This window comes from Artibeus jamaicensis, unplaced genomic scaffold (genome assembly GCF_021234435.1).
Source record: "Artibeus jamaicensis isolate MK-2021 breed Jamaican fruit bat unplaced genomic scaffold, CSHL_Jam_final contig_3152, whole genome shotgun sequence".
In the NCBI taxonomy this organism is placed as follows: Eukaryota; Metazoa; Chordata; class Mammalia; order Chiroptera; family Phyllostomidae; genus Artibeus; species Artibeus jamaicensis.
In genome coordinates this window covers 1176479-1307073 of record NW_026521729.1, presented here as the reverse complement: position 1 = coordinate 1307073, position 130595 = coordinate 1176479, and the positions used below count along the sequence as shown (strand labels likewise).

The following is a 130595-nucleotide window of genomic DNA, read 5'->3' as shown; positions in this document are numbered from 1 at the left end:
TCCTTCAATGAGCTTAAATGAAAAGGCATAAATGAACTCTCCGAGCAAATTTAATTCCGTGTGGATCGAGACAGACACATGCAGAGAAAATATTCTACAATGTATTCTTTGGTTTTACGACGAAAGGAAGTAAACAAAGAGACATTTTTTCTTTGCACTCTGAAGAGCCTTAAAATAATGTACAGGACCACATCTACCGCTCTATTTCAGGGAAGTCTTGAACAGTTTCTATTCTGGGGAAGCCGGAGTTAGAGTTCCTTCCAGCCAGCTGCCCGCCGCTTTGCACGGTGCTCTGCAGCAAGGACAGCGTAAAAGGCCCGACCCCAAACAGGGAAGACAAAGCCCTCCAGAAATGTCTGTGCCACAACCACTTATTTTCCATGCACCAAAAAAAGATAGTTTACTAACGTATATTCTCTGCTTATTTTTTCTTCATTTCCGCTTCCAAATTTAAGAAAAGGCTACACTCCTGCTCCCCGCCCGCCACTCCCTCTCTGCCGCCTTCCCCTAAATCAGGTTACAGCAGTTCCAGGAGCCGGAATAACTTCAGTTGGGAGTAAAAATGGTACTAGTTAGGATACTAATTATAGCTGCTTTCAGAAACCCCACTGGGGGGCTCCTCCATTCCTGCTGAGCTACCACAGACCCCGGGATGATGTTGTCTGTGCTGGCCTTAGAAACTTCCCTCGCTGGTTCTCCCCCCTGAAGACAGTCACCATGGGGGGAGGGGGGGACTGTGCAGGAAAGTAAAAACTCTGAACTCTTGGTTTCACTTCAAAACACATTACTTGTAAAAAACTTTGAAGATTAAAACAAGAGTGGCAGATGAACATCTCTTTTTTTTTAATGTTTAGGGTGATTTTGAGTAGATAATTATCTACTACTGTGCAAAAAAATACTACATAACTTAGCTGCTTAAAACCCAATAGACCTGTATTATCTCACAATCGCTGAAGGTCGGGAATCTGGGAGTAGCTTAGTTGGATGGTTCTGGCTCTGGGTCCCCACGAGTTTGCAAGGTGTCACCTGGGGCTGCAGGTACCCGAAGCCTTGACCATGGCTGAGGTGGCCCTTCTAAGGAGACTCACTCACATGGCTGTCGGCTGGAGCCCCCAGTTTCTCCTGAAAGCGAACTTCCCCCAGGGAAGGACCCGCCTCAGTGAGGGGTGACTAAGCTGCACTGGCCAGGCGGAGGTCTCTAAAACCCTCTCAGGGAAATTATATAAATGCACAGTGACATTTAGAAAAATCAAACTGGGCATTCAAATAAAATGAACTTGCTTTTTATTTTTTCACTCGTCACCACTATCAATCTTCTATTTCTTCTAATTCTATGAAATTAGATAAAATTTTGATCTCAGTGAAATTTAGATCATTAATTTGCTGGTCTCACAGATCCAATGGGGTTGACCAGGGCAAATGACAGGCCTGGACGTTCTCAAGGCAACACGGCAAGCGGACCCCCCAGCTGGCACTTTCCCAGCGGACACTCAGGACAGTGTCCCTCGTGGTATCGAGGGGCAGGATGGCAGAAGGGGGCTGCGTGACCAAAAGAACCTTTTCCTGCAGGCAGGATGTGTCCAAGCTCCAGGAGCAGGTCGACTGGTCTGTAATGTGTGTAGAGCATCAGAGAGTGAGGGTGGGCTTCCGGGTGCAAACCCGGGCAGGCAGGCTCACAGCAGCTGTGCCCGAGAGCACATTCGTTCCTTAGATGGTGATGCCTTCCTGTCCTTCAGGTCTCAGCTCTAGTGTCACCTTGCCAGAGAGGCTCCCTTAACTTCTCCGTGAAAACTGAGGACTGACTTAATACATGCAGCAATACAGAAATGGATGGAGCATGGGGAGGTGGGCTGGGGGTCCCATGAGTAGGGTTGGGGGGTGCGGTTCCCCTATTGGAAGATTTGACCTACTTCAACTTGGAATGCCATTCAATTACACTTCAACAATAATTTCAAAGATGCTATCCAAGTAGTATGTGCATTTAATTAAAACTTAATTTGTTGAATGCTTGTAAGTAATTCAAGCGCCAGAATTGTAACAGCCCTCTAAGGAGGCTGGTTACAGTGCCAATCACTGTTTTGCAAGGAGAAGCCAGTCGCCTCCACTCCTGGAATCCTTTCCCGCCCACCCTGCTCTGTGACAGCAGCCCCCAACCCTAGCCTTCCTTGTCCCTGAGCCCCCCCACACAGCCAGCAAGGCACTGTTTTGGAAAAGCCACCTGTCTGCACCATTCTCTGAGCTATTGTACGATACTGCTTCTCCAGCTGTCCCAAGGCCTTCAGGATAAAGGAAAAATTCCTAAGGGTGACACCTCGGACCAGACCCTCACAGTCTATTTCCTCCTCCCAGGTCACCAGCTGCCCCTCTGCCTGGTGCCCTCTGAGTGTCAGCCACAACCAGCTGCCCCCCAGCACGCCCCTCCCTTCTCTGCCTGGAAGGTCCTTCCTCCCATTTCTCCACCTACAGACCCCAGGTGCCCTCCAGCCTCTAATGTGACCCCACCCAACTCTCCCCTATAAATGCCTCATGCAGCTGCTTTCAAATTCCTCTAAGTGACTAGCTCATCCTGTGTTGCAGCATCTTTGATTCAGGGTGTGATTTTTTTCATTTCTATATTCCCTAAGAGAAAATGAGTTCCTAAGGCCCTTACTTTTTAAAAAAATTCCCAGTGCCTAGCACTGTGCAAAGGAAAAAGTGCATATTTAATAATGGCTTCTGTCTGGATAGGTGGATGGATAGGTGAATGGATGGATGAATGAATGGTACCCTGCAGCTGCCAGAGAGCTGTTTCTACAAAGCAAACCTGACGGCATCACTTCCACCTGTATTCCCTTCCTGGGCTCCTTCTCAGACAATGAGGTTAGACTGGGAACTATTAACAAGATGAAAGGGGGGCGGGGGGGGGCAGGGCAGGGGATAGGGAGAAAGGGAGTTCTCTGGAACTCTAACAAATTACTTAATTTCCCTGAGTTTGTTTCCTCACTCGTAACACACGCCACGCGTGCTGCTCGGATGAGCTTTGAAGGGATCTTCCAGTTCCTAAATTCCAGCCCCTGGGCTTCGGAACATAGGTTCGCCTGAGCCTCTGGCAGCTATAACCCGGGTCTTAGCGCCATCTAGTGGTACGTAGTCACTGCAGCAGCGGAGAGAAAGGCGGCGCGTGGGGCTGCTGAACGTAAGAGATCGCAGGCTTAAACACGGCAGGAGGCAACAGAAATTAGGTCAAACGCGAAGGTAAACCAAGAGGCCTCACTTCAGTGACCTTGAGTCCTTTATCCTTGTGATGAAATAACCAGTGAGCCCCAGATGCCTGGAACATGAAAAGGCAGCAACCATTCTGTTTACTAGTCTTCTCTGATCAATTTTCTGCTGTTATCCCGATTGAATCCTGGCACAGAACTCTAATAATCCAATAAAACCCCACGTTTAGTATTTAATTCAGAGTACACGTGCTTTTTTCAAAATTTTTAACCTTCATCAGAGTGTGGTAAAAAAAATGCTAAAAATACAGGTATGGCCAATTAATGTTATGGAAAATACTAAGGATGATTCTGAGAGAAGCAGCAACAACCATCACAAAACACTCATGTCGCACAAAACACTCGTGTCTAAGCAAATCCCACAAAAATTCACTGACCTAAACATTGTATTGCCCTGATACTTGGTCTCTGAGTTACCCTGAATCCACCCTCTGGGCAAGGCAAACATTCCAAAGAGCAGGTACTAAATAGTCACTTAGTAAAATGGGGGGCCTTTGAGTGGAGAAAGGAGGCGAATCAGCCCTACCCTGGCACCACCCCCAAAGGGAGCTCCCATTGCAGAGCCAAATCACATCAGCAATTTGTGCACCACTGCATAAACCTGTTCCCCTACATCAGCCCTCTTGGGGGCTGATAGGACCCCCGTAACTGTGTATAGACTGGTGCCTTAGGTATGCAGTCACTGTTCCTGCATGACCCCGGGAACGCAGAGAGTGTAGCAATGAAACTGGACCACTTCGTCGCCGTGACCACACCTCCCAAACCCCCATTAAGGCCACTGGCATGGACAAGAATTGCGCATCGAGACAAAGGGGAAACCCAGACGGCCAGTACGCAGCGCCTCCAGGTTATCTCTTTCTTGGGAAGTGTATCATTTCAACGTGTGTGAAAACGGCAGAAAATGCAAAAAGAAAGACAGTCCGGCCTATCTGTGACTGGACGCAGCATCCAGCGGGTAGTTTTCGGAGACAGATTTGAAGGAAGCGGATGAGTCTCTGGGCACCAGCGGCTCAGGCATTAACCGCATAAAAGAATGCAGCCGTTTATGAGTGATGGGCTTATGAGGCAGGTCTGGCCCTGATTTTTATATTCTACCTGCCATTAAATATTCACGAAAGCTTCAACCTGTAAGCGTTCCAGACGCACCTCCTTTATCCCCAATACAGTTACCTCCTCCCGGAGGATGTGCTCTATCCAGGTCAGCCCCATTTTATCTGACAAATTCAAAAAGAGTTTCAAATGCACAGAGTTGGAAAACCAACTTTTTAAATTCAGTTTATGGAGGTGACATGGGCCAGTAAGATTACATAGGGTTCGAGTGTACATTTCTATGATACGTGACCTGTGTATTGCACTGTGTGCCCACCCCCCAAAGTCAGATCACCTTCCATCACTGTATGTTTGGCTCCCTTTCATCGATTTACAAACTTTAAATAAATGATCATTTTAAATTCTAATAACGCTCATATAGGTAAACACAGAACAAGGGGAGAAACTCCATTAGCCAGTGCAAAGTCATCAGCTCCATCATAAAACCCAAACAAGGAACACCATTAATTAATTTCAATGCAATTAATTTCATGGTGATTTAAAATATATTAGGCTATGGTGAAAAATTACCTTCTGAATCGGCACCCATTGAAATGTAAATGTGCTCTTATTCTCCAGACTCACCCCCCCCACACACACTTTTTTTTGTCCTGAAATTCCATTTGGAAATCCTGTGTCTCCACGGATGTCACCAGCATCCCCTCTGTTTTGTTGATAAGTGTGCCCTGCTGAGAGGTTCTCATGAGTTATTTTTCCTATAATGATACTCGGCCAATGAAGCCTGTCTTTTCAGTTTGCTGGATGCAAGTGTCCCTTGATTAATGGACCTGTCAACTCGATGAGCTGATATCACACAACAAAGGCGCAGCTAAAAAATGTCACTTCTTATCCCTGTTGTCCAAGCATTTCTGTCACCCGTGCTTTGCACACCCACTCGATGTCCCTAGTTTTTCGTTTTGGGTTAGGTTAACAATAAGAAGAGTTACGTTAAAGCAGATCATTGAATTAGTTGATTCCATAAGAACCATTTCTTTTGTTCAAATAATGTGCTTCATAGGTGGAATTTCCCCCCCTGTGTTTTCACTCTGTCAGCTGAACTGCTTCCCAACCATTGAAATCAATGAATAGATCGATATAAACAACATTAATTTCTTTCTAGGTTCTTCCTGAAGATAGAAGCCTTGCAAGAATAGAGTTGCTTGAGAGAAGGAAAAATATAAAATTCTTAATGAAAATATTTAAGAATTATTGACTTATTGCTTTAATGAGTCGAAGACATAGAATCAGTTCAAAGTTCAGGCTGTATGCTTAATAGTCAATTTTTTTTGTGTGTGTGTGTGTTTATGCTGTCAAATTCCATGCTTGTGGAAGAATCCAAATGCTCAGATTATAAATGCACAGAAGTATGAGCTACTCCAACCTTCTAGATAGACAATATCCTTGAAAAATGGCATGGCCATTTGGGTCCAGTAAATTTCACAGGGATTATGAAGACTAGTCCCAAAGCTGTTACAAGACCACGGACTATCCCCTCAAGAAAGTATTACACAATGTAAGTAAAGGAAAGCACCCGATATTATGCAGGGGCTCAAATAAAAGCAAAAACTACTTCTTTCAATGCCTGGGGATACACACACACACACACACACACACACACACACACACACATATCCTGAAAAGAAACACTGATTAGATTATAAGTACGTGCATACATACTTTCCATAACATAAACAACTAAAATGTGATAAAATACTAAGAAAGGGGATGTAAGCCCACAGCCAAGAGAGCTGGGCACAGCATCCAATGGGAGGAAGGAGAGGGGCGTCTCCAGGGACGGCAGAGGCTGACTGAGCAGGGACATCTAGGTGACACACTCACCAAGTGTGAGTAACAGCCAGACTAAAGGTCAAAAACCCAATAAAGAACCAGGAACAGGGTAGGGGATGTTGCGGATATCATTCACGAACAGTCCAGTGGCCTTGAGAGCGGCAGTTTTGTGCTAAGTAGAAGTCACAAACACTCAACCGGAGGAGGCCTTGTAAGAAAGCTGATTGTAGATACCGCACACGTGCAGCTTCCTAACCTGCGGAACACGAAGAGATTTCAGCAGCGACTGAAGATTTCGATGAGACAGAACATCAGAAGGGAAGACACGGAGTCTCAGTAGCTGACCATTTCCTTATTTCGTTTTATGGTTTTATGATTGTCTCTGCTGGGAGATACCCTCCGAACACCCCAAAGGAACTGCGGAGGAGGACAGCTCCAAGTCCCCGAGCGCACGGGGCTCTGAGGTCCGTCTGAGCAGTTCTGCGGCCCCACGGCCCTGCTCTCCGATTGGCCCACTGTTCTCCGCGGTACTGCTCACTCGGGAAGAGTCGCCCCGGATCACAACAGACCATTCACAATCCCACAAAGTTTCTGACCTCCTGCTCGTGTCTTCACAGCTTTCTTCTCCATGGTCCTCCTGTAACCATGCTCCTCCGGAGGGATTTTGGAAAGGCTCTTCCTACATTCTCGGTTCCACCCTTTCATGTAGACTTAGATTCCGACCGAGTGCAAAGTGTGGTTTCTGGGGACCAGCTTTTGTGGCTCATCCTCCTCCCTAGCAGCTTCTCTCCTGGTGGGTGCTAGTCATTGCAAATTGGCTGAAAATCGCCCAATATACACAGTATTATCCTCCACGGAATTGAGGCCGATCTGATTTTAAAAGTATACTTACGTTAATGGCTGATCTGTGGGTCTTTTCAGTATTACCAGAATTATTCTTTTGATCTGTCTTGAAACACTTCGTTTTCCCCCCCTTTCTTAAGGAGCAGAGCACTTTGGGTTTCAGAAATCTAGAAATGTGGAAGGTGGGCTTCACCAACAATCTGTACGCATATTTTCCTAGAGACTGACTATGAGTAACACAAAGTCTCCAGATTTCTCAGGGTTCCAGAGAAAAGCGCCAGCCTCCTGCAACTGGGCAGGAACTGTGATAATGAGATCTGTAGCCATTTGTCTAGTCAATTACTCTCCTCTGAAAGGGTGATAAAGTAACTCTGATCTCAGGGAGAGGCCAAACGGCTACAGCCAGCGGGGGCCCTGGTCTGTAGGCGATGCCCCAGGGTGCCTGCAGACTCCAGCACTGTCTCCATCCGTGTGCACATCAAAAGCAGTGAGGTGCCAGAACTCACAGACCCTGCCAGGCGGCGACAGTGGAAACACTGAGGATGTCTAGCGCCAGGAGAGATTATCTACCTGCCAAAGGGTGGGAGGCAGGTTTCGGGCCCATTAAGTTTCCAAGGAGAGTCCTTCAGGAAGGGGAGGGGCACAGCTCCCTCCTTCCTCTCCATAAGCAGAACAACTATTTTCCTTTATCCCTCCTCTGTGGACCATTTGGCTGCTTGCTAAGGCATTTGATCCTTGGCCCAGTGTAAGACCTCGAGGATGTGCCAGTGGGTTGATGTATTTATTATTTACATTAAGGAAATTAATAAGAAATCTGTCTCAGATGCAGAATACCTCATGCGTGCATTCAGGATAAGTTAATAACGATGAATATTAAACAACCAAACACTAACAAACAGACTGGGGCGGGTCCTTTCTCTCCTCCTGCACCAATCCTGACCGGCTCCGGCAAAAGAGGGAGTGAGGCCTCCCATCAAAAACCTTTCCAGGCTGGGAAATGCCTCAGGGCCAAGGTCAGCCATGAGGCTCCCACCCCAGCCTGGAGAGCTGTCAATAAAAAAACAAGACACCCAGTTATATGTGAATTTTGGATAAATAGCAAATAATTTTTAGCATAAATATATCCCAAGTGGTAAATAGGACATACTTATGTTTCAGAAGAAAAACCCCCCATTCACTGTTTATCTGAAATTGCAGCCTCTTGTGTTTTTATTGGCTGAACCCGGCCCTCTGTGGTGGTGACCAGTGAAGACCCTTTGGAGATGACACCTCGTGGCCATTGAAAGAACAGAATAAAAAGGGCACCAAGACCTCCCTCCCCTTCATTTTGGGAGCATGTTGGAGGACTGTACTCGGGATACTGAATCCAGGAAATACTGAAATACTCCACACTTTCTGTGTGTCATGGATGAAGTGTTCCCCCCTCACACACACAGCCACCTCTCACACTCATGTGTTAACACCTAACACAACTCCTGCCGTGGCTGCATTTGGAGACGAGGCCTCTAAGGAACTAACTAAGGTCAGATGAGGTCATATGGGTGGGGCCAGGATCCAGCACGATTTGTGACCTTACAGGAAGACCAGACAACCTGGGCACAGGGGCCTCATGAGGACACAAGGCAGCCAGTGGCCAGCCAAGAAGAGTCCTCGCAAGAAACCGACCCTGTGATCTTGGACTTTCTCGCCTCCAGAACTGTGAAAAAAATAAATTCCTGTTGTTTTCAGTGCCGCTCTGCCCCACCCGGCCTGTAGCATTTCGTTACAGCAGCTCCAGCAGACGGACTAAGGCAATATGGTTACAACCCACTTCTCAAGCACCCACTGACTCTTTTTACAATGACCGTTAAGCTGGGATGCTTTTATTCCTTCCAGCTAAAAGATGGAACTCCTGCGACCCGGAAAGCAACTAGAACAGTGCTTGGAACACAGGAAGAATTTTTTAAAAATTTGTATCAAACAAATCAAAGTTACCCAGCTGAGGTTGCACTACGGGGCTGCGGCAGAGGCAGGACCTTGGCTACAGGGGTCTTTTATTTCCGGCTGTTTCTGTCGCTGGCCAAGGTGCTGATTCCCCAAAGATGAAATCCCTTTGCCTGCCTGGTTTGGATCTCCTCATCTCTAATTTGGGCCTCATAATTCCCCTTTCTGATCATCCCACAGCAGCGTGCTGGGTGAGGCAAGCGGAGTGGGAAAGGTCTCCGAAAACCGTAAGGACAACCACCTGCGTTCTTGGCACTTCATTGTAAAAGACAGTGAGCAGTGGGAGGCAGATCAGTAAAGGGTCATCAGTGAGGGGTCTGTCCCAGAAGCTTGGCTGCCGTGTCCCTTTTGAGGACAGGGAGGAAGCTGGGGAGAGCCTGTGGGGAAGGAAGTTCGGTGCCCAAGTTCTCCTTGTGGGTTTCCACAGGGAAGCATTTGAACGTGATCTTGGCCAAAACAGCCTCCTCCCTCCTCTATTCCCCAGCCCCCCCGGGATCTCCTCCTGGTGTCTGAACTGAGAAGCGGCAAGTGCCTGTGCTAGACCAAAAATCACACCCAGGCGGGTGGCCTAGACCCTGCATTTTAAATAACCAGGAAACTCCCAGAGTGCCTTCATCTGCGTCGGCGCTGTGACGGCACTTCATCCACCGTTGTGAGCAACAGAACCCAACTCTGGCTGACTTTAGCCAAAGGCAGGATTTTTTTCAAAAATACACAAGGCAGCTTGAGAAATTAGGGGAAACACAGGACCAGACCAGGAAGGACAGGAGCACAGGGAGTAACGAGAACCTGAGCACCAGGAACGAACGGTCCCTGTGGTGGGGGTGCTGAGTCCTGTGACCCGTCTGTCCCTGCTTCTTCCCTTTTCTCTCGTCCCGTTGCTCTGTGACGGGGAGGTTTTTCAGCTGCAGGAAACAGGGGTCATGACTAAGAGTGGCTGAACGGACACAGGTGTTTATTTCACTGTCTTACCGAGATGAGTGGTTTGCGGGGTTCGGCCTGGTAGCTCGTGCATGTCACAGTCTGCGCCTCCAATTCTTTGGTTGTTTTGTCGCAAGAAGCCTGCAGAGGCTCCAAACTCATTCTCCCACCAGTACTGCAAGCAGGGAAAAGACGTACAGCAAAAACAGGGAGGTTTCCTTTTTACTAAAGAGGCCTCCCCCCACTCACCCCTTTATAATTCATTGGTTGGAACTGGGGCCAAGATCCACCCCCAGCCACAAGGAAGGCCGGGGAAGTGAGCTCGGGGCAGAGGGAACAGAAGAGCAGCGATTGGCTTACACCGGGACCTCATTTCCAGGGCCTGGCGTGTTGCTGCCCCAAATCAAGGCTCCATTAGTGAGGAAGACAGGGTGGGGCTCTCGGCATTCAATGCCCAGCGAAGGGACTAACTGAATGGGAGGCCTAGTGAAAGAGAACCAAGGGGCCTGGCCGGAGTCACGATGGGCGCCTGAAAGGTGACGTGTCAGAAGGAAGCGAGATCCTCGCTGGAAGACAGGGGATGGAGGCTGAGTGCAAGCGGCTCTGCTCCGCCCCCCTCTCCCATCAGCCCTGGCAGATAGCGGGTGGTATTCCAGGAGCCGCTGTGTAGTTCACGGGGCCCGGTGCAAATGAAAACACAGGGCCCGAATGTCCAACAATTATGAAGAATTTAAAGACGGTGGCACCAGAGCATTAAACAAGCTTGGGGCCCTTCGGAGGACGTGCCCTGTGTGACTGCGCTGGTCACACGGCCATGAAGTCTGCCCTGGCCTGGCCCAGAGCAGAGTGACCATCCCCGGAAGCTTTGGTGAAGGTGTTTTAGGGTCTGTTTTCCCATGAAATTGGATTAAAATACATTCATGGAGAGTGGGGAAAACTGTGATTTGTTTTGTTATAATAACCACGTGTCCAGGCCTTAGTACTAGGTCTCAGAGAGCAAAGAAAGAGGCGGCCACCCCCTTTTAATGCATATAACCCAGGGCGGAGGCAGAATTCAGAGAAGACAAGTTCTCCGGGGGGTCCACTCCACCCCAGCTGTAGCAGAGGAAGTGGGGGGAAGGCAGCTTTCACCCTCATGCCCCCTCAGGCTGGTGATGCCTGCCTGTCTATCATCTGCTCATCATGGGGGCCCCGTGCGGTGCAACACATTATCTCTGTCTTAGAGACGTGATCACTGGGGCCCAGAGAGGACCATGGTCACCAGGGGACATGGGCAAGCTGCGCCTGGACGCCGGGCCGTCTGAACCCAGAGCCCATGTTCTTTAGCCTCTGCACCACTGAGTAAATCTAAGGGGGTTGGGGAAATTGTGAACCACCTTGGCGAGCCCAGATATAAAGGGGCTGCTTTCTTTAGAGTGGGGAGGGTCTTAGAATCCTAGGCCCCAGGGAGCTGTGATAGGGGGTGCCACAGGGGTATCACTCAGACACAGGAACGCAGGCCGGGTGATAACCCCAAAACTGTCAGAGGGAGACGAGCCTGGGAGCCTGAGCCAGGAAATGCACGTAGCTTCCCCCACAAAAGTGTCTGTCATACACGGTCAGTTTCTGAAACGAAGCCACGAGCCAGGGACATTTGTCTAAATACTTTTAATTAAAATGCACTGTAACAGGATGAGAGCCAGAATGTAAAAGGCAGTCTTCACGTTTGCTAGGAAAACATGAGCATATTCCAGGTTTAGCTGAATACACTTCTGATAATGAAATTTGAAATAGCTTCTTGGTTTCAATTTTACTTAAGATGTTTATGTAGTTTTAAAAAAATAGCTTGCTATTCATTTTCTACTGAAGTGCAGGAAATGCTGAGACATTTTAAATCAGTAGAGATTCAATGCACACAGAACAGCCCCTGTTCCACTGCAGAATTACAGTATCTCTGAGCAATACCATTTCTGTCTTGGCGGTCAACCCATCCAATTCCATTTAGAGCCAAATGCCAGCCTCAAATTCAATTTATCTGGTGTCCAAGTCCTGTGAAATTGTCGAGTTTAATGAGATAGCTCAGCGCAATTAAGACACTGTTAATCTGGTCTCAAAATCAATTTTCTTTCCAGGACAATCTTTGGGAACCTCAAACATCCCATGCTTTGTATAATAAGCAATATACATTCAAGGGTTGGTACCTAAAGGAATAAGTACATTTGTATAAAAAGTTTTCTTATAAAATAGGGTCTCACAGTGAGGGTGCCTGACTTGGAAACATTGGGCCAGCGGCTGAAGGGCAACAGGCTTCTGACTTGATGCATCTGGAATACTTGCTAAAGCTGGAAGCATTCTCTGCACTCGGGCCTTAGAACATGTCGTGCAAATGTGGGAATGATCGACGGGGATGGCAGAGAAAAAAAAAATGAGCCCAAACCTCCAGATGTCTCATTAAAAACAGCGTTTCCCAGTGACAGGACGCCCCGTGTGGGATTTGTTGTTGCAACGTCTGTTTAACTGAGTAGGAGTGGAGACGTTGCAAATGCACGTCAGTGGCCGACCATTAGATGTTACATTACTGCCAGGCAGCGGACTGAGTGCAAAAAAACAAGCACGCTCCTCCTGCACCAATCAGAACTGGCTCTGGCAAAGGAGGGAGTGAGGCCTCCCATCAAAAACCTTTCCAGGCTGGGAAATGCCTCAGGGCCAAGGTCAGCCATGAGGCTCCCACCGCAGCCTGGAGAGCTGTCAATAAAAACACAAGACACCCAGTTTAATGTGAATTTTGGATAAATAGCAAATAATCTTTAGCATAAATATGCTCCAAGTGGTAAACAGGACATACTTATGTTTCAAAAGAAAAAAAACCCATTCACCGCTTATCTGAAATTGCAGCTTCCTGTGTTTTTATTGGCTGAATCCAGCCCTCTGTTGTGGTGACCACAACTTTTTAGTACGTACTGAAAAGGAAGATGCTCCCAGATAAATCAAGAGAAAAGTAACAGTGGCTGTAGTGTGTTACCATTTGTGAGGGGCGGGGGAGTTGGAAAGGAAGGGAACGAGGATGAATTTGCACAATTCCTTGTGAAAGCTTTGAGTACCTCTGAGAGGACGCGGAAGAAACTCATAATAATAGTCGTGGTTTCCAGGAAGGAGACTGAGGGAGGCTGGGCACCAGGGGTAAGAGGGAGAATTGTTTACTGGGTGCCCTTTCACACCCATGTAAATACGTGACTAGCCGTTAAAACAAATTAACAAAAGCTTTTTTTAAAGGGTAAAATGATGTCACTCCTCATTATATCCGATGCGATTTCCACTCCGGTCCAGCAACATGTCACCAACTAGGTGAGTCCGTTCGTTGCCCTGGCACCTGGAGGTGTAGACCCCCCACCAACATGTTTAATATTTTCCCAGGGGAAATGAAAGTTCTGCTTTTAGGTTGGTGAAAAAACATAGACAATTTGCAAGCCCTCAAAGGCCCGGTTAGCAGTTCTCCATGTTCAGTAATTTTACACAAAATGGGCACTGCCTACCAGAAACCGGGCCCTTTGTGTTCATCATTCCCGGCAGAGACAAACGGCCCAATACCACTTTGTGTTTTTCCGTCCCCACCCCCCCAAGAGTCATTCGGTTTGCAAATCTGATCTTTTCAATAAATACCCATTGTCCTCGCCCTGCGGCTCAGCTGGCTGGAGTGCCATCCCTCACAACGAAATGCTGTGTGTTCAATCCCTGGTTGGGGCACATGCGGAAGGCAGCCAATCGGTGTCTCTCTCTAACGTCAATGTTTTTCTCTCCCTTCCTCTCTCTTTAAAATCAATAATCGTATCTTCGGAGGAGGATTTAAAAAAATCCATCGACTGAATCACTCCCCTCCCCCTTTTCTGAATCATAAAAGCAGCATGTGGTGATCGGGAGAGACTTGGGGAATTTCAGGGGTATCAGCTGGGAGATTCATCTCCTAGGATTCATCCAAGCTGCCACCATTGCCCGGACAGCAAGGGTGTCGAAAGTGAGGGGTAGGTCAATCCCTGCTGAGGAGAGGGGGTGACTGGTAGGGGGGTGCTCAGAAATGCTCACAGCCCCTGGCCAGCGGGCCCATTTCTGTTTTATCTGCTCTGAGATAATGGCATCGCTGGGGCTGAACATGGTCTGGGGGGGACAAGCCCTCAGCGCCCGAACCAGCCTCCTTGGCTGCAGGCAAAGACGGCATCGACTCGGGCTCAGAGGATCCCGGTTCCCGGCGGGTCCAAAGGACAGTACAACTGCCCGCCTTTGTGCTGGACGCTTCCTGTCCTTGAAATGTGAGGGACAGATTCCTGAAGGGAAACCCCAAACATTCAAAGCCTTGATCTCTCCAACGAAGCATCCCATGGTGTTAGAGCCTTATCTATTCCCTGTCTATGAACTTCCAAACCAGAAAAAAATGTTGTTCTTAAAAATAATAGTCAAGGGAAGTGGGATTTTCAAGCGAGGGTGGGAACTTAGGGACACTGGGAAACGTGCTGATTTCAAGAGCAGCCCCGGGAGAGGCTGATATCGGGGCAGGAAGGGTGGCTGAGAGCCACGGCGGCCACCACTGGGGACCAGCGTCCTGCTGCTTGGCTGCCGGGGGAGCACAAGCAGTGGGCACCTCACTCCCCCTCCTTCTTCTCTTCTTCTGGGATCTCCACTGACAGGATCTGTTCCTCGGGGTCCGGGCCGGGGCTTATGCAGATCCGCACTGAATGCTCCTCAGGACCAGCTGCCTCCTTCTTGGCCTCCCCTGGGGAGGCAGGTGGCTGAGAGGCTGGGGCTGAGGGTTCTGGGGCTGAGGGTTCTGGGGGCGCAGGCTGGTCAGGGGCGGTGGAGCCTGCCTCTCCTGCAGCATCTTCCGAGCTCTTGGCCTGGAATCCCAAAAGAGTGGCTGGTGAGGCAGAGAACCTCTAAGGGCTCTTAGGTACCTCCCTGCTCCCCCTGTCGGACCCCCTTGGGAGAGGCTGGTGGAGGCTCAGGATGGAGGGCTCGGCAGAGCCGCATCAGGCTTACTGGTTCAGACAATACATCACGGAGGATGCACGTTTAGGGGTTCCGAGTCCTGATGGATTTAGTGGAAGGCCCCGGGGAGACATTTTAGGTCTCGGCTGCATTGCAGGACTGCGGGCCCCCCACCCAGAGCTATGAAAGCAGGAGAGGCCATGACCTTGAGGGAGCATCTCCTTGCCAAGCTGAGCTGGCCTCACTGCCCCACCCAGTTCTCAGGGCTGCCTGCTCCTGGTTGAGTGAGAAAAACCCTAAGAAAACAAGGCAAAGACTGATGAGGGCAGGAACAGATGTGGCCTGACCCCCTTTCTGGAAGGTCTCAAAGGTTGAGCTGCCCAGAGGCCACTGGCATTGAGCTGGGCTGAGCCCCCTGATTTGGGGGCTTGGTGGGTACCTCCAGCCTCCAGCCTGCGGTCTGCCCATGGATGCTGGCCATGGCCTGTGTATCAGTGGCAGATTGGTTGAATGCCCATGCTTTAGCGGGCACCCGTGGCCCCTCCTGCCCTGTCCGACCCCATCTCTGCACAGAAGGACAGTGGGGACAGAGCAGCCTCCAGACCAGGAGCCCCAGGGGGTCCACAGAGGTCCAAGGCCCACTTGAGAGGGTGGTGGTGAGTTCAAGTGAGGGCAGTTGGCGCACTTGAGAGAAACAGAGACCCCGAAGTTTGCTGGAGTCCTAAAGTGTTGAAGGAAGGGGAATGGGGGACAGGATGCTCCTAGAACCCAAGGCATCTTGGGGGACTCGCCATGCCCTCTGTCCCTGTGTTTCTGCACATTTGTCATGCCTGCTCCACCCTCCCCTGTCCACTCTGAACTCGGACAACGCCCCAAGGCAGGATGGTTGGGTGTCCCGAGGCCTCAGATGTGCCCCCCGTGGGACCATGTGCAGCATCCTGCTCTAAGCGGAGCCAGAGGAATCACAGAAAGCTCGGTCAAGGGCTTCGCCATGGTCAGACTGCTTTTACAAAAGGCAGCCTGGGCACCCCACTTCACCTCTGACACCCTATATGGCAACCACGAGGAATTGAGGTCTCAGGAGTCTTGAGGAGCTAGCTACCCAGGCCACAGGGCCGGCAGTGACAGAGCGGGACTCTGACTGTGCCTTTGGACGGGTACTGAGAGCTCACACTCCGCCATTCTGCCCTGGTTCCGAATTGCGGGGGAAGTGGCTTTCACTGGCAGCTTTGTGCAGATTGAATTCGCGTCTCCCAGCTGCCCCGGTGAGGGGCCAACATCAGGCGCCCCTTTCAGGGAAAGCCGGTCATTGTACCGAGAACACACTCGGAGCTCACGTCCACTTGGCCTCCCTGAAGACCCCAGTTGCCAGCCTGATACTGCCCCGGACAGTTTGTGAGCCAGACCGGCGCATCTGTCCTCCGTCTGCGGCCATTGGTGATCACATCCGAGAACTGAAACCCCAGCTGGCTTTGAGATCACTCCTCAGTCCCCTGCAGTCACATGGCTTCCGATGGGGTCCCCGGGCTCTGACACCGGCCTGGATTGAACCTGAGTTCACTGAGCTCCTCTGAATTGTCTCATGGAGACTGCTGTCCCCTCCTGCCACTGAGCCCCTGCCTAACCGCCCCCCCCTTCCCAGCAGCCTCCCTGAAGGACAGTGATGAGCAGCCATAATTAATGCGATCATTCTAATTGGCATTCTTGGCATTAGTCACAGAAAAAGTCCCAGAACTAATTTCAAAATTCCCTTTAGATTTATGGGGATGGGGCAGTCGGCGCCATGCCTGTCACCTTTTCAAGTCTTTCAAATTGTCTCAGACACAAAATTAACTATGAGAACACCACTTTCATCCGAGGAGGGAGGGGCACTCCCTGCCCACGCCAAGACTTCCCTTTGGGAACCCACCCCATCCCCTCAACATAGCCAGGGGCATGTGAGCCAGGCCTCTGCAGAGCACCCATTAAATGGCTTAGGAACTGACATGTGACCCAAGCTGTCCAATGACAGCGAGCCCTGAGACTTTTGCTGGAATCACTGGGAGAGAGGGACTCTTTCTGTCGGACTTGCTAAACCAGGAGGGAGTAAGCCAGAGCTCGAGGGGGCCGGCCTGGGAATGGAGCCACCCCCGAGGGCAGCAGAGAGGTCAGACCAGCACACTGCATCCCATTCTCATCACTTGACCTTTGGGATCCAGCCCTGCCTGAACTTTTAAATTATGTGACCCGATAAATTCCATTTTCTCAATGAAACATGAGCTTGCACTTGCATTTCTGTCACTCGCAATCAAACAAGCCCTGCCGGATAGAAAGAAGGGAAAGGACTCCCTAAAATTCAATGTGTGATCCACGCTCTGAGGTCCCCAGGCCTTCTTCCCAGCCCACGGCTGAAACGAGTGGGTGGCTGGGCTCCCACCACGTTACCTGTTCCAGCAGCTGTTGCTGTTTCGCAGCTGCCTCCTGCGCAGCCAGTTCTTTGAGTCGAGCCCTGAGGTGGGCCAGCTTGCCGCCTTTCGCCCCCCTGGCCATCTTCCCCGCTGCAGCCAGGGCAGCATTGAAGAGCTTGGGGGTGCCGGCCCGGGGGGGAAGGATCAGCACGCTCTTCTCCTTAGGCTTGTTGTTGTTTCTCAGCATGCGCCTGAAAAAAAGCAAGGTCCGCGAGTGTCATAAGCTCTGGGACAAAAGAAGGGCTCGTCTGCGTTGTCTGTGCCCTCTGAGTTGGACACGTGTGATGGTGGTTGTTTGGGGAGCCATTTTTAGGTGCATTTTCTGAGCCGTGCACAGCGCTGAGTGCACAGCATCTCACTGAACGGTCAGAACGACCAATGTGGGTCTTGCTGTCTGCGCCCTCTAGATGAAGAAACGGAGGCCCAGAGGGGTTGAGTAACTTTCCTGAGGTCACACAGGAAATAAGGAAGGGTACTTCAGTAAATGGGATCAGAAGTAAGATGCCCAGATGACAAAGGACCCCAAGCTTTTTGCTTCTATCTCTTTTGCTTCATTGTCACCTCACCACCAGCACTGTCACCACTATTGGCATTTGCTGAGTGTCTGTCTGTAGTGTCAGGCCCTGTGCTCAGTCCTTTACAGGCAGGCACTTGCTGGTGGCCTCTGGGATCCCCCTGCCTGGCCTTCACACCTCTGTGTGATCCCCTCCCCCGAGGGCGAGTGGGACATCCGACTCACTTTCAATCAACAGAACACAGCAAGGGCGCTCAAATATCACATTTGTGAATATGTCACGTAGCCTTGTGACCGCTGTCTTGCAAGGACAGGCAAAGCCCTCGGAGGAAGCAAGTAGCCACATCGAGGGACGTGAGGTGGCAAGAACCTAAGGGCAGCCACCGGTCCGCAACTAGCTAGGAATGGAGGTCCCCAGTTCTACAACTACAAGAACTGGATCTGGCCAATAACCACGTGACCTTGGAAGCACGTCTCTCCCCACTTGAACTTGAGATTTTTGTGATTTTTAAGCTACTAAATTTGTGGTAATGTTTTTATGCAGCAATAAATGACCGATAATGCACTCTGTCATTTAAGTCTCGTGGTAACCCTCAGGTAGGCCCTATGATCTTCCCTCATTTCAGATGAGGCTACGGAAGTCCAGAGGGGCTGAGTAACTTTCCCAAGGCCACACAGCCAGGAAGTGGCCAAGCTGGGCTTCAAACCCACGCCTCTGACCCCAGTACCGCAGAGCTCAATGATTTCAAAGCAACATCACGGTCATGCTCTTCTTGGATGCTGAAGGGTTACTGTACCTGTGAGAGTTGGGGTAACTGAGGCCCAGAATGGAGGGCGTGACTTGCCAGGAAGTGGCAGACATGGAGTAACAACCCAGACGAAACGCAACCTATCAGCCGACTTCCAGATGAGGAGAGAATTCTCCATCCAACAGAGCCCTGGCCTTTCCTAAGGAGCTTTTCATACTACAGATTTATGATGCGTGGTTTGGCTCAAGAACAAATGAATTTTGCCTGCAGTCTAGGGCCTAGACTACTAATTGGCAAATTCATTCATCAGAGTTCCAGCAAAGCTTGTTTGTTTAAAAATGAGGCCATTGCTGGCTGCTTATCTAATCAGAGGCAATGGATTTAAATTGTGCGTATGGATACTAATTGCCCAAGCCTTGCATTTGCTGGCGGGGGTTCTCCCAGGAGAACACAAACATCATAACCCATCAGAGGCCTCTCACATGCCCGGCACCGTCACCTGTGTCATTTGAGACCAGCATGCATAGCACACCGGTCCACAGGAAGGCTTGGCGTGATACTAAAATGACACAGAGAACTATCTATAGGACCTTTGCTGATGGCTGATGGCTGGTGGCTGGCTCCGTTTTGAAACATCGAGCGGACTTCTGGGACATTTCCAGATGGAGGAAAGCAAGCCTCGTTTTCACACGACATGCATTTCACCGTAATTAGGATCAAACATTCACCCCTGAAGAAAGTGGCATGCATGAGACATTTTTGCCCCGTTCCTTGGAGGAGCCAAGTCAAAGACCTGAGCGCCTCCTTTGCTTGGGGCCTCAGGTCTCCCCCGTGAAGTGGGGGGCTCAGGCAGAGCCCCGCGTGGGGCCCTCACCCACTCAGACATCTCTAGGCCCTGCGGTTCTCAGGCTGAGTCTCTTGTTTCCATGGGCAGAGCCCCCGCCTCTCTCCTCAAGCTCATTGTCTGGGGAATCCGAATCACACCCTCCTTCCTGCCCCATGACAGCACACCGCAGGCAGGTCAAACCCTCACCTAAGCCAGCCTGAGACTGGGGGCAGCAGGCTCTCCTGCCGTGCTCCTCTTGCGGGAGGGGAGTTGGGGCGGGAGGGGCAGGGACGGGCCAGTTCTCAGACATAAACAGTTGTCCCCATGATTCAGGTCTATCAAGTCCCTGCAAGCCCCGAATTAGCGACCACTGAACTGCTGCTGCTGGGGGAGGGCAGGATAAAGTCTCCACGTGCCCCTCAACACGGCACTTCCATCAGCAGATCAATACGAAGCCTGTGTGTGCGTGTTTCTCTTTAAAGACATCTTATTTAACACACCGTCGACCCATTAACCATGAACCCAGGGCCAACAGCTCGATCACTGGGGTCTGCACGAAGGCACATCCCAGCCTTCTCGCCCTTAGAAAATGAGACAGCATTTCAGCACCACACTCAGGGGCCCTTTTAAGTGGTAAAGCCACCAAAATTTTTTTTGCAAAAATGTAAAAAACGTGGCACATAACAGGCCACCAAGAAAAGACACTAGTTTACGGTAGGAGCTGGAACAAGAAGGCAGAGCATCTGTCCGCTCAGCCCTCAGCTTCAACACACAGGTGGGGCCCCTCACATTCTCCACTGCTGTCTGCAAAGTGCCAGCATGACCTTGACTATTGATCTGGGGTCGTAAATAAATTTTAGTGAGGAGGCAACTGCAACTACAGGGTCCATGAATAACGAGTGCTGACCTCACTTCCCTGGCCCTCGGGAGAGGAGGGGGCAGTGGGCAATTTTGCGGGAGCAGTTCAGGCCAAACAACCTTTGCCAGGGCCCAGTGGCTTCTCGGAGGCAGGCAGGGAAGATGGGCCCCAGGACGGCTCCCTTCCCCAGGGGACCCCAGTGACTCCTGTGTGTCGTCCTCTGATATCAGCGCTATATCCACTCACCTGGGAGTGGCTGCCAAGGGGGCCCTGTGGAGACCTGAGTCACCAGTCACCTCCTGTGTAAAACCCTGCATATATCTCGTCTCCCTCAGAGTAAGCGCCCGAGCGATTTCGAGGCTTCTCCCAGGGGCTGCACCCAGTCTCGGCCCCTAAGCTTCTCCCACCCCATATCCAGCGATGCTCCCACGTTCTCACTGGTCTGCACACGCCCTGAGGCTGTGCCACCTCAGGGCCGTTGCACATGCTGTTCCCTCTGGCGTGCTCTTCCCTGCGGGCAGCGCCCCAGCTCACTCCCTCACTCTGGGCCCATCTCGGCTGCAATGCCGCCTCCTCAGAACAGCTTTTCCTTAGCGACTTGTGTCCAACAGCTCTCTCCATCACCTTCTGTCCTCACAGGGCTCTGTGTCCCCTCACAGCCCTGACCCCCAGCTGACACGTCTCACAGCCCTTCACTCCCCCAGTGCTGGTCTCCCGACCGGAACGTAAGCTCGTTTGGCCCCCGCCGTGTGCCCAGGGCCAAACACTGCATCCTCAATAAATCACTGTGCCGGATGAATACATGCTGGTGTCGGTTCCTTTTATCACGACCACTCTCTGGGCAGTATATTTACGGTGTTATCTCATCGAAAGGAGTGGAAAGTAAGAATATGTGATAAAAGGCAAGGTGGGGCAGAAAGCAGAGAGGTGATTAAGAAGTCTTAATCCAATGGAAAAATTATAGAGGGGCTTTAATGGGTAAACGTTTTTATTGAGCTCCCCCACAGGCCCGGCTCCCTGCTGGAGACATCTACACACAGTATGTCATTAATGTTACCCCTAGTTAACAGGGGAGAAAGCTGAGACCAGACAAGTTAAGTAACTTTTCCGAGGGCACACAGCCAGTACCACACATAGATGAGATTTAATCCCTATCAGCCTCCCAAGCTGGACACCATACAATGAGGCCTCCGTCACTCAATTAAAAGCCTCATCTGAAGGGGTTGAAAGCAAAAATGCACTTTTTTAAGAAATTGCCTACTGCCCAGCAATACAAAATATGGACGTACAAGGTTTCTCACTGCAGCACTGTTTCTGTTACAAAACATTGCCGAGAGCCCGAATGCCCACTCGCCCCGCAGGGATGGGCGCACTGCCTGCAGCCGGAGGGAGAAAGCTTCTCAGGATGTGTGGTCACGTGAATAACAAGCAAGCAAAATGCAAAAGAGAATCTACCGTACGCTGCGTGTCGTGCAAGACAAAAACAGAGTTCAGGAAACATCCACGGATCTGCCTGTTTTTGCAAAAGGGAGCACCGGGAGGAAAGAGCGGAAATTAAAGAGACTGGGGTCCTTCAGGGGGTGGGCGGCAACAGGCGGGGGGAGGCGGGACCCTTCTCTGAGGATCCTGTTTTGTAGCAGACGGACTTTCGGTGCCATGTTAATATATCTCGTGCTCAAAGCCACACACACACACCCGAATTCTGATCCCTAGAACAGAACACACCAACCCCACTGTATTTCAGGAGGACAAAACAACACCACTCAGGGAAGGGCATGAGAATTAATCCAAGTCACACTGAAGACAGGCGCCTGTCACACGCCCTCCCGCTAAAGACAGAGAGAGCCGCACTGCACTCAGAAGCCTCTGTTTTTTTCTGGTGACACCTGGTCGTGACGCCGATGCTACTTTCTCTGTCTTGATGTGGGGAGAATACAGTCAAGTTCCTCAGGGGGCAGAAGGCATTTACAAACATGGGAAAGGAGGAGGTCGGGATGAACTCTGTGGTGTCAGGTTGCAATGGTTAAATACAGACAAACACAAACGGAAAAAAAATGGATGGTCAAAGGAGTCAAGGGCATTAAAGACAGGAAAAGGCTGAGGAACGTGGATCCCAGATCGAAGGGGACAAAAGATGAAATATGGCAACATCATACAGTGGCTCCCCCGAATGACCCAGGGGCAGAAAAGAAGAAAAGAAAAGCTATGAAAGACACTGTTGGCACAATTAGCAAAGTTCACATCTGGGTCAGGGATGAGATACAGTATTGTTTCAACATCGAATCTCCTGGTTTTGATAAAAGTGTCGCAGTTACATAAAACAAAGTCTTAGTCCTTCAGAAATGCACACTAAAGCACAGGTGGATTTTTTTAATGAAAAAGTGTACCTGGCCTTCTTCCGGAGTAACTTCTGGGACTCGGGGTAATGCACCAAAATCTCGTTCAGGTCCTTCTTGTCCAGAATGAAGAGGTTGGTGAACCCGTGGGCCACCACGTTGGCGGTGCGGCGGTTCCCGCCCCCGACGGCCAGCAGGCTGCGGTGAGAGAGCAGGGGGCTGAGGCCCTCCGGAGGCTGCAGTTCTGATCACATTGAGTCTCCATTCCCAGCTCCACGTGGGCACTATGGCAGCCCCACACAGGTGAGAGCTCATGTCGCCTGCCTGTGTCCACAGGTGCCGGGGCTGCACCCACAGCGGTTCGCTCAGACCCACCGAGGTTCCCTGGAGGATGAGGTCCCACCCGCCCCCGGCCACCCCCTGGCCTTCCCCTCCCTTCTGCTCCCCTCTGACCTTATTTCTCCAAACACAGAGCCGGCTTTCAGCGTCACCAGCACAGACTTCCCGTCAGGGCCACCCAGCACCTGCACCTGCCCCGCCTGGATGATGTACATCTCTCGGCCTATCTCCCCCTGAGACAGAGAAGGGGGAAGTCCCTCTGTCGTCATCAAAGCGACCACAGAGGCGGTAGGACTGGGCCCAGCGAGGCACAGCTCGGTGAAACCTGCCCTGAGGCCCTGCCCTGCAGCCAACTCCTTGGGGCAAGGGAGGGGGTCTCTGTCTCCCCATCTGTGGACTGTGGGGAGGGATCACAGTGGGGGTTAGCGCGGCGGTGGAAAGGAGAGCACTAGATGTAACGGGGCAGAGGTACCGGTCCTCTGCAAATTCCCATGACACGGACCAGAAGCGAGGGCCACACGCAGTGTCTCAGACAGTAAACCGATACCTATGCCCAGCGCACACCGCATCAGGGGCGCATCAGGGGCACGGTGAGTGCCTGCTAACAACGAAAGGGCCCAGCACCTAGGCCACGTGAGTCTGGGCCTGGCCCTGTCCTAAGGGCTGGATGTAGCCGAGCCTGCCTGCTCCTCAGCAGCCCCCCAAGGCAGCAACTCTTCCCCCAGGTCACAAAACCATCCACGGGCAGAGCCAGGATTCAAACCCAGACAGTCTGGTTCCAGGTCCACGGTTGTTGCGGGTCGGACTGTGCCGTCCCTTCCCCCAAATTCATCCTAACCTTCGGTACCTCGGAACGTGGCCTTATTTGGGAATAGGTTCTCCGCAGGTGATATTAAATTAAGATGAGGTCATATTGGAGTTGGGGGCACCTAGTCCAATATGACCGATGTCCTTCTAAAAGGCACATTCAGACGCACAGACAGGCATAGAAGGAAGGCAACGTGGAGAGACACAGGCAGGAAACAGCCACCGACAAGCCGAGGGGAGAAGCCTTCACTCACAGTGCTTGGGATGAACAACCCCACTGACACCTGGGCTTGCACTTCCGGCCCCCAGAACCGTGACACACACGTTTCTGTTCTTTAAGCCCCCAGGTCTGTGGTGCTTAGCAGCTGTAGCAAACAAATACAATGGCCTTCGTCCCAAATTGAACCAAATGAATGAAGGAAGGAATGAGTGAATGAACAGCTTGCTTCGGACCGCAATCAGAAATTCCCAGCCTGCCGCACACCTTCCTCTTCCGGCGGCCTCACAGGCTTCTGCCCTGGTCCACTACCTGTCAGTCCCACCTGCCCTGTTTACAGGGAGGAAGACCAAGGACAGGTAAGCCGATACACTGAGTCATTTGACAGATGTCTCCTGGGTATGCCACACCCGCACGACCTTCTTAACAAAAAGGAAGTGTTGTTTCCCCGTTTCTGTGTCCAACTTGACAAGGGGCTGAAGTGTATGTGGGAGGGGTTCATGAGCTCACCCTCACCTCGGTAACCAGCCCAGGGGTGGCCTGGGATGTCTCAGTAAAATCATTGCAAAGCAAAACCAGGCAGCAGAGGGCGCCCTTCACATGTGCTCACCAAGTGCTCACTTAGACTTACAACTGCAAACTTTCCAACCTGATTCACTTTTTCTCATCTGAAGCAAATTCTCTGTCACCCACAAGGATGACAGCAGTTGATCTGTGCCAGGCACAGTGCCAAACTCTGCGTGCACGTCAGATTCAAGTGGCACAACAAACCTGGGAGGAAGGTACTCTCAGTAGTCTACTTCACCCCTGAGAAGAGAGAAACTCAGAGAGGGCCAGCCACTTCCCCAACGGTGCACAGCTAGGGAGCAGCTCCAGTGCCAGACAAACGCACCCAAACCCCTCTTGGTCTCTAAGGCTGCAGCTTTAATTCACAGCCATATATAACACACTCCCCCCAGCTCTCTGTTTCCAGAAATTACTAAAGCTAAAGCATACAGCTTAAGAACAGGGAGCTTCTTGGGCTGGGGGTTTCTGAGTGTCACAGGGGTTGCTTGGGCAGTGTTTTTACCCCTATATACACACCAGCCTTATTAACAGCTCTGTAACGAGAGGCCTGAAATCTGATTCCTGTTCTCTCACTATTGATCACTCACTCCGAGTGACCTTGGTTTCACCTTGAATCCCAAAGAGTGGGACCAGAAGGGCCCTAGACACTGTTTAACCCCAGGATTCAAACCCAAATGTTTTCCAGGATCAAGCAGGTGATGTAAAGGAGCGAAGGCAGCCTGGTGGGAGGCAGTGTGGGAGTGGTGGGGCTTGTGGCTCAGGAGTGAGGACGAAGTCTCCCTGGAGGGGCAGCCCCTTCTCCATCCTGGTCGACTCTTGCTACTGGGGAAACTAGGGCTCTGTCAGTGCTAGCAGATGTTCTGTTTTCAGCCAGAAATCTGGATTCTTATGTAAAACTTTCCATTCTTAAGGTTGGAGACTAATTCAACCTTTTTTTTTTCTTTTTTTCAGATTAGAGAAAAAAAGAACCACATTTATGCAAGGGCCAGGGTTTGCAGCCATCCCTCCAGCCCCGTCCCCGGCAGCTGGTGGGCAGCCAATCCCAGGCCACTCTGCGGCTGCCTCGGGCATCTCACCTTCTTGCACACGTAGTCGTTGGGCAGGTAGACAACAGAGCGCAGCCGCTTCAGCATGTCAAAGATCATCTGTCGGTCACAGCCCTGTCCCGGGGAGGAGCAGAAAGGACTCCCCATTAAGTGGAAGGCGTGGACGCGGGCCTGCCAAAGCCCCGGGGGTGAGGGCGCTGGACGGGTGGTACCTGGAAGAGCGCCACTTTGCTGACGATGTCGTAGTTCACATCAATGGCAAGGTCCAGCCGCATCTTGTCTGGAAGCTGCACCATCAGCTCTGACTCATCTGCACAGGAGACCCTGGCAACAGTCAGAGGCAGAGCAGACTCCTCCCCAACGTGTGGCTGAGTCTGCACTGCACCTGACCCCGCCATACAGCTTCTGTGTCACCTGGATTGGGAGCGCACCCTCTCTCGCCTTTGCAGACGCCACTCCCTTGGGTACACTTTCCTGGTTAACTTCTACTCATTCTTCAAAAATCAGAACTAACATCACCTCCTCCAGGAAGTCTTCCAAGACCTCCCACCAGCTATGATGTTATCAGTCCCTGTGCTGTAGCACACATCACACGCCCTATTGCAATTGTTTCTTTGTGATGTATCTTCCCCCCCACACTCTTACAACAACATGAGCGAGAACTAAAGTACTTCCAGCACTGTTTTTATAGAATGCTTTATGAAGACGATTTTATTAATTCCTCCCAGCAACCCAAGAGGTGCTCACTATCATAGCTCTCACTTTACAGACGAGGAAGGGGAGGCTCAGGAAAGCAGTGACTTGCAATGGCCATGCAGCCCAGGGGGTGGACTCAGGGTCCCACCCTGGGGGGGGTGTGGTTCCATAACCTGTCCCAGGACAGGAAGGGCTGGGTCTGTTTTGTCCACTGTGAGGTCTGTGGTGCCCAGCAGAGAGCCAGGCGTGGCATGAATGTTGGCCTCTGGAGACAGGAAATGCCCGGGTCGACCCCAATGCCCCTCCCACTACGCTACAACGACATATGAGCCGGAGGTCTGAGCGGGCCTGGGCGGGGCGGGGCCCTCTCTGGAGCTCAGTGCACACCGTCACCAGAAGAGAATGAGGTAAGGAGGTGAACGTGCCTGGTAGAGTGTAAAGTTATGTGCTTTAGCAACGGTCAGTGATGAAGACCTAACACTCACTGTCCACAGGCTTGCCCACACCCCCAGCTCAGGAGACCTTGGGGCTGAGGCGTGGCTTCTCTGAGACCAGAGGGAACCCCGCGGAGGCAATGGGGCCCTTCCATTTGGGCTCAGGGAGCTGGGGGGCGCCAAGGCACAGTGTCGGTGACCTTTGGGCTTTTCAGAGACATCCAAAATGACATTTAGGCTCTGAGAACAAAATCACTAGCTCCCAAAGATAAAAAAAGAAACTGGGAAATTTTAACCAATTCACATGTAATTAGTATAGTCTGATTTCAGTAAAGGTTCCATTTAGAAACTGGGAAAACTTCACTACGCCTGGAAATGATTTTCAGGTAAGATTCTTTCACTTTGTAAGAATTACTGAGCGCACTCCATCATGGGCAGGAAAGCAGAAAGAATAGTGAATTAAATAAACTGTAGCCAAGGAATTTCAGAAGCAAAGTACCAAGTCAACAAGTCAGCAAGAATCTTACCCAGCATGCCTTGGGAGTGCCAGGTGTACTCGTACCAGGTCTTGACGCGGTTCTGCACAGTCCTGGGGATCTTGTAGAAGTTCATGTACTTCACCGTGCTGTCCATGCAGCTGCGGTAGTAGGTCTGCCCCGCAGTGGCGGCTCCCACCACGTCTCTCATCTGGGGGCAAAGGCGAGGTCAAGCAAGCTGCTGGGTCAGAGCGGGGCCCTCACCTGAGCTTTGGGGGCCTCCATCATGGGCAGGTTTACTTCACACAGAGCAGGGGTGAGGGGAGCTCGAGGTAGTGGGGGAGACCAGAGAGAGGCGGACCCGTGTCCATGCACAGAGAAGGTTTTGCTGGCCGGCGGAAGTTCTGTCTCCAGCGAGGACAAAGGTGGGAGTGAAGGGGCAAGGCTGCTGGCCCCTCGGTGACCTCAGGTCCCTGGGGAATGCCTGGCCAGGCTGGGCTGACTCTGGTACAACATGGCCCCTTTGCGCGAGAGGCCACACTGGGGGAAATGTGCCCTGTGTACTGCTCAGGGAAGGGCCCCTCGAAGGTAACTCTAAGGACCGCTGATTGCCCCCTCCTGTGCTGGCTGGAATATGAGCTGTGCCCCCAGCCCACTAGGAACCTCCAGGGGTTCCTCTCCAAGGGAACAACCCAGATCCTCAGCCTTGGTGGAAAGCCATTCAGCTCAGCCCTCTGAGACACCCCACAGGAAGTGATGTTTCAAATGGAAGGCCCTCACAAAGAGAATGGGACTCACCCCCACACACACACACACACTCCCAACCCAGGGGGCCCCAGAGCTCCAGGCTCCTACGTCCAGGGCTCTTTTCCGAGCTCGGGCTAAAAGGTACGGGTGCAGATGGGGACACTTCTGTCAGCAAGGGAGAGAGGCCCTGCAGACAGGTGGTGGGAAGCCAGTCTAGTGGCCCAGCTACCTGTCCGATCATCACAGAGAAAGCAAAGACGCCTGTGAAGTAGTTGAGCAGCTGGAAGACAATCTCAAACAGTGTCTTGGGGTCGGGCAGCCCGCCAATGGTGATGAGGGTCTTCACAGCCCAGTAGTAACAACGAATGTAACTAGGGAGGGAAGAGGAGGGGAGCACAGTCATCACAGGCCCCACCCGCCGACCCTGGGGGCCTGGGTCTCACAGGTGAGCACTGTCCGGGAAAGAAACCCTGTACAGCTTCGATGTCTGAGATGGACAACCTCCTGGCCCGCACGGCCCTCTGCAGTCCGTGCAGCACGGCCGCAGCTGCTGGCTGGCTTGTCCTGGCTCTGCCCCAACCCTGCAGAGACATGGGCTCATCCCCATTTACAGATATGGAAACGGAGGCCCCAGAAGATGGACAGGAAGAGCTGGCGGGAGGACAGACCAGGCGCCTCCGACTCCCGGTGCCCAGAATCCCTCCATTTCCCTCCATGTTCTGTCGATTTCCAGTCTTTCCTTGACGATCTGGTCACGCTGGTTCATGGAAAGCTGAGCCCCATCAGAGTCAGAATACATCTCGAGGACCCCCTTTTCTGACCCTCTCCCTTGCCCACCCATTTTCCAGGTAGTAAAGCTGAGGCCCTGAAAGGAAAAGGGAATGCTCACGGTCACTGACTCTCAAGTTCCAGAGGTGGGAATAGAGCCCAGGGTGCCACCTGCTTCTTGGAACTGTCACCCCGCCATCTCTAACCCTGTGACGCACGTGTGGGAACCACTGGGAAGAGAGGTATGGGGGATGGGTTCCATGGTGGGAGCACAGGCACAGGCCAAGCCCCGAGTTTGCCTGATTATCACAAAGCAGCAAGAGTCCCTCATACGCCGGTCCACACCCCTACCCTGCGCCGTGCTAGGGGTCAGGGGCACTCCCCGCCGGCCTTCCTGTGCCCTCCTGTCCTCCCACGGGGGCACATGGGAGCCGTCCAGGGCCTGCCCCGGCTCCGGTGTCCTGCGACACCCATGATTCCAGGGGCTCTGCTTACCTCCAAAATCTAGAATGTCACTCAGCTGTCAAGCCATCCTGAGAATGACCCCCAGTCGGTCCTCCCTGGGCCCCTCCCACCAGGTGTTCACGCAGCATCACAGTCAGAGCATGGGCTCCAGGGCCAGACTGCCTGGGCTCTGCCACCTTCTAGCTGCATAGCCTGGGTAGGTGACAAAATCCCAGTTGGCCTCAGCATCCTTCTCCCAAAGTGGGCGTGGCAGTAGAAACCACCCTTTGCAGGTGACATTAGGACAGAATGAGGGGCTAGAGCACCTGGACCAGGTGGGCTCTCGCTAAATGTCAGCTGTCAGAGCCTTCGGTGGCTGGTACCTGTCATGTGTCTGCAGTGGGAACAAGACGCCCCTCAAGAAGCTCACCATCCAGCAGGGACAGGCAAGCAAATGTGTCACGAGATGGGTGGAGGGAGGGGAAAGAAGAGGTTGTTGGGAACTGTAAGAGAGGGGTCTCTGTTCCTGACCAGCTTGGAGGCCCGGGGCAGGGCCTCAGACCTGGCCCCTCACATGCTGCCCCTTAACACCTGCTGCCTGGAAAAATAGCAGGACAACACAGGCCTGCCCTGCTAAGTCCCATGTCATACAAGCCCTGGTCACCAGGGGGCGCATGAAACAGCCCTTCATGGGACCCAGCTGCTGGGCCAACAGAAGGAAAAATAGAAGTGGTATCCACAAACCCCAGGCTTTCCCCAAGCCCTTCCTGGTGGGAGGAATCTTCCTCTGGCGCCGCACATCTTAGGGGACTCCCTGAAGTCCTTGTCTTCCACGCTACTGGCTCTGCAGGGACCCCTGCGTGCCCCAGGCTGAGCAGACGCAGGATGAAGGACCCAGATGTGTAGGAACTTAGGTCCTTAAGCCCCGGGCCACAGCAGGCACTTGGCAGATGGTTGCTACTTTTGAAATTATTATTATTATTATTATTATTATCATCATCCACGGTATTGGGCTTCTAGAGGAACTGTCCTTCACTGCTTGTGCTTTGGGCATATATCGGGGTTCCCTGTAGGATTTCAGTTGGGAAAGTTTAGTGTTGCCAAGAAAGGCTGCCCCTCCCCCACTCAGCATCAAGGGCCCTGCAGGGAAAAATCCCAGACAGGACAGCCATCCCCAGGTCTCCCCCTCTGCTGGCCACTCCTCCCCAGGCCTGCACTCCAGGCCCAGCCCCAGGGCGCAGGTCCTTAGCTCACTGGGGCACAGACCCCTCTGAGAACCATGAGAAAGGCCAGTAGGCCCCGCACATATTAGCTGCCCTTGCACCCCAAGCACTGGGTAGCTGGTGTGGCTAGTGGCCACAGTACTGGACAGCAAAGGTCTAGAAGGTGAGGTTGGAACCACCCAGGTGGGGAGGGTGCTCGGCAACCTGGCCACGGCTCCCTCCCCAGGTAAGTCCACACATCCCCACCTCCTGCGACACAAGAGTGCACCCAGCTCCTTAACGCCATCATTCTGAACTCCACACCTTTCTTCAGGTTGCTCCCTCCCGCAGGGGTTCTCTGCCCTTCTCTCCACCTGCCAAGGCCAAGATCAAACTTGACCTTTCACTACTGACCATCCCATGCCAACTCATCAGCACCGGGCAGGTGATGTGACATTTAAGGCTCTGTGGCCACGTCTCCTGGGTTCAAAACCCGGCTCCCTAACTTAACAGCTAGGCGACCCTGGGAAGTCACTGCACATCTGTGACCGCGTCTGTAAAATGGGCTGATAACAGTGCCTCTCTCAGTGATTGTTGGGAGGATTAAGTGAGTGACTTTGTGAGGTGCCTAGAACAGGGCTGGTACCTTGTAACCGTTCTCCAGAACCTGCTGCTGTTATTGTTGTTGTTACTATTATTAGCATGGCCATCGCCACTGCCTTCACCGTAATCATTTGACTATGTATGGCAGCTCTCTAGGTTGGCAAGTACCTTCCACCTTATGGGCCAGCCCCTCCGAGGCCAGTGATGGCCGGGAGCTGTGCTGACGTTTCTCTGGCCTCCTTCCCTCCCCGCAGAGCCCTTGGGGTGGATGGGCAGGCACCCGTGTGGTGGACGTGCCAGCTCTCCTAGACACTGGGATGCTGAATGGATCTTTCTAGCAGGTCTTGTTCGTGCCCGTGCCCCTCTCTGCCTGGCACGCAGCAGGTGCTCAGGAAATGTTAGCTTCGGGAGGATTCGAAGACCTGGCCCTTCAACCTTCCATGTTGGAGGTTCCTCGGGGTCAAGGAGGCCTCGACAAGGAGCAGCAGTGGGACTTCCGTATGGAGTCCTTGTGCATGGGTGACAGCCCCACGAGGAAGGCGGCGGCTCACCTGTTTCCCACGCCGTCATAGACCCAGTGGGTGGAGCCGATGCCCTGGTAGGTCGACGCCCAGTAATACAGACATGAGTTCAGGTGCAAACTGTAGAGCAAGTAGGCAGTGGTCCTGATAACCCTGCAGACGAGGGAAGGGCACAAACACAGCAGCTGGAAGGGTGGCTGTGACACCTCGCTCAGGGCTGGGGACGCAAGGAACAAGCCCGTCCTCACCTCTCCCAACGCCCGCCCCACAGATGTGCCTTGTTGGAGCCGCATGGCCCTGCCCAATGCCTGGTGGGGTGGAAACTGGCCAGTGGAACGGCACTGGCTGGACTGAGCCAATCAGATGCTCTTTGGAGACTGTGCTAGTTAGGGATGGTGGCACTTGAACAGCATTGTCAGGGCTGGGGACTGGGTGGGCACAGAGCTGCTTTGTACAGACAGTCCCAGGGCAGTGCGTCCATGGGGAGGGACAGAGAAGGGACAATGTGTGCCGAAGTGCCAACCCATGAGAGAGGAGGAGAGGCCTTGTTCTCGAGCACGGCCTGGCTGGTCTCGCGATGCACCCTTGGACACCCTCCACCCCTGTGTGTGAGCGGCTGGGGCGGGGGTTCAGTGCCCTGAGCTGAAACCAAACAGGCGCAGCTCCCTGGACAATGGCGAGCCATGCGCGCTGCTGACCTAGGTGCGCCCTTCTTACAATTGGGGGAAATGGGACATTCCTGCTTCTCTAAAAAACAAACATCCCTCAGCGAAGGGCCAGGAAGAGGCCTGGCTTCCGGCGGCAGCGGGGGAGACCTGCACGGCCGGGGGAAGCAATGGAGGTGGAGGATGCCGCCTGTGTGGGTGTGCGCGCAGGCGTAGGGGTCTCACCTGTAAACGTAGGCTTTGCTGAGGATCGATTCCAGGCGGCTGTTAAACTCGAAGAAGGCCAAGTACTGAGAGGAAAAGCAAGGCGTCAGGGCAGCCCATGTCTGGGGGGGGCACCTTAGCCTGTACCCCACAGGGCCAAGACTGGGCTCTTTCTAACACCCCCACTGGGAGGAGACCCGGCGGGAGGGACATTCGATCCTTAGCCCTTGGAACAGTCAGGGCTGGAAATTCCATTGACTAACCCCATGGCCCCTCTCCCTTTGGCAGTTACAGGTAACGAAGTCTTCACAGTCTGCATACAACTCCAGGGGACTCCCAGGGCCTCTAAATCCGATCCTGAAACCTCTGGGGGGTACCTGTGTCCCAGGTTTACCCGTGACACTGTTTTCAATGTTTACTTAGAGAGAAAACAATTTCACGAAGGAGCAGCGTCCCTCACACTCCTCACTTACACACTTCCAGGCTCTTCTGTATCAATGAGCCGCCTTCCCTGCCTAGCACCTTTGGGGACTGCGCTTTACAGGTGACCAAGGTGGGGTGGGTGCCGGCCCCTGTGCAGTCAAAACTCCACTGCAAGTTTTGACTCCCCGAAAACTTAACTGCTAATAGCCTGCTGTGACAGGAAGCCTTACTGATAACCAGTCAATTAATGCATGTTTTGTATGTTATGTGTATTATACACTGTATTCCTACAATAAAGTAAGAAAAGAAATGTCATTAAGCAAATCGTAAGGAAGGTATGTTTATAGCACTCTATGCGTCTGTGAAAAAAACCTGCATGTCAGTGGACTGCGCAGTTCAGACCCACGCTGTTCAAGGTTAGCCACGTGCTTGTGCGTGTGTGTGTGTGTATAAAACCTTCGTATGTTTTCACATGTGAGGCATGCATAACCATCCTCCGTTTGCAGAGAGAAGACAGGCACTGTGGCAAGCCCAGTAGCTTGCCCAGAGCGCCCAGGAGGTACGTGGCCGAGCCAGGGCTCGAACCCAGACTGGACTCACACTGCCGGCTCGTTCCACGCCGCCACACTGCCTGTCCAGGGGTGGGGTCGGGGGACGGCCCTCCCTGATCCCCAGTGCTGCTCAGGGCGGACTCAGATGCCAATGCCCGTGTAGATGGGGAGCCCCTGGCCTTACCTTCAGACAGCGGGGCAAACGCAGGAGGGGGTTCACACCAAACTTCAAGTACAGGAAGTCCAGGGGCAGCAGGCAGAGCAAGTCCATCTGAAACCCCAGGGGGACACCATACTGTGTAAAACGGGAAACCCCCAGGGTTGTGGGGTGGGGTGAGTGGGGACCTCTACCTGCGATGGACAGAGGAGCCCCCGATATCCCGGAAGGGCCTAAAGTGAAGCAGGAGACACCCCTCCCACAGGCCTCAGTCTGGCTGCCCGGCCAGTGCTCATCCTGGGGCAACCACGTCCTGCCGGCCCCAAAGCCCCCGGGGTCCCCGGAGACACCACTTTTCGAGAACCACAGACACTCGCATCACCAGCACACACCTTGAAGCGGGGAGACTTCAGGTAGTTATTCCGCATCTCCTTCTTGTCTGTCTGGAAGAAAAAGGAATAGTGACCATGAAATGGCCTGAGAGCTTAATAACCCCTGACCCGAGCGGAGCAGTGATGGAAATCTGCAGACCCTCCAACTTCCCATCAGAGCTGTAGCCCCGCAGGCGAGGAGGAGCCCCCAGCCCCAGCCCCCAGCCAGGAGGGAGCTGTCCAAGGTCGCCCAGCGAGATTAAGGCGAGGCTACTGAGCCCATCTGCTCAGCACAGTGGTCTCCCCTGGGCCATTCGCAACCTTGTTGACGGAGGAGCTGGCAATGGCTCTGGTCAGACCAGCAAAGAGGTTGCCCGGCGAATGCTTTTTGTTCTAAAAGCACAACCTCAGCTTGTCTGCACACACAGAGCGGAGTTTCGAAAAGACCTGCACAGGGACACAGGGACTCTGCCTCCTGCTTCTGCCAAGTCGCCATCAGGACTTCAGTCCGCTCCCCAGTAGTGAGGCCCACACCACCAGAGCCCAGGGTCCCAAAGTGGCCCGAGTGGTGCGCCCTCTGCAGGACCCCCAGGAATGCCAACTGCCAGCAGTCAGCTGTGCTGAGCACGCTACACACACGGTCTCAGTGGATCCTTGGAGCAATGCCACAAGGTGGGGACAGTTACTGTGGGCACTGGGGCTCGGAGAGGGGGCACAGCTAGTGGAGGCAGAGCTGGGGCTTGAACCAGGTCCACCTGCACTGAAGGCCACTCTCCAGACCCCTTCTCCATCTCTGACTCCGTCAGGTGGTCCAGGAGCAGCTCTGCCCATGAGCGATATCTGACTATGATAGAGGTGTGTGACCCAGGCGGCCATGGCGCTGCACAAGCAGGGGCAGATGTTCCCCAGGTTCCCTTGTTCGTCTCTCTTGTCCTCAACACAAGTGTCAGGGGTGAGTCCCCCGAAGGCTCTGGCTGCAGAGTCTGCCCCCAGCCACCCGCCCCACCTGCCTGGCACTCACAATGATGTCCCCTCCTTTGACAAACTGCAGGCGCATCTGGAACACGGTGATGTCCAGGAAGTAGATGAAGTCGCACAGGTAATCCATCAGCAGCCAGAGGTGGAGGTTGCCCGGGGTCTGGTAGGGGAAGGCCCACCGCACGGGGATCAGCCAGCAGTTCCAGTTCCAGGCCAGCACCACGAAGAACAGCCACAGGATGTACATCAGGTCTGCAGCGGGAGAGATGGGCGCAGGCGGAGCCTCGGCCGGGCAGGGCTCCTGGCATCTGCCCCTCCCTCCCAGCACTACACCTGACGCTGCTGTAACTTGGACGGAGTGAAACCAGCTCGGATTACAAATAAACCACCGAGAGGCCCTAATAAAAGAAGTGCCTGGAGGAGGAGAGGGCATGGGGGCATTACCGGATAATATACAGCTAACCAGAGACATCTTTGCTTTCATTCTCATTGAAATTTTTCCAAAAATCTGTCCCCTGCCTTAGTAAGTGCATGATGGTTAAGTGACGCAGAGAAGATGGACAGACGGACAGATGGATGGATGGATGGATACCACAGGTCACCTGATCATTGTAGAGACCCAGCGCACACCGGGGTAGGAGGTCTGTCCCCCAAACGACTGCTCACGTGACCTTGGGAAAGTCCCTCTGTGGCACCTGCCCTGCCCTCCTCACAGAAGATGACTCTTTGTAAATGATCAAGAGCCGTGAGCATGTGCAGGGTCGTTGTTCCCGAGGACTATAAAGTTGGCTAAACAGGAGGCAAGAGGGAATTCACTTTGGAATCTAGGGGTGTCCGGCCTTTTGGCATCTCTGCGCCGCACTGGAAGAAGAAGGGTCGTCTTGGGGCACACGTTAAATACACTGTGACAGGTCATCACAAAAGAATCTCATGGTGATTTAAGTAGATTTACAAGTTTGTGTAGGGCTGCACTCACGGCCTTCCTGGGCCTCACGTGGCCCGCAGGCCGGAGGTTGGACACCCCTGCGAGGTGCTGGGAGAACTTCTTCCTGTGTCTGCCCTGAACAGCACCTCCAGGGAGTGAGCAAGAGTGGAGCAGAAAGACTCAGCCAGGAGTCAGGAGTCCTAGTCTGCCGCTAACGAGTCGTGTATTCAGGCCAATTAACTCCCCCGTGCCTCAGTTTCCTTGTCTGTAAGATGGGTATGCTCTTGTGTTCCTATTCCAGGGATTTTTGTGTTTGTTGGTTTTGGGGTCATAAACCTTGGATGTCCACAGCCTCCCAGCCCACCTCTGTCAGAGCCCCCCGACTCCCCTCCCGGCCTCCCACCACCTCATGTTACATGGGACTCACTGGTCAGCGGGTCGATGCTCTTGGGGAACTGGTACTTCTTCCAGGGCCGGCGTTTGAACTTGCAGCAGAGCATGTCACAATAGTGCTCCTCCTCCACCTGCCCCGCGGGCTTTGTGTCAGGGGCCGGGTCCGGGGTTTTCTTGGCAGGAGCTACGGGATGACACAGGTGACCACCTAACCCAGCCCCGAGGCTCAGGTGGAGGACGCAGAGCGAAGGCTCCCAACGGCAGACCCTGGAACTGGAGCTGAGGGGACCCTGGCACCATCCCAGAGGCTGCTACAAGCTCCGTGGGCAGAAACCACGGCCCTCTCCTGGAGCACGCCCTCCAGCCCCCTCTCTTACAGGGACCTGGGCGCCCAGCCACAAGCTCCCACCAGCTCCTGATCGGAAACTGCCGCTGGGCAACCTGGATGTTTCCGCTGAGATCCTGCCTGTGTGTCCGTGTTTGGGCCCCTGTGGTTCCCTGCGGGGCCGGGAGCACCTCGTACCCAGGGCTTCCACCACCCAGGGTCAGAGGTCAGGGCAGTATTGCTCGAGATTTCTCAGAGCAGCTGCTTCACCTCTCAACCAAGACCCCAGATGGGATCACAGCCTTCCTCCGCATCCGTGGCGATGCTGGTGACCTGGAGACTGGCTCTTCTAGGTTCAACACGGCTATGTTTCTGGCTTTAGGATTGAGAAGTCGGGCCCTGCTGGGTTCATGGCTGTCACCACGAGTTCTAAGGCACAGTCCCCCTCTGGGAAGACCTAGGAGCCTTGCTCCCTCCCCCCAGACAACTGGCACCTTGAAAGTAGAAAATTTTATGTAGCCCCGTAAGAACATTGCAACTGAGGCATCCCCAAACCACGACTGCCTTACACCACCTGAGTGTAAGGCCATGAGGTGTGTCCCAAGGTGGGCCGCCTGCCTGCCTGCCTGCCTGTCAGGGGGGAAGGCAGAAGGTCAACGAGGGTACGTGCCCTGTGGGGCGGGGAGCCAAGTATAACCAGATCATTGGTCAGAACTTTGACCTTCTTCTCTCCCCTGGGTGAACTTTTGCACAGAGGACCCCAAAATCCAGACAGTGGGGACCAGGGCTTCTCTCAAACATTCCAGTCACTTTGGGGGACCACCCTCCCCAAGAGTTGACGGGGGGGGGGACCATCCCCAGCTGTGGGCTCACAGGGCTTGGGGCTCTCCTCGTCGGAGGTGACATCCGGGTCGATGAGCTTCTCCTTCACCTTCTCCGTCCGCTCCTTGAAGAGCTTCACTAGCTCCTGGAGCCGGTCATTGATGATGGCGCTGTTCTGGCTGGCTGTGGAGGACGCACGGTCCTGGCCACTGTGGAGACACCGCCCGGGGCTGAGCGGGCTGAGTGGGAAGGGGTCCTGCGCCCCCCCCCCCCCGGCGAGAGCTCAGTCCCACCCGGCCTGCAGGAGGTGAAGCCTGCCCCAGCTTCCTCTGGAAATCAGAAACATCAAACCCACTTCATTAGCGGGAAGCTCACCCCGGGGTATAACGCCCAGGGGCCCAGCTTTTAGAAAATGCACTAGGCAGGCCCTGATCCAGACGGGCCGCTCTGAACAACCTCTGATTCCACCTGTGATGCGGGGGGAGCTCTGTTCAGGGCTGTCAGTCCCTGTGCGGGGCTCACATGAGACCGTGTCTGACACGGATCTGAGCAAGACGGGCTGACTGTTCAGGCTTCAGAAACAGCTGGTGGTGAAAACACACAGTGCAGCTGCATTATACACCCTTTTCACTTGCAGGCATTTAAACTATGAACTCACAGCCAGAGAAAGAGGCAGAATGAGTGAATGAACAAACGAGTGTCATTCCACTGAGCGTGTGTCAAGTGACTGGGGCGAGCTGACGTGGGCCACGTCAGTCAGCTCCCCTCGGAGTGGCTCACTGCATTCGCCTCACTGAGCTGCTGTGACACCAGTGTCCTCAGACCTGGTTTCCCCCCCCCCCCCCCCATATGTCAAGGCACCAAGCTCAAGCCGGCCACTCCTCCTGGGCTGGGCTGAGGAAGCCAGACCGGGAACAGCCAGCGTGGGACCCCAAATGAGAGACTGAACGCCGGTGTGGAGGAGACCCCAGCTGCTGGCCGACAGCCAGGCTTCCCGTGGGGATGGGGAGGGGTCGCTGCGGTGCAGACGCCCAGCCAGAGAGCACACTCCCCAGGCGTGGCCATGGGAGATGAGGAGGAGCATCGGGTACAACCTAAGGCCTCCTCGTTAGAGAATAGCCCGCATCCTCCCTGTCCAGTGGTGACTGGCGGGACCCTGGGAGCCACTACCGGCTGGGCCCCTAAAGGACTGCACGGAGCAGAGCCTTCTAATGACCTGAAGCAGGCAACTAGTGACAGGACTATGACACCTGAGACATCTTGTTCCTTAAGCCGCTGAATCTTTGGGTCTATATGTTACAGCGGCTTATGCTACCTAGCTAACACATGGTAGGCTTCTAAAGTGCTTTTGGACCTTTTTAAAAAATATTATTTATTTATTTATTTATTTATTTAGAGAGAGGGGAAGGAGAGAGTGGGAAAGAAACACCAGTGTGTGATTGCCTCTCATATGTCCCCCACTGGGGACCTGGCCTGCAACCCAGGCATGTGCCCTGACTGGGAATCAAACAGGTGACCCTTTGCTTCACAGGCCTGTGTTCAGTCTACTGAGCTACACCAGTCAGGGAGTTTCTGACCTTTTTAAGAGTTTTCAAGGGTAATTTTTATTATTATGCCTGACTTCTGCCTTATTATCCGATACTAATCCCTGCCTAAATCCCCACCCTACTGCCTAAGATGTGAACCACTGGAATACTGGTAAGTTTGGGGGTGGGGAGGTTCTACTTTTTTAATTACTCTGAAGTCTCCACAACTCTGATAAACTCCAAAAATTATGGATAGAAAAAAAAAACCTGGAAGAAAAGCCCGGTGACTCCTATGGCTACTCCAGGAGCTACGGCTGGGAGGGGATTCACCATCCACCAGGCTAAGGCCGCAGGAAAACATCTCCCGCTACCTGTCCCACCTTGGGGTGGCTGGATGTGAAAGACACAGGTCCCATTGCCAACACAGCTGCCTCCAACATCGTCCTACAGACCAGCTGCGGCTGAAACCTCTGGGAGCTAATAAAGGAGGAGTCGCCGAGGCCCGCTGTATGAGGTCCTGACCCAGCAGGCTGGGGTGGGCCTGGGCGTCTGCATTTCTCACCAGCTCCCCGGGTTGGGCTCCTCCTGGTCCTTCCTCTCCCACTGACCCTTTCAGGGGTCCAGCATCAGGAGCCAGCGTCTGCCTGAGGCTCCCCTCAGCCTCTCCTTCACAACAGATTCCCTGCACAGGGACACCTCCCTCTCTGGCTGTGGATGCAGCGGGACCCCAAGTCTGAGCCAGTTTTTCAGACTTTGCAGAACTCCCAGGCCAGCCAGAAGCAGCATGGGCAGGAAGTCAAGGGCAGAGTCTGCCTTGTGGTGGAGGGTTCTAAAAGCATCCATGGTCCTCCCCACTCAGCGCCCATCCATCCCCACCCAGCCTTCGGACTCTCTGAGACCCCAGATGTGGCCCCTACTCACTCAGTGTCCTGTGGGGTGGGGGTCTCTGACCAGGCGATCATGGGGGCCTCGGTGGGTGACAGCACCCTGAGTTCTTCAGCCTCATCGTCTTGAGAAGGCAGCCGCTTCCTGCAGGGACACAGATGGGGAAGGGGCCTTCGGCGAGGGCAGGGGCCCTGGCAGATCACCTAGAGCCAAATCCTGGGTGGGGGCAGGACAGACAATGCTGCTGCCCAGGGGCCTCACTTGCCTGCAGGGGACAAAAGGGAGAAGGGGGGGTCCTAGCTGCTCTCCAGGCCTCAGTCATCTGTTCAGTGGCCGAGCACACCAGTGATAGTGACTCGGTCCCGGGCAAACCTGAGCCAGCGTCCTGCCCTGCCTCTTACCAGTGTGTGACCTTGGCGAGTTACTTACGTTCTCTGAGCCGCCTCAGTTTCCCCTTCTGTGAAATGGGGCCAAATCTACCCAACTTAGTGAGACACTTACCTCTCAGTCAGGCCTCAGCTTAAACATCCTCTCTCTTTCCCCTTCCCAGTCCAGAGTCGCTGCCCTCCCCTGCACCCCGCACCCCTTTCTCTGGGGCCCCACCCTCTCAGCTGCTGTGAAGTCTCCGGGGCCCCCAACTACATCTGGCTAACTCTCCTGGAGGCTCAGTCCCCCTCCCTTTGCAGATGTCCCCAGCTGTGAAAGTTGGTGTCAGGGAGTCCAGTTGCTAGTTTACAAGGTGACCTGGGACAGGCCCTTCCGCACCTGGAGCTCCAGGTGCCTTATCTGAAGGACAAAGATCAAATTATTGCCCATCATCCAGTCCAAGTCCTCCACCAGGCACTGCATATGGGGCCTCTGGGGTCCCGACCAACGGCGTCCAGGTGTTACCCCACCTGGGACTCTTCCACCCTCAACCCCATGCCTCTGGATTCTACCAGCGGGGCCTCTGCAGGGACACGCTAGGAGGGCTCTGAAACTGTCCTGCTACCTTCTGCCAGCTCGCCTCAGATGGCAAAACTCATGAGTGACCACGTTCACACTCTAATTAAAGGGATGGCCACAGACATGAGAAGGCTGAGGCCGAAGTCCCACAGGGGGGACCCACACTCAGCCCTCCAGCACCCCCTCCTGAGCCTGGAGAGCACTGGCAGCTCCCCGTTAGCTTCACTTTATCAGTCACCAGGCGCTGCCCTGCACTTCACGGTTTGCCCACAGCTCGCCACAGGACCTGTCTCGGTGAGCTGGCTCGGGCCGTCCCAAACCAGCTCCACCCATGCAGCCACAAATCCACCTCAAGAGGATTAGAAACATCTGCAGCCTTGACCAGGAACCCCACCCGTGAGCAAGGAGCCCACAGACTGAGAGCAGAAGGCCAGAAAGTTCCTAGCGCCGTTATGGACAGTGGAAGGAGGGGGAGCTGGATGGCCAGTCTGGCACACAGAGCTGGAGGAGCGTCACGGGGCCATCAGAAATGAGTGCTAAGGAGCCAGGCTAGCAAATGTAAAGGGGATCAGCAAACAAAACTGATCCAAATCACTCCTTCAATTAAAAGCCCTGAAAGGCACGGGCCCATAAACAAGGTGTGGAAGAGAAAACAGTAATAAAATGCCGTCCAGTGTGTTGGGGTTGTGGATGATTATTTTTCTAGTGCTCTTTGGTGTTCCCATGGCATTATTTTATAATAAAATGGGGGCTGGAATTCAGCCTTGTCACACTCGTTGCTGCTTCTTACACACAGCTGAAGGTGGGTGGGTCAGGGCTTCCCGGGGGAGTTCATTGTCAAGCCCCACGCCAAGAATTGGGGGAACCAAGAAAGGAGGGCACAGTCCCAGTCCCAACGCCAACTTGCTGAGTGGCCTTGGGCCAGTTGTTTCCCTCTCTGGCCTCAGTCTCCTCATCTGCTTAATGGACAGGTGGCACAGTGCTGTGAAAAGCCCAAGAGAAGCATGAAACCTGCGGGTCCCTGCGGCCGACCCCGGGACCGTGAGGGTGTCGGATTTGGCAGGAGAAGGTGGCGGCAGCTCTGGTGAGGGCGGCTTGTCCTCCTTGATGAGGGGGTGGCGGTCAGCATCCGTATCTTCCACCTGCACTTCGGGGTGTTCTTTTGTGGCAGGTACTTGGGGAGAAGAAGGAAGGGACAGTCAGAGGGAGGGAGGGAAGACCAGGGCCCTCCTGTGTCCTTCAGAGAAGCCACGGAAAGCAGGTTTGGAGCAGGACTGGCAGCCACCTCCCAGTGGAACCTGCCAGGGGGCTCCATGCAGGACATGCAAGAACACGGATCCCAAGGGCCATGCAACCCCAGACGCCAGTCCAGGGCCCACAAAAAAAGCCACGAACCACAGGAGTCCCAGGAGCTCCCAGACACAGCCTGCGGCCCAGGTGTCCAAAGCCCCACCTGTGTTCCCTGGGCCTGGGGAAGCATCAAGGACCCCAGGTTGGGGTGGGGGGATCAGTACTCAGAAAGGCGTGGGAAACCCAGGGGTGCCCGAGTCCTGGGGCCAAGCCTAGCACAGCCCGGCTTGGCTGCTTCCCTTCTCTGGGCCTCAGTTTCCCCAACCTGAGGTGGGGGTGATGGTGCCTTCCCAGGCCTGAGCCGAGGGGCACATGGCCCTATTCTCTTAAAGGGCTTCAAAGGGAGACATCTGGAAGTCTCCTCCAGTCAAGGGTAACTGCCTGTCTTTGTCATGAGTATTGGTCCTCTTTGGGTGCCTATTTGGTATTTCTTTGTTTTTGTACATGCCAGAAGCCCCCCAAACCTATCAACCCAACCCCTCTCCTGAGGCCTGAGAGGCCTGGTGCCAAGTCCCACGTCCGGAGAATCTGGCCCTCCCCCTGGAGCCCGGGTGTGGCCTGTTCCCCACCCTGGGGACTTGGGACCAGGTCTGCTCCGAGGTGGAGCTCGGAGGACACTGAGGGGTGGAGGGGGTGCCCCCACACCCCAGTGCACCTGGCCATGTGACCTCCCCACAGCAGCCAGGCCCAGGCCTGAGCACCGGCCCGGCAGGGACACATCCCCCGATGGGGAAAGGGAACATCCTGAAAACACCTGTGACTTCTTTTTTGATGCCACCACGGGGAGAGCCAGCCCTCGGCAGAGTTTGGTGGAAAGAACCTAAGCAGGTGTCAGGTCTTTGGGGCATTGGTCTTACTAGGCCCCATGCTCCCAGGAGAGGAGAATGAGCAGGAATAGAGACTTTTTAAAATGTAGTAAGTGCTGCCAGACTAACAGGAGACGCCCGGGCTGTGGGAAGCAGGAGAGACCATGAGAGGAGGGGACTGCATGCTGCTTCCTGGCAGACTCGGGAAGGAAGCTGGTGGGGGCAGAGGCATGGGGGCAGCAGGGACCAGAGCCCCACCGCCCCTGACACGGTCCCGCAGAAAGCACCCACGCCTCCCCAACCAGGAGTTCGTCTCGCAGAGCCTGGGTGGGGGCGGGTGCTCCCTGACCCCTGAGTGAGACCTGCCACCTTGATGGCCCCAAGGGAGGAGGGAAACTCCTGGTGTTTGTGTTTCTCAAACAGTGGAAACTCGAATAGAAATCATATTGGTTTACATCATAGTGATTTCTAGAACAAGAACAATAGTATTAAGAATATAAGGAATAATATTTATAACTGCTTAGAGAACAATAATATTTACTGTTGGCACTTTCTGTGTGCCTGCCAGGCATTTGTTATACTAAACTTCAAGTGCTTTGCACACATTCTTTTTCCCTTCCCAGCCGCTCTACGAGGTGGCTTGCACTGTCGTCCCTGTTTTGTGGGCCCAGGCAGCCGGGCCCAGAGCTCAAACTCTACCCCGTCCTGAGGCTGGGGACCAGCACACACAGAGGCCCCGTGTAAACCCAGCTCACGGGTGCCAAGCAGCAGCACCAAGAATGCTCTCACCACGGCTGTCATTGACTTTGCCGCAGCTAAAGTCCTGTGTCTTACCACAGCCAGTTTTGCCCTCTGTCCCAGTGTGTCCCTGGGAATATTTCTCAAAGTGTGGGGCTCCCAGGGACAAGGGGGGGGGGGCACAGGGTGACTTCAGGTGGCACAGAGCAGGTGAAGGACAGCACAGATGAGAACACTGCTCTCATTCCTACCGTCTAGGTCCCAAACGGACAGAGCGGAAGTCTCAGGCTCACGCTCCTATGGCTGCAACACCTTGGTGACCCACTCCCACCCCCTTTTTTGTGGCTGGGAGAGCAGGTCTTCAGCCGGCCACCCATCTCACTACAGATCATCAACATCACTTCGTTTTCAGTGCCTTTGTGGTTATTTCTATTTATGGCAAGCCACACAGGTTTTCATTTCAATAGGCAAGACAAGTTTCCTGCTTAGGTAGATGCCATCAAATAAAAAAGCACACCCGTTGAAAGAAAAGTAGTAAGCAAATAAAACAGAGTTGGTACGGACTACAAATCCTGGAGTGATGTGTGGGGTAAAGGTCGGGGCCCCTGTGGAGTGAGCGGACTTGGGGTTCACCCGGAAGCCTGAACCTGGCCACCACCCTTGTCATGCGATGATGGTGTGCCACCTCTGCCCACTCTGTGCCCACCCCAAGTTGGGAAAAGAAGAGAAGGGCAACAGAGGGTCTCAGGGCAGGAAATGTCGGGTTCTACCTGCTGACTGATGTCAGAGGCTACCTTCGCCAGTGTCATCCAAAGATAAACAGATCAAAGGGAAAGTGGGTGGAGCTGAGTTGTGTTGGGACAAACAATGACTAGGGTGCGTCCCGAATGTCTGAGGGCTTTGGCATCAGGCAGCAACTAGCAAGCCCGAAGGCCACTGAGGGGACCATGTGGCAGTTACACAGAGCCAGGCAGGCCTGCCCTCGGCCCTGGCCCCTGAGGATACCTCCTTTCCCCCTGCCCTGCCCGCCAGCCTTGGGGCCCTCTCCTTTCCTGAGATGGAATTGCAGGGCAACAGTCCTCAGAAATGCCAGCGCCCAGCAAACTCTCGAGGTCAGAAGAGTCTGTCTGAAATGGACACCCACATTCCTCTTCTGCTTCACTCCCCTCTGCTCGTTCTCTTCCCCCACCCGCTCCCCACCCCAAGCCTCTTGGCCTGGAGATCTGAGTGACTTGTTCACACTAGGGTGTGAGTGACTACTTGTACAAAAAAAATTATGATCTTCAGAAAGCAATGTTTAACCCAAAGAAATGAACTGCTAATTGTGGAATTTTAGGTACAGAGAGAAGGGGTCTAATCTAATGACCTTCAAGTCACCACAAAGCACGATGAAAGCATAGATAGCATAGGAAGAAGGGGTGGTTTTCCATGAGCCCAACTCGTGGTCCCATACCCTGACTCCAAAAGCATGCTGGGAAATAGCCTCAGCCATGCAGAAGCACAGAGCACAGGCGCAAGCATGCTGAGTAGAAATGCTACCTAGGCGGCGGACGGAGCTCCTGGTCACCTTGGCGAAGTTGGAGTTGGACAAGGTCGTCCTCCGGGAGATGAGGACAGGGATGCGGGTGATTGGGGGGCGGTAGCTGGGCATATTCGGGAGGTGCTCCACCAGGTTTGGGGGTGCAAGCCCGAGGGTGACCTGGCCAGGTGGCTGGTCCTGGACCAGGCGACTCAGCTCCACGTCCCGGCCTGGATTAGCCATGGTGCTGGGACCAGGGGAGTCTCAGGTGGAGGCGGGACTCCGGGGACTGCAATGAGGAGCAAGGAGTTAGGGAGGTGGGGCCAACACAGACCAGCCTGGTGCCTGCCTGAGCCTGCCGCAGCCACACAGGAAGTCTGGGGCATCCCTCTTGTCCCTGGAATTCAGTGTCAAAATGCATGACCATGTTATGAGCTGATCCACCCAACAGCTCTAAGGACCAGCCCAGAGCCACCCCCGACCCTTGCACTCTCTCTTTAACCAATCACCAGGAGCATTTCCCACCCGAGACTCAAACTAAGTCAAAATCAAAGAACCTAGAACTCTCAGACCCTTAGACGCATAGGCTCAAGGCTCAGACATTCCTAGCCTTGCAGGATTTTCCATCCCAAAGACAGAAACCCTGGAGTTAATTTCACTTACAATGAAAGAAGTAAATTTTCCTAGGGCCTCAGCTCCCAAAGGGGCCACACATTGAATCGCCTGGCGATGCTGGAAATGTCTGATGCCCAGGCCCATCCCAGAGATTCTGATCTAATAGCCTGGGGTCCAGCCAAACACCAGGATTTTTTTTTTAAGTATTTGGTGATTTTTTAAAAGATTTTTAAATTTATTTTTATAGAGAGGGGAAGGGAAGGAGAAAAAGAAGGAGAGAAACATCAATGTGTGGTTGCTTCTCACTGACCCCCTACTAAGGACTTGGCCCACAGCCCAGACATGTGCCCTGGCTGGGAATCGAACTGGTGACCTTTTGTTTCACAGGCCAGCACTCAATCCACTGAACCACATCAGCCAGGGCAACACCAGCTTGTACGGCCAGGGCTCAGTGTCCAGACATCCTCAGACCCCAGACTCTGTCCCCATAGTCCCTATATGGGAGGGGACATGCTGGGTCCAGCCTAGAGACCTTAGCAGCAAGAAAAAGCTCATGGAGTCTAGATATGCCCTTAGCAAGCTCCGGTCCCAATTGTCACTGGTTACATGTTACGTCTGAGCCAAAGCCCCACTGGGTGACGGCCAAGGGAGGTATGTCCTCAGTGGAGGAGGGGCAGGGCTGGCTGAGAGCAGCTTCCCAGGCCTGCTGGTGTTCTGGGGCCTCAGTGCCATCCCCCTGGGCCCTTGGAAATACGTCAGCTGGCTGTGACAATGTGGCCCCAAGATGCAGAGGACAGTTTTGCCTGAGGATGGGACAGGTGGAGGTGTATAGGGACGGTGCAGATGGAGTGAGAGGAGGTGGGGTGCCCCCGCACCCAGGCTGGCCCCAGCCTGAAAGCACAGCCTGGACATTAACCCTCCACCCCCGCCGCATACCTACCTCCTGAGCTGGCAGCTGAGGCCTCCTCCTGAAAAAATAAAGGGGGAAACGGGAGCTGTGACCACCGTGCCCCCTCCCAGCCCTGTGCAGCCCACCTTCTGGGGCATCTGGGCAGGTGGCCTCCACCCTGTAGGGGGTGGTACATGCAGGAGCCCCAGGCCCCGCCCTGACTCATCACATATAACAAGGGGGTCTTGTCACGCAGCCCCATGTGTATGGGAATGAAGCCACCGCAGCCCTCCCGCTGGGCACTGCACTTCACAACAAATAGCTATGTGCTGTACCCAGGAAGGTGCTAGCCCTACTTTACAAAGCAGCCGTCAAGGCCCAGAGTGGGGTGGTGACTCGTCCAGGGCCACATAGCCACATGAGGTCCGGAGGCTCCCCACCCACTGCCACCTCAGGCCCTCCTAACACCATCGGACCCCTGGTATAAGCAGGGCATTGCAGCCCCCACCACCCTGCTCCCCTCTGTCCAGTGGGCACCGCACAAGATCTTGTCCCCTATAAGCAAAGGGACAAGGTCCCAGCCCCTCCCACCGAGACCAGCCCAAGCCTCACAGGGAGCCGGTGCCAGGCCTGGTGATGCTCCTACCTGGCATGAGGCCCTCTGGGTGACCGTCTTGTCTACTCCTCTCGGGTCCTTGCCGGCCTCTGACACCAGACAGCTATCCAGCAGGACGCTGTGACCCAGAGTCGGGGAGGAAAGGTCCAGGGTTAGGGGTGTCAAATGTTTCCTGATCGCTGCTAAGTGCCAGCCCTGCGCCAGGAGCTGGAGTACAAAGGTGCCTGGGAATATGTCCTCGCCCTCCCGATGCTCCCGGCACGGGGAGGAGGGCGGACTGCGTGGCCTGCTGACAGCCTCCCGGTCTGAGACGCGTGAGGGCACAAAGGGCTGTGAAGGGCATAGCCGCAATTCTGCCTGGGAAGGAGGGCTTCTAAGAGGAGGTGACCTCTGAGCTGGACCTCAAGGATGATGACCTGCCCATTGGGAATAGGTGGGGAAGGGTGTCCAGGAAGGTGGAACAGTATGTGCAAAGAAGAATGTGGAGGACAGCTAGAGGAACTGTCCCCTGGGGTAGGATCAAAGGGCACTGTATGGTGTTCAAAATACATGCCCTGCATTTCCTCTCTGAGAGTCTCCAGGCAACCTTGGTGACGATGCAGACAGGGCAGGGAGTACGAGAAAAGTGAGGCCCAGAGAGGTGAAGTGACCTGGCCGAAATCACACAGCACATTGTCACACTCCATACAAACCCTTACACACCAGCCCTGCACTTTTTCCATGCGTGGGAGCAGAGCCACACTGCAACTGCTGAAGCTCTCAGGAGTCCCTGGCCCAGGCAGCAGGCACGCATAAGTGACAGGGACTGAGGGGGATACTCCGGGGAGCAGAGAGGACTGCGGCAAATCAGAGAACCCATGCCCCCTGGGTCGGCAACCCCCCTCCATTTGGAGTGGGTGCTCAGTGGCCAGATATTCTGATTTTCTAGACAGCCTAAACTACACATTTTAAGGTGGAATCTCCTGATGCTGATAATTAATACAAATTAATCTATCTATATATTAACATGTAGATACTCTAAAGAGCCTGTGTCCAGGCTAAATTAGGGCCTTAGATACCCACATGTGACCTCTGGGTTAACATGTGACTCAGATCGGGGCTGATGTAATTTTTGTGGGTACAATTAGATCTTGCTTCTGCACAGCCCGCTCACCCCGCAGACCAGTCAGCAAGGGGCTCACGGAGGGTGACCTGCAGTGAACCTGGATTCGCCACTCTCGGCCCTCCCAAGGTTGGGGAAGGGGGCGCACAGAGGAGGCAGACCGCAGCCCCAGGCAGTTCACAGCCAGCAGCTGGGAACAGGATCAGCGGGCAACCCCGTCATCACAGCGGCTCTCCCAGGCTGCATGCCAGGCACGGTGCCCAGAACTCTGCATGCAGCGTCTTCCTGAATCCTCCCCCATGTGACCCTGGGAGGCCAGGGCTGTGACTGCCCCCATTCTGGCTTGGAAATCAGAGGCTCAGAGAGCTCAGGTGGCCTGTCCATGGTCACACAGCCTGTACAAGGCAAGTCTGGATAAAACACGGTATCTCTGATCCCAGGGCCATGCATGAAACACTCCAATGCCCGCCTCTGAGTGTCCCCATGACCCCACGCAACAGGGAGGAGTAAGGCGAGTGTCGGCAGGACCCAGAGACCCAGCTCACCTTATTTCTCTTTACTGTATGAGCATTTCCATCGTGAGGGGCCTGACCTGTGGGTGCCGTGCTCCCCACTCTGCCCAGGGAGGAAGAGTCCCTTAAAGAGACTCACTCACAGAAGCGAGGGCACATCACGACACCCGTGGGGCCGGGCACCTCAGGTTTCACGGGCCACTGCCTCCATAAAATTACATTAAAAATTACATTTTGCGACTGCACGTATGGGAAGATTCATGTGTTAATGTTATATAGTAAAACATTCCCTTCCATCTCGAATTTTAATTTTTGGTCTGATTTTAAAAGAAATTAAAACGTTCATATGGGAACTAGGCCCTCCTGGGTTCTCAGAGCCCAAAGCTCCAGGAAATGAGCTTCCCCTAGCCCGGTGAAAGGCTGCCCAGCGTCTGGATTGTTCCAGAGTCAGGCCAGGAAGGCACTGTGTGGCCGTGGGTGTTACTGGGAAGCCCTCGGGCTGTCTCAGTTTGCTCACCTGTCGAATGGGTAGGACTTGCCCCGCCCGTACAGCCCGACTTATTTCGGTGAGGTCAGAGGGCCACTGAGAGTCTCATGGAAAAGTCAGAAAAGACTCCCCATGCCAGGGGTCATTCTCGATTCGCCCTCTCTAACCACTGGTCCGCAGCTTTCCACGTCTGTGGTGCCAAGGGTCTGTTAGGAGCCAGCCCGGCCTGGGACAGAAGGCCAGCCCTGCACCTGCGGGCAGACACCCCTGTCTCTGAGCCCCCGATTGCTCACCGGGGAAATGGGGTTCACGGCAGACGCCGTAGCACAGTGCCTGGCACAGAGAACAGGTGCTCGCCAAATCACAGCTGTTTCTCGGATCGTCCTCATCATCATTATTATCAGTCCCAGTGGAGGCAGTGCTCTTCAGGGCTATGAATCACCCACGTGGGTTGGGAAACGTTTTGTGCAAACATCCCCCACTATTGAGATGCCTAACCAGCCCTACCATGGCCCCATCCGTGCCACCAGGAGCTGTTTGGGGACTTATGTGCCTAAATTCACTTTTGCCTCTGGTCAGCAGTGCCTGCCAAGAAACCCTCTTCTCCAGCCCAGAAGCAGCAAGCCATCAACTTCTGGAAGGTTCCCAAATCCCAGGGAATTCCAAGGGTCAGACGCAGAGCGCCCCTCCCAGTCCCGGGCTCTCCAAGTGAAAGGGTTAAAGGTGCAGGGAGGAGCAGCAGCAGCGGGAGCCCACTCCTCCTCCCCAAGCCACCCAGCAGGCTGTGCCCCCAAATTAAGGCCCTCACAGTCACCTTCAGCAGCCTCTTCATCCGGCACTGTAACCCCAAAAGAAGGGAGGAGGGGAGCCCTTAGGGAGAAGCAGCCACCTACTTGGGTCTTGCTGTCTGTGCCGACAAGGTCGCCCATGGTGCAGGAGTTCAGCTGGGGGCGACGGCACTCATCCCAAGCCCCCAGTCAGGGCCTGCGAGTGGAGACTTCGGAGCACCTTCCCAGCCCCGAGCCTGCAAGGCTGGCTCTGGAGTCAGTGTGGCTCGGGTGATGGATAAGCCACCAGTTCTTCCTGCCTCTAATCAGATTGAAGGGATGTGCAGGGAATTCTGCAGAAGCCCTCCCAGGAGGCCAGGTGGGGACCAAAAGTCTGCGGTTGCTAGGAAAAGCTGAGCTGCTGCCCACAGAGACCTGGTCGCTAGGTGACCATCTGCCAGCATCATCAGTAACCCCTGTGCCTCCACAAAGCTGGCTGAGAGCATCCTTTTCCAGCCAGTGACAGCCAGCCCCTGGCCCACCCTGGAACCCTCTGGCCCCGGCTCTGGGATCACACTCTCTCACCACAGAACCCCCCAACCCTGCCTGGACCCCTCCTGCCATCCAGTCTCCAGTCCAACCTCCCTTAACTCAGGTGTCCAGCTGCCCACTCCTCACCTCCCAGTTCTCCCCCCTGCATCCGTCCTTCCATCCAGTGCCTACCAATCTGCTCCCTCTTGGTGTTTTTTTAGTGAAATCTATTTGACACAACATTGTACGAAATGTCAGGTTGATTTGTCACTGTTAATACACGTTAATATAACATTTATATATTGTGGCACCTCTACCATAGTGACTCTTTTTAGTGGTTGGAATAATTAAGACAGAGTTTCTCGGCAAGTTTGATGAGTCTAACTTTTAGTGGGTTCTGATCTCCATTCTTTACCCTCTGTTTTAACTGAACTCTGGCCGCTGAGATGTTTGTGGGCGTGGGTGGAGAATCAGCCATTAACCCGCGGGGGAGCGGAATCCACCGCAGCAGCCTTGCTGGGCACAGAAGCAGCCGGGGCCACCACTGGGGGCGCTGTGCGGGAGGGAGAGGGCTCCGCGCCTCGGTTTGGTTAATTATGGGGCAGAGCTGGGAGCTTGCTGCTGCGTCCACTCGTTCATCCCTCCGTGCACTCAAACAACTCGTTCATCCCTCCGTGCACTCAAACAAACTGACGTGGTGCCATACCAGGCACATGGCAGCAGACACAATAAACAAAATCCCCCCACCTGCTCCCCGTGGAGGTTGCATTCCCATGTTTGTTTGCATGCATGTGGGGGTGGGGGTGGAGGGCAGTGGGTACTATGGATCGCAGGTCGTCGTGAGCACTGTGGGTGGGGGACCCCAGCTCCCCCAGCCTCCCTGGTCTGTGCCTAGCAGCACCAGCACAGAAGAAAGGAAAGCACCCCTGTGTGCGGCCCCACCCCAGAAGCCTGGTGCCCCTCCCTGCAACCCCACCTCCCTTGGGCACTCCTTAACCAGGGGCCTAAGTGCCTTACTCAGACTCCTCCTCCTCTTCTTCTTCCTCCTCCTCCTCATCCTCTTCATCCTCCTCCTCATCTTCTTTCTCCTCTTGAATCTGGGGAAGCTCCCTGAAATGAGTTCAGAGGCAACAGATAGGCCCTCTGCAGGGGCACCCCGAGTCCACCTCCTGCCCCCACTTTCAGTAAGATGTCCTGTGACCCCCTGAGACCATACCTGAACCCCTCAACCAAGAATCAGCTTGGGGCTCTGGCTAGTGTGGCTCAGTGGATTGAGTGTCAGCCTGTGAACCAAAGGGTCACTGGTTTGATGCCCAATCAGGGCACATGCCTGGGTTGCGGGCCATGTCCCCAGTGAGGGGACACATGAGAGGCAACCACACATGGATGTTTCTCTCCCGCTCTTTCTCCCTCCCTTCCCCTCTGTCTAAAGATAAATAAATAAAATATATTTTTTAAAGAATCAACTTGGGGACCCCCACCCGAGTAGCTCCAGGCTCTCTAGCAGCAAGGCCTCTTCACGGCCTGAGATCCTAATGGTGAATATTTAGCCCCTGATCCTCTCTGAGCCTCAGTTTCCCCATCTTTGCAATGCACTCACAGGCATGTGCAAGAGTCCTGGTTGCAGAATTATTTACGATAACAAACTTCTGAATCAGCCTCAATGCCCATTAACAGTAGCCAGGTTAAATAAGTTCTGGGTACATCCATATGATGGAATACAACACAGATGTAAAAGAAAAAAGTGCAGATGGTCTCTGTGTACTGAAGGTGGAAAGAGCTCAAGCAAAATTGCCAAGTGAATACAGCGAGGGGCAGATGGGTAGGTGCATGCGATAGGCCATGTTTCGTGCAAAAATAAAAGAGGGGAGTTTGTGCTCAGGTGGTTCCTGGAATGGTACAGAAGAACCGGGCAGCTGCTGTGCCCTGGGGAAGGGATGGGTGTCTGGGGGAAAAGGAAAGAGGGAGAGGCAGGCTTGGTTCACTCTCTAGGGCCTTGCATGCCTTTGAGGTTCTGGGCTGTGTGTCCCTTATCTTCCCAGTCTTTGTTCAGGGCCTTCTTTGGTTCCCACCTGGGCATCTCTTCCGCGGCCACGTGCTCCTCTTCATAAGCTGGAGTCACCACCTCTGAGCCCTGTGGGCTGCTGCTGCCCTCCTGATGCTCACCCTCCTCCCGGTGAGGGTCAATCTCTTCCAGCACGAGATCCAGCTCCTCTCGCCCTCCGGGCAGGATGCTGACTGCAGGGGACACAGGGTGTGGGAAGAGTGGGCCTGAGGCCCTGAGTCCCAGGGACCCCACGGGGAGCCTTGGCCCTCACCAGCTGTGCAGCGGCCCTCAGCCAACCCTGGCCACGGCACCATTATCAACAGGACCCTTAGCAACCAGATCAGTGCTGTTGTGATGGGCTGATGCCCATGATCACTCACCCTGTCTCCTTCCGTTCTCCCCCGACCCTGTTCTGCTTGAGACGGAGCTTCCATTATAGGTAGTCTTTGTTTCTCTTTGAGACCCCCTTCTTGGGGTTTGTGTGGAGCAGAAACTGCTTCTAACCACAGTGTTGCCAAAAAACCCAAGCTCGAGGCCCACCAGCCACATCCAGGTGCAGGGTGGCCTGCAATGTCCCAAAGGGATGCAGAGAGAGAGCTTACCCACAGCCTGCCTCTAGACGCCACCCACTGGTGACAGCGTACGTCATGCCCATAATCTCAGCACCTGCTTCTGGGAGTCATTTTCTCCTTGGTAAACCTAGAGGCTCCGCCCCCTGAGGGGGTCAATTCTCTGAAGGTGGACCCTCCTTCAGAGAAAAGTCTGCAATTTCCAACATTTCCCCACGTACCCTGGCCCCTGCCCATGAAAACACTGGGGCTGTGAGCCTGGCAGAAGTGCGAGCAGGGGAGACTCATCAGGAAGCTAAGCCCGCCCCCAGGCAGGAGAGAAGGGGAGAAACAGGGAATTGCCTGGACACCAGGTGTTTCCAAAAGCCCCGGGGATCTAGGTGGCCCTCGGGCCAAGCGTGAATTCCTAATGGTGACTTTAAGTGGAAGCTGGCCTCCAGTCTGACCCTGCGACTTTGGACGTCATCATTTATGATGTGGAATAATAGGTAATAATAATGACAACAGTACTAGTGCCAGGCCCCGTGCGAAGTGAATCACATGGATTAACTCAATCAGTCCTTCCATCGGCCTTTCGAAGTGGGAACAATTATTATCTCCATTTTTTTCATCTATTATATGCTATTCCCCATTCTACTGATGAGCAAACCGAGGCACAGATTAGCACCTCCCTTCATGGGGTGCTTCTCATGCACGAGGCTCGGGGCTGAACCCTTTCCAGGAGCCGCCTCGCTCCCCATGGCCGCCTCCTGGCCCCCAAAGACAGTTACCCCGCCTCACAGGGGAGCGCCTGCCCGCCCTCTGTGGAAGCCTCTGGCCCTACAAGCAGCCTTGGGGTTTGCCCAGGGGGGCTCTTCCACGTGTGGCCCCAAACTAGGTGATGGGCTGTGTCCCACGCGTCATTCTACGTTTCCCTTCAGCAATGGTGTGGGGCCTCCGCCCCGAGCAGCCGCTGGGTGCAAGTCCCTGCTGGGCATAGCGGGGGACATCCAGGGGACAGCACATCCCCTGGCCTGTGAGCTCATTAGCTTTGATGGCAGCCCTGCAGGGTGAGAAGTGTACTCTCCCATTTTACAGACTAGAGAGCCAGCTCACGGAGGCCAAGTGACGTGTCCAAAGCCACACAGGATGGCAGAGGCGGTGCCAGGTCTCCTGCGTCCTGTGTCCCTGGTGGGCTATCCCAGGTGATAAATGTGCCCCTGAGGGTCTCCCTGGCGTCCCTAAGAGTCTAGGTGTCCTTGCTTGTGTCCCTGTTTTCCTTTCACTAACCTTTTCTTTTAGGTACTATTTAGGGAGCAAGTGTTTTACAGGCGCTTCCTCCTTTCCGCTCTGTGCTGGGCCTACAAGGCCTGCCCCAAGCTGTCCCCAGTTTACAGCCAAAGATTCTGTGGTTGGGGGAGAATGGTGCCCCAGGTACCAGCTAGGAAGGGCGGGCATTCTGCCACACTGATCCTGGGGCAGGGCCTTGGTGAAGGAGCCACTGTCCCTGCCCCTGTCTCTGCAGACACATGACTCACAGCTGTCCTGGCTTATCCAGGGCCCCCCAGGTGCCCAGGTCACAGATGGGCCACTGTGGGTGCTCAAGCTCATGTGGAAACTGCTGATCCTTCTGGGGCTCACACTTCATCCCTGGAGTCCTGTATGGGCCTGCCACCACCTGCCAGCATCCTCTCTGCCAGCCTAGGATGTCGTTCAGGGCCACTGAGTGGAGTTCTGAGCCTGGCCTTGAAGCTCATCAGCGTCCTCTGGGGAAGGAGTTCCTGTTTCCAGGACTAACAGACAGGAAGCAGGGGGCACGACTTCTAGGCCAAGGCCCCCACCCGGACCCTGGGCTGCCGGCACAGCCCACAAGCCCTGGCTCAAAGCCGCCCTTCCCTCTGGCAGGCTTTGGATGCTCTGGGACACTGTGGATGGGGCCCAAAGTGCAAGGCTTGCTAAGCCTCAGTATTCTTTTTGAAGGCACTCCCCTGCTCAGCCACCTTCAGTGGCTCCCCATTGCCACAGCCTAGTCCCTTAAACATAGTCTCTAACTCTTCTAGTTTCGCCTTCTGCCTCGAGGACTTGGAATTACCTGTCCCTCTTCCTACCAGGACTACTGTTCCCTCACCGCTGGTTTGAAACCTCAGGGGTCTCATACTCGAAGGCCCGCCCAGCCGGGCAGATGGTGTATATGGGTGAAGTGGTGTACAAAGCGTGGGCCTGTTACAGCTGGTTCCGCCCAGTTTCCAAGAGAAGCCAGCCTTTTCCTATGGAAAGCCAACTGCTTTTTAGATGTTGACAACTAATTCTAATTTTTAAAATCACTCCATGCCCCAAACACAGACGTCCGTGGGCCAGCAGGGACCCAGGGCAAGCAGCTGGGGACCGTGGCTCCTCCTCCCCCCACCCCCGCGTCCCCCACACCACCGGCCACACTGAACCCACCCACTTTTCAAACCTGCACAGGCATTTTAGCCTGTCCGGAGTACTCATATCAGGCGTTCACAGGTTCAATGTGCTGATTTATGCTCTTTAATGTTAATAAAAGCGTCTGTTGCTGTCCAGTCCCCGACCCTCTGGGGGAGGGGACAAGGCCAAGCCTAAGAACCTCTTCTGGGGAAACCCATGTCCCATGGGGACACCAGCTACGTGGGGGGACCGTGCCGAGGGCTGGGCAGGTGTCCACTCAGAGACAGTCCTTCCAGGGCTTTCCCAGCCTTTCGGTGGAAATTCTCCCTCCTGTCTAGCCTTAAAGCCACCGGCTGCCCCAAGCTGACCTTCCCCTCGTTCTGGGGGAAAGGGGTCAGCCTCGGTCCCCAAGCCCAGCTCTGGGGCCATGGGAGGGACTCTGATTCCCCCTTGCTCCGCCTGGGAGCACGGGGAGGGCCAGGGGTCAGTGTTTAAGGAGCATAGGGGGTCCGTGGCCACCCCATCCCCCCGCCCCCGCAGGTCTTCTCTTCAGGACACCCTTCTTTCCTTCCATCATCTGTCCGTTTGTCCATCCGCTCTCCCAGACTCCCTTCTCCCTTATTTCAGTGGCCTCCAGCCGCTGCCACCCCTGAGACAAAGGAGAAGACAGAAGGGTGGGTGGCTAGGCGCAGGGACAGAAGGGGCGAGTGCCTGAGGGAGTGAAGGAGGGGGAGGCTGGGGGATGGGGCGGGGAGAAGGGAACCTTCATCCCCAGCCCCTCAGGATCACCCTGTCTACTGGGTCAGATAGTGTCCCCGCAAAACATAACCCAGTCTTAGCCCCTGTTACCTGTGACTGTGACCTTGTTTGGAAACAGGCCCTTTACAGATGCCGTTAGTTACGGATCTCAAGATGGGATCACCCTGGATTTAGGGCGGGCCAGTGACCAGTATCCTTATAAGAGAGGAAGCGGGGGGGGGGGGGGGGTGCCAGAACTGGGCAGAGGGCAGGCGGCAGCTAGGAGCCTGGGGCACCGAGGATCACCAACAGCCGCCCGAAGCCAGGAGAGAGGCGGGGATGGTGTCCCCCTCAGAGCCCCGGGAAGAGCCAACCTTGCCCAACTTGGGTTGGGGACTCCTGGCCTCCTGGGCAGAGGGGGGGTACATTTCTGCTCCTTGGAAGCACCAGTCGGTGGTCCTGGGTTGTGGCAGCCCCAGGAAACTAATGCCCAGTTCCTGGCCAGAATGTTGACTCACCCCGTTGCTGCCCTAGTGCCCACCCCTGACCCCTGACCCCTGACCCCTGGCCCCACACTCCCACACTTACAACTGGCCTAGGGTCCTGCCTCCTAGAGTTCTGCCTCCCTCCAGAGGAGCAGGGACAGGCTAAGGGGAGCCAGAGGCTCCATCCGTCAATGTTCTCAGCAACCCCTGGTGGGGGGGCGGGGGACTATGGCCCAGGGAACTTTCCCTCTTCCCTTAACATCAGCCCGGCTGGGAAAGTGCTGCCAGGCCAAGGGGACTCCAGCCTCCACACCGTGAGAACTTGCTCTGTGACCTTGGGCACGTCACTGCCTGGCCCAGCAGCCATGGGGGTCCCTGCTCTGTGTCCAACAGGGTGGCCATGAGCCAGACCCCCTCGCCTCCCACGGCTGCTCTGTCAGACCAGGCTCTACGGTCAGCTGGTCTGCCTGCGCTCCAGGCCACGGTGGCCGTACCCAGCCTCAGAGTTCTCGTAAAGACCACCATCAGCCTCAGGGAACTGGGGCTGGCCCACCTCTTGCACTCACCAGAGGCCTGGCACATAGCAGGCCCTCCATGACGTGTGAATGAATGCACGGATGAATGAAAGGTTGAATGGATACATGGATGGATGGATGCATGGATGCATGGATGCATGGATGGGTACCCTGTCCACTTCACGCCTTTCCAGAAGCCATGAAATGAAAGAAGGGCAGATTTTGGACCCTGGCCCACTCCTCTTGGCCTCAGTCTCTCCCCCAGTCTGGATGCAGGTCTGAGATAAAAGGTACCACACTTACCTGCCCAACCTGACCACAGGGAGGGGGGCAGGGTCCCCTCCCAGCTCAAGGGAGCTGAGTCTGTACCTCCAGTTCCCCATCTGCTTGCCCTCACCCCTCAGCCAGGGACTCCACTCAGCCGAACCCACAAGCCCAGCTGCCAGGGGCAGTGAGAGCTCGCTCTGGGTGCTCCTACCTCCTGGGCCTCAGAGCTGTCTTCTCTGCATGGAAGCTGGAAGGCAGGCCAAGTACAACCATCTCCCCATCTCCCCAGCCTCCAGCAGGGGCCTCCACCCACCATCTGCCACCTGGCCAGGCTGACCTGAGGTGGGGCCTCCAGGGCGCGGGCTCCTTCAGCTCCTGGTCGGGAGACCCTGACTCTGCCCCCCACCCGTCCCCAAGCAAGTTCGGGCCTGGCGAGAGACAGTGTCATTGCCCATGCAACACTCCCAGAGATACACATAAGGACCCCCCAGTGTGTCCCTTACTTGTCTGCACGTCACATGTCCCAGGAGAGCCAGGCTCCTGCATGGGGAGAAAGGGGGAAGAACTGCTGTGGCCCCTGACCAGCTTCACTGCATCAACTGTTCCTCCCTCCCTACAAGGACGCTATCAGAAGATCCCCTTGCTCGGGGCTCCCCTCTTCCCTGCCTCTCCTCTCCCGCCTCCAAGGTGGCCCTCGGCCCCTGCCATGATGATGGCCTGGTCCTGCCTCGGCTCCTTTGCCCAGGCTTGGCTCCCTGCCTGGAGCATCCTCTTTGGTTCTCTTTGCATGAAAAACCCCGGAGAGTTGTCTCAAAACTGTCTGCACCGAGTCCTCTCTGCGCCTTCCCTGTCCCCTACTTCCGTCCTCAGGGGCCCCTGCTCTCTGTCCCAGCATCTTCAGCAGCTAATTGTTTCTGCCACCAGACCCCCTTCCCTGCTCTCAGGAAACGCCAAAGCCACACTCCTTTGGCCTCCCTAGAGGCCGCATGGAGCCTGAGGGCCCAGCCCGAAGGCAGGGGACCCTGCCTCTCTCTACTGCAGCAGGCCTCCCACCTTCCAGGTTCAGGTGCTTCTGTGACAACGGCCAATTGTCTCCACGAGAGAAGGGCCAGGGGCCAAGTTCTTGGACAAGAAGAGGTGACAGAGGCCCTGCTGCCTGCATGACACCACCTCTGCTGGAGTCCTAGGTGGTTAGCAGTGCACACAGAGCCACTGGCTTCTTAGAGCCCTGCCTTCCTCCCAGGACATCACTGGCCTCTCTCATCTCTGGGCCTTTGCACCTGCGGGTCCTCTGCCCAAAAGGGCCCTTTAGAAACCACCTGCATCCACTTTCACACACTCATTTCCTGCTCATCCTTCGGGTCTCAGCTTGCAGGCCACCTCCACTGGGAAGACTTCCCTGATGATCCCAGGAGGCTCATCCCTGCAACCCCCCCAACCCCCAACTGCTCCACTATGGACAAACCTCCCCCGCAGCTGGGACCACTCGCAGGCAGAGCTGAACCTGCATGCTCAGCCCTGCAGATGTGGATCCTCAGAGGGAGTGCAGAATGGCTGGGCCGTGCAGACGGGCAGGCTGGGCGGGCCGGGCTCCCACTGAAGGCTCCCTCCCCATTCTCACCTGAGCTCCCAACAACCCTCCTGCCCCCACGCAAGGCCCTCTCTCCCCTGGCCCAGCACCCACCTGCTCCTCAGCCTTCCAACGGAGCACCGGCTGTGGCAGGGCCATCTCCAGCCTATGCAGGAGCCACGCCACCAGCCTGCGGGTGGGAGAAAGCCACATGTCCAGGTGGGAAAGTGACACCAGACCCTCGTCCCCCCCCAACCCAAGGCAGACAGCAAGCCTGCCAGGAGGGAGACCAGAACCCAGGTCTCCGTCCCAAAGACCTCCTCCCTGGCCTCCTAGGGCAAGTCTCTAGGTAATGGTCAGACCCCAGAGGTAGCTCAGGCTCCCCCAGACTCCCACCCCACCCCCACAGGTCTACCTCTGGCCCCTCACCCACTGGAGGGCACGGCACCTGTCAGTACCGACCCTGATTTTACATGCATGTACCCTTTGGCCCAGCAACTTCGTTTCCTACAGTTTACCCTACAGAACTGCTTGCATGTGGCGAAATGAGGCCTGTACAAGGCTCTGGCTTGCAGTAAAAGAGTGGAAACAAACTCGGTGTCTACCAGGTGGTTATATAAAAGCTGGCGCATGCGTCTAACAGAGTACTACACAGCCGTGGAAAGAATGAAGCTGACCTAAATGGATGAAACCACTTCAAAGAGACATTTCAGGGTGAAGAAAGAAAGGGACGGAGGAGTAGATACAGTTGCTATTGTCAGGCGGGTGTATTTAAAAATGAAACACACTCACAAGCTTGTCCGCGCCTAGAAAACGCTGGGAAGGCTGAAGAGCTGTGGATGCAGTTGCCCTGGGAAGGGGCCCTGGAGACCCCTTTGAATTTTCTCCCAGGGGCATGTGTTACTTTTATAATTTGAAAAAAAGAAAGCGCGTTTGGTGAAGGGTGGGTGTCGGGCTGCTGCTCCCCAGGGAGGTGTGGCATTGAGGGAAGCTCACCTGGCAGGGTCGCTGGGGGACGGCAGGGAGGAAACCTGGAAGCTGGGCTCAGGTTGAGGAGTCAGCTCCTCCTTGGGCTCCGGGGGGCCAGGGGTGGGCAGGGGGTGACTCTCCGGGGCCTGCAGCGTGGGCTCTGGTTCCAAGGGGTGTCCCGGGGGCTCTAAGCGGCAGGAACAGTGGGACACTAAGATGACATGGCAGGGCTCCATGTAACCCCCAATGGGCACAGGGGGCCAGACTTGAGAGGCAAAAATAACTGAGTGGGGTCACCCTATCATTGGACAGACACAGAACTGAGGCCGGGGGAGCAGAAGGGACTTGACTAAGACCTCACGAGGCTGTCCCAGGCCCCTGGCTGTCCAGCCTGGACTTTGGAGGGGGTTCTAGTGCCCCCACAACGGACCGCTCCCAGCAAGCCCCAAACCCCTCCCGAGCCCGGGTGAGAGCTACAGTCCTCCCCAGGGTCCCTCAGGCCCCAGTTGTACCCCCAGGCCAGGCTGTGACCACCTCAGACAGCCCCTGCCCAGGTCCCCTCCCCATACCTGGGCCCAAGGCAGCGTCTGTAGGCTTGTCTCTGCAGCCCTGGATCATAAGCAGGGAGAGAGGGTGTGGAGCAAAGCATGCCCTGCCTGCTCCCTCCCCGGGCCGGCCATGCACTGGCCTGCCCTTCCCCCTGAATGCCCTGCCTCCCTCCTGCGGTCAATCCTCCCATCTGGGACCCTGGGTGGGGGTGGGAACACACTGCTGGAGTAGGCATGTCCTTCCTGAGACTCCCCCGGTGGTCAGCTTCCTGCTTTCCCTCTTCCTCCACTTACCTCGGAGGTTTTTGGAGGCTGAGGCAGCACTTTCTCCAGGTTCTGCTCAAACCACCTGAGCAGCCAGGGCCCAGGCCTGCAGAGGGGCCAGTGGTCAGCCGGTGGCCTGGGGAGTGGCCAGCCACACTGTTCTGACCCCCAGCTGGGGCCCCAGGCCCCACCCCTCCCTTCCTGGCCCTCGGCTCCCATTCTGCACAGTGGAGGCCTTATGCTGGACACTCCCAAAAGGCCTCGGGTGGTGGAAAAACCTGCCAACCTCAGATTCTGGCCTGGGGCTGGGCCCAGTTCTGTGCTACCAGGCCCAGCCTTGGCCTCCTGGGCAGCAGGTGAGGGGTGGGGGCTGCTGAGGGACCTGAATGCAGCAGTGAGCGCCCTGTGACCGGGACAGGTAGGTCCGGCTCCGTGGGGACGTGATCGGTGCAGTCACGCTGGGCCCGTTTTTTATTTAGAAGGGCCCGTTTTTTTATTTTTGATGCTCTGTCATAATAGTCTTAAACGTTTAACAATCTTTAAAGGAGTCCTGCATTTGCATGCTGCCCTGGCCTCCCAAGTTATTTAGCTGCCCTGGGGCAGACATCGGGTCCCAAACCAGCGCTCAGGGATGGGGACTCACCCAGCATCCTTCGCCCCGGAGGCCTCCTTGGACCCAGCTGCAGGAGAAAGCAAGGTGGTGAGCTGGAAGGGGACCGCCAAGAGACCCCAGTCAGCCCAACTCAAACCCAGGTTTGAACCCAAGGCCAGTCCAGTGAGACGCTTGTTCCCGTGGGCTACCCCCAGGGGCAAGGCCCATACCAATCACCCCTCCGCCCCAACTCTGTAAGACCTGCCTTACCTGAGCCCCCAGTGCTGCAGTGCCCAAGGGTCTGAGATCCTGCCTGCCAGGACAGACAGACAGGCAGGAGTGGGAAGAGAGCCCAGGTGCACCGGCCTCCCACGGCCCCTTCTGCCCTTGACCCTCCACCCTCTGCAGCTCCAGCCCCAGCAGTACCTGATCCAGGCCTTCTGGGCCAGCTGCCAAGCTCTGGGCTGGCCCGCCACTAGCCACGGGCTGCGGGACGACCTTCTCCACACCCCTCCTGAGCCAGCTCAGTGCCCAGGCACTAGGACTGCAGAGGGACAGAGACACCAGCCAGGCCTCAACCTCCCCAGCCCCAGCCTGCTCAGAGGGGCAGTTGACAACGAAAGGTCTTGGTTTTTCAACCTAAAGAATTTGGTGGGAATGGCAAACCTCTCCCTCCCCACTGTGAGACTTCAGACACAGTGTCCTCTCCCCCTGAGACTGTGTCCCTCTCTGGAAAGTGGGGACACCATGTCTTTGGGAGTCAGCTATGCCCCGTGCCATCCCGAGTCCACCCCCTATCTGATGCAGTTCTCTCCATCCTCCTGCCCCCTGCTAGCCTGGCCCCAGGGGTCCCCATCCTGCCCTGGGCACACATCCTGTACTCCCAAAGGCTTGAGAGATTTCTGGGGGTCTCTCCTTGTGGCTGAGGTGTACCATCCTAAACAGGGGGGCTACGGGCTCCCCGCCTGGGCTAGCCCCAGCCACAGATACTCTCCCTCGGATTGGTACCACCGGTCTAAAATGTTGGAGCCACCTGGGAGATTTCATGCGAAAGTCTGGATTTCTGGCATTCTGGGAAAATCAGAAGCTCTGGCCACTCTGGACCTGCATTCTACCCAGGCGCTGATGAACCTCTAGCCCCGTCCACGTGGCCCAGGAGACGCCCGAAATGTCTGCCTCAGGCTCCCTTCATCCCCTTCCCAAAATGCCCCAAACTTTGCCTGGGAGTGACTGTGGGCCTGACAGTTGTGCTGGTTCCCACTGCCCAGGGGGTCCTTAGCCTGGGTGGGGGGCAGTCCTGTGGAGGGGGGCAGCCCTGTGGAGGGGGGAGGTGGCACAGTACCTGTTCACTTCGGGAACCGCAGCAACCTCGGCCCAAAGGCCTGTGGGCGGGGCAGAGGCAGCCTTCTGGGTCTCTGCAACAGAGTCCCTCACACTTCAGCTCTGGGGCCTCAGGGAGCCTGTTTCTACCCATTGGGGACGTCAGGTCAGAGGTAGGGGAGAGGGGAGACCCCCAAGGGGGCCAGAAGGCTGGGACTCCAGCTCAACTCAGGTAAAAAGTCCCAAGGAGCCCACCCTTAGCCTCTCTGAGCCTTGGTTTCTTCATCTGTGAAATGGGCCAGCCAGCCTCCTGGTTCTTCGTCAAGGCTCCGAGGGGAGAACACAGCCCCTTCCCGCCGCCTGCCCTGCCGTCCTGGGCTTCCAGCACTCACCCTGAGGGTTCGGGTCAGCCACAGCTACTTCCTCCCCTCCGAGTGGCTCCTCGGGTGGCTGAGGGGTTCACACAGGACCGTGTAAGCCCTCGGAGAGACCAGCCTTGTTCAGGCAGGGGACCCTTCCACCCCCTCCCCCAACAGTACCAAACAACTGTGTTCTCATAATTGTCTCTACGAATCCTGGTGGCCTCACCTCCACCTGGGACACTCCCATTCTCCCAGCCTCAGGGTCCCCTCATCCAGGACTGGACCCTCACACCCCCTCCAAGGTGGTCCCCAGGCCTATCGCCTTGCCCAGGAAGCTGCCCCACTTCAGTGGCCTGGGAAAAGGGGAGAACGTTACAGAGTTATGGAGGCTTGGAGCAAACTGAGGGGAAGAGGGAGGTGAGAGGAACCCCACCCAACCCCTAGTCAGGGCCCTCCCTGTCCTGGGCCAAACCTTCCGTTCCCCTCCAGCAGCCAGGTGGACTTCCGCCCCTGCCGCCTGCCTCTCACCTGCCTCGGCGCCTCCCATTGCTGTGTACATGTATGTGCATGTACAACAGACAGACATACGAGCTTCTGCTCACTCACTCTCACAGCCATTTACATACAGGCACAAACACATGTGAGCTCGTGTGCGTATAAGTGGAGACACAGGTGTGGGTTTGGGGACATGTGCATGCATGCACCAGCACAAAATAAATGAATGTGTCCCCACACCTTACACATGCAAGACAGAAAACGTGTGTGCACATAATTTGTGTTGCATGTCCTGGGGTGCACACACATATGCAACCCTGTGTGGGTGCGCACATACACGCAGGTGTACACATACGCATATACCTGCAGCGCAAAATCAAACATAGGAGCATATGGCACAGACATACAGTCATGTACAGAGATGCACAAGCGTGCAAATCCATTCACAGATTCTGAAACATGTGTGCATGTGCCCATGCATACACACTAGCATGCCACCTATGCACACACTAGTGTGCACATTGGCATGTGTGTATACATCTGCTTCTGCATGCACATGTGTGTGCATAGTCATGCACCCCCAATTTCAAGCACACACATATGCACAAACATACCACTGAGGACACACAGAGTGTTCCTCTATGCACACACACCTGTGTACATGCAAACACACACATGCGCAAGCCCTCTAGCTGGGTGGCTCCCTGTTTCCCAAACAGCCTGCACTGCCCGTGATAGCCTTTCTCTCCCGCACACTCCACCTCTCCATCTGCCCCAGTTATAACGTGCCTGGCCCTCTGTGTCTAGCAAGCCCCCAGCTGCCAGCTTCCAATCCCCAGAGAGAAGACTCTCTCCCTGTTTGGAGCTCCTGTCTTTCTCAGTCTGACGCACTAATTTGGCCCCCCAGAAGGGGAGAGCTGAGGCCAGTGTTGGGGCGCCCCACATTTCTGCATCGCCTCTGTCTCCTTGCAGAGTGAGCCGGCAGGTCCTTGTCTGCTGACCCAGGGAGCAATGCCCTATTCCTCACGAGGCTCCCAGCACTGCACTCAGAGCCTGAAGTCCGTGAGAAGCTAAATCGAACCTGTTCAGCTGAGCTCCTGAACCAGTTGTCATCAGGCTCCTGAATGAATGATATGCAGACTGACAAGTTTGGCTGCGCTCCAAGGAAAGTTCTAGAGCAGTGCTGCTAAAAGGGTGGTCCGTGAACTCGTGTCAGTCTGCAAACTGTTACTGGCCCGTTGTGACTATGGACAGTTTGCACCTCAGTGTTTATTAACTCACCACTTCCTTCACTGAGGAAGTCTTGCTGCAGAGCAAATAGGGCAGAACCAAGCAGGTGCCTAGTTACAGAGCAGATTTCCCTCCTAGCAAGCTCCTAATCCCGCCCTGGCCTGCTCACAAACGGTTCATGCACTGGCTACTTCGAGCGGCTCTGTTCTAGATGCCAGAGGCTGGCCAACAGTGACCATGGGCCAAATGCAGTCTGCTGCTCATTGTGTAAATAAAGTTTTATTGGAACACAGCCATGCCCATTTGTTTATGTATTGTCTACAGCTGTTTTCACACACCAGCGACAGAGCAAAGTAATTAACAGAGATGGCATGACCCACAAATTCTAAAATATTTACAGTACTACCCAGCACGCCCTTCCGCAGCCTCCGCTTCTTACCGGGGACTCCTCTTCTAGTCTGGCCTCCTGGGGGGCTGTTTCCGGCTCTGGCTCTGGTTCCAGCTCTGCCTCCGGGTCAGGCTCTGGCTCTGGTTCTGCCCCCTCCTCCTCCTCCTGAACCTTGCTCTTCTCAGGGGTCCCTGGGGGCTGAGGCAGCACCCTCTGCACCCAGCCCAACATCCTGACACCTGTAGGGGACAGAGTCCTGAGGTCCCCCAGAGTGCTGTGGGAGGCCCCCACCATCCGGGGGCCACTCTTCTGGATTACACACTTCCCTTTCCTCTCACATTATAAAACATTTTTGCAATTCTTTCTCCTCGTAGAAATACTCAAGCCCACAAACGTGTATGTGTAAAAGAGGTTGACCACAATAGCATTGCAGCAAAAGATGAAAACCATTCCAATACCCATCAGCAGGAGCCTGGCTTCTGGAAAGTCCCCAGCTGTTCACCTGTAAGAGGGGCGCATGTTAAATCCATGTACACTACCTCCGATAATGGAATATTAAGGGTCCATTTGAACTAACGTGGAAAGATGTGCATGCTCTGGACTCCAGTCATGAGCTGACCCATTAAAGTCTTAGGGCTTCAGTCTGCTTGTCTGTAAAATGGGATGTTAATAGTACCTACTTTGTAGGGGTGAAGGGATGGTAAGGAGGAAACGAACTGGTAAGACCAGTGACTTGCATACACTGGGAGCTTAATAAAATGTTGGCTGTGACTATTAGTTGGTGTCAAGTAAAAATGCTTGTTCTGGAAGATCATGTTCAGCATCATCCCCTTGCAAATTTTTATAAATGCAAATTTCATAAGTAATATGTAAATGGAAATCTGTCTTAATATAGACAAAATGAACCCATTGTCATGATTAACAGTTTTTAAGGTAAAATGACAGTGAAACCCCTTTTTTGTGGTTTACTGTGACATTTCAGCCCTGCCTTGCATGGCCTCAGTTTCTGGTTTCATTTACCTGCGGGGAACGGGCCCCCGGCCTCCTGACTAGATCCCCGCAGGATGGCCTGGCCTGCGGGCACCACACAGGTCAGTGTGTGCCAACTCCCAGCCCTGAAAGGGCCCTTCCGGGCCAGTGCCCACCACGGTGCCCCTGCACCCTCGGGTTCTGGGGGAGTGCTCCTCTCTCCCTCCTCTGCCAGCAACCCGGGCCCCAGCTGGAAAGGGCAGTCACGGGGCCCAGGATCCTGCCCCAGTGCCCAGCTCCCTGCAGCCCCTGGCCACCACCTTCCCTTCTGCTCAGAGCTCTGACTGCTGTCCCCACTCTGGCCTCAGAAGCCTAGCTTCCCCTGTGAGAGGTGGTGGCAGGGGACAGAGCCTCAGTTCAGTCTCCAAAAAGATGAACTTGGCCAGACACAACCCCTCTGGTCGTTCATTCCCTGTGGAGTGAGGGTATAGACCCAGTGATTACCCAGGGCCCAAGAGCCCAAGGTCACAAGGTGGATTCCACCGACCCCAACCAGCAGCCTCACACGCCCAAACCAAGCTAAGGGCTCTTCAGCCATGGCCATACCCATCCCCATTCTCACTGCCTCCTGCCTGGCCCCGGTAAAAAAGCATTGTCATCGCACTTCACAGCAAGGGAAATGGAGGCACAGAGCAGTCAGGACACTTGCCCAAAGCAACACAGCCAGTAAGTGGCCAAGCCAGGTGGGTTTCTGCTCACGTCTGCCTGACCCCAGGTGTCCCCCATCTTCCCACTGTGGTACCAGCAGGCCAGCCCTGCAAGCCCCTCCCAGCAGTCAGCCACTGGCTCCTGTTTCTGAACCTTCTGGAAAGGTCTACGGAAGCCTGCCTCATTCCCAGTTTCCCTTCTGCCCCCAGACTCGGCCCTTTCCTCCTACATGGAAACCTTTGCAGACCCCTTCTATCTTCCAGCCACATCCCTGCCGACTCCACTTTGATGACGGTGGCTCAGGTAGGAAGTGGGGTCTGAGGTGACAGCCCAGGACAACAGTGGTGCTAGGACCACCAGCCTTTCAGAATCTACTAGGGAGCTGGTAAAAATACAGATTCCCAGGCCCCTCCAACTCCCCCCGCCCCGTGGGACCCAGAATCTGCATTTCAGCAACTGCCCTTGCGCCACATGGGGAGGGAGAGGTGAGGGAAGCCCCAGGGTTCTCAGCCTCGCCTGCTTCTTCACGTCTAAGTGCCTTGCTAGCAGGACAGTGTGGCGACCCCATCAGCCGTCCCACCACCACTGAGCTGCCGCCACATTCCGAGTTACCTCCTCCGATGCCGACCACCAGCCAGGAAATACCCTCTCCCTGCTGCCTACAGCTGGCCTCTCAAACACAGGGGGATTAATTGGCAGCACTGGGGCCGTGTGCAAAGGATTAGCAGGTGCAAACGGGGCTGGGGAGGTGGTGGTGGAAGAGAGGAGGATGATGCCTTGGGAGACAACAGCAACTTCCTGGAGGCCAGCAGGGATATGGGGTCCGGGCAAGGGGTGCCAGGTGGCCCGGGTGTGGGCGCCATGCGTTGCCAGAGGGCCTGCCCAGGCACCATGTCTGGCTCCCCACACACCTCGGCCAAGCTGCAGACGGGGTGGTGGGAGAATGACAGGTTGGAGTCCCTGTGTGATTCTGGGAAACTCCCCAACATGGCAGGGGCTTGTCACCTCTGGGAGAGCAGTGGCGGTGCACCCCAGCCCTCCAGTACCACGGCTGGACTCAGCAGAACCTCTCTGGTCCGGACTCCTCGGTGGCTGGGGCGGGGCCTCAGTAGCCCCTGCCCTGGGCTCTGCCTGATGGCTGTGGTCCCGGGGTGGGGACTTTCGGAAGGACACAAGGACTGATGGGTGGCTGATTGTGGGGAAACTGGCCTCCTGAACTACAGTCGGACCCGAGAGGGGAGACAGGTGTAGGAGGAGAAGACAAAAGGGACAGGGGCCCAGGGAAGAGGGGCTCAGTGAGGTGACAGGACCTGGGTGGGAGGGGGGTAGAAAAACATTCAGCAAAGAGGCAGGAACCTGACTTCATCACAGTATTTCTCAAGCTCTTTGAATGTGCCCGGTATGTGTGTGTTAGCCTTGGCATCTGATCAACACAGGCCTGTGCCCTGACGGTCGTGGCTCAGCTGGCTGGGCGTCAGCCCGCAAACCGGAAGGTCGTAGGTTCAATTCCTGGCCAGGGCACGTGCCTGGGTGAGGGCCAGATCCCTGGTTGGGGTGGGGGTGGTGTGTCTGGAGGACAACCCACTAGCGTTTCTCTCTCACACTGATGTTTCTCCCCCTCTCTCCCTTCCCCTCTGCCTAAAAATAAATAAATATTTAAAAATAAAACAGCACAACTTTGTTGAGGTGCAATTTACATGCCCTAAAATCCACCCATTTCAAGTGCACAACTCAGTGATTTTTAGCAGACTGCCCGAGCTAGGCTGCTGGCACCTCCTTGTGTCAGAGGGTGCCCATCCCGTCACCCCAACAAGCTCCCTCGTGCTCTGTGATGGTCCCTCCCCACCCCACCCCCTGCCTGGGCAACCACTCCTCTGCCGTGTCTCTAGAACCTGCCCTTTGTGGACATATGTGGATGAATCGCCCCATACGGAGCGCGCTCCTGCGTCTGGTTTCTCTCACTTAGCGTAACGTTTTTGAAGATCATCCACTCGACAGCATGGTTCTCCAGCTCTTTCTCATTCTCAGGAAAATTCTATGGCCTGGCTACACCACAGCCTGCTCTCGCCCGTTCACCGGTCCGTGGACCCCTGGGTTCTTCCCACTTCCAGCCACGATAAAGAAATGCCGCTATGGACGTGGCGTGCAAGACCTTGTGTGGACGTATGTTTTCATTGCTCTTGGCCAGATTTCCAGTAGAATTGCTGGGTCATACAGTCAATTTGTGGTTCACTTTTTTTAAAGGTTTTATTTCTTTTTCGAGAGGGAAAGGGAAGGAGAAAGAGAAGGAGAGAAGCATCAATGTGTGGTTGCCTCTCACATGGTCCCCACTGGGGTCCTGGCCTGCAACCCAGGCATGTGCCCTGACTGAGAATCAAACCGGTGACCTTCTGGTTTGCAGCCCATGCTCAATCCACTGAGCTACACCAGCCAGGGCTATGGTTCACTTTTTAAGAAACTGCTGAACTGCTTTTGCAAAGTAGTACCCTGTGTCTTGAGTGGTGGTTACATCGGGTCTCCCTTTATAAATGATTGGTTACATTATTTATGCACTCTATGTATTTTGCTATATTTTACAGCTATAAAAGAGTTTAAAAATAAATGGGGTGGGTGGGTGAAAGGAATGAACTCTGCAGAGTTTTCTATGAGCAGTGGACTTGGGGGTGCAGCCCTGGGGCTGGGTGGAATACGGCAGGAGGGGCAACGGGGGAGCCAGACCCTCTCACAGGCTCAGCATCTGGGCAGGTATCTGCAAAGCCCACACCAATGCATGCAAACAAGTCAGGGTCCCAGAGGGTTCCCTCACGTGAAGGGTATGGTCTCTGGGGCTCTGGGCTTAGGCACTTGTGACCCTGCTTTCTGGGAAAAAGGGAGGGAGGCCGCAGACCTGCAGGGAGCTGGGGATGATGTCTCACCTCCTAATCCCTGTCCTGCTGAGGCCACCACTCTCCCTGATCCCCTTACGCTGACCCTGGGTACTGGCCGCCACTAATCTCCACCCCTGGGACCCCAAGGGCTGGCAGGCAGGACAGTGCCCTAAGGTTTGCAGGAAGGGGAGGACCCTTTCAAATCACAGACATCCCTCATGGCAGGGTCTAGGGCCCTTGCTGAGCACAGAGGGGAGCCTTGAGGCCCAGCGAGAGAGACAGTGACTAGTTCAGGGACACACAGCCTGCCCCGGCCAGCCCTGGCATGCCCATCCCCAGAAAGCCCTGCTCCTTGTCTACTGCCCAACATGCCTGGCCTGCGCTGTGGCCCGGGGACAGCAGCCTTCGCGAGGGCTGAAGGTGGGGCACAGGATCCCTGGAAGCCTGTGGTTGCCAGGGTTGCCAAGAAGTGGGTGCCCTCACAATCAGACTACAGTGGGCATTGTCCGCAGAACATTCTTTATTCTCCTACTGCCTCCTAAGGCACTGGGGCCTGGCCCATCTCCCTGATTCCTCTCCCCACTGAGCAGCTGGAAGAGCAGCAAATCCTTAAACACTGGTACGCCTGAGGCCCGTGCCCTGCAGGCCAGTTGCCACTGTCGGTGGGTCAGGAGCAGGGAGTCCCCTCTTCCCTCCTCTCCCTCCCTGTGGCCTCTCCCTGCTCCTCCATGGCCCTAGGTCCTACCCCCTGCCCACCCGCCACCCACCAGCATCTCTCACTGCTAATGGGGCTCAGGAAGGAAGCAAGCTGCGTCAACAAATTCTCACTAAAGTTGACATGGCTGAAGGGCTCCTGGGAATACCCGTGTTTTACAGGAAGGCACTGCCCAGCCAGCACTGTTTTCCCAGTTCACGCCTATGGTGTCTCTCCCTTGTCTCCCCGTAGACTCAGTAAATGCCAGAGACCTTCACTAAGGCCCAAAGTCCATAATCAGTTAGTCACCCAGAGGCCACTGAGCTCAATCTGAGCCCACTTGCTTCTGCCACTTCCTGGTCATTATTTAAGAACAGACTGGAACGCCACCCCCTTCAGACCGTGCCCTGATCACCGCAGCCCCCAGCCTCCCCAGGCACGCACCTTGGTCAGCGTCCTTAGCACATCCTCTGTGTGTCTGTCACATCCTCTGAGTGTCCCTGCCACCACACAGGAGCTCCTGAAAAAACAGGATCTGGCATCCAGCAGGTGCTCCGTAGCTGTGGGACAGTAGACAAGTCAGCCCTGGCCAAGACCACGTCCCCACGTGGAAGGGTGTCTGGCTGGCCTGAGCCCTGGGCGAACCCCTCTGCACCCTCGGCTCCGCAGCCATGGCCCGCATCATCGACCTGGTGCCCTGGGAGGATGGCTCCACCCACGTGTACGCGTCCCCAGCCATCCTGCTCCCGATGGAGCGGCAGAGAAACCAGCTGGCCGGCGTGAAGCAGCAGCTCTACCACCCGGCCCTGCCCAGTCTGCGCCGCATGGACATGGACTCTGTCAGGGCCTGCCTGTCGGAGGAGCACTGCCGGTCCTCCACCTACTGCCGCAAAGGTCAGGCACCCCCCGCCCCCACCTCTGCCTCTGGCGCCACCTGGGCCGGGGCCTCCGGGGAAGGAGTGGATGGTTTGGAGGAGAGGGATCTGGGATTGAGACACCCGTGGCAGGTGAAAGCGGTTGAGGGCTGGACCCAGCTGTGCTGCTTCCTACCCAGCAAACCTCGAACCTCACCAGGTCTGAGACTCCGTCTCCTTCTCCGTAGAAGGGGGTGGCGGTGGGGCCCACCCCCCAAGGCAGTGCGGGATTAAGGTGAGACAGGGCAGGAAGAGCACTGAGAGTAGTGCCTGGCACCCACTGGGTGCTCAGCGGGTCGAGCACATTGCAGTCATTTATTGTAACCGGGAGAACCATGCAGAGGTCGGCAGATACCTCAGGAGGAGGAATAATAATGGCAACAATACCAACTTCTGTCCAGTTGTCTCTGCACCTCGAAAAGGGACAAAGACCCCTCTCATGCCTCCCGTGAGTGAGAGGAGCATGTGGCCAGGGAAGAACTCTCCATGGATCGGAAGCTTGGGCGTGGAGGGGAGGGCGCCGCAAGAACACACACGTTCCTTTATTTAGCACCTCATTTGTGCCTAACACTGTGCCGAGTCCCCAGGGAAACGCAGGGTGGCAGCTAGAGGGAACAGCATGTGCAGAGGCCTGGAAGGGAGAAGTGGCACAAGGTATTAGGGTGTGGTAGCACTGGAGGAAAAGGTGAGAAGGGGCAGCAGGAGCAGTGGCTGGGACCAGGGCACAGCCCAGGAAGGGCCCTGCTGCTGAGCTCAGGGGCCCTGACTTTCTCAGGAGGGAGCTATGAACCTCTGAAGACTTTAAGCAGAAAAGAGCTCTGAGCATTGGAGGGGAGGGGGTGGAGGATGACCCAGAGGGACTAAAAGTGGATAACAGGGAAGGGGTCATGAGGACACTGGGAGGGGCCACATTCTTTAGGAGGAGTGACAGTGGCAAGCTTTGTGACAAGTATTTAGGAGGTAAAAATATAGTATTTGGTACTGGTGTGGACAGAGGGACAGAGTGGGGAGCCCAGGACAAGACCCTGGTTCCCCTGTTCCCTGGTCTCTGGTCCCACACGTATCAGAGACTGCATGGTGACCTCCAGAGGTCCCACACAGATCCCTGCAAGGCCAAGATGGGAACTGGGAAAGGAGAAGTGGGCCCCCCCACCCTCACCGCCGTGTGGGAGGTGTCAGCACAGCTGCCAGACCTTCTGATTTCCTGGCTCTTTTTGGAATCTGGGTTTTTAGGGAAAGCTTGCTCATGGTTTAGATATGTATTTGCTCCAAGTGTATGCTTCAAAAACAGTACCTGAGTCACAGGTTTAAAATTCAAAATGCCGCATCAAGGTATGTTTTACCCAGCCTCCGGTCTCCCCTCCTCCCACACCCGCTTGCAGGTAACCACTCTTGGTTCGAGACCCTTCTCTCATCATACACTATTGCAAACACAAACATGTATTATGCTACTCACCCACTTTTATTATAAACATATTCAAACATGGAGAAAAGTTGAGAGAATAATGCTATTAATACCCATTACCTTCCACCTGCTTCAATTAATGTTTTGCTGTTTTTGTTCTCGCTCACTCTCTCTCTCTCACACACACACGCACACACACTTTAACAAGCAGCTCCCAATGATAAGAACCTCTTACGTGACACAATAGCATTACCAGATGCAGGAAAGTTAACAATAAATCCATAATATCTAACTATATTATGTCCATATTAAATGTCCATATTAAAATGTCTTCAATTAGCCCCCAAAGATGTCTCTTTGGTGGGGGGGTGGGCAGGATTCAATGTAGGATTGAGCATTGCAACTGGTCATGATGTCTCTTTAGCTGTAGGCTGAAACAGTCTCCTGTTTTTGTCCTTCATAATATTTTTTAGAGTCCAAAGCAGTTATATTGTAGACAGTCCTGCACTGTGAACGTGAGCGAGTGCTTCCTTGTGGTGTTCTTTATCCTGATAATCTATTTTCTGTAAACTAGAAGCCTGGTGTAGGGCTTGATTAGCCAAGTAACACATTGCTGGCCAGAATCTTTCACAGGCGATGGATGCTGTGTTTGCCATAACACTTCAGCGGGAGACACAGAATGTCATTGTCCCACAATTGGTGATGCTGCGTTTGATGCCTTGGGTACAGTGATAAACTGAATGTGTATCCTTTTCTGCATCCAATCATCTTGGTTTTAGGCTTTAAAGCAAAATGTAGCATATGACGTACACGCTTCCATACCTTAGCGGTCCTGTATGGAGAACTTGATTTATTTTGGATAGCTGCCCAGTGAGGGTGTATCCTGGCTTACTCAGTTCTTTCACGGCAGACACTTGAGTGGATTCCATCCATTTTCTATCACAGACAATGCTAGAATGGGCAAACATCCTCCCTATGTTATTTCCCAGTCAGGCGGTTGTAAAACAGGACAGATTCCCAGAAGCAGGACCGTGGAGTCAAAAGGCGTGTGTATTTGTAATTCTGATACATATTGCCTGTTCCTTTCTATGGGCCTTTTCTGGTGACTGCCTTCACTTTTGGGTTGTTTCCAATCTGATAGGCAAAAATTGGAATCTGATTGTACTTTGAGTATGTATGCGTCTGTCTTATTGTGCAGGAGGTTGCGTGCCTTTTCATATGCTTACGGGCCATCAACATTTCTTGTGTTTTCGTGTGAACTACCTATGCATGTTGGGGACTCATTTTTACCCGTTTTTCTTTTCTTTTTTCTTTTTTGCTTTTTTGGTCTTGACTTCGAGGAGTGCTTTTCAGTAACAGGGAAATCGAAACTCATCTATAAAATAAGTGAAAATGTGTTTTCCAACAGTCTTTGGAGTTCTCATGTTGTTTTACGCAACGCCAAAGTTTATTTTTACGCAGCAAAAGTTATCAATCTTTCCTTTAAGGCTCCTGGATTTTGAGTTACAGTTGGGTTGGCCTTCCCCAACCCAAGGTTAAAAAGAGATTCACCCATGTTGTCTTCTGTACTTCTATGGTTTCGATTTTTTTTTTAATTGAAATGTTTGCTCTATCTGGCGTTTATTCTGTTTTAAGCCAAGTTAAGTAAAAATCTACTTTATCTTAAATAGAACAACTGTAACAGCATAATCAATTTAAAAAATAAAAAAATGAAAAAAAATCTACTTTATCTTAGGTTTTTAAAAGTTGTCATATATATATTTATTATTATTATTATTTTCAAATTTAAAGCAGTGTGGGCCAAACCTCCCTGTGTGGGTCTGTGACTGCTGCTACTGCAGGAGACAGCTGTCCTCCCTTTCTCTTCCTTCTTCAGATGACTTTGACAACGCCTACTTCACACTCCTCGGTGTCCCCAACAAACCCCTGCAGTGCCTGGTGAGTGTCCTTTGACCCCAGCCCTTGGTTTGCTCAGGGGAGAGGGGCAAAGGCCCGCCTGCATCCAGCCCCGAGCACCTCTGGTCTTGGGCTCTACTTTGTGTACTTCCTCAACTTTCGCCTTGAGACCCCAGTCCCGTTTCCGTCTCTATCAGGGGCTTCAGGCGCCCCTCGGTTAGAGGAGCCGAGTGTCAGCTCCGCCCTCCGGGGTGGTTTGGAGCTGCCTCCCAGGCTTCTGCATCTGCCCCCCGGGCCCTGTTTCCCATCGCTCTGGCAGGACATCACCGCTACCGGCCAGAGGCTCCGCGACAGGTGCCGCGAGGGCAAGCTGGCGCCCATCGCGCCCGGCATCAGCCGGCTGGACTGGCCCTGCTTCATGCGCGCCTTCGAGGACTGGTCCCACTTCGTGTCCTCTGCCAAAGAATTCAGGCTGCCCTGCTCGGGCAAGAGGGGTCAGTCTACCGGGCTCGGGAGCTGCCCTGGGCGAGAGAGCAGCGAGCAGCGGGCACCCTGGAGTCTGGCCCTGGACTGCGGACAGGGATGGGGTCCTCGGGGTGGGGTGGGGCGGCTCCAGTGAGGACAGGGCTTAGAAGCTGGGGGAGGGGGCAGTCGAGGCGTTTAGGGAGGATAGAGCTAAGACAGACCGAGAGACACTGACAAAGCACTCGTGTTAGGGACAGGGTGGAAGCCAGGTTCGGGCACAGAGCCACGGGGTCTAGGGCTGAGGGCAGGGAGGGTTCTGCAGCCCCCAAAAGCGGGATCTGGAGGCGGGGCCTGGAGGCAGGGCTTGTTCTGGCAGAGCTTGGAGCGGTGCTGGTGTCTAAGAGCAGACATGGGCGGGGCTTTATCTAGGGGTGGGGTCTAGGAGCAGACGTGGGCGGGGCTTGGTCCAGGGCGGGGCTTGGTGAAAGCCTGGACGGGGGGGTTTGTCCTGGGGCGGGGGACTGGGGAGCTGGGGGCGGAGGACCCGCACTGTCTCCCCAGCTGAGAGTTTCAGCGGTTACGCGGTGCGGCACTTGAAGCCGGAGGTGACCCAGAACTGGCGGGTAGGGACGGCTCTGCGCCGACCTGTCCCTGGGGGCGGGGCAGGGTGAAGGGGAACAGCGGCTAACCCGGGATGGGGTGTAGGGAGGAGAGGAGACCGAGAGCGGAGTCCCCCAACCTCCAGGGCTAACATGCCCGCAAACAGTGCTGTGCTGTGGGCGTGAGTGGGAACCGCGGGCTCCCCCCATCGCTGTCCCAGGATCACCCACCACCCCTCCCCGTCCCTCTGGCCCGCCCAGTATTGTCTCAACCAGAACCCCAGCCTGGACCGATACGGACAGAAGCCCTTGCCCTTCAATTCCCTGTAAGTGAGGCCACAGGCCCCGGACCCCTGTGAGGCCTGGGAAAAACCGGTCTGCTCCAATACCCCACAACAAAGTCGCAATTTCAAAACAAACGCAGCGCCCTGCCCTCCGGTCCCTGGCAACTGCGCCCTTTGGGGCGTGGAGGCATTTAAGTGGGGCAAAGGGGCAGTGTGACCCTTCTGGGGGCATGGCGCCTCCCGAGAGGGGAGTGAGGTTCCCGGAGATGAGGGTGCGCCTCCCCACCTCTGGCTCACCCAGCTCCCTTTTTCCCAGGAACACTTTCCGCCATTTCGGATCCTGCTACAGGTAGGGACTGACCCTGCCCTCGCCGTGCCCCACACCTGGCCGCTGCCAGTTCCTGGGATTCTCAGAGCCCTGCTCTACCTTTGGGTCCTGGCGAGGGAGGCTCCAAAGGATTCATAGCCCCCATGATGTCAGAGAGGGAGGGAGGGAGAGGGAGAGAGAGAGATGGAGAGAGAGAGAGAAACGGCGTCCCTCCTGAGAGACCCAGTGCAGCTCCCCCTAGAGGGAGCTGATAGCCTGTCCCACCCAATTTGTCTCTGAGGGGCCAAGAGTGGGTGTGAGGGAATTACCTGCAAGGAGCCAGGGGCCAGAAGAGCAAGCAGACATAAGGAACTTGATGGAAAGAGCCAAGACTCTGCTTTCCAGGGTGCCAAGAGGTGTTCAGAGCTGGAGTGTTCCCTGCTGGAGCGGCAACACGTCCAGGCATCTCCCTGACTATCCCACCTCTCCAGCCCCATTCCCTGCCTTTCCGCACACAGTCTCCTTCTGGGTGTGACCCAAGGCCCCAGCACAACCAAGCACTCCACTCCTTCGCTTGTGCTATTTCAGTGCCTAGATGACCCTTGAGTATTGGGAAAACTCCTCTTCAGTCTGTAAAGCCCCACCTGGAGGTCCCATCCTTAAAGTCTTCCCTGACCGTCTGCCTCTCCCCTCCAGTTCAGACCCCTCCCACCTGTCACCACACACATGTACCCCGTCTGATGGCACGCAGACTGCGGCGTCGCAATTACTGTTGGAAAGCTTGCTTCTCTCCCCACCCTGTGCACAACCAAGGGGACACTTGCTAGATTTTTCTCCTGCTGTCCAGCGCCTGCCAGAGGAGGTTCACAGAAGGACTGAAAACGTGTACAGAGTGTGCAGCTGGGGATCGCAGGGACATAAAGATGAGGCAGACTGGAAGGGAGGGGCTTGGGACAAGCAGAGCAACTGAAAATACATCGAAGGAAGTAGGAGGCATTCAAGCTCCTTGAGCCATAGAGAGACAGGGTGGAAGCTGTGTTTTCAGAGCTTTGAGGGCAGAAGGGTGGGTTTTGGGAGGTGGCCTAGAGAAGGGGAGGCTGCTTTTCCCCCAGGATACCCTGGAGACCCCCACTTTGCCCTGTTTCTCTCCACAGTCGTTCCAACTACCTAATTCCCTGGCATTAATCTGTGGAAGGAGGCCGATGCCCAGGCTGCCAGACCATGCCACCTCAGGTTCCCCAGCAGGACAGCGGGTGAATGGTGGCCTCCCCCATCTCCCCAAGAGTTCAGCCTGACTGGAAATAAACCTAATGCTCCCACAGGGAGGTGCCAGGCCCGTGTCATGTGTCCGTGTGTGTGTTGAGGGGGGTAGTCAGGACCCGTCTTCTGCCCTGTTGTCAAAGCCCCCTGCTCAGGAAATGGTAAGCAGCTCACAGAGCCCCTTCCTCCTTGGAGCCCTGTCGAGAAGGTGGCCGGCCTCCCCCCATTTCATGCAGGAAGAAGCCCTTTCCTCCAAGTCCAGCAGACAGTCAGCCTGGCTTGAACCTTGGGAAGCCATTGGCAGAGCCCCTGGCTCTGGGGTGTCAAGGGTCTCTGGGGTGTCCAGGCCACGTTCTGAGGCCCTGAGTGTCCCGTCCAACATGCCGGTGCCGAGAAGAGATTCACCTAACAGGCTTGCAGCAGGGGCGCTGGAGTCCTGGCCTGCGTGAAATTGGGGACATCCAGAGAACACGCCAGAGGGAATCAAGCGCCCGGAGCCTTCCTGGCCCTGCTTCCGCCACACAGAGTGACTGACTGGGCAAGTCCCTCCAGGAATGCAGTCCAGCAGACAGCTGAGGCTTTGCCAGGTGCTGTGCTGGGTGCTGGAGGGACACAGACCAGATACCATCTCTGTCTTTGAAGTGCTTCCAGTCCAGCTGCCTCAGAGCTGAAAGCAGGAGGGAAGAATGTGAGCGTGCTGGGGCCGTGTTCCTCAGGCCCCGGGGCTGTGAATGGTGACCAGCAATTTGAACAGGTTCTTGCCCCGTTTGTACCTCGAACCCTCATGTTGTAGATGTGAACATGTGTGCCCAGGAATAAAGGAAATGCAGAGCAGATGAGCATTAACAAGCCTGAGTTAGCAAGCACTTTCCATTTTTTAAGTGCAAGGCCATGTATCAAGCACTTTGCAGGCCCCCTGGGGTGGGTAATTATACACCCGTTTACAGATGAGGGGAGTTGGGAAGGTGAGGTGACCGGCCCAAGGTCACAGAGAGGGTGACTGGCAGAGCTGGGAATTGAAGCCAGCCTGCCTGACCCCTGAGCCTGTGGCCCCCACAGTCTACTGCCTTCCTGCTTTGAGAGAGATGCAAGCCAAGAGTGGGGAGAAAACCAGAGGGGGCTTCTTGGAGGTGGGGTCATTTGATCTGGGCTTGGTAGGAGATATCCCACCAGAAAGCTCTCCTGGAGCTGCTGGCAGTGGTGGAATCTGCAAGGTTCAAAATCCCACCCAGAGGCCAAGAAATGGAAAGCCCTGCCTCCGCCCAGCAGGGTTACTCTCTCCTGGCCTAGAAGGCCCCTCAGCCTCCTGGGCCTCTTTGCTCCTTATAAATAGATTACATGAGAAATTTTCCCTGCATCGACTGCCTTGGGGACAGCCCAGTCTCTGTGGCCTCAGCTCCAGGCCTTCCTGGCCTGACCCCAGTCTACTACCTGGGCCCTGAACCTGGATGTTCTTCCCCAGCACCAACCCCGCCACCAGTCTCCTGGCTGCTCCAGACACCCCAGACTCTGGTCTGCTTCGTGACCTTTGTTCAAAGCCTTCCTTGCCCCTGGAAACGCTTTCCCCGTCTCCAATCTCACCCTTTCTTCCAGGCAGGCCTGTCTCAATTCCTCCCTTCTCCCCTCATTCTTCCCCCAAGTCTGTAAGGACAGGGACCAAAGCTGAATCAGAGAGACTGACTCCTGGCCTCCGGCTCTCAGGAAATACTGAACTTACCAGCTTCTCTTATCTCTCCTAGTCTCTCTTATCTCTCCGGGGCTCAGGAATGGGGCCTGGGGCCTCCCAGAACAGACGCTGATCCGGACTAGATGACAGCCCAGCTGCACAGCAGTCCTTGTCGTCAGTGTTACCTCCTCACGTGCTTACTGGCCTTCGGCCGGCAGTGGGGGTGGCTGAGGGTGGGGGAAGGGGGTCAGGGCCAGGGAGGACTCTCCCAGGGAATATTTTGCACCAAAAATCAGCAGCTCCGACATTTCTGATCCTATCTTTTAACACATGAAAACCCCCAAACCCTCTCATCTGAAGTTCTTGCTTCACCAGCTCAGTGCCTGGCAAACAGTAATGTTGGTGGATGAGCAAAGGCAGGAACGAATACCAGGGCAGGGATGGGCACACACACAGTGACCGGGACACCCCGCAGGCCCTTCCCCACCCAGGCTCTCCCTTTGACCTTTTCTGGCCCCGAGGAGAAGCAGGCCGGAATCTGTGAATCTGCAGACCAGAAGCAGCCAAGGCTTTTCCTGGAGGCATGATGACCTTCAAGAAACAAAGAAGCAGCTTGAGGATGGGCTGCAGGGCTCATCACAGGTGGCCTGGCCCGGGCTGGGGGCCCTGAGCAAAGCTGCAAGGCCTGAGCGGTCAGGCCCTGCCCGAGGCCTGCTCTGAAGGAGGGAAGGTGGGTGGTGCTGGAGGTCAGGATGAAGGACTGGAGACAGAGAAGGCTGCCCACAAGGAGCCTGGAGGGGCCTGGGCTCTTTACAAAGCTGCCTCTGCACAGATGGGAAGTCAGAGCACAGCAGCTTCAACCCCTCAAGGAAACAGGCCAGAGGGCTGGCCACCCCCTCTGCCTTCTAGGGAAGGGCTTCCCTCCTCCCCTGGCCAGACCCAGCACCAGCCTCTGTCCCGGTCATTGTTCTGCCTTCCTGGTCAGCGGGTTTGGAGCCAGAGCCCCAGGCTTGTGGCTGGAGCTGGAGGCCTGTGAGGTTCAGAGCCCAGGGCTGTCCCCACCCTGCTGCCTGTCCCCTACCTGGCCAGCCCCCACAGCTCCAGGCCACTTTCATCACTAGCTGTGTGGCTTTGGGCAGCCCCTGGATATCTCGAGGGTCGGCACCAAGGAATGCCCTGGTCTGCCCGGCCCTTCTCACGGAGATGGTGAGAGGCTCAGGCCGGCTGGTGGATGTGAAAGGTCTTGGGGACAGCCCTGGCATTCAGATGGGAGAGCTCGGCTGGCTCCCTCACACCCCTGCCCTCCCCTGCTCTGCTTCCCCGAGTGCCCAGTCCATGCAGGTCCTCTCCCGGCGACTTGCCCGCAGCCCAGAACTGAGCAGCACTGGCTCCGTTTCACATATGAGGGAAACGAGGCTCAGAGAAGCCCAACTACCTGCCCAACGCCTTATCACCAAGGAGCAGCAGAAGCAGGACACTAGTCAGCTGGGGCTGTGGGGCCCTTACCCACAGCACCATGCCACTGCCACCCTGGCCATGGGCTCCACTCCCGGTGTGCAGGGTCCCCTCCCACTGTCCCCTCACAGGGCCAAGTACAGAGCCAGCCACACAGCGGGATCTTGACACAGCAGCCAGGACGATGGGCTCCAGAGGGAAGCTATCTTTGGTGGCCCACCCTGCCCTGGCAGCAACTTGTGGAACCTGGGAGAATGCCCCCCACCCCCACCCCTTACCCAGTACAGTGCCTCCTAACCCCAAAATGTAAAAGCCCACGCCAGTCTCGCCCCTCCCAGCCCTAGCTCTCATCCAGGGGTCACCCCTCACACCCAGGTGCCGCCCTCTTGGTGCACTGTCCGTGGTTGGGGCCACGGGAATGACTGCCCAGAGGCTAAAGAGAGCTCTAGTCCGTAACCCTAGTCACAGTGAAGTTCCCCCATGGAAACACTATGTTCTAAGACAAGAGCCACGTCGGATATGGGACAGGGGAGAGGTACCCGTGTGCGGCCATCTGCTTAAGCCAATTTGGGCTGTTCCTGTCCCTTACAACCAAGACAGACCAGATGGAGATGGGGGGGGGGGCAGCAGGCTGGGGGCCAGGAAAGACCAGGAGGGGAAAAGGAGATACGGGTGGATGTTGTCACCTCCCCAGAATCAGAGCCTTGGGTCTGTAAGGACCCTTGGAGATCAGGAGTCAAGACCTCTGCTTCAGACGGGGAATTGAGGGGTAGAGACATGCCTGCCTCCCTTGTTATCAAAGGGCTGGGACTTGACACGGAGCATCCAGGCTCCCAGGCCACGGCCCCACTCACTGCCTTGGTTTGGGCCCAGGCTGGAGCTCGGAGCCTCGCTGCTTCCTGAGGGGACGTAGGGGTGCTGACGAAGGAGGAAAGTCACTGCAGGCCCCACGTGAGCTCAGCCATGCCCAGCCTGGGCTCCTCCTGCCTCTGGTCCGTGCGGACCATCATTCATTCGGGAAGGGCGACCTGAAATGAAGCCTGGCCCGACGCAGAGGACCCTGGGCCTCCCCTGCTGAGCAGTGGCCTCCTGCAGGGAGGAGCCTGGTGGCTTCTCCAGGGCGGGGGCCTCCCCTGACCACACACAGGGGAAATGAGCCGTGTGGAGACCGGGTCCTATATGGGGCCCCCTGGCCTTTCCACTGAGCCTTCTGCACCTGTCTTGGGGCCCCTGCACCATGAGCAGCTCTGTCCTCTTGACTCTCTACCCTCAACCGCCACCCCCACCCCGGGACAGGGTGTCCTTCCCTGCTGACCACCCTCCACTGGCTCTCAGGTGCCCACACCTGGGGAGGTTGTTTCTCCCTCCCCCGCAAGCCCACCCTTGCCTTTGAGAAACAGAAGAAGGCTGAGCTGCGGTTGGGCCTCTGGGAGACAGGGCGTGTGGGAGGCGGGCTGAGGGGGGGGGGCGGCGGGGCAGGGCTCGCAGACAGATCACCGGGCAACAGGGTGAGCAAAAGTGGGTGAGAGCAAGTGGTCTCGGGGCAGGGCCCGGCAGGACCACTGCTGCTCCCTGAGCAAGCTCTCCTGCTTCCCAGGCCCAGTTCCTGGCTTCCCACCATCTGTGAGCAGCTGATCCCTCACAGCCCAGCCCAGCTCCCCCTACAGGGGCTGCGGTTAAACCCCGAGGAGGTCCACAGGCTGCACTGCAGGGCCATTTCCGAGGGTCCCGGGTGCCTGTGGCTGGCACTCTCAGTGTCTTCGCAGCTTCCCCAGCAGGGCCTCGGTGCTTGAGTCCCTTTAGTCCTCACAACAGCCAAGCAAGGGAAGGGTTAACCTCCCACTTTACGGATGAGGCGCCTGGGAGTCCCCACAATGACTTGCCCAAAGTCACACAAACCAAACATTCAAAACTCGGGATTCGAACCCAGCCTATGTCCCAGTCTCAAGCCTGCCACCCTGGCCCACACACCTCTCTCTCCCACGCCACGCCCCATCACGCCCCGTGGAAGAAGGACCAGAACAGGCAGGGCTTTGGTCTGTGATGGTCAGTGTCTTTACTCCTAAAGCGTACATTGGACTCACTATATATTAACATCAAAAGGGGCTATCTAAAATGAAGTCGTTCTTTTTAAAAACCCGAATTCTCACATTTTTATATAAGACCCAAAATGGCATGAAATCAAACTATACAATGTTATGAATAGTGTAACGACTGCTTTTAGAAAGCAGAATGGAAATAAAAAATCAGCAGTTGGAACTGTTGTCAGCCTGGGGTCCACGTCTTTCCAGGGGCTGTGGCCGAGAGCTGGCCCTAAGGGAACGGGTCAGCCGGCCCCTCTGGGCCCAGGGCGGGGGCCGATCACACGGAGATCGTGCGCACTTTCAGACTTGTTAAGGGGAGAGTAGCACAAGGTGGGGTCCCCTGCGCTTCTGAGTCCTTGGGGCGCTAACTGAAGTCTTCCTTTAAGACCTGTGACAGGGGCAGGGGGAGGGGACTGGAAGAGGGCAAAGGCAGAGCTGGCGTCCAAATAACTAACCACTGTGAAACTAAGGGTCCTCTGGGCTTCCCGAAGGCCCCGCGGACGTCCAGTGACAGCAGCAGACTCCACCCACCTACTGATCCCTTAACATCACTCTTCCCCTGCCCGCTCCCTGCGCCCCGACGCCCTCGGCCAGACAAGCCCTTTGGGAAGCCAGAGACATGGGAGATGCTAGCAGGACCCAAGGGAGAGCTCTCTGGCCTTGGAAATAGCTGGATGTTGCCCAGGACATCTGAGTGATGTAAGATCGCTGGGGCCCAGGCCACAGCGAGCCTGATGGGAGGAGGCCCCCATGAGCTGGGAGGGCTTTGTACCCTCAGAGGCCATTCACACAGTCCTTTCACCTGCCCCACCCTGGGTACACAGGCCTGTCCCGGCCCTGAAGCAGGGCTGGGAACTGACTGAGGCCACACCCTTGACACTTTGGTTCACACAATTCAAGGCAGAAGATGCTTGTTCACAACCACTGGCTCGGCCCTCCTGGGCGCCGGGAGGTCTAACGAGCCGCCTCCCACAGCGGTTCAGTGTAGCTGAGAGCACCTTCCCCACCAGAGCTTAGAACCAGGCTGCAGAGGCGGGAGGGGCGCTTCCGAAATACCGGGATTAGACCTCCACACAAAGGCTGCCTTTCCTCATTTCCCTGTGGACGGCACTGTCCCGGGCTGTGTCCTCCCTTCTGGCTATGCTGACTGCGCTCCAGGCAGACCCAGCTCTCTTACACCCCTCACCGGTCAGAAACCTGGGGGAGGCCTCGCCCCTGCCCGCTGCAGGCAGGCCTGGGGCTCTCAGGGTACCCTCCTGGTCCCCAAGACTACATCATGAACCCGGCCTTCTTCCTCAAACACAAACTTGAAGGAGGATGCCCTGCACCCGGCCTGACTCTGGAGTCCAGCCCTCCCCCCAGACCCTGCCAGGACCACTCTCTTTCCTAACCGTCTGGTTCCTAACTAGGCTAAAGGCTTTGGGAGGTTGGGCTGGCACCCACACCTCCTTGGGGTGGGGGGAGGCCGCTTGACTTCTGGTTCCAGTCTGGTTCCAGGCCCCCAAAGGCAAGGGAGGCGGATGGCTCTCGAGAAAACAAACCCTATAATGGGAAAGAGGTTTGCGGAACCACAGCAATCTGGCTCCCCCACCTCCAGGCAGGCCCCTCTGCCTGCCCAGCGCGCTTCTGTCCTCGTGCCCAGGGACTTTGAACATGGAGCTGGGTGGGGGATCTCCGTACAAGGAGGCTGGACCTGGCCCGGAGGGGCCACAGCAGGGACTCAGGGCAGGCAGGCGGCTACCTGGTAGGCGCCCTCGGCGGCGGCTGCGGCGGCACTGTGCTGCGCGCTGTGCTCCTGCAGCAGGGCCACGTCCAGGAAGCGCTCGCCACACCACACACACTTGAACTGCTGCTCGCGGGCGTGCACGCCCTGGTGCTTGTTGAGATGCTCGCGTTGCTTAAAGGCCTTGTCGCAGTTGGGGCACTTGTAGGGCTTCTCGCCAGTGTGCACGCGCCGGTGCCGCTGCAGGTCCGAGGCGTACTTGAAGCGCTTCTCGCAGTCCGGGCACTTGAGCGGCTTCTCTCGGGCGGGGTCGCAGCGGTGCTGCACAAACTCTGAGGACGAGAAGAAGCGGCGCTCACACAGGGTGCAGCGCAAGGGCTTCTCGGTGGGCGAGCAGTGGGCCAGCTGGTGCTTCTGCAGGGCCGACGCCCGCTTATAGGCCTTGTTGCACACCGGGCACTTGAAGGGTCGCTCGGTCGTGCCTGGCAGGCACTTGTGCCGCAACAGCTCGGCTGACTGGTCGAAGCCCTTCTGGCACACGGGGCACTTGAAGAGAGTCTCCAGGGTGTGCACATGCTGGTGGTAGAGCAGGTGGCTGGGCTGCCCGAAGCCCTTCTCGCACAGGCCGCACTTGAAGGGCTCCTCGGTCTTGTGCGTTCGCCGGTGCCGCATCAGCGCATACTGCTGCTTGAAGCCCATGGGACACAGGTCGCACTTGAAGGGCCGCTCGGCGCTGTGTGTGCGCTCGTGCTGCCGCAGGTCCGACGGTCGCTTGAAGGCCTTCTGGCACTCGCTGCAGCGGAAGGGCCGCTCGCCGCTGGGCGTGCACGGGTGCTGCAGCAGCTCGGACGACTCCTTGAAGTGCAGCTCGCACACGTTGCAGCGGAACAGGTGGTGCTCGCCTGAATGCGCGTACATGTGGCGCACCAGGTGGGAGCGGTGCTTGAAGGTCTTCTCGCAGACCGAGCACTTGTAGGGCCGCTCAGAGCTGTGCGTGCGCTTGTGGTGCACCAGGTGTGACGACTGGCTGAAGCTCTTGTCGCACAGCGTGCACTTGTACGGCTTCTCGCCGGTGTGGATGCGCTCGTGCCGCGACAGCTCCGACAGGTGCTTGAAGGGCTTCTGGCAGATGGGGCAACTGTACGGCTTCTCGGCCTGTTCAGCAGGGGTGACAGCAGGAGGGGGCGGGGGCGCTGGGGGCAGTGAGGGGGCAGCAGTGGCCCCGGGCTCGGCCGCCTCACCGGGCTTATAGGTCTTCTCACAGATGGAACATTTCACCAGGCCACCGGTGCCAGTGTGGGCACTGTGGTGCTGGGCCAGCGAGGTGAGCAGTGAGAAGCCCATCTTGCAGACGCCACAGACAAAAGGCTTCTGCTCGGCCTGCACACACTGGTGCTCCAGCAGGTCAGTGGCCTGGTGGAAGATCTTGAGACACTGCGTGCACTGGAAAGAGCGGTCGTGGCCCGCCAGGCACTGGTGCTCGTGCGGGCTGGACAGGTGTGCCAGGTCGTGACCGCACACACCACACTTGGGCCCCGGCTCACCGGCTGCCTGCAGGGGCTCGTGCTGTGGGGGCTGTAGGCCCGGGTCGGGCTGCAGCAGGATGCCATAGACAGCGCAGCCCAAGGGGTTCTCGGCCGTGCCTGGGGGCAGCGAGTGCTCCGCCAGGGCTGGCGGTGGTTCTGCATGATGCTGTGGCTGCGGCGGTTGCGGCTGCTGCGGCTGCGTCTGTGGTGGCTGCTGCCAGCTTTCCGACATACTTGGGAAGATGAAACAGGGTTTGGAGAGTAATGGCTTCAGTTTCCCTGATTAAGATGACCCAACCCAGAGAGAGAAGGTGCCTGGGATCAGGGATGGACAAGGACCTTGGACAAGGCACAGAAGAAGGACTGGTCAGACAGCCCAAGTCATTAACCAAGACAGACTACAAGGCTCTGCCTACAAGACAGGGGGCTCTTCGAGGCAGGGCGCCAACAATGCCAGGGAGGCTCTGCCTTCCCCGATGACAGGTTCTGTAGAGAAGAGAGAAATCATAAGACTGGAGCAAGGACTCGCACCTGGGCCCTCCACTCCCTGTCCTGCCTGGACGTACCACATTGACACGAACCCGGGAAGGGAGAAAGGCTCAGGGCTGGGAGACCAGCCCCCTTCACCCACTTCCAAAGAGGCCTGCTGGTGGCTCAGCTCCTCCAGCGAAGGAACAGTGGCTGTCTCCACCCCACCTGGGCCCGGGCGTCCCAGCCTCCCAATACTGCCAACCCTTTTTAATCAGCTGCCTCACAGGCAAGAGGCTGGGGTGTCCCACCCACAATACAAAGAAGTCACAAATTCTGCTGATGCTCCAAGAAAAGACTGACCAGTCTGGGCCACTGTGTCCAAAACAAAAATTTTAGCAGCGGAACTTTTTTTGCAAATAAATTCTTACTTGGAAACCCAATATACAGGAGATAGATAAAAGCAGAAAGGCTCTGGTTGGGGACCCCCTGAGGTCTGCCAGCTTCTCTCCCATCGCTGCCCTGAACCTCAACTCAGGACACCACTGCTCAGGAGAACAGCCTGCTGGGTGGAAGAGGCCAGGCCTCCCAGATCTGAGGGCCCAACAGCAAACAGCCTCCATCAGTCAACACATAAAACAACTGCATGGAACAAAGGACCATGTCAAAAACCTCCACATCCCTCCCAACTATCCCCCCAGCGTCTCCACCCTGACCATGTGCCTGCTCTCTCTCCACACACAGGTGGGATGGTCTTGCAGGGACCTGAGCCAATGCATGATGGTCCACAGTCCCACCCAGTTTCAACAGCTACAGCAGAACCTCCCCACTTTAGTCATCTCCTGGAGCACCAAAAAAAAAAAGTGCTAAATCCTCTGATCCAACTGTGTCCAGGTCCCCAGGAAGATACAAGCAATTCTTAGTCTGACTCTGCCCCATGGGGAATAACATAATAACCACAGAGCATTGCTCCTCATCACCTTTCTGGAGTTAATCCTCTTCCCTTGCTCCAAGTCTGTAACTTTCTGGGTAATCAGTGGAGGTAAAGACCACCCAGCCCTGGCAAATCTCTAACTCACCACTTTGTGGCAGCATAAGGTAATGACAGCGAGAGGGAGGAACTTTTAGAATTAGATGTAACCCACTTTCAGGTTCCCAGTTCCTCTGCCTCTAATACTGAAAAGTTTCTAAGTTTTCTCCTGCGGGAAAGAGAAGGAAGGGTATGCCTTCACAAACCAGTCTGGCTGGCCTCTAATTGCTCTGCTAAAAGCTGTCATCCTCCGCATCTTCCAGGAAGGAGGAAAGACGCCGTTGCTTTGGGTGAAGGCAGCAGGTTGCATGAGCAAGCAGGTGCCAAAGCCTCCCCAGAAAAGAGGGAAGCGGGGCTACTCCAAGGGCGGTGTAGGTTAGGCTGCACCAACACAACTGTTTTTTCCAGCATGAATGGCTGCCAAACATAAGGTCCTTGGCCAGGGGCCCCCAGCTCTACTGCCCACCCATTCCTGGAACGTGCAGCCGTGAGGCCTCTCTGATTACTCTGCAAAGAGACTAGGGCAGGGAAGCAAGGGGTAGCCCACACCTGTGCCCCACCCCAGCTCTTCCTCCTCCCTGGGAAACCTAATGAAAGCCCATCACCTCCCCGCCTGCACTACCCGCCGGCCCAGCTCAGCTGCCTCCTGTCAGCACTCGCTGGGTATGGCCAGGCCGTTGCAGCCCGAGCACTGGCCCCAGGGCCGTAGGCCGGGCCGGGGCAGCGGCTGCGCCTCGAGGCCGGCCTGGGCCGCCCAGGAGCGCAGAGGCCGCCGGGTCGGGCCGGAGGGTTAGAGGGCCCGCAGGGCCGGCCGGGGAAGGGGTGCGGCGGGCGCGAGAGTGGCCCCCTGACTCGGCCCCGGACGCCCAGCCGCTCACCTGCTCCAGGCCGCCAGCGGCGTCGGGCGCGAGGCAAGTGGCGACCCGCTGCTCTCTCCACCGCCCCTTTATTCCGGCTCGGTCGGCCAAGGCGCGGCCTACGCTCTCTGCCAATCCTCGGCCTTGCGTAGCGGCTGCGGCCGGCAAGGGGGCGGGGAACGGGCTAGCGGCGGCCGGAACCAAGGAAGCGATGAGCGCAGCCGGGATAGCGGTTCGGGGAGGAGGAGCGCCAAGAGGGCGGGCAGACCGACCGACAGCCTAGCTGAGACCGGAGGACAGGCGGGCGCGCGGGGGCCAGGGAGGCGGGGCCGGAGGAGGAGCGGCAGCCGGGCGGCGGCGGCTGCGGAAAGGACGGGACTGCGCGGAGTGAGGCCGCCCCCTGCCGGGGACCCCGAGGCCGGGCCGGGCCGGGCTGGGCCGGGCCGGGCCAGGTCGAACAGCCGTACACGTGGGGCGGCTTTCCCTTCGCTCGGCCCACAAGCCTCAGTAGACTCAGGGAGGGGACTCCCCTTCCGACCACCCTGATCGGCCTTAGGGGAGGGGGCTCCCGGGACCCGGCCCCCGGCTCGACCCCTGCACCTGAGAGGAGGGGCCTCCGAGACCCTCCGGTCTTCTGGAACGGGTCGTTCCCGCCTCTGACGGCTCTGCTTGCTCTAAGGGGAGGGGCCCGGAGCTCGGACTTTAGGCCGACTTGAGTAGGGGTCTCCGGGACCTCCGAAGGGCAGGGATCTCCGCTCTGTGTAGTGCGCTGCGCGCTGACTTAGGAACCGTCCGTAACTGGGAGGTCTGCCCCGAGGGCCTGCAGAGTTCCAGACGATCTGTGAAATGGGCTTCGGAGGCTGAGGTTACCGCAGGCTCCGAATTGCCCTCAACGAGCAGCGACTGGTAGTCTGGATAGGTGGTAGTCTTGCTAAGTCCCGCTGGGCCCGCCCCGGCCCCACCCCGAGGCGGTGCTAACCCGGGCCCCGCCCCCGAAGGGCATTTCCGGCGCGGCGGAATTCCGGGTGCAGAGTGTGGCTGCTACTTGGTCTGCCCAGTTGTCGCCGAGATCCCATGAGTGTTGCTCCCCTGGTGGGTTACAGCAGCAGCGGCTCGGAGGATGAAGCCGAGGCCGAGGCCGGGGCTCAGGCCCTGCCGGGGACTGGATGCCGCCCTCGGTGAGGAGCAAAGGGGTCTTTCTGGGGAGGGTGCGGGTTCACGCGAGACCCGGTGGGATCAGAGTGTCTCGGAGGGTGGGACAGTGCGGGGCGGGCGCCTCAGGGAAGGGGGAGGGGCATGAGGTTCCAGGGGACACCCCTGGGCAAAGCCCCAGAGTGCGCCTCACCCCCGGCTGGGCCAGGGTTAGGAGGTGAGAAACCTGGGTTCGGGGAGCCTCTGCCATTGGCTTTCTCCTGACGCGCATCACTGTACCTCCTAGGTCCAATACCTCATTTAACACAGTTGCAGAGGAGTAGCTAAAGCGTTGGAGAGCTTTTCTCATTCACTGAATAAATATTCATTGAGCACCCACTGGGGGGACTTTGGGACTCGGCAGTGAACAAAACCATCCACGACTCTTCTTGGAGCCTCGGTTCTTATATGCCAGGCCTGGTGCTTGCTGAGTGCCTTCCAAGCAGTATCTCAGTTGATCTCACAGTAGCGCTATCAGGTAGAAGTATACGTTACAGATGGGGAAACTGAGGCCCACAAAGGGCACATAGCTGGCCTAAGACCACAGTGCTAGTAGACCACTGCTACTCCAGCTCAGGCCTGCCCCTTTAAGGAAAGTGACCTCTGAACCACACGTTGCTGACTGCTCAATTCCGGCTGAGGACCATGCTCCCTGCCAAGGTCTGCCTCTCAGAGTCATTGGGGAAAGAGCTTTGTAGTTATCTAGAAGCTGCTCACAGCACCTGGTGGGAAATGGATGCCCAGAGTCACCCTGTACCAGTGGTTACAACTTGGATTGTGTATACAGAGGTGGAGAACGCCCCTGGGATACGTGTGCGCATTTTCTTTTTTCCCTTGCAGTGGCCGGAGCCCCCTTCCCAGCCAGAGGTTGCCAGTGCCGGACAGTGTGCTGCACATGTTTGCAGGCATCGAGGAGGGGCCCGAAGATGACAGCGCGAAACACGGGGGCCGGGTGCGCACCTTTCCCCACGAACGGGGCAACTGGGCCACCCACGTCTACATACCATGTGAGTCGTGTGGGAAAGGCAAGTGGCCGAGACCATTAGGTGCCTCTGGGTGGGAGAAAGCTGACTCCCACCAGGAGGAAGAAGCCAGAAGTTTCTGACGTGGGTGGTGGGAAAGATGGACTCAGCCCAGAGACAACGAGGTTCAAGCATTGGGGAATTTTGCTGTCAACTTAATTTCAGTTTTCAAGTCGTTGCCTGAAATAGTTTTTATTAACCCTAGGTATAGCGCTCTCTCTGCCCATACGGAGGTGACCAAGGGAGGGTGAGGGCAGACTGTCAAGGCCATCCCAGAGTGCAGGTGGCATGTCATTTCTAAGAGGGCCTTAGGTGCGCTGGGTTCTGGTCCCACTCCTACCCTAAGAAGTGAGTGACAGGCATAAAACAGTAAACGCCCCATCTTCAGAGTCAGTCCTAGCTCCACGACCCACTACTCTGGGCGCCTTTTAGTAAGTTACTGGAGTTCCCAGAGCCTCCATTTCCTCATCTCTAAATGGGGACGATAGCGATACCTATCTCCTAGGATTTTGCTGAAAATTAAATCAGATAATCAATGGCAAGTTCTTAGCACAATACACGGAACAAGCAGTGGTTCTTATTACTGTCTTGCATTAGGTCACGTAAACTCTTAGAGCCCCCGTTTCCCCATCCACAGGATGGGGATGCTTCTCTGTACCACCTACTCACCAGGGTGTTCGGGCAGATTGAGTAACACACTGGGTCTTTTTTACTTGAACTATTTACAGTGAGCATCAGTGTGTTACTTATATAACGAGAAATAGATATTAAAACATTATTAAAATACACAGACACAGGCTGCTGCCAAGGCAATTTTCTCCTACAACCCAGAGGGAAAAAGGCCTTCTGGGCCTCTTCACGCAGCCATGCCACCCTTGCTAAGAGAATGGCCCGCCCTCTTCGCTGTCTCCCTCCAGATGAAGCTGGGGAAGAGTTCCTGGACCTGCTGGACGAGGTGCTGCCCCACGCCCAGAAGTACGTCCCCCGGCTGGTGAGGATGGAGGCCTTCCACCTCAGCCTGTCCCAGAGCGTGGTTCTGCGGCACCACTGGATCCTTCCCTTCGTGCAGGCTCTGAAAGACCGCATGGCCTCCCGCCAGAGGTGAGGGCCGCCTGCTCCCCACTGCGCTTCCTCCTCTCCCCTCCAAGGCTCCTCTTCCGGTTCTGAGCTACCCTAGGCATGGAGGGGCGGGGTGTGTTGCCCCAGCAAGCAGGCCAGATGTAAAGGTTAGAACATCAGGAGCTGCCTGCTCTACGCCTCACCCTGTGTGACCTAGGCCCGCCACGCAAGCACCTGTGTGCCAGTCACGGAAGGGGTGGTGGCTGTCTCAGAGGGGACTTGGGAAAGTGGAACGAGATCACACGTGCCCTCAGCATGGCCCTTGGTGAAGGATCTAGACTGGACGCTGCTTCTGGTTTTACTTGCCAACCCAGGGCTTCTTTATTTCTTGACTATTTCATGCATCTTCTTCCTACCAGAAACGCCTCTCCTCCGGAAGGTGGCCAGCGCAAAGCCCTGCTCCTTCACTGCTCTCCCAGCTGGCGTTTCTCCCAGAACCCCTCACTCCCAGGGGTCATCCATCCCATGGCTGTTTACGCCCTAGAGCTCATTTCACTCACCCTCATATCCAGTCAGTCCCATGTCTCTTTGGAGCCAGAGTCCCTGCAGGCCCGAGAATGCGGCTTCCCTCTGAATTTCCCCGCATCTCCTTTCCAGGTGCTTTGCTCACTGTAGGCATCATTGGGATATATATTGAATGATGGAGCCACCAGAGAGAGCCCAGAAATCAAACTCTGGACCCTCTGATGTTCTAGAGGAAGCCTAGGAAGCCACCCCCATGGTTTTATCTGCAGAGCCCTTTCTTCAAGTGAGGCGTTACACTAAAGCCCAGATGTGTAGATGTGTGAGAGAGAGAGAGAAACAGCATCTGCTAGTCCGAGCCCCACCCCACGGGTCAGGAGGCCTGAAGCCCAGGAAGCCCCTGGAACTACTCTGCTCAGCTAGGGAGCTGCCCATTGAGTGTGACCCCTTCTGGGGGGATGGGAGGAAGGGCTTTGATCCCATTCAGTCAGCCAGAGAATCGGGACCAAAACGCATCTCATCACCTAACCCAGCCCTGCCACCTTTTTTCAAATCGTCACTGCCAAATGTATCGAGTCATACGCGTAACAGTTAGGACTCTCTTGATGGAGTCAGAAATCCACACCACCGTGGCTTAAACTGAGAAGAAATTTACATAGGTTGGTGGAACTAAAAACTTCGGAGGTAGCACTGGTGCCGTGCACAGGTGGACAGGGGTGGTCAGAAGCTGTCAGGTGGCGCCTGACCCTCTCCATCCCTCCGCTCTGTCCCCATCTGTGTTGGCTTCATCCTCATGACAAAAAACAAGGCCACCAACGTGCCCAGGCTGCCCATCTACCCACCTGGAAGGGCAGCTCTCTTTTCCAGTAGCTTCGGCAACTATCACAGGAATGACTTCGATTGGTCTGACTTGACTCACAGGCTCTCCAGAATCCCAGAAACACCAGAACCAATTCGGAAAACTCATCCTTAAAATTCAGCTCCTCTGACACACCGTCAACCAAAATCTGCAGTAGAGTTCTCGAGAGGAACCGAACCCACAGGGTACAGGTACAGAGATGCAGATGCATCAACAGTTAGAGATGTGAGATTTATGATAGGAATTGGCCCGTGTAATTGTGAAGGTCACAAAGTCCCACAATCTGCCATCGGCAAGCTGGAGAACCAGAAAAGTCCATGATGTAATTCAGCTCAAGTTCAAAGCCTGGGTATTAAGGGTGGAGTGCAGAGGAGGGGAGACTGATGGTGTCAGTCCCAGTATTAACCTGGAAGCCTAAGAAGCCAGGGCTGAATATTGAGGGCAGGACCAGATGTATGTCTCACTTCAAGCACAGAGAGTGAGTCTGCCTTTCCCCTGCCTTTTGGTTCTGTGTCAGCCAGGGGTGCCCACCACACCGGGGAGGGCCATCTGCTTTACTCAGTCCAGCGATCCAAATACCACCCGAGGGCAGAAACACCCTCGCAGACACATGCAGAGATGTTTCACCAGCTCTCTGGGTGTCCCTTAGCCCAGCCAGGTCGGCACATAAAATTGACGCTGCCCACGACCATTCAACGTCCACACCAGGCTGTTGGTCAGGCGCCTGGCAGAACACTTGCTAAACTCTATGTTTAACCAAGCTCCTGCTGGCTCTAGTATCCCAGACAGTTTCCCCAAAAAGGATGCCCTGGGAGGCGGAACTGATGGGAAAGCCAAAAGTTGACTGATTTTGCACAGATGCTGGGGTGCTGTGTTCCCTCAGACGGGGTGATATCTTGGCGTGGAGGCTACAAGACGATCGTTCCCTATAATGGGATTTGCCAAGTTAGTCCACGAAGGACAGCAAGCCAGTCTGTGCCTCTGAGATCTCGTGTCCCAGAGAACATTGTGGGGACCAGCCAGAGTCAGAGCACTTACCTGGCTGAAGCTGATTCAGTGGTGGGTGGGCAGGTGTTTCTGCTCTAATTTCCTACTAACAGAGACCCATGAAGGCATCATAGACAAGAGCAAGGACTTTGGAATCAGGCAGATAGAGGTTCAAACTGTGGTTCATCAAATCCAGTCTCACCAAGCCTCCGGTTTTTTTGTCTGTAAAATGGGGATAATTATAGTGCCTGGCACATGGGGAATGTTCTTGTCATTGCTTCAACGAATCAGAATTGTCTTTTTTAAAACTGCAGACTTCCGCCAAGATGGAGGCATAGGTGGATGTGCCGTGCCTTCTCACACAACCAAGTTTAGAGACAACTAAATATTAGCAACAGAAAACACAGCCAGAACACGGAAAATTGAACTTTTCGGAAGTCCGTTAACAACAAATTCTTCAGCCTGACCGGTAAGGGGCGAAACCAGCGGCTGGCGGAGCAGGGTTGCACAGGAGGACTCGGCCAGACACACTCAGGCCCGCGGAATCCAGGCGCAGGGTCAGACCTAGTGAGCGACCCAGCGAGCAACCAGGCGAGCGACCGCGGGGGAGACAGCCGGGCCTGGGGCTGTGTGTTGACTGAGGTCGCACATTTGTGGGAGGGTGGACAGGCGAGGGAGTGGGCGGTTGGACCGGGCCGGCAGGTCCCCACGGCAAGCGGCAGTGGAGGGCGCCGCCATTTCCCTGCTCTGACCCCACCTCCACATACAGCGTCATAACCCAGCGACTCTGAGTGGCCCGGCCCAGGTGAAGCACCTAAGGCACTGCTCCTCCGCACCCAGCTGTGAGAAGCGGCAGAGGGGATCGCCATTTCCCCGCTCTGGCCACGCCCCCACATACAGCGTCACAACCCAGCGACCTGGGAATCCAAGGCGCCGCTTCTCACACTTAAAGGGCGCGAACAGACCAAAAATGTCGCAGGAGGATCTCAGAGCCCCAGAGCCAATAAATCTAAGCGATGAAGAAATAGCAAAACTCACAGACGCACAGTTTAAAACATTGGTGATCAGGATCCTCACAGAACTGGTTGATTATACGGACAAATTAGACAAATATATGAAGGCGAAACTAATTGAAATGAATGGAATTACACAGGACACCAATAGCAATGAAAAGGAAACTGGGTCTCAAATCAGTGGAGTGGACCAGAAGAAAGCAAATAATGGCCAAACAGAAAAGAGTCAAGAAGCAAGAATTCAAAGAAATGAGGAGAGTCTTAGGAACCTCCAGGACATCTTTAAACGCTCCAACATCCGAATTATAGGGGTACCAGAAGGGGGAAAGGCACAGCCACCAGTGGAAAACTTATTTGAACAAATAATAAAGGAGAATTTCCCCAATCTGGCAAAGGAAATAGACTTCCAGGAAATCCAGGAAGCTCAGAGAGTACCAAAGAAGTTGGACCCAAGAAGGAACACACCAAGGCACATCGTAATTACATTAGCCAAGATTAAAATGAAGGAGAGAATCCTAGAAGCAGCAAGAGCTAAGGGGACAGTCACCTACAAAGGAATCCCCATCAGACTGTCAGTGGATTTCTCAGAAGAGACCTTACAGGCAAGAAGGGGCTGGAAAGAGGTATTCCAAGTCATGAAATCTAAAGACCTACAACCAAGATTGCTCTATCCAGCAAAACTTTCATTTAAAATGGAAGGACAGATGAGGTGCTTCTCAGATAAGATCAAATTCAAGGAGTTCATCATCACCAAGCCCTTATATGAAACGTTAAAGGGACTTATCTAAGAAAAAGAAGTTAAAGAAACATGAACAGTGAAAGGACAACAAACTCACAGTTATTAACAACCACACCTAAAACGAAAGCAAACTAAAAGGACAGCTAGATCAGGAGTGGAGACATAGAAATGAAGATCTCAAGGAGGGTTAGCAACAGGGGAGTGGGAGGAGGAGAAGGGGGGAGAAGGTACAGAAAATAAGTAGCATAGACAGTAGATAGAAAATAGATGGGGGGGGCAAGAATAGCATGGGAAATATAGAATCTAAAGGACTTGAGACACATGGTCATAAACTAAAGGGGGGGTGATGGTGGGGATGGGGGGTAGGGTGGAGGGGAATAAAGGGGGAATAGAACAACTGTAACAGCATAATCAATAAAAAAAATTTATTTAAAAAAAAAAACTGCGAAGGACAGGTTGTCCCTTAAATGATCTATTATCACCTACTCGATAAAGGAGGCTTTCTCAGTTCCCTTCAGTAAGATGAGATGGTCTCAAATTGTCCAATGAAATGAATGGCTATTAATAAAGCACAATTTTCCTGGCACCTGGATGAAACTGCATCGCTCAGACTGGGTGATGACTTGAGGTCTTGTCCAGCTCAAATATTTTAGGGTTCAACATAATACCTGTATAGCAGGGCAACAGTACTAAGTGTGCAATGAGCTAACTAATATTTTCAAAGTGCTGTTTTTTTAATATGATTTTTTCCCCTTATTCTTTCTGAAATGTGGTCTTTTCTACTAAATTTCAGATTCTGCTTTACTGCCAACCGGGTGAAGATTTACACCAACCAGGAGAAAACCAGGTGGGTGTTCCCCATGGGTCCTGTCGTTTCCAGAAGATTCTTTGGAGTAAAGATTGAGAGCTTGCTTTGCCTCTGGCCTCGTCTGTCAGAATTTTTCGTTTCTTTGTGTTCTAACCAACTCTGTGACTGTAAAGACAGAAGTTCCCGAATCTGGACCTTTCATTAAGATAAATAATAGAGGAAGGTGGGGGGGGCCGGGGGGAGCAGGGTCAGACAAAACGTCACCATGTATTGAAAAAAGCCGGCAACCGAGAAACAGTCACCTGGGTTCCTGCCCAGCTCTTGCCCCAACTTAACGTGTGGCTCACATCTTCACCTCTGGGGCTGCCTGTTCCAACACCGTCACGCGTGTGTCCCAGATACAGTCACCACCGGACACTGGGGAGGCTCCAGTGGGCCGAACAAGTTTTTAATGCGCCTAAGAAGAAAGAAACCATTATTACCCCAGCTTCAAAGTGAGCCTCCCTGTCTGATCCAGGCCCTGAGCTGCCTCCTCCGGGTGCTTCTGAGAGGGGGCTCGCTGGTCCCTTCCATCTCTGCTGCTCTCATTCATTCAGCATTAGAGCCATAAGGTCTCATGGTCCCTGTGCCGGTTGCGGCGGGGGGCAGGGGGCGGGGAACAACCTCACATTCTGCAGGGGAGTCAGATGATATGGCAGATGAGGTCGTTCGTAACTATCATGTGAAATGATAGGAGCGAGTGGCCAAGGAGGGCACGAGGGAAGTGCCCAGGGAGGTGGCATTTTCTGGGGACCCGAGGAAGAGCTGCTGGGAGAACTTCCCTGCAGAGGACACAGCAGGTGACGTGGCTGAGGCAGCAAGGAGCTTGGCCTGTCTGAGGAGGCCCAGAGGTGGAAGCTGGGGAGCAGGCGGGAGGGGCCAAGTGATGAGTTCGGCAGGCTTAGCTCTTGCAGCGTCCTCAAGGTCACGGGAAGGAGTTTGGGTTTTCGGTGAAATGGAGCCATTGGAGGGATGCGAACAAAGGAGAGACCCGATCCTATCTGCACTGTAGACATCAGCCTGACTAGATCGTGGCTGTGACTACCGAGTGGAGAAGAGGTTAGGAAGCAGGGCTGACGCAGGCAGAGCTGAGAGGAGGCAGGTGGCGCTGCCCAGGCGAAGGCCTGTGGCAGCCTGGATGAGGTGGGGGGGGGCAGTGAAGGAGCCAAGAAGTGGCCACATTCCCAGTCCCAGAGACTGAATCCACTGGAAGTACCAGCCATGGGCTGGATCCGTGTGAAGTAAGGGGAAGACTCAGAGCAGACTCTGGGTTTGGAGTTGGGGAAGCTGGGTAAACAATAGCCCCGTTTTTTGGGCTGGGAAACACTGGTGGGAAGGAAAACAAAAGTTCCACTCTGTGCCCATTAGTCGTTGCTGCCTGTTGACCCCCATGGAGATGACACATGCACAACTGTGCTGCACCGGAGGGGGGCCGCTGGGGACGGATGTTCGGGAGCCATGGGCCGGCATGATTGAAAGCGGGGCTGGGTGCGGTCGGACTACTGGGAGAGTGCGGGTGCAACAGAAACGTGCACCGAGCGGGGGCTCTGCTGCCCTTGGCCGTGGAGAGGTTGGAAAGATAAGGGCAGCGAAGGAGGCAGCACGGAGGCCAGAGGTGGGATCGAGCCAGGACTGTGCAGGGTGTGGCGTCTTGGAGGCCAGGGGAGGAAAGGGTTTCGGGGAGGGAGGTGTCGGCTGTGTCAGATTCACCGATCGGCCAAGATGGGGACGGAGAAGCGTCCATCGGATCCAGATGTGGAGCCCCTTGGCAGCCTGAACGGTCAGTTCCCTGCAAAGCAGGCTGAGGCTGGAAGGTGAGGAGTTAGAGGGTGGAGGCAGACAGTTCGTCTACAAGAAGTTTCGCTGGGAATGGGGGGAGGCTGGCTGAGGGTGTGGGTTCCAGGGAGGGCTTTTACTTATTTTGTTTAAAGATCTTGTTTATTCATTTTCAGAGAGAGGGGAAGGGAGAAGGAGAGGGAGAGAAACATCATTGTGTGGTTGCCTCTCAAGTGCCCCCTACTGGGGACCTGGCCCACAGCCCAGGCATGTGCCCTCACTGGGAATCGAACCAGCGACCCTTTGATCTACAGGCTGGTGCTCCATCCACTGAGCACACCAGGGAGGGTTGTTAAAGATGTGAGAGAGGCCCTGCCCAGTGTGTCTCAGTTGGGTGGGTGTCGTCCCACATGCCAGATGTCGCTGGTTCAATTCCCAGTCAGGGCACTTAAGTGAGACACATATGAGAAGCACCTGATTGATGTTTCTTACATCAAAGTTTCCCTCTCTTTCTCCCTCCCTCCTCCTCTCTCTAAAAATAAATAATAAATTTTAAAAGTTAAAGATGAGAGCGAGCATGTGTGAGCGCCAGTGGGAGTGCAGCCAGCGCTGCAGAGCCAAGTCCTCAGGAAGGGGCCAGACTCCAAAGCGATGACGGAGAGATGGGTGCAGGGGCCTCGGGTTGCAGGCTCGGCAGTGACAGATGGACGTGCTCCTGCGAGTGTTATTAGACCCCGGGGAGGCGTGCGGTTAGAGCGGAGGAAGGAAGGTTTCCAGACGGAGGCAGGGAGGGTGGACGAGCCACGCAGAGAGCAGGAACACGAACCGCCCGGGAGCCGGGGAAGAAAGCAGCGGGTGGTGCGGCGGGCTCTGCTTTCTGTCTGTCACATCCTGGGCCCTGTCACAGACAGTCCGTGCTGTCCCAGGCTGCGTCTCCCGCCCCTGTCGTCTCACCCGTCTTCCGCCCACCAGGACCTTCGTGGGGCTCGAGGTCACCTCCGGGCACGCCCAGTTCCTGGACCTGGTGTCCGAGGTGGACAGAGTCATGGAGGACTTCGACCTCACCACTTTCTACCAGGTAATACACGGGGCCTTTTCTTCTATGCTGGCCCATCTGCGGCATGAGCAAAACCAGCCTTCACTGACAGGCAGACTGGAGAGCCCTCCAGAACTTTTCCCTGGCAGGTGTCCCCAATGCCGCCCTTCAGAGGAAACATGGCCCCTGGAGAGCGGAGCGTTCTGAGACGCTCTCAGGTGCGACGTGTCCGAAGTCCCACATTTCTTAGCATTTCTTAGAATTCTCTTCTGTGTATAATAAATGGGCCCCCGAGGAATGCCTTCTGTTCCATGTCGTTTTCATGTTTATTTTTACATTTCTTAAGAAGCCGTTTTCCCCACTATTTAGTAAAATTGACACCCCGAAGGGTGTGGCTTCACATACCCTCCTGGGCCTTGCCCTGTGCCCTCCGGGGGGTGCTCGGACTCCAAGCGGCAGCTCAGGGTTTTAAAGGGCCGTTGGTTTGCTGGGTATATTCCTTTTAAATCATGCTGAGATATATATGCATGACTTTGAATGGAGACAATTATTGTTTCTTCATAATTTTAGAGATTTCGGCTTTTGTTTGTTTCATCTTAAAAAGTATGTCCTCTGTTGAACTGTCTTAGATCAGAGAGTAGACTGAGTGCCCCAGACTTCGTGGTTCGCTACTGTATATAAAGGAGAGCCTCGGAGGACAGGCCTGCCCCAGACACAGGCCACCATCACAAAACGTCACAGGCTGGTTGGCTTAGGCGACGCAATTCACTTTCTCACAGTTCCGGAGCCTAGAAGTCCAAGGTCAAGGTGTCAGCATGGTCCGTTTTGGGCGATGACTCTCTGCCTTCCTGTAGACAGCTGTCTGCTCCCAATGCCCTTGCATGGTGGAGACAGGGAGGAAGCAGGCTGTCTGGTGTCCCTTCTTAAACAGGCACAAACTCCATCGTGAGGCCTCCACCCTCTTCACCTCCTCTGACCCCATCTCCCACAGGCCCCACCTCCAAATATCATCACGTTGGAGATCAGGGCTTCAACATAAGAATCTGGGGAGACCCAGTTCAGGCCATAGCAAGGACCCACCCAGGGCTATGTCATTTACCTGTAGAGGGTGCTTGGGATCAACACGGAGGGTCTAGTCTCCATGGAGCCACCCGGAGGTCCATCAGGGATGCCGTGACAACTCTGTCACAGGTGTCTGTATGCCTGGTCCCCTCGTGGCACCTGGGCAACCACCTGCCCCCCTGCTGTTCCCCTGCAGGACCCTTCCTTCCACGTCAGCCTGGCCTGGTGTGTAGGCGATGCTCGGCTCCAGCTGGAAGGGCAGTGTCTGAAGGAGCTGCAGGTGAGGTCCCAGGGCAGGAGCATGAGGGTGCTGAACTCCAGGGTCAGGGGGTGTCGGGAAGTATGAGGGGAGATGACTGACGCTGGGGGTTAGGTGTGCAAACCTGCATCCCTGGGAAATCACTAATGTGGCAGGAGACACACACACACATTCACACACACCATCTTGCTCCTGGAAGTGCAGCCCCGGGCCAGCAGCAGCACCTGGGTGCCTGGTGACGCTGCAGACTCTGGGGCCCCACCCAGACCTTGGAACTCAGAGCTGCACTGTAACAGGGCCCTGGGGATTTGTGTGCACGGTAGAATTTGAGGAGCACCGCCCTGGAACACGGATCTGAGAGGCCGCTGCGGGCCTTCCCTGGAGGCCTAGCCCCTTGCCCAGAGGTCAAAGGCTGGGGTGACCTTGGGGGCCTGGCAGGTGTTGAAATGAGTGAAACGTGCCAGTTGAGTAACACCCACCTTCGTAGCCTCTCTCCACTGTGACAGGTGGTGAAAGACTTCACTTTCCCGTCAGCCCGCAGAGAGGCAGCCGCGCCTCCCGGTCAGGGAGAGAGTGGGGAGTGGGGCCTCGCAGGAATGTGGGCCTCGTGTTGCTACCACTCCTGTTTTTCCAGAGAAGCCAGGAATCCAGATGTTTATGTGTAATCTCCCTGTTTTCTAATCTTGGCAACAACCAATCTCTATTTAAAAGAAAAAAAACATTTTGCAAGCCAGACAAAACGTGCACACTAGGCAACGGCCCACGGGCCACCTCTGCTCAGGGCCTGACCGTTGGTGGGGCGGGGGCAGAGAGCTCCCGTTTGGGGCTCCAGCAGAGCCAGGTCCCAGTCCTGGTTTTACTGGATTCCGTAATTCAGGGCTCTGAGCATCCCTGTAGTCCTCCGTGACATCGGGATGGTAGGACCAACCTCACCAAGTGGCAGAGCTGAGTAGACCCAGTAACCGAGTGCAGGGCCTGTGGGGCCCTCGGTTTCCCCCCGGAGGGTTTCAGCAGGCCGGATGCATCTGCAGCACCCTCTGGGTCCCTGAGTCCCCTCGAGTGACTGTCCTCCCCGGCTTCTGGTTAAGGAATTGGTGGACCAGTTTGAAGACTCTGAGATGCTGCTGCGCGTGCACGCCGAGCAGGTCCGCTGCAAGTCTGGGAACAAGTTCTTCTCGATGCCTTTGAAGTGAGCACGGAGCCCTCCTTGTCCCAGGATTTGCCACAGGCCAAGCAGAGAAGGAGGAGCCACAGGGAGGCCTGCTGCTCCCGGCTGGTTCTCTCCTGGCCCTTTCAGGTTGCAGGTCCCATGCTGCTGTGTTGTCCTTCCCAAAGATCACCAGTAGAGGGCAGACTGGGCTCCCTAGTTGTAGGTCTGTGACTTCTTGCACAAACACACACAAAATGGGGTCACTGGGTGAGCCCCCCCCATACTCAGCCAGAATCCCCAACTGTAGCCCCTCCAACAAGTGGCCACTCCCCACACTCCCCCCACTGTCCCTTCGCCATGGTGTTGCACTGTGACACTGCTGGCCTCAGACCAACGTTTTTACACCCGTGTGCCCTGGCTCTCCCTTGCCCCGGCCAGGACACAGGGTGCCTCCATGGGACTGTCCCCCTGCCTCATTGAAGCCTGTCACTCCCATTTATTTATTTCTACTCTCACCTCTTCCAATGCCAGCGAGGCTATTTCAGGGCCAAGGTTCAGGGTGCTGATATGAGGTTCAGCATCAGTTTTCTCCATTACTTCCTCCCACTCACCCCAGCCAGGTGCCTGGGGAGACTGGAGCAGGTGTTCCATCTTGGCCTCACCAGGCCTCCAACGCATTGTGACCTCTGGTTTCCCAGCAGCTTTCCAAGTGGCACTGGCGCCGCCCCCCAGTCAGGGCTCGCCTGCCGCGGCCTCTGACTGTCCACTCAGGCCGGTGGGCCTTCAGAGAGGACACGGACAGAGGGCCGGGGTCGCACAGGACTGTGATTCTTTGAGCCCTCATGAGAGCAAAGGACCAGTCCTTTCCAGCTGCCATCTGGATTTCTGGGGATGGATGAAGACATACTCTTATGTTAGAGTTTTAAATTATGTTCAACAAATAAAGATAAGTTTTTATTTTGGATTTTCTCTCCCCACCTTCGTCAGTGCGCTTCTCAGTTTGGGGGGACCCTGGGAGTGTCTGTCACAAGTGCTAACGTGGGCGTTGGGGTGGGGTCACCCAGTCTGCCAGGCCTGCGCACCACGGAGGTCACACACACCACATCTCACTGGGGCATGTGGCAGGGGGTCGCCACCCCCATTCCTCATCAGTGTTAGCACAGACACTGAGACCTGACACCAACAATTTTTAAAGCCCTTTCTAGGACCTTCTCACCTGGTCCTCCCAGGAACCCCTCCCTGGAGGGTGAACAGGATAACCACTTGCACAGAACAGGTTCAATGACTAGCCTGAGGTCACATGAGAAATAAGAGGTAAGGCCCCACCTCCACCCTGACCTCCAACCTGCCTTGGTCAGGCCTGAGGGAAAGGTGGGGGTGGGGGCCTTGTCACCCCAGCTCCCACTCCGCCTCCTGCCTCTCTGCTGCTGAGGCAAGCTCCCAGTCGCTGCTCTGAAGGTCTGGGAAGTCATATTCTGTGCCTTGTTCCCCAGCCCCCCCACACACTGATCTGCTGATGGTTCTCCTGGCCTTTGAGATCACACTGGAGGAGACGAAGAAGCCGAGCGTCCTTGCTGGTGTGCGAGGAACACAGAGATCCGGCCGGCACATCCTGACACCCACTCTGGGCCAGGCCACGCACTGTGCCCAATCGGACTCATCCAGGCCTCTGGGTGCTTGTAATGGGGGTTGGGGGCACTGGCAGGGTGCGCCAAGGAGAAGCCCCATCCCCAACTTTGTACCACTCAGCCAGCCAACTTCCTTCAGATTCCAGTTTCAGGATGGGAGCCAGCCTCCCCCAAGGCAGGTTCCGTGGGCGCAGACCACCTGGCCTTCCTCGTCAGGGACACCAGCCAGCCTCCCTCTTGAGTGTTCACTCTCCCTGGGAGGGGGGCTGGGTGTGAGGCAGCACCACCCTCCGCCCACTGGGAGGACTGCCCCGAGGCACCCAGGGGGAGGATGCGGCTGGATGGAATCGGAGTGCGGCATCTCTGAGCGATGGGCCAAGATCAATACCGGCGCCTCGCTGGAGAATGGAAGGTGGTGATGGAGGAAGGAAGTAGGAGATTCGCTGGGGGGAGGGGCGGAGGCCGGGCGGACGGCAGGGGCTTGGCGGGCACCCAGGCGGCGAGTGTGCGGCTGACAGTGCAGAAGCAATGGGGCTCTTCCTTAGGAGGCGATGTCTTAGGGAGCCAGAGCAGGCCGGTCCTCCCCAGGCAGTCTGACTCCCAGAGTGAAGCCTTGCCCTCGATGGGGACGTGATCACACCAGGGAGGGCGCAAAATCAGCACATCTGGCCTCGGTGTCCTCAGATGTTCCCCACAGGGCAGGGAAACGATCACCCTCGGCCTCTTTGGCCCATTTCCACCTGGCACACTCGGCTCTCCGCGCACGCTCGGCCCTCCAGACCACCCGAGCTCTGTTTCCAAGGAAGGGGGAGATTACCTCGGCTTGTTTGTTTATTCCTTGTCTCAGTACCAAGAGCCTGAGCGTGGCCAGTGGGGGGCAGTCAGGGGTGGGGGCAGGGGTCCTGGGCCTGGTTCCCATCCACAGTGCCTTTCCTTTACCAAACAAGGGGCCTTGGCCACTACCTGCCCCAGAACCTTCCTTTGACAGATGAGGAGACAAACCCGAAGGGGGAAATGACTTGCTCAAGACTGCGCAGTGGACGAGAGCTGGGGCGACCCCTCACACCACACCAGGGTCTCGGAAGGAAGCTGTGCTGCTGGGCTCTCACACACAGGCTCCAAGGAGACGCGGGCGGGGGCGGTTAGGGTCTAGATGAGATGATGCAGGAAGCTGGCCGGCTGAAGGGCTGGGCTTCCCACATTTCAGTCCCTCCCGCCCCCCTCAGGGATGGGCAGAACCACAGGTCTCTGTGATGGATGGATGTACAGACCCACCCTGGACCCTGAGCTCTGAGTAGGAGCCAGAACCAGTCAGGGTCTGGCCACAGGGATGCCGTCTCCTTCACATGGATAGGATGTACCCCGGGAGAGGAAGCTCCTCCCAGGAGGAAAACGAGGGCCGAACTAGTCTCACCGCCAGCCTCCGACAGCACGGCCCACGGTTCCCAGGCACCTCTTTCTACCAGGCAGCACCCTAAACTCAGACGTCTTAAAAACTTGGCTGGTTGGGAATAGACAGTGTGACAGCTGGCCAGGCGTTCAGTTAAAAGGAAACAACCCTGTTGTCTATTTCTGAAGTCTCCTGTACACACCCCAAAAGGAAATGTCAAAGCCAAAGTTTTAGAAACCCATCTCCCAAAGGAGGGACCACGCAGAGCGAGTTTGCCAGTGGAAATCGATGAAACCGCCCCAACCTTTTCTCCAAGCCCCGGCTCCCGGTCCTTGAGGACCCTCCGCCAAACACCGGGTCATGCCCACCCACCGTGCGTGCTGACACGGGTTGTTGGACCAGACTTTAGCCAGGCTCCCCTGCGCCCTGCACCCTGCAAGGCCCATCCATGTACTTCCTCCTAGAATCCAGCCTTATCTAGAACCCCGCTACGTCAGGCTGAGTATCTGATCCACCTCCCCACCCCCACGGCCCCCCAGGTGGTATCTGACCACCCTGGTCTGCCTTCCACCAGAATCCCGCTGGAGGTGATGTCTCGTGTGGGTGACTCTCCGTTCACCAAGGCTCCCCCGCCCCCAATTTGCTCCGCTGTGAATCCCCACCTGTTCTGGTCCTACTTGGAATTCAACCCCCTTCTATACATTCGGGGGTGTCCCCCTACTGCAATAGTTTTTTGAGTAAAATCCACTTGACCACTGTAACACCTGTCCAACTCTGGTTCTCTTTAACAGTTTTTAGTGCCGTGACTCAGATCTGGGTCCCGGCCACAACCAGCATGACCTAAATGACCTTGACCTTTGTCTCCAGTCTGCTTGCCCCTCCCCATGATTCCTCAGTGTCATTCAAAGCCAGGAGATCTTGCCCTGGCTGGTGTGGCTCAGTGGATTGAGCTAAGGCCTGCGAACCAAGGTATCACTGGTTCAATTCTCAGTCAGGGTACATGCCTGTGTTGCAGGCCAAGTCCCCAATAGGGGGCACACAAGAGGCAACCACACATTAATGTTTCTCTCCCTCCTTCTCCCTCCCTGCCCCTCTCTCTAAAAATAAATAAATGAAATGTTTGAATAAAAACAAAGACCATTTCTGGTCCCCACTTGGAGCCCATGAACTACTCTCCTTTGGCCGTCAAACAACCAAACAGGCAAGGACATGGGTCAGTCCAAAATTTTGAGATCTATCAATAAAATCGTTAAACCCAGATTTGCCTCGGTGCCTAGTCCTCACATGTCTGGCTGCTGTTCCTTCCCCGTCCAGCGTCCCACAGTCCTTGCCCTGTGTTCCGCCTGGTTTAGGGTCCCGCTTCTCAAGGAACCCCAATATTTGTTTGCCTTCCCCTGGGACTCTCAACAACTACATGGGTGATAGTCCCAGTTATGCCCGAAGGATTTACGGAGGCCCTGACTTACTACACTTCTTGCGCACCCTAACTGCCCATTGGAGGGACTTAACACTCCCAGGAGACTGCTTTTAATCCAGTTTGTGGATAACCTCCTCCAACATCCTCACAGTTATGACAACGGCTCTGGACACTGCGTGCCTTCGTCAGCCACGAGTGAGAAAGGGCCCCAAGGTGGCTAGAGACAAAATTTATGTTCTCTCTGTGTCTGGTATCTGGGTCACAATATTCCAGCGGCAGATGAACCTGTCTCCATAGACAGAGCCTGTACATTTCGACAGTCTCCTCCCCCTGATGGAAAACAACACCTGAAATGTTGTTGAGGTTTCGTGGGGACCTCATTTCTCTTTGGCTGCTTCGCTCCTTACGCCATGACCCGGAGAGCATCCTCTCCAACCACGCTCTCAAAAACCCCGCAGGCTCCCTCCTTTCCCCTCCCAGCCTCGGCCCTCCAGGCGACTCCCTCCCTTTTTCCTTGCCTGTGCATGAACCAGAGGGTGGAGCTGCTGGAATGTCATCCCAGGAGCATACCAGACACCAAAGGCCTCTGGGAAGTTACAGTTTGGCCTTTGACCCGGTGGCCAAGGCAAATCCCCCTGTGAGCCATGGCTGCAACCACCAGACGCGTCCAAGCTACCTCTGAGTTAGCATTAGGTCATCCGCTTGCCCCACGCATCCCTCAGGCTACACAGACACCATCGCTTAATGAAATTATGCAGCACTTCTCTGCGTCTCCACTTACTTCCTATGAAATATTGCTCCTTTCTCCCTCTGCCATCGCCATTTGTCACTGTCACAGTCTCAACCCTGCCTTCCCTTATCCACCGACGGCACGCCCCCCCCCGCCCCCGCTTGTGTCATTAGCCCCAGATCATTTTCCTGTCCTAGGTTGGCTTTGTCAGAAAAACCCCTCCCCCAAGTCGACCTGACCCTTCATGTCGAGGGCTCCTACCTCTGGAGGGAGGATGAGGCGCTCCAGGCCGGATATGCCATTACAGATCACCACGAACTTCTGGAACTCCGAGCCCTGCGAAATGTCAAATCAGCCCATGTAACCGTGTTGTGTTCTTTGCTCTTCCCTGGGCTTGTATACATGCAGAGAGATGGTTAACATTTACGCTGATGTCCACGGTGCCTCTGGGGAGGTCCATGACTTGGGTACGTTACAGAAACACAGAATTTTCTGTGCTGTATGTCTCTCGGTTTTAACTATAGCGATGTTCTGGGGCAATAACAATGTACGGAGAAGTTCTGCTGTCTGGGGTCCATGGCTGACTGGGGTACCAGCTGCTGGCATGAGTCCCCTGTGCTTCTGGTACAAAGGTAGTGACTTCTGTACCAGATGGTACAGATGGTAGTGACTATCACTACTGGCTTAGAATTTGTGACTTACCAACTAGGAGAAATCCAGTGCATTATTCTGCATAATGGCATCACCCTCTGTGTGACCCTGGCTGAAGAAGGGGGCATTGGCAGTGATCGGAAGCAACTGCTGCCTCTCTGTCCCCCACAAGCTACCTGCCACCTTTGCTGTGGCCAGGATGGTCCAAGAGGTGAATGGAGAAACGTGCACATCACCGCCGTCACCATGCTCACACTGCTGGGGAAGGACCGCAGGTCATGGACTTCTGGTCAACCCACAAAGGCCGACAAAGCTGGACACACAGGTCGATTCAGCCTCTTATCTTCGTTTTTCCGTTTATCTTCAAAGTATCTTTCTCATTAAATGCCTCATGCATTGCATAGTATAGCAATTATCCACCAACACCAAGTCTCAACAGATGGTTCGGCTGGTTCTAAAGGAATCAAGGCAACCAAGTGGGAAATGGATTTGTGTTGTTCAGAGCAAAAAAGAACAGCTCTTTTGCCCTTGAACAAGAGGGGAGACTGGCAAAGATTATTCGCTGGACAGACCTTTAGTCTGGCTCCCTGGAGCCCTCTCCCCAGCAAGGCCCACGCCTGTGCTTCCTGCAGGGTCCAGTTTTAGCAAGAAAACTTGCTAAGTCAGATTAGTGAGAATTCCCCACCCTTGATATATATATATATATATATATATCTGGTTCATCTCCAGAGCCGAACTGCCCCCAGGTGATATCTGATCACCCTCACCTGCCTTCAGCCCCGACAGGCTGTCTCCTCTTAAGTCATTTTCCATGCACTCACACCCGACCCCCTTGCTCCTGAGCTGTAAATCCCCACCTGTTACTGGTTGTATTGGGAATCAGGCCCAGTTCTATGCGGAATCTCCATTCCCGTATTGCAACAGTTTTGTGTTGTTTTGAAGTGACATCCATCTTTGCTACTTTCCTCTGTCTGTTCCCTTTACCTGGCTAATTCTTTCTTCTCACCTGGCTAATCAGTGAACAGGTCGATTTCTAAAGCTCTGCCTGACCACTGCCCATTTCCGGGAGGTAAGGCCAGTGGGGGAGGTTTCAGGAGAAATCTCCCTCTGGTGAGGAAGCTCCCATTTCCTGGGCTGGGAGGTGGGGCACCTGAGGGAAGGTCTCCGCCCTCCTGCCCTCCTGGCGCCTTGGCCTTCACATCCAGCCCCCTCTGCCCCCAATCTACTGGGCCAGGACTACCCTTGGTCTGGGCACACAGCCCTGGGGCCCCCCCACCTCAAACCTTCTGCCTCCACACCCACGGGATCTCAAGCTGATCCTGGAAGAGAAATCAGTCTAGCACTTTTAAACTCCACTCGGCGGGACGTTTTTGCCTATGCGCCCAGCACCTTGTCGGCCGAATTGTTACATTTCGCTTGCACAAAATAGTGCCCTCACCTTTGATACCTAGTGCGTGCTAGGTAGGCCAGGCACCGGACGCACAGCTAACCCTCACCTTCAACTTTTCGCCCCATGGCCCAGAGGAGGCCACGGGGGCTCAGAAAAGCTAAGTGAGGCGTCCACCTTCGAGAGGCAGGTGAACGGTGGCTTGTCTGCAGCCGCGCGCCCTAAGCCTGCGGGTGGTCCTACTTCAGGCACACACGGCACACCGACCCCTCCCTGCACCGCTGAGGGAAGCCACTGGAAGGGCGCCACACTTGACGGGCTTTTGGGAAAACAACACATCTCTAGACTTTGTTTACCTTTCTTCTGTGTCAGTCTGGAACAGAGCACTTGGATCCTTCCTCCCCCAGCCTTTCTGCCCACCGCTGCCTCAGTATCCCCACCCACCTACCAGGTAGGGGAAAGAGGAGTCTTCGTTTCTCCTTCCTCTCTCTGTGGAGGGCGGGAGAGGTCACTTTGGGGATCAACCCCACTCTCCCAAAGCGTGGATCCGAGTGGAGGAGGTGGGCTAGGGAGGATTCCCGCCGATTGGAAAGAGTGAAAGGGCCGCCTGCCGGGCTCCGCCGCCGGCACCTGCTACCAAGAAGCCTCCGCCTAAGATACCGCCCCCGGCCCCCGCCCCTCGCCCGGCCGCGCGCGGAGGGAGCGCTGGCCCTTTAAGAGCGGCGGCGACTGCGGCGCGGGCGGAGGGCTGGGAGCGCCCGGAGCTGCGCTGAACTCGCTGGGGACGACGGGCGCCGGCTCCCTGGCTCGCTCGCTCGCTCGCTCGCTCGCTCTGACCGGCTCCCTGCGCCTCCTCCCGGGACTGCGCGGGGACCCGGGCCCGGTTGGGCGCGGGGCGAGCAGAGTCCCCGGGCGGGAGGCGCGCGCTCAGGGCAGCGCCCGGCCCCGGGCATGGACAGAGGGAGCTGGGCGCGCAGGGGGCGCCGCGGGACCGGGCGGCCGGAGCGCTGAGCCAGACAAAGGCTCAGGAGTTGCGCTTGCTCTCGGGAGCCGGGCCCCGGGCGCCCAGGCTGCGGGACCCGGCAGCCGGCGGCTCCGGCCGGCCCTCTCTCCCGTGGGCCGGTTCCGCGTGACCGAACCTCCCCTGCCCGCTTCTCCTCGGGCGTGGGAATTTGCCGAGGGGACCTAAGCGGCTCCGGCGGGGACAGAGACCGGGAGGTCTGCCGCACGCCCGCCGGGCGGGGAGCCAGGGAGCGTCGCAAGTTTCCAAGCCTCGTGCGGGGACCCAGCGCCGGCGAGCCCGGGAGCCCCGCCTGCGGCGCTCCGGACCCCGCTGGGCGCCGAGAGCATGGTCAGCGAACCGAGCGCACCCGGACGGCCGTCCTGGGCAGGCAGCCTCCTCGGCGACCGGGAGGCGGCGGCGCGGCCGCGAGTGCTGCCGCTGTTCCTGCTGCTTCTGGGCTGCCTGGGCCGCGGCGCAGCGGCGGGGGACGCAGAAGTCAATGCCGAGGTAAGGACCTCGCCTGGGGGACTGGGGAAGGAGACACGTCTGCAGCCCGAGGCAGGAGGTGGAGGACGCGGAGACGAGCCCCCCTGCGCTAGGGGAGGGGGGGGCCGGTGAGAGGGGCCAGGCAGGCTGCCCTTCGCCAGCTCTCCCCCTTGCCAAACCGCGGAAGGCGTAGGGCTGGCGCCCACTCTCTGTCCCTGTAGCCCTGACCTAGGCACTGATCCGCCCGAGCTCCCGCCGGGCGGCCGATTCCTCGAGAGCCCTGCGGGCGCTGTGACATTCTTTACGAGCGGGGTGGGGGCTGCCCTGGAGGAACCACGACCTGAGCAGGCAGCTCCCCTGCCTAGGCAACACCTGGTCTGGGTGACCCTGAGCCACGCGCGGCGGGACGGGATAGGGGGAAGGGGTGCGACCCTCCGACATAGACTCGGGTCACAGGGGAGCTCTGGTGACTTTCTTGGGCTCTTGCACGGAAGCCGCGCCCCGGCCAGGAGGGGTCCAAGAGAGACTCGGTCTCCTCGTAAGAGCTTCTGCGCCGAGGCCCGGTGCACAGGGGACACACTCCGCACATTTTTTCACCGGGAGCCCTCATGATGTCCCTGTGGGGCCCCCTCTGTGGGTCTGTCGCTTGGGTGATCGGGCATGGCCTCCTGGCACAGAGCTGGGTCTAGCCAGTGCCCCCGGCACCATGGAGTCTTCCGAGCAGGGGCGGTGAGAGCACCAGCTCCGTTACTCCAAAGCGGTGTCTACTCTTTCCCAACTTCTAAGACCCCGCTCCTTGCCCGTTCTAGGAGAGAAGAGGGGGCGGGGGCGGGGGTTGGGGAAGACCGCCTCGGGCCTCGGTGCCGGCCAGGGTAGGCTCAGGCCTTGGTGCCCTTGGGCTGGGCTGCAGCCTCCCCGTGCCGGGCTGCGGGCCTGCTCACGGTGTGTATTTGCATTTGGGCCGATGCTCCCTCCCAGCCCCCAGTGGCTTCCCCACCTCCCCCCCTGCTGCCTGGGAGATTTTTCCAATGGAAGCCTGCCCTTCCCCGCCCTACTTTAATAAAAGCTTGGAGGAAGGGCAGGGAATTCCTCCCGGCTCAAGTTACACCTCTCAGCCAGTTCCCCACCTGCTCTTCCCTCCCTCCTTGGCCAGGCCAAGGGAGAACTGTGGGGAGCCAGGTCCTGGCAGAAGGTGGGGTAGGAGCCCAGCCCATGCCCAGGCCAGCTGCCTCCTCCTCTTTCATACTGACAGGCAAGCAGGGGGCTTCTGGTGGTGGGGAGTGCCCCGCAGCCTGTGATCCAGGTACTGGTGAAGAGCGTCCGGACCCACCTGCCACTCTCTGGAGTGGAGGACCAAAGAACTGCCAGTCACAGACCCACCCTTGAGCAGTTCCTAATGTGTAGGAATGGCATCTCCGCGCAGGAAGCACTTACGGACCAAGCTGGAACTGGGTAGCCATGCATTATGAATTGTCATCTTAGATGGCCAGGAGCTGGGGCGTTGGGACCTGTGGTCTGCAGGGCTTCATCCTCTCTTCCCTTTGCTGCTGCTTCTCCATTGCCCTCTCCTCTCCCAGGGCCACACTGGGGTCAGAGACCACGACCCTAAGCCTGTGGTGGCACTACTAGCTGGGGATTCCGAGAGTGACCTACATGCCCTCTCCTGGGGGAAAATCTGGGTCGGGCAGTTGCTGGAAGAGACTGGAAGGTTTAGGGGATTCTTGAATGTTGTAAACCAAGGTAAATAGAGGGCTAAAGACACCCCTGTTCCTAGCATTGGCTTTGGGGTACAGACTGTTCCTCAGACTTTTGTCAAGCCTGGCCAGATCGAGGCCCGAAGAGTTGAATGGCTTCAGCAGCCAGTGCATTTGCCAGGAGGCTGTGGGACCATTGTCCCCAGGTCCAGCTCCTGTAAGGACCAGCCTCCGAGACTCCTGGGCCTGGCCTGTAGCCTGTGTCCAGAGCCCCCCCTCCCCACCCACTTCCAGGGGCAGGGGGGCTCTGGTCCTCACCCCAGAATCCCCACAGCTGCAGACTTCAGGGTAGGTGGTGGCTGGGCCCTTCTCCGAGCATCCTGGTACCTGAGCCAAGGCCGGCCCTGTCCCTCCCAGGGCAGAACCCGCTGGAATTTCATTAGACGACAGCAGCGCTAGGAGCTGGCAGACACCTGCGCCCTGGCAAGCCCTTGCCTGGAAAAGGCGGTCTTTCTTGAAGAAGCCACTGCGGAGCTACTCTGCCCTGACCCCTCTCTCCCTTAGATGTCCAGCCCCAGGCCCCAGCTGTTCAGGGCTGCAGCCCACTCCCTTGCATAGAGGCAGGCCTCACCTGACAGGTGTCTGCCATGGCTCCTGGCCTCCCCTGCCTGGGGGTCCAGGCGCCCCGTCAGATCTGTCCTGGTCTTGCTGGCTGCAGCACCTAGCCCGCTTAAGCACCTTTGGTTTTCACCAGAGAAGCTATGGTCTCTTCTTACCCTCCACTCTCCCCAGGCCTACCCTCAGCCAGCCCCATACAGGTGACTCTGGCTGCCAGAGTACACAGGTGTGGTGTGGCTGCCTCTAATGGACAGACACTCACCTTCCCTGAACTGACTCCCGCATACCTCCCTTGTCCCAACCTGGCGGCTGAGCAGGGTGAGCAAAAGGTGGGAAGGGGGTCAGCTCGAACGCTGATTTTGAACACTAGTGAGCCACAGCCCCAGGCTCCAGTGTCTTTCAACCCTTCCAGGCTGGGTACCCCTCCCCCAGAGGCTCCACGCCCAGCCTGTTGCTAGGTCCCTGATGTTGGGGCTGCCTTGGGGTCTTGTCAGTCAGCTGCCTCCTGGCAGTTGCTCACTCCTTGTCCGAACAGCATGTCTGTCCAACCCACCCACTCCAACCTTTGGGCGAAAACGCCTCACTCTGTCCCACCCAGAGTGGGTGGGAAGGAAACAACCTAGAAGCACACCCAGGTCCCCCACCCCAAAGAAGCTGCCTGAGAAAGCTCCCTGCCCTTTCCACCATGGGAGGACACAGTGAGAAGCTGGCAGTCTGCAACCAGGAGGAGGGCCTTGACCACAACCTGACCACGCAGGCACCCTGATCTTGGACTTCCAGCCTCTAGATCTGTGAGAAATAAATACTTGTTGTTATAAGCCACCCAGCTTACGGTATTTTTGTTACAACAGCCCAAATGGACTAAGATAGTTGGCATCTTCAGTATCGTCCCAAGATTTATGTGGCTCACACAGCCAGCCACTCGGGCAGGGGCCAAGCCTGACTCAGGAGATACATTCTCTGCATCAGCAGAAGCAGCGAGGGACCAGGGGCTCTCAGCTAGGATCTTCCTCCAGCTCAGAGAAGGCCCTGAGAGGACCACACGGGTGAACGTGAAACCTGGGGCCCTGAAGGTGGCTGAAAACTGCAGGCCTGCAGCCCACAACAGGTGCCTTCTGGCCACAGAAGCTCATATGAGGCCACTCCCCAGAAAGACACTGGTTGCAGGGGCACCTGGACCCTTTGGGGAGGGGGCACAGGATCCGCAGCCCCCAGCAAGAGCAGCAGAGGTTTGCCAGCTGGCTGTGGGTCAGAGAGATGAGGAGGGACACCTCGTGCAGCTCTCATTCCCCGTAAGGAGACAGCAGGAAGACCCAGCTCAACATCCAGTATCTGACACCAATGAGGACCTGGGTCCCAGCCATTCACCAGCCTTGGGGATCCCCCACATCCCGCTGCCACATCAGGTGGTCAAGCTGCCGGAGCCACAGCTCCTGGAGGCCAAGGGGCTGGATCAGCTCCCCCAGCTGGCCCTTAGCCCTGGGCACCACCCTGGCCTCCCAGGAATGACTGTCACCCCAGAGGAGTGAGAGCCCGGTTTCATTTCCCATCCAGCACTTGAGGGTAGGGTACCTGGTGTGTAGGAAGTGCTTGAAGAATGATGGCAAAACACAGACTGTTAGGAGCAAACGGCATTTGCCGTTGGGCAAAGCAGTTGTGGAACCTGTCTGAGCCTCAGTTCCCCTGTCTGCAAAGTGGGGCTAATAATAGCATCGACCGGATAGAGTTGCTGGGGAGGTTCTGTGCCTGTATGTAAAATGCTGGCTGCCGTGTGCTGTGGCCCCATGGGATCCGGTGCTGTTTGACCACCTTCAACATGTTTGCAAGTGCTTTCACACTGATCCCGGTGCGGGCTCTCTTAATTGTGGGGGCTCTTGTTACCCCTGTTGTACAGAAGGGGAAACTGAGACTGAGCTAAGAGACGTTACCCCAGGTTCTGCAGCCGGGGGTAGCAAAGCTTGGGTCTGAGCCTAGTCAGCCTGGCTTGGAGCCTGGGCCCCCAGCCCCGTGCTGGGTTGGAGGCTGCAGGTCGGAGCCCAGTGTGCCATCTCATGGAGCTGCCCAGGCAGGAGCCCGCTGGGCCCAAGCCAGGTGGGAAGGAGATGGTGAGGGCAGGGCTGGGTGAACCTGGAGCCCTCCCCTGCAGCCATCCAGCCACCCACGCTCCACCCTGTGGACAGCCCCATGTAGGAGACAATACCTGCAGGGGTTTCCAGGTGAAACCCCAGGCAGCCGAAATCACTGGCAAACAGGGCTCTTTCCACCTGCCTTGCCCACCCACCTGCCACAGGACCCCACTGCTCTGCCCTCCAGGTTAAGGCGGGCTAGGCAGCTGGGAGACCACCAGGTAAAGAGGTGGCAGGAACACAGGCTGTCTACCACCTCACCAGCAGCTTTTCCTTCCGGAAGACCAGTTCCAGAACTGCTTGAGTCTGGGCAGGTGGCCTGGTCTCGTGCCCCCTTTCCTCCCTGGCCTTGGGGTTGAACGGTGTGGCCTGTGCTGCCATCCCTGAGCAGCCGCTGTGGAGGGACAGTTTTGACCCCAGTTTGCAGAGGGGAATGGTCGGGGGCTCAGAGACATCGTTTGGGGCCTCTCCCACCACTTGAAGGCCCGTTCTTAGGACAGGACAGGCAGGCAGGACCAAGGGGCGGATGTCCCTGACAGGTGATTTCTGCTCAGCCTGAAAGAGAGCTAGCAGTCATGGCTGCCCGGAGGTGGGGTGGGCCACCTCAGTGGCAGTGAGCCCCGTCTCTGCGAGGGTGCAGGCCTGATGGGTCCCTGGCCCAGTTGTGGTCCATGGAGGCTTCTGTGAAGTAGCTGGAATTGGTGGATTTGAGGTCCCTTCCAGCCCGAGATTGGCGGAGTCTAAGGCCTCTCAGGGGCTCCTGGCTCAGACCCCCTATACGGGGCAGGGGTGCACACCCTGCCTTGGCAGTGTCTGTGGCTCCCCCTGGCTCATCATCCTGTTCACTCCCACTCTGTGCCTGTCATGGCCTTGGCCTGCCCCCAAGGGCCCTCAGACCGCGACACCGGGTGGGGAGGCGGGCACAGTGTGGGCCTTGCAGTGTCCTGAAAGGTCTGTTCATCAGCAGTAGGCCTGACAAGACGCCCTTTGTGCCTGTCTGGGCCACGCTGCCAGGGTCTGCTTGGACGGCACAGAGGGCCGTGGGTGACAGAAGCAAAGCAGAGCCCAGCAGATTGTCTTATCGCTCAGGGGCTGATAGGGTGGGTGGGAGGAGGTGGCTGGAGGAGCTGGCTGCAGTGACAGCAGCCGCCCTCGCCCCCTGCCCCCATGGCTGGCCGTGCTTAATGCACAGTATCGATCCGTCTGGGAGCTCTTTCTCAGACACACCCTCCCTGCGGGTCTGCCTCGGCATTGTCTCGCCAGCCTGGGCAGGGGGCGGCCCTGCCGATGGGGCCCAGCGCCTAGACCAGCCGGAGATGGGGAGTGTGGGGTGGATTAGACGCCTCCCCCAGTGCTGTGCTGGGCACTGTTCCTGAGAAGGTCCGGAGCCCAGTGTCTGTAGCTCAGGCCGAGGAGCTGGTGCTACTTCACAAACAGCCGGGTCTGTAGCACTGCTCTGGGCTCCAGTTCTGGCCACGTCGGCTGTGCGGCCCTGGGTAGGCCACTCACCCTCTCTGAACCTTGCTGTTTGCATAACGGGAATGGGGTGCATGTGAGCATCGAATGCCATGACGAGTGGATAGCCAGGCCCACAGCAGATTCTCGGCCCCTGGCTGCGCCATTCATGGCCTCTCCCAAGTCCCGGGGTGGGGGGCCAGGGTCTCCCCTCTCAGACTCCTGAGCCCCCCGATCTCCTTGCCTGGAGCTGGCCACTCACCTGAAGCATCTAGATGTACTTATGGTTGAAGAGAGAAACGGCAGAAAGAGCCAGGGTGGGCGAAGCCTACAGGGTGGGTTGCAAATAGGCAGGGCTCTAGCCCCCCGCCCAGCCCTCCTCAGAACCCTCCCTGTCTCTCACTGGACAGCGGCTCTAGCAGAGGAGGTCCCCCTACTCTGCTGCTCACTGACCTCCTCCAGCCTCAATTTCTCCGACCAAGAAACAAAGTTTCACCTTCCTGGCACTCCACCCATGAGACTAGGTGAGAGGGAGGGAAAGGAGGGCCCTTGGACAAGGGACGGACTTCACAGTCGGTCACCAGCAGGAGTGGTTGGACCTTGAACACAGCCCCTCCCCCGAGCTGAACTTGGAAATCGCTTCCCACTTTAGGCCCAGGGCAGCAGAGCCCCTCGGGAAGCCAGGGCTTCAGGTGCACGCAGCCCCTCCTCACCGGGAGGCACAGCCCCTGCAGTGCACCTGGGCACTCACCCCATGGTGTCTTTTCCCCTCCGAGAGCTCATCTCCCAGGCTCTTTGTACTTAGCACAGCAGGAGGGCTCAAGAAGCTCCCTCCTGGACACTGTGGAGAACAAGAGTCCAGAGCCCACTGCGGGTGGCCAGCCCGAGCTCCAGCTGGTTCTGTCACCCTGTTGGCCCTACCATTCAGAGGCTCGGCTGCCCTGGGCCAGGACGGTGCTGCTGCTCACGCAACCTGTGCGGTGCCGCCTGTCCCCAGCTCCTGCCTCGCACCCTGGCAGTGGCCAGGAAGCACTTGTCACCAGGGTGCTGGGGTTCCAAGGCCTGACTGGGACTGAGATGGAAGCTCTCAGCTTCCCTGAGACTCAAGAGGGTCCTCCTCTGTGTAAAGGAGGGTCCACAGGCTCCCCGAACTGTCCCCAGAATTAAAGGGCCCCGTGTCCTCTGCCGGGCTCTGGGGCTCTTTTCTGCAGCCAGGCCCGGCCCTCCCCTGGGCCCCAGCCTGAGCCGCAGCCTCCCTGCCCTTCTCCTGTCACTCTGCAGACACTGCTAATCAGCCCTGTGGTGGCCTGTGATTGAGCTCCCTGAGATATTTTTACCTTATGCAAATCAGCGATGCCCTCATCTGTCAGTAGGCAGCCCCACCTCCTCCGGCTGGATCCCTCTCCCCGCATGAGCTGGCGACAGTCATGCCTCGCCTTCTAGATCTCTCCAGCCTTCTTCAGAAAAACCACGTCCACTCAGGGTGGTGGGCGTCCCCCCCCCACACACACACACAGGAACTTCAGGAAAGCCTTCTCGCACTTGGGAAAAGCAGGCGCGGAGGGAAGGTGCCCTGGGCCAGGGGGCTGAGCAGGGCTGGCCGTGGGGCTACCTGCCTCCCCTAGCTGTCCTGCCCTCCTCTGAGGCTGCACAGCTCTGAGGCCCCGGCGGAGCCTGGAACCTTCCATCCTTTTGGTAGAGGCAAAAGTCTGCTGCTCCAGGGACTAGACAACCCCTGGCCTCTGTCACTAATGATACATTTACTGGGCACATTTCCCTGCCCCGCACAAAGTAAGCATGAGTGTGGACGTCCCTATTTCGTCCTCACAGAAACCCATGCTGTGGGGCAGGTCATCGTATAACAGAGCCACACCTCGGAAGTGGCGTGGCTGGATCCGTCCTTAGCCCTGCCTGTCACCATCTCTGTGGCTCTGCCTCCTTGCTCGTGGCTGTTTCCCTGGCCCTGAAAGGCCCTGCAGCTCAGTGTCCATTTCCTCGGGCTCAGCAGCCGCTCCCGCCAGCAGCAGTCTGGGCGCTGCTAAGCTGGGGGTGCTGGAGCCCCTCCATACCAGGGGCCTGGCTCGGTGCCAGGGCTGACAGATGGCACTGAGGGAGCAAGTACCTACAGAGCTGGCTGTGACACTGGTGGCAGACAGATGTGGGTGCGGCCCTGGACAGCTGGCACGTGGCTGTCAGCCCAGAGCAGCCACCATGTTCCGTCACCATCTTACCTTGTGGGTCCTTGAAGCGTAGCTGTTACCTTCCAGGGCCTCTCAGAGAACAGGCCTTCAGGTCCCGTCACTCCAGGGGGCGCCCAGGGACCCAGGGTGGGGCAGCAAAGGTGCAAAGGACATAGTTCCATGGGGCCAAAGCCCACAGAAGTCCCTGGCCTCTGTGCCGACCTGTCACAGTAGTCACCATGCTCTCGTGGCCTTGGGGGCATGAGGTGGGCAGGTCAGAGTCCTCTTCCTTAGTGTGGCTCAATGGGGATCCCTCCTGCTTCCATCCTAGGGGGGGAGACAGATGATAAACATCTCAGCGAAATGTAAGGTATGTCAGGTAGTGATAACTGTAAGGAAGGAGAGGGGGTGCAGGGGGCAGCAGGTGGGGGGTCTCCTTTTACGTAGTGTTGTCAGAGAACATCTTCCAGTACGGTGAAGTTGAAGCAGAGACCTGGGGGTACAAGCCATGCATACACCTGAGTGGGAGCAGCACGTGCAAAGGGCCTGAGGCAGGAGTGTTGGCAGGAGGCGGCTGGGTGGGAGGAGTGAGGTCTGAGAGCTGAGGTGGGGTCAGGTAGCAAGGGCCCAAGAGCTCCTGTAAAAATTGGCTTTTCCTCTGAGAGGAGAAGCCTGGAGACCAGACCAGACTTGTAAGGGCCTGTCGCAGGGGGGTGGTACTGGGCAGGCGCCTGATGCGGGCTGTGTGTTGAGAGCGCTGGCCGCGCCAGGACCTGCTGACCAGTGTGGTCTCTCCTTCGTAGAACTGGCTGCGGCTCTACGGCTACCTGCCCCAGCCCAGCCGCCACATGTCCACCATGCGCTCCGCCCAGATCCTGGCCTCGGCCCTCGCTGAGATGCAGCGCTTTTACGGGATCCCAGTCACCGGCGTGCTGGACGAAGAGACCAAGGCGTGAGTCTCTCTGTCGGACCTTTCTCAGACCCCACTGGCCTCCGCTCCCCTTCCATCCTGCTCTCATAGGCCTTGGCGCGTGGAGTTACCAGAAAAGAGAGGTCTAGATAAGAGACAAGCAATCTGATCCTCTGCACGAGCTCTGATTTGTTGGAAGTAGCTGCCTCAAGCCTGGTGCTGAGAAAGCTGCTGAGGCCGAGTCCCAGCTCGGCCACAAGGGACACAGGCTTGATTGGTGGCTTCTGCCACAGGAATGGGCTGCGGGGATGCAGCACACCTGTCCTGGGTGGGATGGCCAGCCTATGTAGGCCTTGCTCTGGAAGAAGTGATGTAACCAAAAGCCACATCCTTGATGAGCATGCATAGAGCATCACATATCAAGGACAGGAGGCCACAGGAGTAACTGTCCCCTTCCTGGGTGGCTCTGCTGAGCATCCAGTCTTCCCGTACAAGGTCGCTGTGCCCTTGTTCCTGATGAGGAAATCGAAACTTAGCTCATCCTCCACTCTGAGAAGCTGCTGAAGGCCAGCGGCAAGGGGGCGGAAGGAGGTGGGCTGCCTGGAGGAGGCTCTGAGCTCACCCCTTCACGCTCATGACCCAGGTGGATGAAGCGGCCTCGCTGCGGGGTGCCAGATCAGTTCGGGGTGCGTGTGAAAGCCAATCTGCGGCGGCGGAAGCGCTATGCCCTCACCGGCAGGAAGTGGAACAACCCCCACCTGACCTTCAGGTAGGGACCCCGGCTTCCCAGGACGGCATTTCTCCCAGCGGCCTCCGCACCACCTGGTCTGAGACCTCGGGCTCCCCAGTGGACTCGTCTGGAAGACTTCCTTTCCCAGTGGCCCCCCCAGGGCCACAGTGTAGACGGTCCAGACCCACTCCGAACCCCCTGCTGACTCCGGCTGCACACCCTGGGGTGTCTACCTCCAGAGAAGATCAGGCCCTTTAGAGCTGCTTCTGTTCTCTCCTTCCCTTCCCTCCCTCCCCCACCACCCTCACCAGCCCAGATGGGTTCCTGCACCGGTCAGTTTGGGGGTCTCCACAGTGCAGGGTGTGGGGTTTCTGGCGTCTGAGACCGAGGGAGGGTGGGGGCCCCAAACCCAGGCGTCTCTCAGGCGGGCAGGCTGCGTCCTAGGGAAAGAAACCCCCCCAGTCCCGAGCATGTGGCAGTCCCCAAGGGCTCCTCTTCCTGTGTCTGTCTGACCAGGGCCCCACCCGAGCTCCGTCTCCCAAGGCAGAGTAGCTCCCACGGCCTCTGAGACCCAGAGTGAACTGATGGCCCGGCCAGCTTTACTGGAGGCCTGTCCAGCCCACACACGCACCCTCTGATGTACATGGGCAACAGCGGGCCTCCTCACGGGGCCATGATGAAAGCATGACCCGCCTTTTCCCATGTAGCAGGTGAAAAATCTCAAATTCAGAGACTAACTCCCTGGCCCAAGGCCACACAAATAATGTTAGAGCCCAGCCTTGAACTCAAGTCAGCCTGGCCCTGGAACCCAGTATTCAGAACCTCTAGCCCTGTGTTCCCTAAATGTCATCATTTTCCCCTCCCCTTCTAGGTCTTTGAGCTACATACCCCTTGTCCTTTTATTTATGTAACATTTATTTACTGAAAAAAGACTTGTTTGGCACAAGGCAACCTTGTTTGGTGATATTCTAATGAGCTCCTGGTTTTAATATTTAGTTCTCTTTTCTAAATTCACCTCCAAGTAAACTAATGGTTGATACAATCAAGCATTGTCAGTGAGCCAGCTCAGACCTTACGCAAGTTCCTTGGTACCCTGTGTCTCAGCCTCCAGCCCAGGGGGTGCCAACGGTGGACAGTAGCCCCAGGCCCTGGGTTCACTCGCATGTCTCCCCACCCACCTGCAGCATCCAGAACTACACGGAGAAGCTGGGCTGGTACCACTCGCTGGAGGCGGTGCGCAGGGCCTTCCGAGTGTGGGAGCAGGCCACGCCCCTGGTCTTCCAGGAGGTGCCCTACCAGGACATCAGGCTGCGGAGGCAGAAGGAGGCTGACATCATGGTCCTCTTTGCCTCCGGCTTCCATGGCGACAGCTCACCCTTTGACGGCACAGGCGGCTTTCTGGCTCACGCCTACTTCCCGGGCCCTGGTCTGGGTGGAGACACCCATTTCGATGCAGATGAGCCCTGGACCTTCTCCAGCACGGACATGCATGGTGAGAACAGCTGGTGAGGGAGGGGCGGCTGAGCTGGAATTGCAGGGCCAGGAGAGGAGGGCTTCTCGGTGCAGTTCTCTGCGGCACTGCACTTGGCCGCAAGCTCCCGTGCCACTGTCTCCACGGGGTGGTAGGGAAAAGAAGGGATCGTTGCTCCCATGTCTGACGGGGAAGCTGGATGCCCAGAAGGGAGAGCTGCTCAGCCTGCCCTAAGAGTGAGGCGAGGGCAGGCTCCCTGGCAGGTTCAGCCGCAGTCTGGGGCGGCCAGGTCCTGGGCCAGGCCGGTGCTGACCGTGCTGCTGGCCCGCTGCAGGGAACAGCCTCTTCCTGGTAGCCGTGCACGAGCTGGGCCACGCGCTGGGGCTGGAGCACTCGAGCAACCCCAGCGCCATCATGGCGCCGTTCTACCAGTGGATGGACACCGACAACTTCCAGCTGCCCGAGGATGACCTCCGGGGCATCCAGCAGCTGTACGGTGAGCCGGCGGCACGGGCTGGGCTGGCTGGCTCTGCACCGCACGCCTGCCTGCAACTCCCAGCCCCACGAGGCACAATTGCTCCTGCTGTCCCATGTTGTAGATGAGACACTGAGGCCCCAGGAGGACTTGTGACTTGTTCACATCACTCAGATGGGGCTGGACATCCGGCCCAGGACCTACAGCCAGAGCCCTCACAGTGGCTCCAGGCTAGAGCCAGCAGGGGCCCCCTGGGGGTCCCAGGTGCCATCTCTGACCCTCTGTCCCCAGCCTTGGTGACATTACTGTTAGACTAATGGTACCTCAGGTTCCACAGCCCCATTCCTGCTACTGCCCCTCCCACCCAAGCCTGACCCAGAGTCTCTGCCGAGTGTCGTTGGTTTGTCACTTGCCAGCGGTTCTCAGGCAGGTGACACCTCCAACTCGGGCCCCAGTCAAGAAATCCTCCAGGGGGGATGTCCTGAGGTTCAGGTTGGGGTGTCAGGGTCTGTGCCCAGTGCCCACACAGAGCCCATCCCTGAGGCTGGCAGCGCCCACCTTGCTAAGCACATGACAGACCCTGTATCCCCAGCAACCTGGTCATCACGGGGAAACTTGGCAGAGTTTGTAAAATCATGCTCTTTTCTCTGTGTGTGTCCCCTGTGTGTCCCTGGGTCCTCCAGTAGAACAGGCTAGCATCCTGAGGGGACTGTCCCCAAGGGGAAATGGAGACAGGGGCAGCTCAGGGGCGCAGTGACCTAAGCCCAGTGTGAAAAGTCAAGAGGGGGGGGTCCTCCTGAGAGTGTGGTGGGATGGGGGAGGGGAAGGGCCTGCTGTGTGCAGGCAGGGCCCTCTGTCTGGGTGGGTGGCCCTGCACCTGGGCACACATTTCGGCAGGCTGGGGCCCTGCACCCTGGAGCCCTGGCTGGGTTCTGGGCCTTCCTCCTCACTTCCTGTTCCCCCTCCCCCACTCTACAGGCACCCCAGATGGTCAGCCACAGCCCACCCAGCCCCTCCCCACTGTGACGCCCCGGCGGCCAGGCCGGCCAGACCATCGGCCCCCCAGGCCCCCCCAGCCTCCACCCCCAGGCGGGAAGCCAGAGAGGCCCCCAAAGCCAGGCCCCCCGGTCCAGCCCCGAGCCACAGAGCGGCCTGACCAGTACGGCCCCAACATCTGCGACGGGGACTTTGACACAGTGGCCATGCTGCGTGGGGAAATGTTCGTGTTCAAGGTCTGGCCCCTGCCCCCCTCAGCCCCTGGGCCCAGACTCAGAGCAAGAGAGTGCCCCCCACCTCACCCCCTACCTGGCTGCTCACCATCCCCACCCCTCCCTCACCGAGCAGCCGCTGGGAAGCCATCAGACCCTAGACTGAGAAGCAGCCAGGCTGTGGGTCGAGGGGTTTCCCTGGAGTCACACAGCGAGCCCCAGGGTCCGCCCACCGCCCCTTCCACCCAGGGCTGTCTCCCTGGCGCTGCCCTTGGGATCTCAGTGGCCTCCCCAGGACCCACCCTGATCCAGGAAGGGGCGCTCCCAGGTGGCCCCCTCCCAGGCCGAGGCAGCGCGCGTGCTCTGCCTGCTCACGCCCACACCCTCCTCAGGGCCGCTGGTTCTGGCGGGTCCGGCACAACCGCGTCCTGGACAACTACCCCATGCCCATCGGGCATTTCTGGCGCGGTCTGCCCAGCGACATCAGCGCAGCCTACGAGCGCCAAGATGGGCGTTTCGTCTTCTTTAAAGGTGAGCTGGGGTAGGTGGGAGGGCCTTGCTGCCCCCACCTCTGACCCGGCTGGGCCCGGAGAAGAGGGGAGAGGGAGTTGCCTCCATTAGGGCAGTGCCCCTGGTCAGCTGTGTCCCTGAGGACAGGGCGGGGCCCGCGCCAAGAGTGGGGAGCCCTGGACCATGAGCTGGGGTGCCCTGGGAGCAGCTACCAGGGGCCAGGCAAGGCTCCCCATCCTTCTTTCTCACTGTCGGGGCGGGGTGTTCACATAGAAGTGCAGACACGCGCCTATGTGACTGTGTGGTGTATGTAGAGGGGTGAGTGGCTGACACACTTGTGTGTAAACAAGTGAGCCAGAGTTGTCCAAGAGTGCAGAGTGGGTGTGCCACAAGGGGGAGTGGCACCGTGTGTTGTGGTGGCCAGTGCCTGTCCTGCGTGCAAGGGTATGAGTGTGATTGTGTGTCATGAGTGTGGCAGTGAATGTGAGTGGATTTGTGGGCCCAGAACAGCATTGCTGGGTCCCCTCCCTGCCCACCCCCTCGGCCCTACCCCGGTTCACGCCCGCCTCCCCTGCTCCCACAGGGGACCGCTACTGGCTGTTCCGAGAAGCGAACCTGGAGCCCGGCTACCCACAGCCACTGACCAGCTATGGCCTGGGCATCCCCTACGACCGCATCGACACGGCTATCTGGTGGGAGCCCACGGGGCACACCTTCTTCTTCCAAGAGGACAGGTGAGTGCCCCCTTCCCTAAAGGAACAAGGCCCCGACCGGGTCCCCCTTCTCCCAGGCCTACCCAGAGAGAACCCGCCACCAGTGGGGAACAGAGTCCAGGCCTACGCAGGCCCACAGCCCGGTGCTTCTGGTCACAGGTACTGGCGCTTCAATGAGGACACACAGCGTGGAGACCCTGGCTACCCCAAGCCCATCAGTGTCTGGCAGGGGATCCCGGTCTCCCCCAGGGGGGCCTTCCTGAGCAACGACGCAGGTACCACAGCCAGCACCCTCCAGCCTGCCCACCGTTCACCGTGCTCCTCCTGCACGCAGGGGTGGGGCTTGCCCCAGGTCATCAGGCAGTGTGATGGCATGTATGGGGGACACAGCTGTGTTGGGCCCTGGGCTGCTGGGAGCTTCTAGAGCGTGACTCCCCTGGTCCTCCCTGTGCCGTCCGTGTTTTATCCTCCATGTTTTATAGCCGGCCAAATTCAACCACAGATCTCGGGAAAAGGGCCCTGGGTCCCACAGTGAGGAAGCTATGGGGTCAGGAGTCCCACCCGGGAACCAGGGGTGGCCTGCAGGGAGCCCCGAGCCCAAGCTTGGCTCAGAGCAATGGGATGAGGGTCTTCCCAGGGTGCACAATTACCCCCTGCAAGGGAAGCCAGATCTTTGTCATTATAACAAGCAACAGGGAGCTGTGGCTTTTATTTCTCCAGCACCGTCTTGGGTGACTTTAAGAGAAGCCATAGCTCTGATTCTTAGGTTCCAGGCTCACAGGCTCAGGGGAGACCCTGTGAGCCTTGCCAGTGCTAGGGTGGGTCACGCTACGTCTGCGTGTGATGGCATCCCTCTGGCCGCCCTGGTCTCACCGTGATCAGCAGAGCATAGACGCACCCCGTGATTCAAACCTGGCCCTTCCTGAGGCTGATGGGATGTGGCAAGGTGCCCAAGGCCAAAGAGCCAGGCCAAGGCAGTGTTGGGCTCGGCTCCAGGTCTGCTGCCGGCTGGCTGCGCGTCCTGGAGCGAGACACTGGCCTGGCTCGTGTGGGGTGGAGCCAGTCCCCAGGACAGGGCAGCAGGGTCCCCGACCACGTGCACAGCCCTCCTCACTGTCAGCCCAGCCCAAAGCACAGTATTTTCTAGTGGTGCCCTTGACCCAAATGCCACCCCTCTCTGAGCCTGGGCTGGTTTCTATGAGTAGGGAATGGGCAGATTTGGGAAGTAAAAAGGAGGGTGTTCTAAAGCCAGGGCTCCTCCAGCATGCCCTGGTCTCCTGAGAGGGCCTGTGGCGGGGAGGGGTCCCTGGCTGACACCGCTCTGGCCCACTTGCCCCCGCAGCCTACACCTACTTCTACAAGGGCACCAAGTACTGGAAGTTCGACAATGAGCGCCTGCGGATGGAGCCCGGCTACCCCAAGTCCATCCTGCGGGACTTCATGGGCTGCGAAGAGCCGGGACCCCGATGGCCCGACGTGGCCCGGCCACCCTTCAACCCCGACGGGGGTGCAGAGCCCGGGGCGGATGGAGACAGCCAGGAGGGTGACGAGGGCCATGCTGGGGAGGGGGACTCTGGGGCAGGGGCAGACGAGGACGGGGGCAGCCGTGTGGTGGTGCAGATGGAAGAGGTGACTCGGACGGTGAACATGGTGATGGTGCTGGTGCCGCCACTGCTGCTGCTCCTGTGCATCCTGGGCCTCACCTACGCCCTGGTGCAGATGCAGCGCAAGGGCACGCCCCGCATGCTCCTGTACTGCAAGCGCTCTCTGCAGGAGTGGGTCTGACCGCCGCCTCCTGCTCCTCACGGTGCTAGGGGCCAGGCTGGCGGCGCTGGTGGTGGTTCCGAGACGGCTCCTGGGGCCCCCCCGAGGAGCCCTCCACAGCTCCCTCCGCCCCTGGGTGAGGCCCCCCAGGCCCTTCAACATCCCTGCCAGCCCTGCCTCCGTGTTTATTTATGCCCTGGATTTTTTTTTTTTTGCACACTAACTGAGCGTTGGTTTCTACTTTCCTGACCAGGGGCAGTTCCCAAGGCAGGGGGGTTAGAGCCTTCTAAATAGGGTTTTGCTCCAGACAGGGAGTCAGGTCCCCACCCACCCACCTCAGCTGTGGCCCCAGCCAGCAGAGTGGAGGGTCGGAAGGCCCTCGTGGGAAGGCAGCTGTGCGGTTGTCAGGCTGTTGAAGGTTTTTCCCGCCCTGAGCCCTCCGCAGTGTGAGCTCCGGGGCTAGAACCATGCGCTCTCTTGGCTTTGGAGACAGGTGGGGCCTAACAGGTCTCCCCCCACCTGTCTTTCTCTGCCTTAGGAACAGCGTTCGCCCAGGACCACCTGAGGTCAGAGGGACAGAGGGGCAGGTGACCCCAGCTGTTAGTCTGTGCTGAGTTTCGATTGCTTCCCAAACAACCTCTAACAATCCCAGCAGCTGGGCTCCCTGTGCCTAAGGACCCCTCCCTGCCCCTGGCCAGCCGAGGGGCCAGCAGCCCCCAGCTCCCCCGAACCCCTTGAGCCCACGCCTCCTTTTCTCTCTAGAGAAGGGGTTCTGGGCCCGCCTTACCAAGGACCAAAGGGGGTCTGCCAAGGCCCCTCCTCCCAGGCTGGGCCCCCAGCCCCTGTCTACCTTCTCCTCTCTGAGCTGTGTGACCCACCTTGGACTCCTTCCCTGGGCCTAATCCTGCCTTCTCTCACCCACACCACTGTCCTCAGGGGTCTCAGGACCCCGCCAACCTCAGGCCTCCTGGGGAGATGGAGCAGATGGGTGCCCGGGCTGGGGTGCTGAATGTCACAGAGTATGCCCATCTGTGTGGGTGCCCACAACCCACCGGGCGCCAGGCTTGGGGCAGGGGTTCCTCCCTCCCAGCCCCTGGTCCCCCAGGACACTAGTGAGAGAGGCCAGCGGAGCCCCCTCTAGGCTGAGGACTCACCAGCTGCTGGGCTCAGCCCTGGGGTAGAGGTGCTTCCTCCTCGAAGCAGGCAGAGGTGAGCTGCCGTGGGAAATGGTACTGTACAGCCGGCTCCGTCCCCTCCGCGGCCCTGAAGCCCTGAGCAAGTGGGTCTGCCCCCCAGAATCCCGAGGGTCCCGGAGGGAGGGAGGGGCTTCTCACGGGCGGGCCAGCTGCTTTCACCCCTCCGTCCACAAAACCTGAGAGCCGGAGGAGGGGTGGGGCGGGGCAGGTCCGTGTCCACCCCCGTATGTTTCTTATTGTAAATAATCTGCACTGATTAAATTGTGTGGCCGGCGAGCGTGGCCTCCTTTGTAAGAAGCCTTGGGCTGGGGCTTCCAGCTGGAGGGCCTGCAGGTGATGGGCAGTCCCAGCTGGGACTGGGGAGCTTGTTCCCACACCTAACAGACCTCACTCCCAGGTGTGTGTGGGCTCCTCCCCAGGGTCCCTGGGAGGGGAGGAACTGGGGTAATGATGAGAGGCAGCTGCCTTCCACTGGGTGAGGCAGGGGACCTGGGATGGGACAGGGAAGGAATGGGGAAGATGCTTGTCGTTCATTCCTGGTGAGAGGGGACAACCCATCTCTCCGCATGCCCTGCACACACAGAGGGAGGGGGCGAGGAGAACCAGGCCAGGCCACCTGGCCCTCCACCCACCCGGGGCTCTGAGCTGCCCGAAGACCCAGCCGGGTCAGGGAGGAGTGAGAAACGGGGCCACTGTCCACTCCCAACACTGCCCTCACCCCGTGCTCTGCTCAGAGGGTGAGGGGCACCCCAGGTCTGCCCTCTCATCTTTGAGGCAGCAGAGAAGCTCGCTCTGGGCAGGGTGCAGATGACGCCCAGGAGACAAGCATTGCTGTCCCTCCCGTCTGGGCAAGCCTTGGAGACCAGCCGCTGCTGTCTGTCCTCTTGGGTACCCCCTGCACCCCCAGGGATGCAGTGAGCAGCTGTAGTGGGGTCCTACCCGACCTTGGAGCAGGCCATTCCTGCTCCATTCCTCAGAGAGGGTCCTTCAACCTGTTCTGCCGTGCCCTCCCCCACAGCTGCACGGCCCCCCACCCCGGCCCCCCCAGCCCACCCTTTCCTCTCTTTGTATTGAAAACTGGCTGAGGAGAGTAGGAAGTTCTTGGCCCTGGGAAGCCCTGGTGGCCTCTAAGACCAAGCTAGGAAGCAACCTGAGAGCTCCCCCCACGGCCAGGACCCCGAGGAATGGGTGGTCCAGGGCAGACACCATCTTGTCAGCTTTCCTGGGGCAGAAGCCACAGGGTTTCCACCCAGCTCTGCCTTCTGCTGACACCTTAGGGTCCCCCAGAAGCTCAGAGGTCGCCAGGCAGTGTGGGGGCACAGGGTAGAGAAAGGAGAGGGTAAAAGGCTCATCTCACTGGTACTTGGCAAAGGGGTCAGCCCCTCAAGAAACTGCCTGAGGGCCCTTTCACCGCCCAGGTCTCCGGTAAAATCGCAGAGAAACCCAACGGCGGAAGGAATTGCTCTCCCGGGTGCCATTTGCTCCCCGCCCCATCTCAGGAGCATGTTTCTCTGAGCCCAGAGGTGTGAAGGAGGTGTCTAGGGAGGGATGGGTGGAGCCATCCCTCAGCCTGGCCTCCACCCATTCCCAGAGAGATTCTCCGCCCCAGCTTGGTGGTCCTCTGCCCCAGCATTGAACAGGAGCCTGCATCTGCAACTTGGTTGTTGTTGTTATTATTATTATTATTATTATTATTATTATTATTAATGCAGCTGTGGCCTAAACTCACCTTGGACTCCTCACACCCCCCATTCCCTCACCATATTTTGTTCCTTTCTATTTTCTAATTCTCAAGTAAGACAAGATGTTACAGACAAAAAGGAGAATATATCTCACCTAATTCTCTCAGCTGGTGTTAGCTTGACGGGTTTCCTTCCAGTCTTTTTTCCTCTGCATTTGCACAGCTGGGAGTTTTGGAGGCCAGAACACCCTGGGCATCAGCCCTGACGCTGCCTGCATGGAGGGAATAACACGACCGGCCTCATGGGCTGCTGCTGGGAAGGTGAATAGAGGGTGCCTGGCATTTGGAGACCTCAGCTGACTTCACTTACATTGTACTCATGAGAAAGGTGGGGCTCAGAGAGGTGAAGTCACTTGGGCAAGGTCACACAGCCGGAAAGTGGCCGCACCAGGGTGAGAAAACCTAGAGGGGCCAACTTCCCAGCACCGCAATTCCACCCCACCCTGGTGCCTCTGGGAGATAGGACAGAGGTGAGGAGGCCCCTGCCCACCCTCGCCTTCCCTTCCCACACATGCTAGGCATTGAAGACCCCAGGGCCACCAACAGAGCCTCCTTTCAGGCTGGGGCAGGGGCTGAGCTGGCCGCTTCCCCCCCCCCCCCCCCGACTGGGCAGAAAAGCGTTTTTGTTGTGGCTCACACAGAAGCCGTTCTCCTCCAGCGCACGGGAAGGAATGGCCGGCTTCCTGTCTGTCCATAGCCGCCCAGACCGCGTGGACACCTCCCTGTAGGTCCGAGAGATGCAGGGCTCCTGCCCCTCCACACCCTCCAGTCCTGCGCTGGGGCCTGAGGCTGCTAGGCTTTGCCTCCTGACCCAGGAACTCACCCAGAGGAATAGTGGTCAGCCACTCCTCGGCCATTCTGGCAAATTCTGGGGATTCCAGGCCTTGAGGCACTTTCAGGGCATAGTAGCACCATCCTCAACCCACTGCTCGAGTGACCTGATGACCCACAAAGCACCGGCAGAGGCCCCTGCCAGGCTGCCTGCTCTGTCCCAAGTGTCCCCTGAACTTGCATTCCTCTATGACTTCACTTATGCTGTTGCCTCCTGCATGAAAACCCTTCCCTGCACATTGCATCTTGTCCAAATTGCACAGACCCTTCGAAGCCCAGATTTGGGCCTGCCTTT

At 56.5% G+C, this 130595-nt stretch overlaps 5 protein-coding genes and 1 long non-coding RNA gene across 7 annotated transcripts; 3 read left to right on the top strand and 3 right to left on the bottom strand.

The window, feature by feature from the left end:
* Nucleotides 1–11535: 11535 nt before the first annotated feature.
* Nucleotides 11536–67634, bottom strand: CNGB1 (cyclic nucleotide gated channel subunit beta 1). Its single transcript, XM_053663207.1, has 34 exons — nt 67577–67634; nt 65339–65526; nt 63205–63262; nt 62835–62907; nt 61919–62036; nt 61763–61805; nt 61544–61580; nt 60931–61036; nt 60658–60697; nt 60116–60275; nt 59234–59309; nt 58053–58089; nt 52613–52778; nt 51558–51650; nt 47172–47259; nt 46577–46604; nt 45042–45251; nt 41620–41782; nt 39700–39807; nt 37304–37461; nt 36140–36289; nt 34831–35039; nt 33831–33881; nt 33466–33552; nt 32329–32393; nt 31469–31591; nt 28130–28271; nt 27205–27364; nt 25760–25857; nt 25578–25661; nt 23025–23143; nt 22623–22769; nt 17265–17478; nt 11536–14749 (listed from the first exon to the last, which is right to left on the bottom strand). Exons 2-34 carry the CDS (start codon nt 65516–65518, stop codon nt 14498–14500), a joined length of 3843 nt encoding a protein of 1280 aa, XP_053519182.1. The 5' UTR covers nt 65519–65526; nt 67577–67634; the 3' UTR covers nt 11536–14497.
* A 1481-nt stretch (nt 67635–69115) lies between these two features.
* On the top strand, nt 69116–77727 carry TEPP (testis, prostate and placenta expressed). Its single transcript, XM_037141472.2, has 8 exons — nt 69116–69127; nt 71195–71419; nt 74721–74782; nt 75060–75234; nt 75767–75828; nt 76066–76130; nt 76405–76437; nt 77550–77727. The coding sequence occupies exons 2-8, from the start codon at nt 71197–71199 to the stop codon at nt 77578–77580; spliced, it is 651 nt and encodes a 216-aa protein (XP_036997367.1). The 5' UTR covers nt 69116–69127; nt 71195–71196; the 3' UTR covers nt 77581–77727.
* Nucleotides 77728–82633: 4906 nt separating this feature from the next.
* ZNF319 (zinc finger protein 319) lies at nt 82634–89405 on the bottom strand. 2 transcript variants are annotated; one of them, XM_037141467.2, is made up of 2 exons: nt 88486–89405; nt 82634–86595 (listed from the first exon to the last, which is right to left on the bottom strand). In XM_037141467.2, the coding sequence occupies exon 2, from the start codon at nt 86339–86341 to the stop codon at nt 84581–84583; it is 1761 nt and encodes a 586-aa protein (XP_036997362.1). In that variant the 5' UTR covers nt 86342–86595; nt 88486–89405; the 3' UTR covers nt 82634–84580. The 2 variants fall into 2 exon arrangements, with proteins under 2 accessions (XP_036997362.1, XP_036997363.1); XM_037141468.2 differs by having other exon boundaries at nt 89065–89405.
* Nucleotides 89406–89450: 45 nt separating this feature from the next.
* Nucleotides 89451–102950, top strand: USB1 (U6 snRNA biogenesis phosphodiesterase 1). The gene is made up of 7 exons (XM_037141470.2): nt 89451–89642; nt 90496–90662; nt 91595–91778; nt 96650–96703; nt 99452–99557; nt 100774–100857; nt 101925–102950. The coding sequence occupies exons 1-7, from the start codon at nt 89539–89541 to the stop codon at nt 102027–102029; spliced, it is 804 nt and encodes a 267-aa protein (XP_036997365.2). The 5' UTR covers nt 89451–89538; the 3' UTR covers nt 102030–102950.
* On the bottom strand, nt 96323–109892 carry LOC119046408 (uncharacterized). The gene is made up of 3 exons (XR_005081976.2): nt 109546–109892; nt 107413–107487; nt 96323–97121 (listed from the first exon to the last, which is right to left on the bottom strand). It is a non-coding gene; the product is annotated as an uncharacterized LOC119046408 (long non-coding RNA).
* Nucleotides 109893–109915: 23 nt separating this feature from the next.
* Nucleotides 109916–128002, top strand: MMP15 (matrix metallopeptidase 15). Its single transcript, XM_053663203.1, has 10 exons — nt 109916–110699; nt 119555–119703; nt 120305–120430; nt 121576–121883; nt 122197–122358; nt 123316–123569; nt 123938–124076; nt 124639–124789; nt 124928–125043; nt 126111–128002. The coding sequence occupies exons 1-10, from the start codon at nt 110538–110540 to the stop codon at nt 126551–126553; spliced, it is 2010 nt and encodes a 669-aa protein (XP_053519178.1). The 5' UTR covers nt 109916–110537; the 3' UTR covers nt 126554–128002.
* The last annotated feature ends 2593 nt before the right edge of the window (nt 128003–130595 follow it).

What these genes read in the sequence shown, in the direction of transcription:
- CNGB1 (XM_053663207.1), bottom strand. Translation starts at nt 65,518, where the DNA reads ATGTTGGGCTGGGTGCAGAGGGTGCTGCCTCAGCCCCCAGGGACCCCT. An exon ending in GCCGCGGAAGAGATGCCCAG is followed by an intron (nt 51,651 to 52,612) that starts GTGGGAACCAAA and finishes AACTCATTTCAG; the next exon opens with GGAGCTTCCCCAGATTCAAG. An exon ending in GTTTGCCCCGCTGTCTGAAG is followed by an intron (nt 32,394 to 33,465) that starts GTAAGGCCAGGG and finishes TTTTCCTCTCAG; the next exon opens with TACTTGGCCTTCTTCGAGTT.
- TEPP (XM_037141472.2), top strand. Translation starts at nt 71,197, where the DNA reads ATGGCCCGCATCATCGACCTGGTGCCCTGGGAGGATGGCTCCACCCAC. An exon ending in AGGTGACCCAGAACTGGCGG is followed by an intron (nt 75,829 to 76,065) that starts GTAGGGACGGCT and finishes TGGCCCGCCCAG; the next exon opens with TATTGTCTCAACCAGAACCC. An exon ending in CATTTCGGATCCTGCTACAG is followed by an intron (nt 76,438 to 77,549) that starts GTAGGGACTGAC and finishes TTCTCTCCACAG; the next exon opens with TCGTTCCAACTACCTAATTC.
- ZNF319 (XM_037141467.2), bottom strand. Translation starts at nt 86,341, where the DNA reads ATGTCGGAAAGCTGGCAGCAGCCACCACAGACGCAGCCGCAGCAGCCG.
- USB1 (XM_037141470.2), top strand. Translation starts at nt 89,539, where the DNA reads ATGAGTGTTGCTCCCCTGGTGGGTTACAGCAGCAGCGGCTCGGAGGAT. An exon ending in CACCCACGTCTACATACCAT is followed by an intron (nt 90,663 to 91,594) that starts GTGAGTCGTGTG and finishes GTCTCCCTCCAG; the next exon opens with ATGAAGCTGGGGAAGAGTTC. An exon ending in ACCTCACCACTTTCTACCAG is followed by an intron (nt 99,558 to 100,773) that starts GTAATACACGGG and finishes GTTCCCCTGCAG; the next exon opens with GACCCTTCCTTCCACGTCAG.
- MMP15 (XM_053663203.1), top strand. Translation starts at nt 110,538, where the DNA reads ATGGTCAGCGAACCGAGCGCACCCGGACGGCCGTCCTGGGCAGGCAGC. An exon ending in ACGCAGAAGTCAATGCCGAG is followed by an intron (nt 110,700 to 119,554) that starts GTAAGGACCTCG and finishes TCTCCTTCGTAG; the next exon opens with AACTGGCTGCGGCTCTACGG. An exon ending in GGGCATCCAGCAGCTGTACG is followed by an intron (nt 122,359 to 123,315) that starts GTGAGCCGGCGG and finishes CCCACTCTACAG; the next exon opens with GCACCCCAGATGGTCAGCCA.